General features: G+C 36.2%; 6 protein-coding genes across 14 annotated transcripts; 2 read left to right on the forward strand and 4 right to left on the reverse strand.

Moving 5' to 3' along the window:
* Nucleotides 1-912: 912 nt before the first annotated feature.
* Nucleotides 913-4,706, reverse strand: LOC116171904 (probable elongator complex protein 2). Of its 2 annotated transcripts, XM_031488938.1 has the most exons (10): nucleotides 4,530-4,706; nucleotides 4,184-4,481; nucleotides 3,921-4,136; nucleotides 3,450-3,871; nucleotides 3,243-3,398; nucleotides 2,105-2,285; nucleotides 1,897-2,049; nucleotides 1,687-1,852; nucleotides 1,147-1,641; nucleotides 913-1,095 (listed from the first exon to the last, which is right to left on the reverse strand). In XM_031488938.1, exons 1-10 carry the CDS (start codon nucleotides 4,650-4,652, stop codon nucleotides 945-947), a joined length of 2,361 nt encoding a protein of 786 aa, XP_031344798.1. In that variant the 5' UTR covers nucleotides 4,653-4,706; the 3' UTR covers nucleotides 913-944. The 2 variants fall into 2 exon arrangements, with proteins under 2 accessions (XP_031344798.1, XP_031344797.1); XM_031488937.1 differs by having other exon boundaries at nucleotides 4,184-4,706.
* Nucleotides 4,707-7,685: 2,979 nt separating this feature from the next.
* LOC116172092 (dedicator of cytokinesis protein 3) lies at nucleotides 7,686-41,233 on the reverse strand. Of its 3 annotated transcripts, XM_031489224.1 has the most exons (27): nucleotides 41,096-41,233; nucleotides 40,333-40,610; nucleotides 34,775-34,923; nucleotides 22,725-22,845; nucleotides 22,448-22,675; nucleotides 22,180-22,398; nucleotides 21,788-22,132; nucleotides 21,572-21,734; nucleotides 20,223-20,492; nucleotides 19,885-20,176; nucleotides 19,592-19,835; nucleotides 19,360-19,546; nucleotides 19,060-19,313; nucleotides 18,719-19,009; nucleotides 18,517-18,676; nucleotides 18,236-18,470; nucleotides 18,149-18,166; nucleotides 15,344-15,506; nucleotides 15,056-15,298; nucleotides 14,813-15,007; nucleotides 14,623-14,764; nucleotides 14,171-14,337; nucleotides 13,615-14,120; nucleotides 13,424-13,565; nucleotides 13,060-13,256; nucleotides 12,824-13,011; nucleotides 7,686-9,879 (listed from the first exon to the last, which is right to left on the reverse strand). In XM_031489224.1, the coding sequence occupies exons 1-27, from the start codon at nucleotides 41,130-41,132 to the stop codon at nucleotides 9,350-9,352; spliced, it is 5,964 nt and encodes a 1,987-aa protein (XP_031345084.1). In that variant the 5' UTR covers nucleotides 41,133-41,233; the 3' UTR covers nucleotides 7,686-9,349. The 3 variants fall into 3 exon arrangements, with proteins under 3 accessions (XP_031345084.1, XP_031345085.1, XP_031345086.1); XM_031489225.1 differs by lacking the exon at nucleotides 18,149-18,166; XM_031489226.1 differs by lacking the exons at nucleotides 40,333-40,610; nucleotides 41,096-41,233 and adding an exon at nucleotides 34,970-35,198.
* On the forward strand, nucleotides 31,870-34,759 carry LOC116172093 (innexin inx3). Its single transcript, XM_031489227.1, has 6 exons — nucleotides 31,870-32,052; nucleotides 33,003-33,173; nucleotides 33,224-33,426; nucleotides 33,534-33,752; nucleotides 33,801-34,196; nucleotides 34,250-34,759. Exons 2-6 carry the CDS (start codon nucleotides 33,011-33,013, stop codon nucleotides 34,439-34,441), a joined length of 1,173 nt encoding a protein of 390 aa, XP_031345087.1. The 5' UTR covers nucleotides 31,870-32,052; nucleotides 33,003-33,010; the 3' UTR covers nucleotides 34,442-34,759.
* A 1,629-nt stretch (nucleotides 41,234-42,862) lies between the features above and the next one.
* Nucleotides 42,863-74,501, reverse strand: LOC116170456 (protein FAM107B). 6 transcript variants are annotated; one of them, XM_031486874.1, is made up of 6 exons: nucleotides 74,481-74,501; nucleotides 74,313-74,406; nucleotides 46,077-46,152; nucleotides 45,510-45,678; nucleotides 43,232-43,394; nucleotides 42,863-43,176 (listed from the first exon to the last, which is right to left on the reverse strand). In XM_031486874.1, exons 2-6 carry the CDS (start codon nucleotides 74,343-74,345, stop codon nucleotides 43,099-43,101), a joined length of 519 nt encoding a protein of 172 aa, XP_031342734.1. In that variant the 5' UTR covers nucleotides 74,346-74,406; nucleotides 74,481-74,501; the 3' UTR covers nucleotides 42,863-43,098. The 6 variants fall into 6 exon arrangements, with proteins under 6 accessions (XP_031342734.1, XP_031342733.1, XP_031342732.1 ...); XM_031486873.1 differs by lacking the exons at nucleotides 74,313-74,406; nucleotides 74,481-74,501 and adding exons at nucleotides 51,592-51,740; nucleotides 57,118-57,247; XM_031486872.1 differs by lacking the exons at nucleotides 74,313-74,406; nucleotides 74,481-74,501 and adding an exon at nucleotides 62,332-62,492.
* A 4,569-nt stretch (nucleotides 74,502-79,070) lies between these two features.
* LOC116170455 (mpv17-like protein 2) lies at nucleotides 79,071-84,046 on the forward strand. The gene is made up of 3 exons (XM_031486870.1): nucleotides 79,071-79,458; nucleotides 79,505-79,743; nucleotides 83,847-84,046. The coding sequence occupies exons 1-3, from the start codon at nucleotides 79,233-79,235 to the stop codon at nucleotides 83,991-83,993; spliced, it is 612 nt and encodes a 203-aa protein (XP_031342730.1). The 5' UTR covers nucleotides 79,071-79,232; the 3' UTR covers nucleotides 83,994-84,046.
* A 36,751-nt stretch (nucleotides 84,047-120,797) lies between these two features.
* Nucleotides 120,798-123,341, reverse strand: LOC116172824 (the record flags this gene model as incomplete). The annotated part of the gene is given in 1 exon segment (XM_031490109.1): nucleotides 120,798-123,341. A coding segment is annotated over 1 exon segment (868 nt), but the record flags the coding sequence as incomplete, so codon positions are not given.

A 123,341-nucleotide genomic window follows, 5' to 3' on the forward strand; every position in this document is an offset into this window, starting at 1 on the left:
AACTGGATTATGACTCGATTTCGCAATCTTTCGAGTACTCGGCGATAGTAGACTTAATTTACGGTTTGCCCCGGTGGAACAAATTCTTTGTGGACGATTTCACGGCTATCAAAAAAGGTAATGACCACCGTTTTTACCTTTGACTTACTCATACCAGCTTTTTTCGGGCGGGGGGCGTGCGAAGATAACCATTGTGAACTTTGGCTTTGGTTTCCGAGTCGTATCGGAAAAACCAGTTCTCATCGCCTATAATAACTCGATCAAGGAGCGTGGGATCGTTTTCCACTTGGTCCAAACAGTCTTCTGCGACGGTCATTCAATGCTGCTATTGCTCCTCAAAAAGGTTCTTTGAAACTGTCTTCGCGCACAACTTTTTAATCCCAAAATCGTCGGTTAAAATTTGTCTGACTGTTTCACGGTTCATACCCAGTTCCGAGGCCAACATTCGAACTGTTAACCGCCGATCTTCATGGATTAGGGCGCGCATTCGCTGTACATTCGCGTCCGTCCTCACCTCGACTGGTCTTCCGTTCCGCGCCTCGTCATCCACGCTTTCACGCCCCTACTTAAACTCTTTATGCCATCGAAACAACTGAGCACGACACTATCCACTTTTACATTCAAATACACCCCCGTGTGCTACCTAACCATAGGGGTATGTTACCACGGCCTTGGGTTCAATTTTTTACTTAGATCCTCCTTTTTCAAGCGAGAAAAATCGTTGAGTAGCTTTATTCAAAGAATCACCTAACATTCAAATATCATGATCAGGGCTAAATAAATGTTCTCACACGCCCTTAGTTCTGAAATGGACTATCTCGTATATTGTTTCCGTGCTTGCATTGGTATACACTTGAATGTTTTCAATACCTGTTTGTTTTGGAATTTTTAGGACATATTAACAATTACAAATATCTAAACAGATATACATTTTATTATCTCGATCATGTGTCATTAACATTAATAGTGTATATCCGAAGCGTGTAATCAGAACCACAACTTGCCAATTGCAATCTATTATTTCGTACTTTGCTTCCTGCTTCACCAACAACTGGTCGAAAACTCAATCGCCTCACAGTCAAGTGATGAGCCGAACTGCAAAGAAGCATCATAAATATTTTCACACTTTAATGAAAATGTACAAACCGATTATCTAAAATTGAAAACAATTCCCAACCCTTGACGTTCCATTGGTACAGTTTTATAATACCACTTTCGAAACCGACACCTACCAAATAGGAACCTTCCACTGTAACTGGAGCAAATGCAAGTGCGGTAACAGATTCGCCCTTAAACTCCAAAACATGTCCTACTGCTTCATATTGACCTAGAACGTCCTCTGGCGGTTTATCGGGATTGCGCCCCCAAATGACAACTTTTCCATCACGAGAACCTGTTGCAAAGTATTGCGAATCGTGCGACCAAGCGCAACACCAAATAATTCTGGTGTGTATACCCGTTTTCTTATCGGTTGTTCCTTTCAGCTGGAATGTGTTGGTGTCAGTATCTCGAGTAAATATGGACCAACGACGATCCCTGGATACGGAAAGTAAATGTTTGGAATCAGGGGAAAAGGCGAGTTGGACTATTGTTAGGGTGTGAGAATAGAGTTTTTGTAATTGGGTCCAAGTTGATGTATCCCTGCGGTCAGACTTAGAAAATTTACAATGAGATGACAGAAATTACCATATTAAAATTGCTGCATGTTCCTTTGTCGTCGATTTACAAGCTGAAGCAAGTAAGACGCCGTCAGGACTAGCAGCTAAAGAGTAGATTTCGTAACCGTGACCGTACAGCTTTTGAATCTCAGGCCATAAAGTGTTTTGCAGCAATGTTTCCTCAGTAGGAGGCTCTGTATCAATTCCCTGTGATAAAAATATCGCGAAATAATCTTACCGGCAAGGTCCACGGCCTTGAAATATGATTCTTCAGGATAGGGCTCCTTTGTAGTCTTAGCCGTAGCTTGATCTGCGTTGTCATCTTCATAAACGGCCTTGTTCGACAAACCAAGCGAAGGAACGGCGGCACCTTTCGGTTCTACAGTTGCCGCTGTGTAAATACAACAATGATTGTTATATAACAAATAATTAATATGTGTACTTGCATTCCTCGTAGCTATCGTCAATGTGGCATATTCTACAAAAGTTTTGTACAAAATTCTTAGGAGCCTTGAAACTTCGGACTATCTTTTCTTCGGCGCCGGACGCAAATTTGTATCTGGATAAAACGGCGATGCAACTCAAGTCGTATCCGTGCACTTGCGGACGGGAAATTTCGTGCCACGTCTGAAACCAAACGCGGGCTTCAGATTATAAAAATAGAACCAGTGAATTGCGTGATGAAGAAAATAAGAATTAAGTAATTATAGCAGATGTGGATCATTGTTCCTGTGAAATATAAGATGCCTTCTAGATTTATAACCAAATTGAATTGTGTTTAATCTCAGTCTTAACATAGATGTCGAAATGATAAATTCGCGGTTATTTTATAAATTAAGTGTCTGCAAGTAACTGATAATTATTGAAATGTTATAAATCAATCTATTTCACGTCCGTTATAAATTCATCAATAATTAATTTTATATAAATACATCAGAGAATTAAATTTACGTTGCAATATTAAAGAAGAAACGAAAACTTTAAAACCGCCTCTCAAATTAGACATTTGGGATTCTATTTATTTTGAAAAAAAATTTTTAATTTCTACTCCTGTTTTTCCATTTTTATATGATCAATTTTGTGCTTTTCTTCATCAGAACGCTATTTTTTTATATTGAGTAGTTTGCTCAAGAATTTTACTTACATATGCAGAATCGATTATACTATACAAGAAACAAATGAAGAAACAAATGAAAAGTTGTCATTGTCATTATTATTTGTCATTGTGCATCCACCAAACAGAATAAATTCGATAATAAATGGGAGCCTGTTGTGGAATGGTATTTTTAGTTGCGCATTTTTTCCAACAAAAACTTTTTATACAGAATGCTTCATGTAACAGTGACCAATATCACCTATTATTTTAAATACACCCTATATATTATTGAATTTTTGATTTGTTGAAACATTTCATGTACAGCGTTTTATACCTATCTTCATTTGTTTTAAAAAGATTGTGTTTTCAGATTTAATGCAGAAATTAATATTAAAAAAAGAAAATTGTTTGATCATAACCCCATTTTGGACAATATATTAAAATAGAAACATTTCGAAAGGGCAGATAAACAAAGCAGCTTTACTAACAGTTATCTTATCACCAAAAGTCCAAGGAGCATGAATTCTTGTAGTTTGATCTGTGGAAACTGACAGCAAAAATTCACCTTGTGGCTCCCAACCCAGGTCAGCAACTTCATTAAAGTGTCCATTTACAGTAACAACTGGATCCCACGAATCACCTTCCTATAAAAATTACCTTATGATTACATTAAACAACGCTTAATAATGAATTACTTTACTACAACTCCATATATGAAAAGCTCCATGATAGCCGTGAGCTAAAATAGTATCACCATTCGGCCCAAACATTCCCCCATAAAAACCAAGAGTATTGCCACCAACTTCGCCAACTCTAACTTTCTCCAGCCACAAGCCGGAATTGGCATCATATCCCCAAATAATCATACTTTTATCGAGTGAAGCTGATAGAACAGTGAAATCTTTCATGTTCCAATTCACAGAATACACCCAAGATTCATGTCCGGCTAGTATTGACTCTAATGATATCACACAGTCATAATTCGACGTCTTAACTCGGCTCTTTTTTAAAATTAACTCGTACTCATCTGCAGAAGGTTTGGTTGAAACATGTGAAAACCGCCACAAACGTATCAAGGAGTCTTGAGATGAAGAAGCTAAAATTAAATCGCCCCGATCTAAAATCATTTTTGAACAACAGAATAACCAAAGCGCTTGAAGTAATACCATCCACTGTAAAATCTAAACCTCGCACCCAATTCTCATGCCCCCTCAAAACTTCAGATTCGCAAAATCTGTCATTGTCCTCGACATATAGCTGAATATTAGAGTTATCCATGCCGCAAGCCATAACCAAAGTTGTTGTGGCCGGTAGGAATGCTATCCGCATTGCCATTGCAATACCGTAACCAAACACTAGATTCTGTTTTAATTCAAAATCACCTAAAATTCTTCCGTTAGGTAAAACTTTGTTTGAAAATGGATCCTACCATCCACATTTGACCTGGTCCACACCTTCACCGTCGAATCCAACGAAGCAGTGGCTATTACTGCAGCTTTGCATTCAGAATCTCTATATAAACAGTCCACAATGTTAACGTTTGATTCGTGACCTCTCAGTACAAACGAAACATAATCGTCACCCTTCAAACTCCAAACAATAGCATTTCCATCCGATGAACCGGAAACAAGCTCGGTTTCACACCGAGGCCCAGCAATCCATTTTACGGAGTTGACACGTTGTGTATGGCCGCATAATGTGTTTAATATTTTTCCTCCACTGCCCCACTTGAAGATAACGTGAAAATAATGAGCAATTTGAAGGTTATGTCTTACCCAAGGATCGTAAATTCGAATGGAATTGCAGGACGCAAAGCAAATCAAGTTATTTTTACCCCAGTTTACGCAGGTTGGGGTTTGATTAGACGAGCACGATGTGTAACACACTTCAACGGACATTATTTAAATTTTAAGAATTGTAAATAATATGTAAACACAACACATGGCAGTAAAATTTAAATTGTTTGGCTGTGTCTAATATCACATCCTGCACGTCATTTGTGAATGTGGATCCTATCCGTTTCTTATACCGAGCGATCAAAAATAATTATTAGTTTAAATTTCCTGTAAACCAACATTTTTAAGTTTGGTAGTCCTGTAATAAGTAATGGGCATTGAACTATATACTCTGTAACTGGAACGGCATCGCCCGTAATAAACCGTTGCCAGGGGCCGTGGAGAATTTTTGTGAGAGAGAGATGGGTAGAGGTAGGTATCCCTTACCTTGTTCCACTCATGTGGGCTTATGGGATGGTTTATACTACGTCTTACATTTTCCTTATTTTTGTCTAAAATAAGTTATTAAGAGATTTGCTAGAATAGTCATGAATTATGTTGCATATACGTGCAATCATTTTTATAATAAAAATTCAAATATTCAATTTCATGGGTACGTTTTGATAACATTTTTCAACCTCGACGCGCGCATTTAATATTTTTGCGCATGACGGCATTTGCACCGCTCAGATTTCTTTACTAATGTACCTCACACTCATTTATACTGTCCTTATGAATGATAATTCTTCTTTCCCACTGTTTAATACTAATTCAATGATTCCACTCGCTAGAGAGCATCATATGAAGAAAAGCGTTAAAGCCACCAAAACCTATAAAGCCGTTTTGACTTACTAATTTGAATATGCTTTATTATTTAATTTTTTACTCAACATTATTATTGATACTGCTCACTAATGGGGCGAAAAATACCTTTAAGGATTGATTTTTTTATTTATTACCGATTCCTTCGGCGTACAATGAACGTACATTAAGAGGCGTCAAAGTGTAAAGATAAAATATAAAAGCATAGGTACACATATCACACAGGTATATCACAAAAGTTAGAGTAGAAAATATCACGGTTTGCATTTTCTACATCCATATCCATCCACATATGCTTTAATGGTGTAGAAGCAGTTACATTTGAAAAACTTTTTTAATTCCCTACGAAATATTCCGAAGGATTTGCAGGTCTTGAGTTTTTTTGGGGTCAAGTTATAAAGGTGAGTTCCGGAAAATATGGGAGACCTTTTGTAGAAGGTGTAATTCTGACCTCATATAACTCGGTGTACATTTCATCTTGGAAGAAAACTGGGTTATATAAGTAGCGCAATTAACCCTCTGGTCCAATTACCACTACGAGTAAATTGAATTTTTGCTCTTAAAGTAACCATGATTCTTTAAACTCATTTTATTCTGAAAAAAAGTGCTTTTTTAGATTTACTTTTACCTCGACGCCAATTGTAATATATATATTAGGTACCTCCTTGCTAATATATGTAAAGTGTACGTTACAAACGAACACAACCAATGTTTATAACTTTATTTTACGTTAATAAGTAAATGGAATGCGTCGAGCCACCATGAATGACATTAATTGACATTACACTTGTAACTTCAAGAATCAAGTATGTGAGTGTGTGAGTGAGAAATGGCGCAGTTTACCACATTATTAAGTATATATTTTAAGATATTCCATTAACAAATCGATATTGGCTCTTATAAAAGCATCGGCAAGCATTTATCTTTATCTTTCTAAGGCCCCAACCTCCCAGTTTATGTACTTATCTGTATTTTTAACCAAATACGTGTGATCGGTCCTGCATATGCAATACAAAACAACGTGCCAGACAAGGATGAGAATACCTACGTTATGCTGGTTGCCTAAAATCATTGCGGCACGCGATTTTGGCGCTCGATGCCGTTCCAGTTACAGAGTATATAGTTCAATGGTAATGGGTAAGCATATATGTAATATATGTGGGTAAGTAACAATAATGGCTGGTATAAGCTCATCCAATCTAACTGCACTTTGAAGTTCCACAAGGGTTTGTAATTGGTTATCCAAAATTTAGTTGTTTATGAAAAAACAGCTTGCAAGGCGGCTTTTTGGCGGCAGTGTAATAAATAAATAAAAATAGATTAGTGGTGTAATTACAGAGTAAAGTGGTTGCGTATTGATACAATAACATATGGTGACTGCCCAAGCTGCATTTTTAGTAATCCAGAACGTAATTACATCAACGACTTGAGCAACTCGCTAAAGTGAATAGGACCCTAAAGGGGTCATTTTATTGCCCCACTACTTAGCCCCATTCTAATTTTCGTTTTTTAATCAATTTTCTAATAAAAAAGGATGTCCAGGATCCATGCTTCAACGAACGCAAAGGGAAAAAAATTGTAGCATTTGGCAATCATTCTTTCAATTTATTATATGTATCTTAAATAGTTTAATTTTACATGTTCAGATTTATGGATATTTATTATTATTTTACCATTATACCACCTTCCTTTGGATTAATGACCGCCACTATTCCTTCAATTAAAAATATATGTCTACAATGATGTGAGCAATACTTCAGAGTAGGTAGTGTTCAAACTTTAAGGTAACTTAGAGATGACTTCTAACTTTGTAGTTGTTTGTATTACTATAATTGCCACCAGCACGATTACCTCTTCTAAGTTCCGTAATTTTAATGTTTTAAGTGAGGCTCCACCGACGGCACTGGAACTAGGAGCACGACTATATGAAGTAGATATTGGGCGATTTGCAGGAGTAACAGCGACTTCCTTTGTATCACTGTAATGTTTGAGATTACTGTCGATGGGTGGAGGGTTGATGTTTTTGAACAACAAACTAAAGATTGGCATTATTCTCTACTGCCTTGTTTGTAGCTGAGTCGGTTACTTATTTCTTTGAAAGGAGCATAATGATTGCATAAATTGTAATGTTATGTAAGGAATAACACACATTTCATAAACTTTACTTCTCTATCTCATAACTTACAAGTAGAGACAATACAATTACGAATTCTACTAAGAATTACAATACTTGGTCAATAGTACAAAATATATGACTATTAAAGACTTTGTTTATAAATATCATTTATGACTAGTATGTTGATATTAAAATACTTAAAAATTGTAATAAAAAGAACAATTTAAACATACAGTAAAATGTAGGAGCATTTCATAACAGATATTCCAAACATATAGGAACTGCTTCCAAAACAACATACTCAAAAACTTTTAATGTATGAAAAAATTGTAACATGTTTGTATAATTAGCACCACTTTGCTTCAAAAACCCATCAAATATAATCAAGCAAATAACATTGATTTGCAGAATAAAAAACAGCAACTGATAAAAATCTTTTGTGTTTCGAATGAGTATGCAATAATAGCTTGAATACTGAAAAGTTGACAACTAAACGCCTTGGTGGCATATCGAAAACGTTACGTGAGCACATGACAGTTCAATTATAAGGCGACCAGGCACTAATTAATATTAATTGTTGTACCATTTTTTTACATTCATATTCTGTGACAGACTTTTCTGTATCCTGGCTACAATTGAGGACTCTCAATTATTCAGATGTAGAAATAGGTCTTTAAATACCACAAATGTGGCAACTTTAGGGCCTAAAATGTCATGGTAAGTTTTTTCGGACCAGGCATTATCAAAGATTAACAAATATAAAGAGATTTAACGCTAAACGCATATATGTGTAAATTTTAAGAAGAAGAATTTATATTCGGATATGCATTTGCGAAAGTACATTCAGTTTGATGTACTTTGGCAACACAGCATTGTATGTAGGTAGCATCAACATTCATTGCAAATATCTGGGCAGACACAAGAATCCTACCAGTTGAGTAGATATATGGCCACCTATGCCAGACAGGAGGGTGGCGTTACAGACAGTGATTTTCTAGAGCACGCATTTGGGCGAAATTCATGTAACACGCCAGAATTGTGCTTCCAAATAGGTCTGTTTCATAGAGAAACATGACTGTTCAATAGACTTGTTCATATTAAACAACCTGTTTCACCTGTGAAACTGACCTGTTTAATGTATTGCACAGGCCTATCGGCCAAACTCGTGAGCTAGAACTCACTGTCTATAACGTCACATGGCCCTATATCTACTTCAACGCGTCTCTGGGGGAACAACAACGCCCAAACTGCTGATATAGTTTCGGTAAGCAACACTTTGTACAGAATATCTACCTGTGCCCACAAGAATTTGAAAATCCAAATGTCAACGTTTCATTAACCTCATCAATAGCGAACTCTTTATATTTACTATTCTTTGCGAATACCATCCATTATTTTTAGAGTAGACAAAATAGCATACTGGCACTTAACCCCAATCATTTGATAAATTACTCAAAGTGTACCAGTGCAGGCGCAAAGCAAATAATCAAGAGTCAATATTTACTATAAAGTTGTAACTCCAAAATAGCATTAAATGTTGCCCTGATTTTAACAGTAGCAAATGACACTATGTATTGCTAATATGTAACGTTGGCACTCTGTTATATTAAAAAATATATGACACCCGACTATACTTTCACTAATGGCCTGAACGAGGGTCCATTTCAAAGGAAGCAAAGCAGACATTAGGCCCAACAATACATTTTGCTTACTTCATGTGACCCACTCAATATACGACTATACACATTAAATAGACAATAAAATTCATTGCATAAGAAAATACTTCACAATATTAAAAAAATGACCCGCACATTCTCGGATTTCTGGAATAAATACTCTTGGGAATGCTTACGTTTGAAATGAAACCGTAATCACACTATTACTAACACGGATTTTCGCTACTTTTACCAACGTCCCCATTTTCGTTTTGTAATTTAGGTACCGAGTAATTTCCGGGAGAAGACACATCGGCTTCAGCCGGCTTCGGTTTACGTTCTAAGCTACCGCTACCTAAATCGAAACTAGAATTTAAACTTAACTGTAAACCTAAAGTCGCCTTCGGTGGTATAGGAGGGGGATTTTCCATTTTGGGGCTAAACTCTTGCGGACTCGAATTGATGTTCATCTCCTGTTGATGCGTACGTAAGTCGAATTCTTCGTAGCAGGTGTTATTGAAGTTGTTAAGGTGCGAGTTATCTGTAATACTAATGCCTGAATCGCGCAGATCGTGACCGTCTGGTTCCGGTTGTGTAGTAATTGCCGCTGTGATGTCTGGGTTCAAATCTTCAAGGGAAATGTCGACGATCGAGTCTATGCTAAATATTGATGTGGTGGATAGTTTCTTTTGTCCCCTTTTAGGAATATTTGGAGGTGGTTCGCTGAGAGTAATGGAACCAGGTCGTTTGTCAGGAGCTGAAATTTGAATGTTATAACAAAATTTTTGTAAAAATAGAGCAAAAGCTATGACGTATTTAGTAATATTTCAGTATGATGGCCCTATTTCCAAGTATTCACAAGGAACTTTATGTTACAGGTTTGAAATACGTATGTGGAGAAAAGTAAAAAATAGAGATGAAATTGCAAGTTTTTGCGCTCTTGCTCATGGTACTTTGATTTCACTGTTTTGGTTAGTTATTTTTGGGCAATATTTCACTAATATTGTGGTGTACACTGCAGGGGGTCTCGTTTTTCTATGTTGAAATAATGCCAAATTGCCAACAATGAGAGCGAGCCACCCTGCAGTTGAAAATTTATATGCTGTGATAATAATTTGGGTTTGGCATTGGAGGTGTGAAACGGGTCATCCTGTACAATGTTGTGATTTATTTTGTTTACGACCATAAGAACACTTTGTCAAGTGGACACAGAATTTTGGGATTTTATTTGCACAATTCGACAAAACTATAGACGTGCTTACAATTACACCACCTACACCTTAGCAGTCATAAATAACAGGTTAACCAAGTGGTGCCAAGTCCTGCGAACCTTACAGACCAGTTGATTTTAATCAAGTAATAACAAATGAAATGCTTGTTCCAGAGAGGAATCCCCTGTTACAGGATGCATTACAGGGACGGAAAAGCACTGGCCAATTAAGTTGATTTAACAATTTATTTTCTCCATTACAAAGAACTCATGATTGTTGTTCACGGTATTATTATTTTTTTTTTTTTTATTTAGTAAAAAACAATTTCACATTGTAATACATGGTCACAAACAATACATTTACGAGGTGGTCTTCACAAAATCAAAAAATTCTTTTTCGTTATAGAACGCGTTATGTATCAACATAGATTTAATTTTTTGTTTAAACTTCGGTATACAGTTTACATTATATGACCTAGGCAGTGCATTAAAGTAACGGCAAGCATTGTACGCCGGAGATCTCTTAAAAAATGTATGATTTGGTTTATTTAAGCAAATTTTACCCTTTGATCTAGTGTTGTGATTGTGTATGTCACTGTGGGTCACGAATTTACTCCTATTCCTAAAAATATGTACAAGACAAGTATACAGGTACACAGAAAAAAATGTTAAAATGTTGTGTTCGCGAAAAATATCCCGACACGTTTGGGTAGGGATTAAATTAAATATAAGTCGCAGGATTCTTTTTTGTAAAATAAAAACACGGTCAGAATAACAAGAGCCACCCCAGACGATGACGTTATAACTAAGTGCAGAGTACACTAAAGCGTAATATACTTGTAGCAGTGCATCTCCTCGAATTGTGTTTTTTAGGTTTAATATTACATAGAAGGCTTGGTTGAGTTTTGCACAGACATTAGAGACATGATCGATCCAGGACAAATTAGGATCAATGACAATGTCTAAAAATTTAGCATTGTTGACCCTAGGAATATTATTACCCTTCATCTTAAAGGAAAAAGTACTTGGTGCGGTGTAGACAGAGTGAATTTCTGTGAATACGGTTTTACAGTAATTAATGGTCAACCCATTTGTAGAACACCATATGTCAAATTGTTGTAAAACTTTGTTTACTTTGATGGAAACTTCATTTGCGTTGTGTCCACTAACTGCAACGGTGGTGTCATCAGCGTACATGAAAATTTTTGCGTCTTGAATGTATTCTGGGAGATCATTAATGATGAGAAGAAATATTATAGGACCAAGTACGCTACCCTGAGGGGTACCCATGTCTGTGTTGTAGATGTCCGACAGGTTTCTGTGTATTTTAACTCGCAGCTTCCTATGTTGGAGATACGATGATATCCATGAGTTAATGTTTCCTCTGATGCCATAAGCTTCTAATTTGTCGCATACCATGTGACAATCGACGCTGTCAAACGCACTTGATAAATCGAACTGCACGGATACAACTACTCTTTTTTCATCAAGTTCGTCGAATAAATGCTGGATGTACTCGAAATTTGCTGTAGCGGTGGAACAACCTGGGCGAAAACCGTACTGGCGATCAGTGACGATTTTATGTTTGTCCAAAAAGGGCCACAGCTTAGCAACAAAAATCTTCTCTATCTTTGAGAAGACGCTTAGGATAGAAATAGGTCTGTAATTTTTTATTATTTTTGGATCGCCTTTTTTTAATATCGGTGTTATCAAAGCTAACTTTAATGAATCAGGAAATTTACCCTGGACGAATGAAGCATTTATCAGTTCAGCTAATCGAGTTGATATCTTATGCGCATTTGCTTTACAGACCATGATGGTGATTCCATCGTCTCCTGAAGATTTCTTATTGGGCAAAGGCGTGATAACATTATATATATCCTTAGCCAATACCGGATCAAAAAACATGCTGACAGGGTTGTGTTGTTTGGACGTTGTGCCCTTTAGGCTATTAGGTCGCGCTTGTGAACTACTGAAGTGTTTGACGAACATCTTACATACTTTTAAGATATCTGATGTCACTTCGTTAGTTGTGGGAATTAACAACATAATGTCACGATCTTTAGCTGGGTTATTATTATTGTATTTGATCAAATTCCATAATGTTTTGGATTTGTTTTGAGAACTAGTCAGAGAACCCCTGTAACATCTAAGTGGGCATAATTAGAGTGTAACTAACGCCATCTCTGGATTCCTTTCGTGCCAAAACGCACAAGTCCCAAATCATAACATTTTCATTCCTATCCGGAAGAGACTCTTTCAACAAGCACGTGAAGCGGAAGTTTTGCTAATTCTATGAGTTTAATTGCACAAATTAGTTAGTAAGCCTTTTTTGTTTTTGCATTTTATGTTCACTATTAAGAAAAACTCTCTATGTATAAGTACCACATTGAAACAAAACACTATTGCCTATAATTTTTATTTCAATTCATATTAGACCCATTGCTGGCCAGCTGGGGAACTGGTAATATTAATAATAATTTTAACTTACTATGCGATCTTGGAGGTAATGGCGGCGCTTCCTCCGTACCACTCTCCGGCCACGAATTTCGCATAGTTGATTCGGTTGGCGTGGCGACAGAATGCCTAAGCAAACGCGGAGAAGGTGGCTTGGTTAGGGATCGCTCGCGACTGTGAGTTGGTTTCGGAGGTAGAACAATTTCGGAGGTGTCCAAATCCCTGGGAAACACAAATGACGTAAACCTACTTGCCAAATATTCGACCTACCGTGACTTCATGGGAGGTAAACTAGAATAATCGACACTTCCTCTTGTCGGCGTACGGGCCGAGTCCAAAGGATTGGTTGGTGTGGTATTGTATCCTTGGGAACGTGGCCTGTTTTCCCTTTGCGGTATCGGAGGTGCGGTAGACACCATTGGGAGTGTTAAATTTTCACGGCTAGGTCCAAGGCGGTCTAAGAACTCCTAATAGAAGCAAATAGGTGATCAAACCAGAAATTTCAAAAAGAATTTATTGATTGAGGTTAGTACAAAAAGAAGAAGTTTAGTAATCACATGCAATGATGTTTATAACTTACAACATGCTGATTTACATAGAAAGTTACTTGGCTACTAGAATTACGATTAAATACCATTGGTTTTGTGTAAATATCGTCGTTTTCTAATATTTGTTGTTCGTACATCTGCCCATAAATTCCACTTGACCCAGAAGACCGATTACTATGATTCTCGTTGAAGTGTAATTTATCTATTGGTAATGGAGGTAGTGGAGTACTAAAATTGAAATTATATCACTCGTGAAATAAAATTTTACCAAACTTACTTCACAATACTCTCCGATTGTTGCCGTTTTAATTTGTTAATCGAACCTAAACTATGGCGCAATTGTGCAAATCGCTCTAAAAGTCGTTGATGTAAAGGTTGCACGCCACTGGGCGCCAATTTCCCATGCAGTTCTAATCCGCAAGCTAACACCTGCATGGCATCGAAAATTAGATTTTTTAGTCTGTACACGTGCGTCATATGCTCGGGAAATAATTTCGTGAACTCCTGAGTAAAGAACGCCTGCTGATATTTGCTGATCCCACCCTGAACGTTGGCGTCAATAATTCCTTGTAAGCGCATCGTAAACGGATTCAGGTTCCTTTTCGGTTCTGCAGTGTACACGACAATGAGATGACGAACTTCTTTTTCCACAGACTCCATCGTCTCGCACGCATATTGAACTGGTGCAATTTCTTCGGTATGCCTTGTCACTACCTCGAAGCATCTCAATATTCCAGGTAGTAAGCTCTCAATTTCCAAAATCGTTCTCTCTATCCATAATGTCTGCGTAACATACGCGATTAATTTCAGCAACTTACCACCAGGAGCCATACCTTAATTTCGTTATCCTTGTCTACAATACCTTTGTTAACTGGACGGTCACACTGAAAACGTCTGACATCGTTGTAATGATAAAAGCGAGATATTTTTTCGGGTATATCGCTCGCTAATACTATGGGGTTGGGTTCGGGGATCGGTTTCACATTACTTATCTGTATAACTGGATGCATGTGTCAAGGAAATTACACAGAACAATTTGACAGTAATTCAAGATCCGTAATGTAACATTAACATTTTGAGGGATAATAAAACTAGTTAAAGGCCCGTGTGGCGCAGTTCAGTTAAAGCTAAACTGTGGTGCTAAGAGTCCCTGGTTCGAATCCGGGTTCGGGTATGGATATTTGTAAATGTATAGTGAGTTGGGTTGGTAGAGCAGCCTTGGCTCAAACCCCGTCCACTCAAAAATAAAGGCAAAATAAAATAAGGCAAAATAAATAAAGGATACATTGTCCTTCTGAATTAATTATAGTATCATCAGGAGGCGTATTTTTCGTAAGGATATGTGCGGATGGAAATTCAGTCTGTAATCGTTGTGTAAATGCGCCTATTCTTTCATACTCTAAACCTCTATAAATAAATTGTTTATTCTGAAAGGTAAAAGTTAGGTGATTGGCGAAAATGTGTACAAGACTTACTCTAACAAAAAGCGGAAAACTTAAACCATAAAATCCGACACGAAAGTATTCCGGTTCGGGACGGAGTTGTGTTAAAATATTGTCATAAAATTTCGCTTGATATTTTAAAATATCGCTTAAAGCTTTATAGTTAAATAGCTGTGTTTCGTAGAGATTAGCCAACTCTTTGAGCAGTGGTATGCCTTTTTCCCAACACTAAAATCATGCGCATTAGCTTTAAAAGATTCCAGATCGCATACAAACCTTTCCCCTATCAAAATGGCTAATAATTAAATGATACAATTTTTCTTTCACTTCACACTCCCTATAACCAGCATAATTTGAATCTACAACTAATGTATTACTGGTCCAGGATAGCTGATCGGCATATAACATCATCGTGAAGCCCGCCTCTGTAAAGTTATCAGCCGACATATGCAGATCGTGTAATTTATAAATGTAGCGCAAATACATCTCCTTGCGATTGAATTCATTTTTGTAGAAGTTCTAAAACACCTACATGTCTTTTTGTTGGACCAGTCGAATACTCACAAGCAAATTAAAAGTACACGACATGCGTTTGTCGCGATTTTCGTCACCCTGTATTACACTGCGGTAGTCTAAGAGTCGTTCAAGCAACCGTGTCACCGAACTAATAAAAGCTGCTCCACTGTCTTTCCATGCCGGATCTTCCGACTGCACTCTATCCAGTAACCTTTAATCAAGTTATTCAGATTAAAATGACTACAATGTAAGGAATACAATATAACCTTGATAAATCAAATTCGATAAGTATACACTATAAAATGGTGTTCCTAAGCAACTGATAGATGAATGATAGATTTGGAACTTTGGCTTAGGGCGTTTGCACACTTTGCGACAGCGACGCGATTTACCGCATGTGATATCTCGTTCCGATATCGGATGAACGCTTTTAATGAACACAAGGTTGAATTTAGGTTTTCCGTTTATATCTTGAAAACTATACGCCCTAGCAACATGACCACTCAATGCAAAATGAACAATGCTTAAGTTTGCTACAAGTTTTACTCAGTCAAGTTTTCGATATCTCGTCCAGTTTTTGAGATATGTGCTCTGGAAAGTCGGTAATTTAAAAAAAAAAACATTTTTGCCTCACATTTAAATATTTAGTGTTTTGTTTTATTTGTTTCAGTGGGATGTTTTGGTGTCACATTTAACGATGCCGTGAGCATTGTGTCATCAAAATCAGCAGGAAGTGTTTTGTTTGTGACGAGAAAATAAATCAGCCAACTAGCCAATGTGACTTCACTTCATGTCCACACGTCAATAGCGTATTATTGATTATCGTTTAATAATCTACTACTATCAACTTCCAACTGGGAATTTTGCTTATTTCGAATTTGAAGGTGTACCTACTTCTTATTGTGGTTCGACCATAGGATAACAGTAGAAAATTGCATTCCTCCAAAATTTACGAGATATTCACGATTAAGTTTTCACATCGCCAGTAGATGTGTCTCGTCTAGAAGATCCACCCCTTGAGAGTACCCTCCTCCCACAATCCAATCTTGAAATATAAGGAATTATAACCGATCATGATAATCGGTTGAGGAGGAGTAATATTATTATGGTTGATAGAAATTGATTCCTTTCATTGAGACGTTTCATTACAGTACCGTGAAGGATAAAACCAGTACACCCCCCCCCCCCCCCCCCATTTTGATAAGAGGTACGAAACTCAATCTCAACCACCATCGACTGGTCTCAAAAAGGAGTTGCGCAGGAAAGTTATAGTTTCGAGAAACCAATTTCAATGAGACCTTTCATCAGAATACCATAAGTTTTGCTTGAGATCACTAATGCCATGCGTATGATATACAGGGTGTTACTAAATATGATGTACATACAGAAGGGGCTAATTCTTTGGCTTATTTTATGACTAAAAGTTCATATAAAATCCGCAAACGCCCCGTTCTACAAGGTGTTATAATTTCATTATTTTTTAGGAGATATTTAGCTCAAATTTGAAATATAAGTTATGCTGAAGGACTTACATCGTCGTGTCAATGGTAGTGAGAATCTACAAGGTTATGTTTTTTTAGGTGTCATGTACCCCTGAACTTTTTTCGGTGCGCCGCTGGTAAATTGTATGAGTGAATAAAAGAAAATTCTTAAAATGGCCCAGTTGGCCCTGGCTTTATTTGGAACTCTTTTCGTTTTTTGCCCTGTATCTCTTTGCGTAAAAATCCAATATGGAGCCCATAAGTAATAAGAAAGTATTAGCCTGTAGCTTATACATTTAGCGTGTTCTGGAAATTCAGATTCAGATTTCCCATAGAAGGTGGTAACGAGAACCGTCCATTTCCGACCATGTAAAATGAAAACAAAATTTGACATTTTCAGTTTTTTGGTGATATCTCAGTCAAAAGATCTTTCAAAAATTTCAAATGCGTTTTTTAATCACAAAAAGAGGCAACTTTGCCCCTATTTAACCAACACTGTATCTCTTACCGTTACGAAGATCACAATGGTGAGCCGCGAATTTGAACCTCCTTGTACCTTATATTTAGCAACATCCTGCATAATGCACTATTATGTAAATATTTTAAATGTACAAAATGTAGTTATTAATATTTCTATCATTCTCGTTCAAAAAGCTACACTTTTAATATATGGACGGTTTGTAGTTTGTATCTTTTTAGTTGAGATGTGAAAAAGTGGAAGTGATGTAAAATAAGAGAATTAAAAGCTCAAAGTAACGGCCTTTTTTCTCAAAAGAACACTGGAAAGGACCAAAAACCTTCTTTGGAGCGCCTTCTATTTCTTTCCCGAGCTTTCTGACGATCTCTAATCCTCTCCAGAATTAGGTGAGCCTCAAACGCTCAAAGATCTTGAAAAGGCGAGGAGGCCTAATTGTGAAATTTGATGGTGATCCCCAAGACTTCTTCCTATTTGTGCCCAAATTGGAAATTACCTTGTCAATAATATCAATAAAAAATCTTAATAGTGAGCAATATACTAGTGGGCAGTGGCACCAAAGGCCCAAGAGGCAAATTATGCAAACTTAAATAATAAGTTTAAGCTGACACATTCGTTTGACTATCCAAAGGTCAAACGCCTTTTGTGGGTATTTCAAATTGTTAGATCTCTTTCTCGCTCATGTATTGAAATGTGATGGAGAATAAAGAATGGTTTACAAACAGGTGACGCAAAGGTGGAAACGATTGTAGAAGAATATCTGCACAAAATGTGCCTAGAGAACGGAAGGAGAATACACCCAGTAATCTGCTCCCAGGAATGGAATTTTGATTCGCAAGGTTATACTGTATAACAGGCGTATCAATTTTTAAAAAAATTAACCACAAATACACTTACACTGCACTTAAATGTTCCCTGATAGCATAAAGTAGAGCAGGTTAATGTTAGTAAAAAAAGAAAATAGTAATAATAATAATAACTTACATTGTATTAAATAGCCTCCTATATTCATCGTCCCCTTTATTTTCCGAAATTAAAATATCCAATTTATCGATCAGCTCACTCTCCACCTGTCTAAAATTCCCACGAACCTTCTGCTCACACTCCATCATATCAAAGAAGATATGTAAAGTTGCCTTCCGCAACTCAATTTCGGGTACTAAAGTAACCTCTAAAAATGGTCCCACCATTGACGGTATAAAGTGTAGCTTATGTTCACCTAAAATCCCAGTATAAGTTAGTGATTCAGAGACACTTTGACGAACCGAGCTGAGACCACATCGAAAGTATTTGGAATCCCATAAGTACGCGCATGTCTCCGTACTTTTCAATGATTTTCTCTCTCTTAACCTCAGAGAATTGCTCCAACTGCAAGGACTGTTGCGTTAAATAGTCAACTGCAAGATTAAAATAGCTGGTCCACAACTGAAAACAACCAATCAATTAAGCTCAGAGACAAGTTTATACCTCTTTGTCGAAATAGCCAGTTCGAGTATCTAAGAATTTGAACGCGAGAGGTTGTGCGAGTTCCTGAAGCGCTTTTAACATTACGTTGTTGGCTACCATCTTAATAACGAGCCAATCGGGTGGATAAACTTCTTGCTTAACTAACTGGCGAAAGACAAGAAATGCGCGCATTAAAAAATCTTTTAGAGGTTTACGGTCGTGACTTGAGCCCATTAGAGTTTCCCACAAACGTTTGTAGTGAAATTCGTCGAATAATTGCAGGCATCCGATTAAGCACGCGACCAATTGGCCCTGGAAGCATACGTTAACAGCACACCTGGTATCTACCAGTGGAAACTTACAATCACAGTTATATTCTTATCAATTATCGCTAATACTGTTTGAATTAAAACGTCAAATGTGTTAATACAAAGCGTGTCCACATCGTGGTGAATACAATTATTGATCTTGCCCTGTTCTTCACAGTGCTTTTTTTGTTTGCATAAGAAGCCTAAAATTTCGCCTAGTATTTCGGTGCACAAGCGTAACTCATCCCTGTGAACCAAGTGATAGCGTAAATGTTTGCAGGCATTCGCCAACAACATATTTCTCGAGTCTACAAAACTGAATGATAAGTAGGTGGTAAAACAACTGGGACATACCATCCTCCTGGAAAATTTTACTGGTAACCAAGTTCTTAATTGCCATTAATTTCGCTTGAACCAATTGCGCCGGTAGTTCTCGTGGCAAGGAATCTAGTAACAACACAGCCCATTTTGTTACCTCCATTATAGGCAATACATCTATCAGAAGCTCATAGACGGCGCTAATTGACAACAGCAATGCAACCTAAAATCCTTGTTCCAAAGAAATGCACTAGTGTAATAAACATACCTGTGTCGGTATAATAACCGATGTAGCAATACCCATCATGTTGTTCAATGCTGAGAACACACTTTGCAAATCGCGCCGAAAACTGTCTTCATACTGGCCACCCGTTGCCCGCGAAAACAGCATTCTGCTTTGAATAATTAACTTGAAAATGTATTCCAAACTTTTAAAACATTTTTGGATCGGCTCTTGCTTGTCGGTTGACAAAACCCAATCCGCACAATGTTGAACGCTTGTCAGTAGTCCTCTGAGTAATTCATTTAGTAACTCTCTAAGTGACCGCTAGGGTTACTCACTTGTACACTAACGCCGCAGCAAAATGCTCCTTAATGTAAGCATCAAGTACCGGTTTAAAATGTTGAAACTTGGACTCGTCCAACAAACTGAAAATCGAAACCAAAACGTGAAAAACTAAGCCACTGTGTTGCGTGGAATTTCCGTCTTCAGTCGAAAATAATGCGAAGAGCGCATCTAAAACGTCTTGTAAAAATTTGACAAGCTCCTCGTCACCTAAACGTAATACTCTTTGTAACGACTCTTGAATTCTCTCAGGGTGCGATTTCCAGCGTAATAATGATAATAAGTCGACTGCAAAGAAAGATCAAACCAAAGTTCAAGTATCACCCCGTCTTACCGTTCTGCGTTAATTTCGTCGAACATAGCAATGTTTTAACTACCACAACTTCCTTGTGACTACGTGAGAAGGTTCCAATGGCGTCGTGGTTGCCCTCACAATCCTTACTCCAGTACGGAAAGGATAAGTACCCACAATTAAGCAGTTTGTCTGCATCTTCACATTTGTAAATGTACAACTCGTGTTGCCCGTCGAGTACGGCCGCACCTTCCTTGTCCATTAATCGTATGAAGGAGAAACCGAATAATTTCTTGTCATTTTTTTCACGTGCTAAAAATGTTTCATTCATAAATGACGTACCATTTGATAATCTTTCAGCTTTCTAACATGCTCAATTTTAGGTATTTGATGTTATTCTTCTACCCACAAATAAACCAAAAACGCTCAACATGCGTCAGGTTCAATTTCTAGTCTAGTCTAAAGACTCAAAGAGGCCCTTCTCATTTATCAGATATTTCCAAACTATTTATTTTTCTTATTGTGTGTTAATGTCAAACCATTATGAAGACAAGAATTTGTGCAGTTGTAAATAATAAAATCCTTGCTTCTAGAATTTCTCAGCACCGACATTGGAAACGTAATATGTAACACTTCCAGGTGACCACTCAAAGAGAATGACAATTGATACTTGAACCACATGTTACGAATATTCCAGAAATTTCGATTAACATCGAGGCGCCCCCCCCCCCCGGCGCCTCCTTGGTCGCCCGCATTGAGTCAAAAAAATAGTGTGCACCCGTAACGGTCACGGATTCCAGAAGTTAGTTAAGTTCCACACTGCTCAAGTGTTTTTTTTACGTACGCCAAATGCGACATTTCGCTGATGATATTCAAACAGCGTAGTATTGTTTTGTTGCTAGGAGCAGAGAAGCTGAAAAGAGGCAGAGAAAGTTTACTTCTCTGCCTCTTTTCCGCTTCTTTGCTTCTTTTGATTTCTATATCTGTGTTGACTAGCCAATTATATACAAGCAATTCCGGGATACTAAATTTTTTTCGAAAAAAGAATTGAATAACATTTATTCAGAAAAATGTTAAGAAAATCACTATTTTAGAGTATTACGTTCGTTCGACGAATTTGAACCATGACACTAAAATAGTTTCATCCTGACTTACATGGCGACCAACATACAATGATTGGGTGCCTTTAAGTAGCTTTGCATCTAAATTTGCGTAGCAATGTGGCTTAGACGTAACGGAAGGGAGCGGGTAAATTATTAACATCAAATTCATTTTACAAAAAAAAAGTACTAAGTTTTTTTTTCCCATTTTATGTTTTTCTGTGATCAACTCAATTATTGAGTGTACAATTGGGGTAATACTGAAAGTTCAATTCAAATTGAAATACTTACTTGAACAATGCCTATACTCAAGTCGTATATGAGCACCTGCAAATTTATCAATAGGAAGTGTGAGCCGAACATTTTCTGCCCAAGAAGGGGAATTGTGATGGTATATGATCATCGAGTTGTATTCTGTGGTGCCCTCCAAACCAGAAGCACCCCATAAACAATTCTACGCAAACGGAATTTAACACCAAAAACTCACGTGATAAAATCAATACATACCTTAACAATATTTTTTTCGCTATCCAACACCAAAATTGTAACCTCAATATTTTTACCGGTCGATTTACCACCTCGCTCAAACTCGCCCTTCTCCAACAAAATATATAGATCGTTTCGCACATCGCCGGGCATTATTACATCGGGAAACCCAAGTTTATTTGTCAAGCTCATATTTTTAAACAACAGCGGATTCTCTTCCTTTATTTGTTTTAATTCGCCATGTAAAAGTTTTAACGAGAGAATGATACCATAATTTGGTTGACAAGATAAAGCACTATATTTTCCCGTTTGTCGTATAATCAACTCGTGTAACTGATGAAAATCTTTTTCTTCCCCTTGATATACCTACAATCTTAGCTTACGAAAATCAGTCCAAGAATCTTCGTACAAACCTTTAACGTGAACTCCTTCTCCTCCGAGTCTCCATCTTTATGAGAGACCATATCACTTAAATTTTGCACAGCTACCCCGTGTGGCCTCTTAAATACTTGGGTTAATGCCGGAGCATTTTTGTCAGTCTTTTTCGAACTTTCCGAATACAGCATTTTGCCTATTCTCATCACATGCGCTATAATATATGTATCCTTTGTAAGATCTGTGTTTCCTAAATCCTAAAATTACTCGTAAATGGACAGACACTGTGTTCGACTGTACACTTACAGTAAAAACAGTGCAATTAATATGGAGTTTTTCTATGTAGTTAGAAAATCCTTCTTTGGAAATTTTGACTAGGAACCGTTCCGAAATATACTTTTGTTTTTTGGCATCGTATAATGAAAAAAAGATTTCCGTATCTTCTCCGATGTGATGACCAAAGTCTCTCATGCACAGGTACAAGTGGTGTGTTAATATTTTCTTTGATTCTTTCTTTTTTAACGTGCCTCTGGACTGAAATGCAATTGTAAATTTGGTGTACTAAGAGAGTATGGATACATACAGATGCACCTTGTGAATTTTCTGCACTTAAAACGTGCACTTGATATAGCTCAACTACCGACATCGAATCGGGGTCGACCATTTCGGCTCCTTGTCTGGGAACCAAGTCTAATCCTAGTTTTCTGAAAAGAGAAGAACAAGTTCAAAACAAGCTGACATATAGAGAATTTTTTAATTATAAAACCGTCGCCCTCGCGCGATTTTCTAAAGCGTACCTCATGCATAAACCCAATTTTTAACGCGGACGTTAGTTTAATTTTTGAAAGAAATATGTCACTTCTTGATATGCCTGGCAAATAAGAAAGTCGGTATTGTGGCACAATTCTTTCTTTTCGTAGATCTTTCGTTTTAACATCTATTATATAAATAACTAAGAACTCAGATCTAAAACCTCAGATTATTAGAGTACGGATTTGCGGAGATATTAACTGTATTTCTTAATAATAGTGTGATTTTGGTAACAAAATGCTAAACAAAATTAGCAAGTAATGTGTAAGTACACAGTCAATTATGATAAACGATTTTGAATGAATTTATTTGAAAATTCTTGTGTTGGTCGCCTTTACCACCCAATTTCATTTGACATACTTGAAATTGTTACACCCTGTATAGTACAACTGAACATTATTTTTATTAGATTAGCGATTGATTGCCTTGAAACATATAAGAACAATGTAACTCGTTAACCAAATATGGAGGTTGTACGTTCGTTATTGTCGCACTGTAATAAATTATTACGTTACTCATACGTGTCGAGAGATTAATTGCACATTGTTTTCGTTCAAATACATTGTGTTCATATCTGAGGTGAATAAACTCGCAAATTTATGAAAACAAAATCCCAGAAAAAATGTATTGCGAAAAAATGTCACAAATGCATAATAGTATCAGTGTGATAGAAGATTTGCAATTTAAACAAGTATAAATTAGTTCCACCCCCTCCTCCTCAATCCCGTACTTTGATAAAAAGACAGAAAGAAGGGCAGTAGTTGGTAGAAAACGGTTCCTTTCGTTAAGACCTTTAATTAGAATACAATAAGATATAAAATTCTTTTTAACCCCACCCCCCCCCTCAAGCCCCATCGCTTTGATCTCGAAAAAAAGTCGCACAGGAAAGTTATACTTTGAAACCAATTATTGCATCTCAGGAAATAATTCGCGGGGGGCCCCTTTTAGAAAGCGAAATTTGATGACCGTCTGGCACACCTTCAAGGTATAGGCTACCTACTACAAAAAATTCCAGGTCTCTAGAACCATTCCCCTAGAAGTAGTTCAAACCGGTAGAAGTGGGTCCGGACGGACGGACGGACGGACAAAACGCAAACAATAGCACATTTTTTTTTATTCTTAAAAAATGCGCTAAAAATATGTTAGGTACTTTTTTGTAAAGCTACTCATAAAAAATTTTGAATATGGTGATCTGTAGATTAAATAAATCATCCGTTTTCTTTCTTCTTGAGGGAAACGATCAAAGACATTTTTCCTCTATGTCCAAAGGGTGTTGGTGTAAAAACTCGTTCCTCAAAAGAGGGATAATAAAAAATAAAATAAAAATTATTGTCGCGAAAGCATACAATATTTGTGTCAATAAAGACTACCAACGGCTATCCAGTTTATCATCACCAGTCATCAGACAAGATGATCTTTCTAATTGACTTTTATGTGGGCCGACAAATATCAAGTACATGGTAACCTATTTTTAATAAAGAACTAAAAGTCGTCTCATAGGATCGTCCAAATCAGAATTTCAAGAAAGCCGACTGAATAATCGACGAAGAATTTTTTAACATATAAAACGTTATGCATTTCAACATGCAGTGGACGTATAACCTTGTAGACGACGAGTTCAACGTTCTTACATTTGCAAAAGCTTGATGAAGCAGCTTCTGTTGGTATCCAACGAACGTAAGGTTAAATTACAGGTGGCACTTTTGTAATAGATTTCACCGAGAGGGGAGAGGGAAAACCACCTCGAATGAATAAGAACTAAGGAATTTCCGACGTTTTCATTCTCAATAATACCCTCTTGCCATTACAGTTAGACGGGTATATCCCCAACGTTCGAAGACCCCGTTATGACGTCGCCCGCGCCACGCAAGGTACCAAGAAGTGCTACCGCTGTACGCACTGCGGCTACCTGAGTACGCACGTAGCTCGCAGCCTAAAGCCAATTGCGAGAGCTTAATTTGTAATTAATTGAATGGTTTGAGTTGAAGTTGTTACTCTTTGCGTATACGTTTTCGTAATTATAGCTTGTCGATAATTACGCAATCCTCTCGTTGGCACCCGGAGGAAGGGTCAGGTCAGTTAGCATTTTAAAGAAAGAGGAGTTTTAAAATCAATTACTCGAACGACAAAGAAAATGTCAGTCATGGAGACTGCCTAAAGAGAGTGTACCGAAGAACAGGTAGTAGATAAACAACAATACAATATTGATGCGATGACTGTACAGGTTGCAGACCGGTTGTTCTTTTAGAGGCAAGTTAAGCTCAAAATCGAGTGCAATGAGGATATCAAGAATGCCCAAAACGCTTCTTTCACTCGGCGCGCTTGTAAATTATTTCCAGAGGGCATCAATTCGTGAGGAAATACCGGGAGCAAATTTCATTATTTACATCGAAGTTCCGTGTTGTGCAATAACAATTTGAAAACAAAAGTTGTTCATTTAGTTTTAGCCATTAGCCTCATTCCAATAGTTTACAAATGTTGAATTTTTTCGTCGATTGCTTTTATTGTTAGATTCGAATTCATTTACGTTCCATCGAATGAGACTGCAATCTAGACTGCAATAGTAACATTACACACATTTTAGAAAGTATGTTTCATAGGTAATAATCCAATGACTTCCAACGCAAACCAAAGGAATTTTAAAAATGTCTCCCCATGATCCACCCGTCCGCCTGTATTTGTTTCTAGTAACGTCTTCCTTTCAAAATAAAAAAATTGCTTAACTTTGAGACATGCAGACAAATTAAAAAATATAAATGCAATCAAATCATATACACGGTGTGAACAAAATTGAATGACAGAGGAAATAAAAAAAACTAATGTCCAAAAATTGGGTTTCTTCCATAATGGAGTCAACGGCTTTCTATTTACATGATTGGTTTTTCCAATTTTGGAAAAATTTGCCGATGCTGAGTGTACAAGATGATACACTTCTAAAAGAGGCTATAAAAAAATAACATAAAAAAAATTTCAGAGAAATTAGGTTTCGGGAATTTTGAACATAAAAATAACGAATCCAAACTTTTAGAAACAAACAAATTTCCTCAGCAATTACTCGCCCACAATCACTTAGGTATGACATTTTTGGAAATTTTTGAAAACTCTTTTTTATGGATGAACTCCTCAACTCAACTAGTAAATTTTATCGATATCCAATTTTGACTCCATCCACAATACAAGATCCGTCTCGTGCATACATTCATTTTAAGTTTAGATTACAAAATAAGTAGTAGATCTGACAGAAGAAAACTGCCAGCTTAAAATAGACTTTTTATATCATAAATAAAGGTAAAATTCTTGGAAAATCTTGGCGATGATGAAGCTTCCCGAATATTTTAAAAATTTCAAAAATTCTAACATTGTGAAGTGACGGTGCTGAAGCTTGTGGCATGTTTTGGTAGTAAAGCTTTGAAGATTCGTAGTATTCAGAATATTCTTAAAACCCTGGATGACCTATGTATTCGGATTGTACTGAATATTTTGAGTTATTGGGAGAGGGGTGGTGGTGAGGGTCGGAAGGTATCGAATGTTTCGAACATTATGAAATCGGTTTATTTTCACATTTCCATTTAAAAAGAACACTTTTGGAAAAAAAAACATTTATTAGGAGTTCTTTTCATAGTGAAAGATTCTTCCTCGGAATTTTCCGGAATTTTCTGGATCTTCTAGTTTTAAAACCTTGAAATCTGCTGAATTATTTTGGAAACACTCTTAGTAATGTTTTTAAGATTTATATCTTCCTAGAAAAATGTTTCTAAAAAATATTACTAATTCATGTCTTCTTGGTTACTGAAAAACATTTCAGGGATCATCTTAGAAATATCGTATAAAAGATTTTTCAGAAATATTCCTAGAAGGCTTCTTACAAATATGCTTCTTTCATAGATATCCTTTTAGGACTCATCTTCCAGGCCTTCCTGGAGTCATTTCCATAAAGGTTTCTTGAAACCCTCCTAAATATCTCCTCCTTTGATAAAATAGTGTTAATTTAGAAACATTCTATAAATCCAAAATCTTTTAAAAAATATTCTCAGAAAAATCAAAAATCTTACAGAAGTCCATTTAACAATTTTCCTATGAACCTTCTTGGAACCCATCTTAGGCATTTGATAACAAACCTTTCTAAGAAATTTTTTTGGCAATCTTCTCTAAAAATCTAACTTTGCTATGCTTTTAAAATTAAAAATTTGTAGAAATGTTTATCAATTTTTATAAACGCCCTTAAGCACGTTTCTGCAAATTTAGAAATTTTCGAATGTATTATCAGAATTTTGGGACTAATTCTCAGAAGTTCCTACCTATTTTCTTTTTTAGTGTAATTTTATTTGATAATTCAGAGGTTTTTTTTTACTAGAATTTAATAATAATAAATATGAGAATTCCAATAAAAAAAATCAGAGCCTGATAGACGACCTTCTCAAAAAAACAATTCCAGGAAATTTGATCTCACAACTACCATTTTGGGACATTTAAGGGTTCGGTTTATTTAGAAAAATTGCCTGCTTTGGCCTTTTGTTTCACCCAATTTTTTATTAGCACAAGTGTTAATTTACTTCTCCGTTTTCGATTGTAACTCTGTCTATTAATTTTTTTATGGCTGGATGTCCTTAGAAAAAATTTAACCCTTGGATTTAGAACGACGAACTAAAAAAGGGGAGTCGTCGCGGTATGCTCATGAAAAGCATTTCTGCCAACTACTGCCCTCGTCCCATATCCCATATCTGTATGATAGAGGGCGACGAGGGGTTAAAAACTGACATTATCCTTCATGGTATTGTGAAATGTCTCAATGAAAAGGATTCATTTCGCCAACTACCACTCTCTCGACCCCCGCCTATCAAGCAGCTGTTTTTTTTCAAACCTGGTCTACGTTTGCTTCCAATAATATCCAATAATTTGGTACAGGATTTTGGTGTTAAAAATGTCCTATATGTGCACACGAATTGTGCACCATTTATATTGCTTAATAAAACGACGCGACATCTGTTTTAGTGTCTCAAAGTTTTAGCAATAAAATTACACTCACTTTTATACCGATGAGAACATTTTAGAAAACGTTGTAAATGCAAACCCTAATTATATAGTTACCGTTAAGTAAACAACTACCTGTTGGTACCTTAATAGGGAAGACTTATAGGTACCTACCTCCATTCCATGCAGATTTTGCGAGTGACAGTATTTATAATATTTTTCTAAGAAGAAGTAGGTAATGACCCATCCAATTGTATTTGTATTCTTTGAATTTTAAGTCAAGCAAACAGCTTAAGATTTTGACAGGTTTTATTTGAAATAACCGTCCATGATTTAGAACAGTCTTCAGAAATCGAAACTTATTCATTTTGAAAAAAGAGTACCTCTCTTTTGCTAATAATAGGAACTTGAAAGCATTTCTGTTACTTTCTGTCCAAAGCAAATTCCACAATGTTACTTAACAAAGCTAATGGCACTACAAATTTGTTTAAAATAAGACAATAATAATTTTCAGATGGTTACTAGATGGGCCTAAGCACTAAACTCATGATTTAAAGAATGCACTACTAATTTTATTACAACTGTCCAGTCCGGCCGCTCTGAAAGTGCCTATTTATTAAATCTTTAAACACAAAAAAATCGATAATTATTCTTGTCTCGTACAATGAATTGATTGGCAGTCCAAGTTTCAAAATTCGGCAAGCCGATGGCAAATGTAGATGTTGTTCTTCAAAGGTTAAGATAAAAACTGCATGTGATATTTACTTTTTTAAAGGCTATATTCCGGACCGTCAATTTGTGCTTCATCGGAGCTTTAAATTGTAATATTTGAACCCGTAATATTTACATTTATCATTTTTTTTTACTTGGGCAAGTATTAAAATAATTATGCTATTTATGAACAAGTGTTCATTTTTTTGAAGAAGTTTGAAGAATAAACTTAGTCCAAGTTTACTAACAGAGATCGACACATCTTTCTTCGTAACATTACAGAATTTAATTTCGCGCGAAAACTTCCGCTATTGTTCGTATTTACCGCAATAGTTTCTAATTGGGAAATTATCCCTTGTAACTAATGTAACCTATAACTTCGGTATCGTATTAACACGAGATTTTTGCAAAGCAATACGCGGTCTCAATTATTAGGGTGTGATAGCAGAATCAAAAACCACCGTGTTCTAATTGACAGGTGTTTGACCTAAGTCCGGTCGTGTATCATAACGAATTGTCTTAACACAAAATACAGGACTTAACCCTGTCTCAATTCTAAGGGAGAATTCTCTTTTCACAAACTAAAGTACACCCTACGGTAATGTACAGGTGGTTGACTTAACTCCGCTTACGGCTCAGTGTGAATCCCCTCGACAACGAGTTAAATCGTTGTTTTTAGCGCATTTTTGCAAATTTATTTGTAAAAAGTAGCTTTTAATCTCACTTTGGCTGGCTGGCTGGCTGGCAGCAAATGTGGGCGCGTAGAAGAACTCTTGTAGAAAGTTGTATCTACAAGGCCGTGTAATTTGTCAACCTTAGGGACAGGGCTACATGATGTGGGGTTGGCGACATCTGGGCGTCATCCTCGAGCGTAGTATACTAACGTGAAGGTTTTTCAGTTTTTTCCTATCTTCTACTACAGTTTTGGTCCGATTCTTTTCAAATTGGTGTCGTCGGAAAGATGTTGTGAACGCGCACAACTCCTGCGTGGCGGAATTTTGTTTTTTTGGCCTAAGGGCGAAATTAACGACCTTTTGCAAGGCGCGCGCGCGCGTCTTCGAGAGGTAGTCAACTTCGGGCACCTTTTACCTTCCGTTGCGAATTCTGTCACGCGTTTTAACGTTTCGTAAATATCGAATGGCTGTCTCTCTTTTTCGTGTCGCCAATAGAAGCTCAAGCAATGAGAAGTGCCCCCCAAAAATTAAGTACTATCTTGTGGAAGGTTTTTAGCGAGATCCCCCAAAATGTGGGTGTAATATAAGTATGCACCGAAAAAGGAAATGTGGTAGCCTCCGACAAGATATAACTGATGGTGGACAAACATCTTCAAACGCGAATTGCGGGTGAACGGGACGTCGGAAGTGGGTACCGTCAAAGGGAATGTGGTATCCTTCGACAAGATCTTTTATTCATGGTTGAGTCAAAAGTGGCTAATATAATACTGATCTGCCACACAAAAATGCGCTGAAGTCCCTTCGATCTCACACGAGGACTTTGATAATTTTTTACCACCCGCGCGTTAGTAAGGGAGGTATTGCATTGGGGTAAAAAACGACCCCCCAGCACCAGAAATCCGAATCAAACAAAATCTCGACGATGTCGGTCTGTCGGTCCTTCTTGTACTGTCATTTCCGGCTAAACCGATTGGAACTAATGTAGGTACACATATCATTAAAAAGGAAAATCTGAAAAGCTTTTGGTCAGAATGACCCACGCGAATGTGTGCCAAACTCTCATTTCCAGATAAACGGCTGAAACGATTGCAACCAAATTTGGTACACATATTCATGGGCATAAAAGGTCAGAATCGCGCATGCGTAGATGTGCGGACAGCATCTGTGCTAGCCACAACAAATTTTTGTTATTTGCAAAACTAGATGACTCACTAGTAGGCGGGGTACACTTTATATACCGAAAGACCAATCTTCAAATGAGTATAACTTTTGTTAGAAAACTCTTCGATAATTTTGTTCCTTAACTCATCAAGTACGTGCACAACAAATTTCGTGGAATTCTCTCCATTTTCGTTGTCCGGCGAAGAATTGCAGTAGAATTTTTTCTTGAAATGTTCAAAAACTAATTTCAGATTCGAGATGTTCATGTTCAAAATCCCCCAGATACCGAATTTCGTCGAAATCAGAATTTTTTTCGCAACCCCCATTTGGGGTGCGCCCTCTCGTAAGAATTTTGAATGCAGAAATTAATTTTAACTTTCATGGTATTCTAATTAAAGGTCTCAACGAAAGGAACTGGTTTCTACGATTCCTTGTTTCTGAGTCCTTATCAAAACATCAAAAGAGGAAGTTGGGAGGGGAGAGTGGAACTGGTTTTACGCTTCATGGAATTCACAGTTTAAAATCGGAATTCCGAGGTAAAGCCGGAATTTGACTTGGAACTCTCAGTAAAATAATAAATACTAAATTTTCCTAAAAGTCTTTTCGATTTTGATTCGTTTTCTTTTAAAAAAAACTGAACGGATTTCGAACACAGCCATTCGCAATAATTTCATTGTTTTAATCAAATGAAGGCATAAGATCTGAAGTGATCGAACGTAAAAATCGCCCACAATAATCAACTTTTTCTGATTAAATTGCGCAAAAAAGATCCGTCTGATAAAAGTTACGTTCTTCACAAAAGATAAAATGATTTCAGTTTCCACATAGCTACGAAATCTCATTGGAGCATCCTACCTACTTCCTTGCACTGACGTCCTGTAAAACTTCCTTTTGCTTGTATGGAAGTTCAAAAATGTACCTTAATTAGAAAGCTATACGTAATAAATTTATTATAATTCAATAGTAATTACTAATTACTGCACAACCGTCACGCTTAAGTGTAAAAGGGTACAAAACCATTACTTTGCGCATACGTCCTACATAGAGTTGTTGAGTTCAATTACAATTTACGAAAACATTCTCATGGGAACAAATTGAGGGACTATTTTAAAGTAGGTAACCGCATTACTCAGGTAGTTTGCCCTTGTGCGCTTCGAATTCGAATAGAAAAAAAACACAACCCTCCAAAATATAATTTTTCAAGTTGAGGGATTAACGTCACGGACTTTAAATATTTCCGAAAAGACAAGGAGTCCCTTTTGAGAACACCATCCAGCTTCTATTCTTCTAAAAGAACAAGTTATAATTTCAAAATGGTGACCATCAAGGAGGACGGTGAAATACGCCCGTATTGTTAAACGAAAGAGACGGAATTTCCCCACTTAAATAATTCAAATGACTAAGGTATGTGGCAGTCATACAAAGCTGGTTTTACAAGCTGCACCGTACAAAATGTTATGAAAGAAGTAAAAATTCGGATTATTTATAATTGTTTAATTCAATTTGTGATATTTTATTAGTGGGTGACGTTTTTTTTTGTTTTATTTCAAAACATTCGTTTCGGATTAACGTCGTTAACATAAGGTAAGGTGTTCTTTTGCTTTACACAAAATGTTGTAACTATTCATTTCCAAAAGAGGTCTTGTCAGCGAGCCTATTTAGTTCACAGATGTTTGAAGTAATAAATTTTATAGTTTTTTGTGTAACGATTTTTTGCGTCTTATCAATGGCATGCAAAAGATGCGGGTTATCATCGCCAAATTGATAATTTTTGCCCGCGCAAGTTGTGGAAATGTATTAACAAAGGTATCACTATCCACGCTTTTTACCGCCTCAAAATCATGTAAATTACAGGAATTAATTATGAACAATCGTTCGAAGAAGCAACAAATTCCCTCCTTTATCGCAAACAGTTGTAATAATATGAATTGATGTATCACATGAATACCTACCTGCGTGTTCGCGGTTTCCTGTTTCCAAAATATAGTTCAATGCATATCCCAACAGTTCTTTGACAGAGACCTTTCGACTAATTGCCCTTGAAAAGCTATATGCAATTATTGCATCCCATTATATAATACAGGGGGACTGTGTTTACTCAATTTAATTAACTCTAAATATTTATATAAAAAATATTATAAAGCACGTTATCTACAATGCTGTAGTAAAACCCTTCCCAAATACCAAGGCCTTTGACTCATTTTCTGATAAAGAACCTACACAAGTAATCCAATTATTAACAGTTACGCAGAAGGTTTACATTATGCAAATAAGTATAAACAATTTTGAGGCTACAAACAAATATTAAAGCCTTTGTTGCGTAATAGGTATTCATTCAATAGAAAATGACAATTACTTTATTAGACACAACCCACGCAATAAATTACACTTGAACTTATTTATTAAAGTTAGTAATGCAACATTGTTCAGTAGCTATAACAAAAAGATTCAATGTGTTTCCACCACATGAAAAATTTGGCTGATAACACAAGCCATGAACATATAAGATGACTGACTTACAACTACCGTTTCAGATAACAAAATGAGTATACTGGGAATGGTCTCTGCCGTAGCGGGCTTTGTGAAAGTCCGCTACCTTGTTGATAGAGCAATTATCGACAACATGGTCTTTCGTGCACACTACAGAATCACTTCGGCGCTGCTATTCGTTTCCTGTATTATAATAACCGCAAATAATTTAATCGGTAAGTGTCACTAAGTTGATTAACTCGGTCTAATAGTATGCGGAGTACAGGTGATCCAATACAATGCATAAACGATGGAGGGGTAGCAACACACGTCATTAACACATACTGTTGGATTACGCATACCTTCACACTGCCGCACGAACAGGGACGGGTGGGTTACCATGTGGCTCACCCCGGATTGGGTAACGAGAATCAGGAGAAGCGTTACCACAGCTACTACCAGTGGGTGCCATTCGTCCTATTCTTCCAGGTGAGTGATGCTCTCATTTATTGTATTCATCGCCAGATTTTGTACCAATTTCATTTATGTGAAGATTCTAATAAAATCCAATAAAAAAAGAAATTTTATTGTTGTAGGGTGTTCTCTTCTATTTGCCACACTGGGTGTGGAAGAACTGGGAAGAAGGCAAAGTTAGAATGATTTCCGAGGGAATGCGTGGTGCAATGGTGGGCGGCAGAGAAGAACGAGTAGGGCGCCAATCTCGCCTAGTCCAGTACCTAGTGGAAACTATACACATGCACAACTCCTACGCGTTCGGATACTTCTTCTGCGAGGCTCTCAACTTTGTGAACGTGGTAAGTATTGCGAAAAATGAAACTGGGATTACAAATTGGAAATTGCAGCTCGTCAACATCTTCGCAACAGACAAGTTCCTAGGGGGTACCTTCTTGGAATACGGCACACAGGTGGTAGCATTCTCAAATCAAAACCAAGAAAACCGGACCGATCCCATGGTCGCCGTCTTCCCTCGTGTTACAAAGTGCACATTCCACAAATACGGCCCATCGGGATCAATACAAAAACACGACGCCTTATGCGTGTTAGCCTTAAACATTCTCAACGAGAAGATCTACATTTTCCTCTGGTTCTGGTTCATCATCTTAGCTGTACTTAGCGGTGTGGCGCTGATCTACTCGGCCGCAGTGGTGCTCCTACCCCGGACTCGAGAAGCAATCTTAAAGAGACGCTTTCGATTTGGCAGTCAAGAGGCTGTCGACACAATTATTAGAAGGACTCAGGTACTCTCGCAGCGTTTACTTAACCTTCCAACCGTAACCTCAATGTTTTTCAGGTTGGGGACTTCTTGGTGATACATTTGTTAGGACAAAATATGAATCTCTTAGTATTCGGTGAAATTTTGGACGAATTAGTTAGACGTATGAATTTTGGTAGTAATAGTAATTTACCTTCGGCCCCGTCGACGCTCGAAATGAGTCCCATTTATCCAGAAATAGAAAAATTTGGAAAGGAAACGGAAACATAAACCCCCGACAACATGTGAAATATACTACTTATTAGACGTAGTCGATTACAAACGAAAATAATTATTTAGATTTAGTTCCGTTTTCGTTAATTGCCATAGAGTTTAGATCTCTCCAAGTATTTACTCTTTATTGTGATTTTTTACGTGAACAATTGTGCTTTGCTCAATTCTATAACTGCATTGGTATTTCAGTACACTCATCCATAGTGTATTTATTATTATGCTTATATTTTATTATTATTAAGACTGTATTTTTTTAATTGACTTAGGAAACAATGTAAGTTCGGAGTCTTTCAAATAAAAAAACATTTTTGTAAAGGTTTTTGAACTCACCGATTGCCCCAGTCGATCTTGCCGATGATCTTCAATTTTAACTCGCGTGTTTGGTCCTGAGTCAATGTACCTGAAACTAGTTGCCTCCTCCATTCCAACAGATCACGCATCACCTTACCAACGGTCTCAAATTTGTACACCTCCCTATCCTGAAATTAGAAATATTGGTAAACTTAAAAAATCTGCAAAAATTACCTTTAATAATTTATACAGGGCTATCATCACAGACTTGATTGCTTATATCTTCAACAACTACGGCAGGGAATTAGGAAAATTACTGTGACTATTCATTCTACTGGGCATGTGCAACAAAAGCAAAACGTATGGAAAAAATATCATGAAAATGATTTTTCCCTGCAAGTTTTTCACATGCTGCATAATTAGGATTGTGTTTATTCATGTGCATCAGTGACATTGCGTAAAGAAATCAAGGTATAAGAAAAGAAGGATTATTAACACAGTTAATCGCTTGTGTCCAAATTTCCAATGAAATTACACAACATTCAAGTTAAACGTAAGCAATGTTAATGACAACGAAGTTCACGTGAATTTTATGAACAATTACACATAATGAAATTCACATTTGTTTTAATGATGTTAACTACGCCATTAGCGGCATGGAAACTACGTTATTATTTTATTTTGAACGCAATTTTTACTAACTGAGATCTTACAAACCACCTGAAGGTAGAATAAATATACAATAAATTTCAGTTGGATTTACAAACATACTTCCAAGGACAAGAGTGATCTACAGAATCTATGGCTTTCCAAAGACTCCAATGGCCAAAATATCAAAAGGTTCCTTTCTTCCAAACTTTACTTTACCTTAAAAATACATTTCCAGAAAATTAGCATCCAGATGTCTCATTTCACCGTTGGCACTGTTCCAAATTGGGAATAAATCAAAATACTGATCTAGTACACTTTGTGTGACCAACATTTCAAACGATATCTTGTGGCAATTCCGTTCAAAGGTGCGCCATTGTGGTTAGTTTTTGGATATAACAAACGAAAGTTCAATTCATCTTCTTGGAGGCGCTTTTTTTAGTTACAGTCATGCTTGAGAAAACATTTGATTTATGCTGATCGCCAATGAATGCTCTAATGAACTAGTTTCAAGGTCTCAACGAAATTAATTTCTACCACCCCCAGTCCTTACCGTAGGTATAGGTAATTTGTAGAGCGGACGATACCCACAAAGGCGATTGAAAAGTCTGGAAAAAACATACCCCTTGGTGATGTCAAAACTTTAAGTGTGAATATCTTCAAAACGGTGTGCCAGAGGGCACGAGTGAAGCATATTAACGAACATCTGGACGAGGCATTTGTACTAGCGATGTGAAAACTTAAGTGTGAATATCTCGAAAATGGAGCGTCAAAGCTGATTAGTGCTGGGGGACTTAATTCTTCTTGTAGTTTTTAATGTGTGCCTTTGATTCAATCAAGAAAATAAACATCAACAAATTATGCACGCTACTACCAAAAATAGCTAAGCAACTTCAGAAAAAAATACGCTTTATTGGCAAAAGAGCCATTTGGTCAAGATGGGCCAAAGGTCACCTGACATAGTATGTAAACAATTATATATTGTGCAACTATTCTTTAAACCAAAACCAATAACAGGCCATCATGTCTTGATGGACAGGTTTTTGAGTACACCCTTTTCGCTTTTATAAAATCGTTTCCTCTTTCCTGCTGGAACATCTCCAAAAAGAGCGTGAAATATGATGAAAATAATGTATCGAAACTTCAGTTTATTCCTAAAGACACTAAAAGAAGGGCAAGTATGACATCCCTTAAAGATACACACAACCTTTTGTTTAAAAGAGTATGTAAACTCTGTTCTGTTATGTGTTATTAAACACATGGACATTGCACACTGTCAGTTGTGAAATTCTAATTATTTATGACCCAGCCATCAATAACCAGTTACATTTTTGTTGTAGTTTAAAAAAAAATTTGAATACGTTACTTTAATGTCAAATAAACCCCAGACATAAAATTTTGTTGGCTGCATCTATTTAGAGAAGTATGCCATTTTGGGTAGGTATCTTAAAAATTTGGTTTCCACAGATCCCAAAAACGTAGGTAACTCAGTTTGTTCCAAAATCATCTCAACTCTGCGTTTATGTGTGATTGAAGACAGTGTTTCTGGGATATCGATCAAATGCGAATTACACATAAAAAGACATGTCTTTAGTAAAGCAGAAAGTACTTGCTTCCTACATCATAAAGAGATAAAAGAGAGCTTTTTAATAGGTAGGTATAGCATTTCCTCACCATAGTGTAATCAATAGCTTTTCATGTGGGGGTGATCACATCTCTGTAGTTTGGTAATATGAGATACAAGGATGGTAAAGTTAAAAAAAAAGTTTTTTTAATAACAGATAATATCGTAGACATCTTTATGAAATTTGGTACATGTCTTTTATGCATCAAGGTGAATTTTCTCGAGCATTTTCTGATGTGCAAAATTTTTATTTTCTCTACCAGTGGCGTCCGTAAGGCTTTTGCATTGAATATTTTTGGAGAAAAAATACTACGCCACTGCTTTCTCTTAAAATAAAAATTAGTTTTTAAATCCTCATTCATTTTTGAGCAAATTTGATCTTCTCGTTTTTCTTTGTCCGACGCACGGTTTTCGCCGAGGTTTTGGCTTAAAAAAATGGTGAAAAGTAAAAAAAATCTGAAATAATTCAAAAAAATTTCGGTATGTATGGTGACATCATACATAAAATTTACTGCCAATAACAAAATACATTGAATAAAAACTATGGGATTCCATTTACAACAACGTAGGTACGACGTACGAAGATCAACCTCCAGTTAAATGGAAAGCACATCTCAAACTGAAAATATTTTAGCTAAAATGAGCTCAAAAAATACCCTTGTACACAAACTTTCAAAAACCTATTCACAGTAGTTTCTATATGCGGTTAAAAAATGGATTATTTGGTACCTACCTCAATCTTTTGTACTGAATGTATTTGAGTATAAATAATTGAAACTTCTACAAAATGGCAGAACCGAGGGCAGAACCATTACTTACGGGCGCAAATTGAATTAGTAGGGAACTACGCGACTTTTGAAAACTTGGTGCACTTTGAAGTTGGAACCGCAAATTTTAATTTACCTATAAAATAGTGTTGTAAAATTCCCGTAATATAGTTATCGTTACGAATATTCGGGAACTTTCGAGAATATTCGGAAATTTTCGAGAATCGTTTACAAAATATACTATACTTATTTATTTATTTTTGGTCTTTATTTGTAAGTAGGCGGGGTTTCAGCCAAGGCTGCGCTACCAACCCAACGCATTACACATTTACAAATATATCCATGCCCGAACACAGTACCACAATCGACCTTCCACATCACTGCACCACACAGGTTCTACACTAATTACAATACACCCAAAGACCGAATCAATCTTTTAAACAAGTTCTGTTTTTTTTTTAATAAAACGCATCTGAGTGTCAAATTGGTTATTTACTTAACATACATAAAAGAGAACTGTTCAGTCTCAATTCATATGCCATAACCTCGACCATAACATATACTGCACCTTCAAAACAAAGATTCAGACTTTTTGGGAAATATTGCAAAATTCTCTGGGAAATATTCGCGCCTCACAAAGCTACTATTAGTCTATCTACAACTATAAAACTGTTTGCAGATAAACACTCAACCTGTGGGTGCAACTGCAACTCGTAGCAAAAATAGAGTTTTAAGGGCAAGTTTGGAAACAACAAACTTTCTCCTCTGTGATGGTTTTGTTCGTCCATCCGTCTGTTGCTCGACTAACTTAGAACGAAAGAAAATCTCAAACTTTCGCCAATCGGTGTCGACGAGTTCAAGCATCAGTCCTATTGAATATGAGCCGGATTAAAAGTCAAGTTTATGAATGCGAGCTGATTTAATTAGGTACGAGCAGTGCATAAACGATCTACTGTGCGGTAATTATTTTATTTGCGAGGTGATCTTGTGAAATTTCAATAGACATAAAACCAAATCCATGCGCATGTAATTATGAAACAAATTGGCTGCAATTTTAACAGTAGCCCTTTTCAATGCCTGCAAATCGGTGGCGTATGTCAGCTTAAAATCTGAGTAAGTATCTTGAGGATGGCGTATCGGAAGAGGATACTCACAAAAGGATAATGACAATTGATGACTAAACGTTTTTATTAGTGAAACCAAAACTTCAAATCAAATATATCGAGAACGGGGTATCAGACAATTTCCCTCTTGAAAATGGGGTTCTGGGTTGTGATTAACGTTTTGTCCCGTACTGTAGGTACTACAGGTGCACGTAAAACTCTTCAAAAATATTTCCAAATGAGTCCAACAAATTCTTATACCTTATCTGTCCCCTAAGAAGAAGAAAACATCATACATAATTTAACATTAAATATCTTAGACCTTAGTTTCCACCTACTTTTCCTAACAACCCTGCTAAAATATGAACATTGACGGGATGATGTGCATTTGTGAATAACCTCGTGAATAACACCACAAACCTCATTAGTAAATAGTCATTTTTCCCTTACAAATTGCATTCTACATCAAATAAAAGGAAGACTGCTTGGGACAGATTCTGCCATATATATTAATAATGATATAAAAATACGTACTTGTGCTATAAGCAAACTAGGTGTCTGGACAATATTGTTGTTAATAAATTGCTAAAGATATAAGATTCCTTCTTTTCTGCCAAAAGTAAGCCTGCCTTATATCAAAATTTAAATTAAATTAGGCAACTTTCTATACTTTGATGAACAATTATTTCAGTTCATAAGCGCCATAAAGCATAGATTATTATTTACTGGCTGATAATAATTAACTAATGAAAGAATTCATTAACCATTGTTCCAACTTATAATCAGCGTCTCCTAGAAATATTACTGTTATAAAGTGATTATGAAGTGAAAAATCAAAGAAAAAAAAATAAGCTGATTATTAATACCTATAAGTAATTACGAGAGTAATTATTAGCAACTTGAATAGTTTTGGGCCCTAGAAGAATCCTTCTAGACTGCTGGTTGTGCCCTCTGTTGGGTTTGTATGGAGTTACTTAGAATATGAACGATTCTGAAGCGCACAGGAACTGCTTCCTCAATAAATATCTAAGAGTGATTCAATACATGTGATTTGTCATTTAATCTCGTAAATAAGTATATCCTAATGACGTTCAATCTAGGCAATATAAATAGAATTTCATTACTATCACAGAAACTACATATCTTATCCATTATTTTAAAAATGTAAATCCAATGTTTATAGAACAATTAAAGGCCTGTATGAATGAAAGTGACCTTAAATTGTTTTAAATAGACATTTACTGATGCAAGATGGCAATCTGCATTAGCTTACCAAATTTCACCTACATACTCTGCACGTTTTTTTTTTTCTATAAAGTTCAACATTAACAAATGTGACCTTCGTCCACTCATATCTTCAATTACCTAATTTAACAATGCATTAGTGTAGGAGGTATGTTTTGAAAACAAGTTCAAGGATAAGAAATTGTAGGCAAAAATGTAAAACCCGCTCACCACAAACAACTTCTTCCATATATCTCCCCATTCTCGTAAAACCAGTGTAACTTCCCGAACGACCGGATCCTCAACAGGTACGACGCTCTCGAACAATCCTTCATTGTCCACTTTACAGTTTTTTAAATAAATGTAAGTTTGAGGGAAAATCCCCTTAACTGCCCGATTTTTGGTCGAAAAGCCTCTATACCAACCCTGGCACTCTTCTAATATCTGCACGGTTTCGCCAATTTCCAAAGACAGTCCAAATTTAGTATCACCTCTCCAATTATATACGGCTAGAAAAAAACATACAAAACTTTAATAGTGCTGCATGGATTCGAGGAAGGCACAACCCTAAGTGAAATATTTCTAATTATATATTCCAGACAGGTTCTTAAGAGGAAATAACATTTAAAACTTGTAGATATATTAACGAAAGACGACAGGAAGTAAAACGTCTGTGGAGTTCATCAAGTAGTACAGTCGAAAAAAGAATTTTCCTATAACTTATCGAAACATTTGAAATTGGTGTTCAATTAACTATTAATAATCATGTCCTTTAAGTTTAATTTTATTCAAATGTACTTTGGAATCAGATACAAAACTACTTATATAATTTTGTTCAGTGAGACAGTTAAGGAGGTCTTTGTATACAAATGCGAAAAATGATCTATTTACAAGTCAAAACAAATCAATCATAAAAAAAACCTAACCCAATAACAAATGAATACATGACGTTGACAGGTGACAATAATAGCAAAAACAATTGAGTAACACCTACCGACGCCGTATTTTTTTGTTTTTGTTGGAATCCACATCGTAACTACATTTAATTTCACTTATAACTCATATTACACTATTATTAGAGGATGCATAACAATCAATAGAACTCGACAGTGTACGCCATTATTTGAACCTGTCAAATTAGTGACATCTGACGTCACGTGGATGGTACTAATAACAGAACACAGGAACTGAGGATATGGAACATGAAACAGTATGATGTCGAACATCATTGACGGAGTGTGTGATGGGTTGCCTATAGTATGCAAGTTATCACATTTTCTGAAGTATACCTACAATACCTACCGCAACAGATCTTCTTTTCTCCCTTCTATGAGGGGTTACTGTTTCTGACTTCTCCTCCCCCATTCATATCCACACATACTCTTCATCCAAACCCTTCTCTCTCAAGTCCACCAAGACACAGTGCTTTCAGCTTCTCCTTGGGTCTTCCTCGCAGCCTTCTACCCTCTCTTTGCATTCCGCTAGACCTTCTTCCATCATATCCCTCTTCCCTTCTCATTACATGCGCAAACCATTGCAGTCTTCGCTTCTGAACCTTTTTTGAAACTTCAAACTCAATACTACTAATAGTATATAAATGTAATGTACGGCAAGTCATTTTTTTCTAAACTAACGCAACCCTCCACTCTTGAAATGTGCAAAAAAAACTAAATAAATAAAATCCTTCATGTGTTATGGTACTGTAAAATGAAAGGTCTCGATGAAGGGAATTGTTTTCCATCAACCCACTAGTCTACAGTATGGCCAGTCATAATTTCTTCCACATCTTGAAGTCTTAAATAGTATCGGAAAAGGATAGGTGGGTACTCACAAAACAGATACTTATTTAAGTATGTCCGTTTTCCGTTCGTGTGAACTTGAAACACGTGTCAAAATCGTTATTCATGCAGCAAGATCTTTTGGAAAAAGACCAAGAGCATTATCTTAATGCCCAAGACATGCAAAGGAAAAATAAATGGTCGTTAAAAAAGTGATGGTAATACTGCAGATCCTTACGAGGTATTCCGTTGTATCGGTTTATTATGTGTTGCAACATGTTATGTCTTGCCCATCCTCCCTTTAGGGAATCAGATGATAGGTATAAAGAATGTGGAATCCTTTTTGTAGAGCCTCCACAGACGGTGGTCATTACAAGTTAGGGCGTTGGATTTAGAACCTGGGGTGCGGGGGCATAGTAGAGTACACGCGCGGGTTACTGACCTTCGATTGCGCCCGCTCAAGAAACTACCAAATCGCGCGTGTGAACATGAGTATCGACTACCAAAATTTGCCTTAAAAGAAAAGCGAGGCGAGAAGAGTTTTCAAATTGATGCCATAGATAAAAGTAATTCAATTGTGCATGGTTGCAACTATCAAATACATTCCGCGGGAGCAAAAGCAGCCGCGAAAGGGGGGGAAAAATGCATTCAATCCCATAATCTTTGTATATAAACAATGATAATAGGTACCTGTCCTTATTTAGGTCAATGCATTGAATTTGATAGTTATAAATTCAATGGTCGGTGTATGATATATGCAAACATAATCTTTTTCTCACTTTGGCCACATACAGGATATGAATTTATGTAATCATGGTCTGATAACATAAATAGCAATAAACCAGCACAGTAAGTGATGTGTGAAAGTAGTTAGGATAATTTCATTTGTACAATTTTTGTAACTTTTTCAAAACAAAGGCACCAATTAGGTAATAACACAATTAAATATATACAAAATAATGTATTACACTATTACCAGCTTGTAAATATTACATGATGTTTATTATGTAAGTCAAAACTAAAAGAAAGAATCCTATCACAATGTAAAACGAATAACTATTGTTAATACGAACTTTTTAAAGTACTTAATACAATCAACATACCTACCTATACACTATAAATAATTAATAATACAATGAGAAGATGATCATATGAGAATGCAAAAATGTTATACGAAAATATTTTTGCGTAGATGTTTAAAAAAATAAATCATTATCATCTATTTGGATTCAGTTCTTGTTCGTAATTTTGCTCTCGCTTCTAGAAATTCTTTACTGAGCCCTTTATCATCATCGCACTAAAAAAAGGTTTTATTAATAAAAAACAGGCCAATTGTACAAACGGCTACTTACCTCAACCACAACGGCATCTTGCCGCCTCTTGATTCTGTCTGCTAATGCCTTTTCTAATTCGTGTGAACTTATGTGATGATCTAATTCCTTTCTTGCGACGTTATCTTTATGTTTTTCTAATGCTCTTTGAAGTTCAGACTTTTGGTTTAATACGTTTTTACCGCTGTAAATAAAAGTAATGATTAGATAGTGAAAATGAGTGGCACACATTCCAGCGTGAATAATTTAACAAGTATTCATCTATGACGTTGTGGGATAAGTGCGTGCTTTATATGAGGGAATTGATTAGAGCAGAGCTATCTTATGACTGTATATTTTATATTATATTATGGGTATATCAGTAGTAAAATGAGCCTCGGGTTATCGAGAAAAACTCGCATAGAGAAGAAAGATGCTAAATTTAATCGAGATTGGCATATTTTACGCATCGGTACCCCCCTTTAAGATCATCTTGGACTAGCACTAGGAGATTAGCGAGGTTAAATAAAAATGTTTCGTGTGTTTCGGATACGATTAAAATTACAAAAAAACGAAAAATACAATTTCAAAAAAGTAACTCCTTCTGTCGTAAAAACAAAAACAAAAGGTTTAATGTGAAAGTTTTTATACCGATAAGATAAACTCATAAATGATATCAACATGAAATTAAAGATAGTGGCCACTGATGTAAACTTTTTACATTATTCAAACGCCAAAATATTAGGTCATTGTTCGACTGAGTAGTAAACGCCAAAGTGTGACATTATTGCTATAGGAGATTTTCCTTCTCCTGTCTTCGGAGGGAAGTGTTATGGAAGAACACCAATTTAATTTTGCACAATAATTGGGTTATTTATTGGTTATTTTACCTACGTGTATTTAGTTCACATTTTCAAGACTGAATAATGGTTTTCCCTATTTATTGCAATTTCTGTCTTATCAAACATACTGATAACTATGCATTTTTCAAATTAGAAAAAAATAAGGAATTTATTGGTGGAAAAAATTTCATACATTCCATTTGAAAAAAAAAACTTTGGTACTGTATCTTAAAAACTCATGGAAAATAATAAAATACCCACTTACTAAGAGAATCTTTTACATAACTTTTATTCTTTCTACTTTTTTGATACTCCAACATAAGCATGTATAGGTGAGGTAGGTCAGGATTCCATTTCGAACAATAAAATCAAGTCTTTGATGTCCACATGCCGAAAACCTTTCAATGACCTTGTCTATATCAATGCTGTGTATCAGAGGCGTAGGTACCGTGGGTAAATGACGCCTATGGTAAACACCGATCTTGCGCCCCTCTCCGACCGTCCATCTGTAGGGGGTCGGGACTTTTTTCTGTTTAACATAAAAGTGTTACTCATCAATAATAATGTCCCACTGTCAATGTCTTTTTTTTATACATAAGTATATCTATAAAAGCGCCCTAGCGCCCTTTTCGCATTTAAAAAGCACACATTCAAAATATACGCGATACAGACTGATTCAAATCTGTGTGAAATCTGTGTATTTAAAAATAATTGGTTGTTATTGCTCACCCAGTCAATGGAAAAAATACTTAAATTTCTGGGGGGGACGGGGTTCCACATAGCATCAGGTGCTATGATGTTATCAAATCTTTTCGAAATTGCTCATTGATTAATTAAATTAAGCGATTCTCTATATGACCTTTCCTACTTGATGTGGTTATTCCTCGGGTTATTCAATTATCAGTTAGCTATTGACACAGTTTGGAGTCTCTGCTTTTTTTTTGATAATAAATTTGTTATTTCCTGGCAAATGGAAAATGTCTGTCTGATTTCCCGCGCAGGCTTCACAAACCTTCCTAAGTTGGATTATCCAATGGTTGAATTTAATTTATTTCAGCGCTTTTAAGGTTATCAAAGTAAAAACCGATGCATACTTGGCAGTCATCTTCATAAAAACAAGAGTTACAGTTCTGAAGCGAGGTATGCAAATTTGAAGTGTAGGTATATACACTAATTATATACACTAAATGACTAAACAACAGGTGGACCTAGAATAGACCACACTAATTATATTATTATTAAAAATATAATAATTATACTTTATGGGGTAGTTTTGTTTATATTAGACTGTACCGGAAAACCACAAAAAAGTAGTAGTACTTTTTGCAAATCGCGTGCTTAAATGGTGTTTAATTATACTCAAAAATTATATCTTAGATTTAGACCGAATTAAACAACTAGGTATATTCATACCGACAATATACCGACGTATAATAGGTGCATAAAGCAAGATAAATTGATTTTTTCGGCGTACTTACATTTTTTGATTAAATAATAATTCCCTGTGTAGATTTTGTCGGTCCGTATTTTCTAGCATTGGATTTCCGGGCTTTCGTGGTATAATAAGGCCGTCCTCGGTAAAATGGGGCTGCGCAGGTGAATGAAGTGGAGCCTTTTGCGATTCCGGTATCATATCTATATCCGAATCTGGAGAAAGAGAAAGTACAATTAGCTAACTTGTAATCAGAAAAACTCACTCGATACACCGATTTCGAAGAGGTGTATTTTTTGACGGATCATTTCGCCTGCGGAACCGGCTGAAATGGAAGTGAGATATTCCGCATGTTTCTCGACTTTTGTTTTAACGTCATTAGAAATATTTGTTATCCTATTAAGGAGATGTAGTTCAAGGTGGTGAGTTATTTATAGTTCTGTGCTTTATGGAAAAAGCGAACGCGCGCGCCTGTTTATAATTAAATTTTTTCGCTAATTTTATATGATTAATTTTCATTTATAAGGCGTATGGTAAATAAGGTACTTTCATACGAAAGCGAAAGTTTGTTTTTGCATTTTGAGTTCAGTAAAATTTCTATACGGTAACTTACCTAGGTCTTTATTTCCAAGTTTTAACTTCAATTCTTCTATGGTGTGGTCTTTAACCGGATTCTCCTTTGTCAGCTCCTGAAAAAAACAATAAACCACAATTAATGGCAATGATTAGATGCGAACCATACACGCGTAATTCCAAAACTAATTTGGAAACGCAATTTGCATAGAAAATATGTTTGAAAAGGTTTTATGGACGCGTTGTTAAATAATAAATGAGCGTATTGTACCAACCAGAACACTACGTACCTACCTACCTACAACGCATCCGTAGGGTGATAACAGAATTAATTACATGTACCTATATTTGTTAAGTGATAAAAAAGCATGTATGAATCCGTTAAAGTACAACGTACTTTGACTATTATATATCTGTCGTTAACACGCGTTATGAACGGTATGAATTGCTACACGCCAATATTTTTTCCGAGATTTTTTCAATTACATAAAAAATCAATTAAAACACCTATTAAGGCTTTCAAAGATAAGCTAACAATAAGTTGCAATAGCCAATTGCACGTGATTTAAAAAGCACGTAATATGCGATTATTCATTCTTTCAATGCTACGCATCGCGCCGCAATTTAAACACAATCACGATTACTAAGCGATGAGCAATAATTGGTACCTTCCATACAATAAAGAGATGTTCACGTGCCTTGATAGCAATTAACGTAGAGGAAATCGGTTCTGTTGCCGTGATATTGTCACTATTGTCAGTATAATTGCGATATAAAAAACAAACTAGTCCAGTTCAAATGGGGCTCATTTTACTGTGTCCATCCTAGAATTTTTAGTTCTCCTTTGGTAAATATGGGCCCATTGATTATGAGACAGCAAACCTAACAAACCAGACTCGGCAAATCAATGAGACAGTAATATAATAGACATAAGACGATGTTTGGAGAAGTCCTACCAAAACCAAAGTTGCCTATGTTCAGAAATCTCGGAAATAAAAATTCAGGACTATCTTTTTAGCACATTTTTCTAAGAATTAAGAAAGAACTGGTACGCAGTGTGATTCCGGCATAGAACAGTCAAAGAATGATTCTTTGAATAAATTACATAGTAACTGACTTATAAACGCTATCGTTGTAATAAAATCACTTAAAATTGTCCAATACATTCCCTGGCCAATGTATATTTTTGCAAGTGAATAATCAGAAGACTACTGCACGCCAATAGAAAGCTCGGATAGTGAGAAAGGTATATGAAGGGAGGGCATAGTGAGCGTAATCGTAGCTTTAAAAAAATAAAGACGATAAATATTGCATCTGGTGACTGACCATGGATTGGGGGTTACAATCTGAAGGAAAAAGGAAAGCTATTATAGTACCTCTACACCTGCAGAATGGGACAGGTGGTGGCAGGATGGTATTTTCTTATGTTATATCCACTGAAGTGATTTACATGGAAGATCAAAAATGCTAAACCGTTTGCTTTATTGCATACGTGCACCTAAAAATAAACCTGCACTGCACCAATATAAAACTCGTAAAAGTGGCGTAAACTTGTTCTACCTAGCATAACGTATAGGCACGTACGATTTACCTTTACACCGTTTTTAAAGCACTCATAACACAGTCCGTTCTAGGTGGATTAATAATAAATTTCGTTTTGAACAATGAGATTGGCTAATCATTCGAAACTGTTTGAGTGCTATTGCTTTTTAAATAGAAACTGGAATGGCACCAACGCCACCAATTCCTTGTCATAAAAAATCTTCATTCTCTCCCTTAAACATGTCAACCTAAGATTTTTACCATATACAAATTTGTGCTCTAATTAGCAAACTAATCCAAACACTATACCAAGTAACTGAAGTAACTCAAGTGAAAAAGTGAGAGGGGACCCACCATGAATCAGAGCAGTGCTGCTATATAACCAAAAATAACTTTAACCCCATGCCGTCGGTCGAGTTCAGACTTCAGACCTGAAGTGGAGAACCCAGAGGTGGACCACTACGACAAAAGATTTCTGTACGGTATTCTGCAACTTGATAAGATTATATATTGCCGGCCCGCGTGGTGCAGTTCAGTTAAAGCTGGACTGTGGTGCTAAGGGTCCCCGATTCGAATTCGAGTTCGGGCATCGATATTTGTAAATATACAGTGGGTTGGGTTGGGTTGGTTACAAATTATGCTTAAAATCGAGAGATGAATTGAAATATCGAATAATATACAGGGTGTTCCATTTAAAAAATGCAATTTTGATGTGCCACGCCTCTATTACCAACGCTGTATAATTAAAATTACTACTGCCTAGTGGACATTAAAGAACCTCGAATTTTTTCGTTTGATACCTTTTATAATTTTCCCGATAATCGACCATTTCCAGACTTATCAGCGACCCTGTATATGTTGGAAACAGATAGCGAATTCGGCTCTCTATCATCTCCTAAAGTTTACGCAATTATAGTGATAGTATTATCTGTGTGTTCCTTTCGCGTGTGAATACTTGTAGACTATAAGGATTTTCGACAAGAACTACAGAGGCTTTTTTCGTTGAACGCTTTGCTTTATTCGCAATCATCCATAGAACTATACTCACATTAGAATCTTTTTTTCTTGAAATGAATAATTTGTCATTATTTAAGAGTTGCATAGGTTTTGCAATATGGCATATTTATTTTTCTCTCCCGCCCCCTTTTCACTCGGATTATTTAACTTATATCATGTGTAGCCAAACACTATTAATGATATTGTACAGTAATATTTATTAAGACGTAGACATAGGATTTACGTGTATTGTTTTTCTCTATGTCTACTTTTAAAAGACAAAATCTCTTCTAAAGGGCGCCTATAATTTTATGCCGATATTAGTTTATTTTATGTTAAGTGAAAACGGGCATTAAAACTGCAAGCTCGTGCAGTTTATTGCATTATCGCTGACCTTTTGCGATTGATCTGAAATTCCATGTAAGAATGGGCAAATTAAGTGAGCCAATTAGATGTATTGTAGCACACATTGTCTGTTTAGATTGTCTCTAGTGTTAAATGAAGCGTGATTAATTAACAAGTTTTGATTTTTGCACGTTATCATCCGAGTGCGCCGTTCGGATGGAAATTCCTATGTTTCCTTTTCGTATCTTAGGAATTCTATATAAGGTAACAGCATGATTTAGAGGGGAACTTTTGGCATTTTTCGCTTTGCTCGCGTGCATTTTGGGCCAAGTTAGTTATTTTTTTTTTAATTTTACGACACCGCAACGTATTAAGGTATTAAAGTTTAATGGCCGTTTGCACCGAGAAAATTTTTAAGCTGAGTTTAGCTTAAACACAGATAAAATTTTATCTGTGGCTTGTGTAGCTTAAAATCCATAATAACCATTGTCGCAATAATCGTTGCTACGCTTAAGCTAAGCTCAACTTAAATTTGTTAGTGCAAATGGCCATAAGTCAGGGTTTAAGTACCGTTTTTAGCGTAACACAACGAAGTTGAGGTAAAGCTTATGTGCTCGTGTTTCCGTCCGTCCGTCCGTCCGTTCCATCGAGATCTCGGCCCCTGGGCCACCTAGAGACTTCGGGTTTTCGCTAATTGATAGCTGTTATGGTCTATATTTGCCCAATTCGATCAGTTTCATTTAACTCCATATGTTGCGCAGACTGCGCAATGCCAACTTTCATATTTATGGGGATATTTCTTTGAAATTTTAACCACAGACGCTTCTAGTAAAGATAAGCATTTCGCGCATAGTAAAAATCATGTGGGCATGCGCAGCTGCGCAATGCCAACTTTCTTATTTATGGAGATATTGCTTTGAAATTTTAACCACAGACGCTTCTAGTAAACGCAAACATTTCGCACATAGTAAAAATAATGTGTGGGCATGCGCAGTGATGTGTGGGCATACTGCGCAATGCCAAATTTCTTATTTATGGGGATATTTCTTTGAAATTTTAACCACAGGCGCTTCTAGTAAAGGTAAACATTTCGCACATAGTAAAAATTATGTGGGCATGCGCAGTGACTGCGCAATGCCAACTTTCTTATTTATGGAGATATTGCTTTGAAATTTTAACCACAGACGCTTCTAGTAAAGGCAAACATTTCGCACATAGTAAAAATAATGTGTGGACATGCGCAGTGATGTGTGGGCATACTGCGCAATGCCAAATTTCTTATTTGTGGAGATATTTGTTTGAAATTTTAACCACAGCGCCTGTAAAGTAAAGGCAAACATTTCGCACATAGTAAAAATTATGTGGGCATACGCAGTGACTGCACAGGCTGCTCATAGCCAACTTTCTTATGTATGGTAATATTTCTTTGAAACTTTATAACTTATAACTCCTCTCTTTCTCTGGACGTGGATGTGCTTCAATATGCAGATTCGACATTTTGTGTGCTTTTGGTGACGATGCGTCGTTTCAATACTTTGTGTTACGCGGCAATACTCACGAGTGGGTTTTGGAACATTTTTTTTTTAATTTCTACTAGTACTGTAAATGACAAGATGAGTGTGAAGTCGTTTCTGACTTTTTTTATGCAGCTCCCCATGACATTTTCCAGTTGGTGACACAAAACGAAAGAGCAATAATGTTTAAATATAATCTTATTATTTATTTATATCCATATGGCGATACTATAGGGTGAAGTTAGCTCTCTATTTTGCAATGCGGATATTTCGTTGATGCATGTACGCTAAACGATTTTTGTTGTCTCAAAAGATCACCAAATAATCAAAAATAATCAACATCGAGACCATTGGAAAAAATAGCGAAGAGTTTGATAACTGCCCCAGCAGAAATTTTTAGATGAGATAACATACCTACGTACAAAAAAACACGGGAGAGGTTTATCGTGCAAGTGGTACAGGTGCTCGTACTCGAAGAAATTCTGGACGAAATCTTTTACTATTGCATAAAAATACAGAGCCTTCTAAAGAAATAGTGTGAGAAACAATTGGGACGGGGTATGGGGGGATGGGCCAAATTTCCTCAGTTACAGAAGATGAGCATAAAGTCGACGAACTAGTTGTTATTCCAGCTGCTTTTGGTTCGCAGATTTACTATAATATATAATTAATACCTGATGTGTTTAGGTACTTCAACAACAGTCTCAAAACACTTTGAGAAAATAAATAGAAACGATATTAACTATCACGCGTTAAGATTAATATCACAAACAATTTTAACTTGTTCTAGTATTCTCCCAAACCTGATACAAACAATTTGAACAACTTAAGTAAGACATGTGTAATTTGAACCTGTCGATCCTACTGGAACCGGGAAATGAAACGAAGGTGTGAAATACACCACTATCTTCCACTCTTCCTGGTCCATTACAATTTATTTGAGTATCCAAAAATAATCAATTATGTAGGCCAAACTATTTTAGTAAGAATGCATTTTAGTGTGCTGAAAAGTTGGCGAAGCAGCTGAAATGTCTTCACTTTTTGAGTACCTTGTTTGATAATTAAAGGCAGATTAAACAAAACACGTTGTTTGTAATTGTTATCTAATCTAAATAGGATTTAGGCAAATATTAAACGTAAACTTCGTTCTATACAAACCTCCGGTATTTTGAAACTTTTCCGTCGCCATTGCATAGCTGTGTATAGGTCTTCTGTAACACGGATAATTTTGTTGTTATTAACAGTTTTTAATTTAGTTGTTCTATACCATTTTTTTTGCTGTCGAACTAGTTTAGGAACAGGTTGACCTGCAAGAATTGTCCATCACCACACTTGCTAAGAAAACGATTCAGTAATTTCTACGGTTTTTTAAGATACGGATAAGATACGGCCAATTACATTCGGCCGTTATACATTATATTTGCACTTGAGACAAAGCGTATTTTCGCAATGTACCATCGACCCTATTCACAATGGTAACATACACGCCATTCAATTATTTAATTATGATGATCCTTGTTACCTTGTCAACTTTGAACCTTGCGAAATGGAACAAGGTAGAAATACTCGTATGTTAACGCTAATTGTATTTAATTAGGTATTTTAAAAAAAACTTGATATCATGTGACATTTCCCATCATTTTACTATTGTAAAGAGGTGAAGTAACGATTACAATGTTTTAACTAAAAAAAACAATTGGGCAATACTTCAGTGTAGCTATTGTGTACGTACACTCGATCCGCATTGATAAACTAATTTATAACATTTTTGGTAATAATCCCATTGCATGATGTGCATTGTATTTGTGAGAAAAGAGTAATATTCCAATTATGTCAAAACAGTCGTTTTTTATGTTGAAGATTTTTTAGAAACAAATTTGCTTTACTTTCATCGCGTCTGTCTGTTTAGATATACCAAACTCGAAGCTAATTCTCTTATTTGTGGGGCTTGCTCCAGGTTTTTAATTATTCTTTTAATTCAATTTAAAGAGAAGTTCAGGCTATTATTATTTATTAGGTATTTCCCAATATGTTCACCTCCCTCACAAAATTAGAGGTTATTACTCAAAAGTAACATCTGTTTGGAATTTTATTTCAGAAAAAAATCATTAAGTAACCACATTTTAACAACATTTTTACTAGCGATTAATTATCTCAAATTACAGGATCATATAGCACCTTTCCAATCCCATACACGAATTTAATTTGTAAAGATTATGCAGACTTGCGGCATAATTTGAAATTAGTAGACATTTACTAATGTAAACATGAATATGTGTTGTTTAGCAAGACGATACTACTATTATTAATTATTATAATGCATTATTCAGATCAGCAGGCGATAGGTAATTTATTTTTATTATCGTTTTGAGATCAAATTTCTATCTTTACTCTTTGCACATATTTTGAGAAACAATCCAAAATGTTTAAAATCTTCTCTTTACATTTTTCCTTGCTGAAACTGAAAACAACTCGAAACTCATTTTCCCCCAGGAATTCCAATACGAGTAATCTAAAATTCAACTGTACACTTCTCACAACACTTCATTTTTGAAGAACCTACCGTTTTTGTTACAGGTGCACCTACAATAATTCTATAGTCAAAATGACCCCAAAAATCACAATAATAGAAAATGAATTGAATTTAAAATTTCTTTTTTTGACCTAGGTTCCACTGAAGGTTATAGTAATTACATACCGAATCAGGGTGAGACATCAGACGATATTTTATAACAGAGCGATGTTACAAAAAATATTAAAATAGGTACAATTTTGTTTGATGCTTCAATGAGCGTAACACAAAAATACTTTCCATAAATGTGATATCAGGCTCAACTTTGTAATTTTAAATGGAACACCTTATATTTTATTAGAATAATGGATAGTTATAAAAATTGTACGTGCTTTTTGTTAAGTCTCATGCATATCTAAACTTCAGAGTTTTTTTAAATGCAATATTTTTTCAAAAAATTCGTACACTTCTCACAACACTTCATTTTTGAAGAACCTACCGTTTTTGTTACAGGTGCACCTACAATAATTCTATAGTCAAAATGACCTATTCGATAGGTTCCACTGAAGGTTATAGTAATTACATACCGAATCAGGGTGAGACATCAGACGATATTTTATAACAGAGCGATGTTACAAAAAATATTAAAATAGGTACAATTTTGTTTGATGCTTCAATGAGCGTAACACAAAAATACTTTCCATAAATGTGATATCAGGCTCAACTTTGTAATTTTAAATGGAACACCTTATATTTTATTAGAATAATGGATAGTTATAAAAATTGTACGTGCTTTTTGTTAAGTCTCATGCATATCTAAACTTCAGAGTTTTTTTAAATGCCATATTTTTCAATAATTCGTATTTTCAGGTCTCAATAAAAACAGACCTATTCGATTAATTTAAAATGCTATGCTTTTTCCTAATTTCTCTCTTAAAATTCAACTAAATTATTTTCATACTTCAATCACAAAAAATATCTAATTAGTGCAACGGTAGCTCTAAATTGGGTTTTACTTTTTCGAATTTTAAAGAGACAGGTAATGTTCATTTTTTTTAGATGTTTAAAGTTAGAGAAGTTTGGGCTTTACGTAACATAGAAAGGCTACAGGGTGTCACAGTTAGAGGGCCGGTTTTCCAATAAATTATATGGGAAGTGAAACTTCAAAAATAAACCTGTAAGCATTTGGTGGAAATGAAGATTGTCCGTTCTGTCTTTTCTTTTCTGTAGAGCGTTGATTTCATAATGTGTTTCGGATGTTAATTGGCCTTATCTACTCCAAACCACTGAACACGCATGAGATCATTTTAATATCGTGGAAAATGCAACGTGGTATATGTTGGTCATATGCAAGATTTCACATACTACCCTATGGGAGCCTTACGTTGGCAAAGTCCAAAGTGACAATTTTATACAAAACCAGTTATAATTGCGGTTGGCCGATTTTTCGTTAATGCAAGATAAATTGGCGCAGTAATCTATGAAAATGAAATGAAAATTACATACGCGGAAATTCTGAGACATCAGACGGCTATCCAAATAAGATCCAAATTCCATTCGAGCTAAGGTAAACTAAGAATTATCCACTTCACAGAGGGAACCGATGATTCAATTTTCAACTTCATATGAACTAGCCGTTGTTCAGTTAATTATTTTTCTAAAGGAGCGACTTGTTCTTTTTTTATTACCTCCTTATGTACGAAAATTAATCAATGTTTATTCATGAATTTTGTCAACAAACTGATTAGCAAGATCATCTATAAGGATATTTAAAATCTCGGAAATCTCTTTACAAATTTGCCTACAAACCTTCTTAGAAAAATTAAAAAAGTGAGCTATTGTGGTCACTTTGCCTGCCCGTCCGCCTCGCTACTATCAGATATTTGTCTTGCCTGCGTTTTTCACTGTTGTCGAAGCTTGCACCAAGAGAGGATTTTTTTCTGCACCACTTACGAAATAAGGTATAGCAAAGAATCTATTTTTTTTCTCTTCACAATTTTAAACTTTTGATTAGCCAAAACTCAAACGTGAAGCAGATTTTTGAACCAGAGACTCCAAAATTTTGATCTAAGTACCAATTTATTAGTTCCAAATATTTTTAATTTCAAATAACACACAAAGAACAAAGAACGTGACAACTCATGTGAATAAAACAAATAAGTCATATAAAATTTAATAAGTAATACAGATACAGGGTGTTTCTATAAGAAAGTGTCCAATTTGAACCACCCTGTAGTGTACAATCAAATTTTGTTTAAAAAGGTGGTTAGGCATCCTCGGGCATCTGTTTGAAGCGGACGAAAATTCTGTATCAGACAAATTGCCAAACCGTCGCCTTCCTAAGGGACTTCTCTGTGTAATTGGGATAGAAGCAAATCCTGAAACGACTACAATGGCTATTGTTCAATTGGAAGATTCTGCATAAATTAATGTTATATCCAACCTTGGATCCAACCATTGCACAAACATTGGCTACCGAAAATTTTCTCTTAGGTCTAATAATCCCAATTTTTACGGCTGCGGTCCTTATGGAAGAGAAACTGATTTGGAAATTAAGTCTTATAGCTTGCTTGCAGGTGGGAATTTACACCGTGTATATAAGAAAATTAAACAAAAATGTCGATAGATCGTCTACAAGTGGCTATTCATAAATCAATCGAAGAGAAATTACTTTTTGCAACCCACCAGGCTATAAAATGTGTCATCTCGTTTGAAAAATAAATGAGATTTAGAATATTGAATCTTGTTCTATATGTATGGCACTAAAATTTCATCCTGACTAAAGGCGGCATCTTTTGACGTCAAGAATTATAGGGTGGCTTGTGACAACGATTATGGTGGTCTAAGAACATGACTTAGGTAATGCCATCGCACTCTTATTTTTTAATTCTTTTCGGGAAAATGTGTGCTAACCAGTTAACTAGTTACATAATGTCAAACTTACAGTTAACCCCAACTAAATCTGGGAGTGGAAATGCTCCATGCATGGTAACACGTGAGTAATTAAATCCTTATCATTGAGAAGGATTAAAAATCTGTAGTATTACAAGAAAACTATTCAGTAACTAGTAGTCGCAACTCGCACGGTTTCTTTAATGGCGTAAGACTTGCACTTCTACTGACGCAATCTCATGCATGTGCTTTCTTTATAATTTTACTTTTTTCTACCATAACATATGTCGGATCTCTTTGCTGCAAGTTAAGAATGCATTCCGGAGACATAAATTTCCGTCCGACGTAAGTAAAACGCTCTTCATTGTTTTTTTGATTTTGAAGACGCTAAATATTTATATGTGAATCTCTTTTGATTTTTAAATGGAAATAAACGTGTTACACGGTGATGAAATTATCCCACAAGTGTTTAATTATCTAATTACTGTTTACGTTTTGCACCAAAATGTGTACAAGAATAATTATAGACACAAAGAATCTATATTTAATCGTGTTGTTTACACTTTTTCCAAAGATTTCTAAATCCACGACACTTGTGTTGAATTATCTAAATTTAGTTATAAAAATGCTAAAAGTTAACACGGCGAACTAAATGCAATTTTATGATGTGTTAACAGAAATAAGTAACTGTACACAAATTTATATCAAGTATAAGTACCATGAGTCAAAGTACTACAATTGGGGCACACAAATAAAACGTGTTCTTTTCTGTACGTACCTAGCGAAAGTTAACTGTTATTAAACTTCTAATCGAATTAATGCATGAAATTACAATAGCAAGGAATTGTGCAAATTTGTAAACATCATTATTACTTCGGTAAATGACAGTGTATGTAAAAAATGAAATTAATAAGGTGAAAGTAAAAGTGACAGTTTCATTTGAAGGAAGTCTTCATGCTAAAATGTATCATTGTTAGTTTTTATAGAATTTGTCGTGGATTGTTACACGAAAACAAATTTTCCAATATTAATTAGCTCGTACCTAATGTTGTTAAAATGCGTTTGTATTAGCAACCGTAAATTAATTGTTTCAAGGTAAACAAATTGCTTTATTACGCCCTTTTTCTGTAAACACAAGCAATATGACATAAACGCAAATATATGGACCATTGGTCACAACAACGTTGAAGTCGGTGTGGCTTTCCACAACAAACTTAAAGCCAAATACAATGAAATCACACACCAAACAATTATTAAAAAAAGAAGAAGTGTGTAGGTACCTCATTCAAGCAAATATCTACTCTTTACCAAAACTGATTTGTTTTGATTGCCGGACAAGTAGAGCACAACTAATATCCAACCGCGTGCCAAACACAGGTAAGTACACTCAAAACACTTCCACCGGACTGGTAGAAAATGAATGAAAATCAATTCTTAAATATACTGGCGCTGCTGTATGATAACATTATCGCGTATCAGTTATTCCAAATGACTGGCTTATATCAATCCATCACATACCTACACGTGCTAGGTACCTATCTCCCAATTTCGAATTTGCAGCGTTTATGTAATTGAGCTTCACACTTGACGGGCGTCGTAATATTCATTAACCTCGTATATGTGAATTTTTGAGCAATTAAATTGAATCACATAACTGATTATGGAATGAAATTACATAAAAGTGGAAGATGATCGAATTAGCGTAACGCCATACATCAAACTGCTGTGGTTTAGTGAATTGTAATTGGAAAGCAATTTCTAGCAAGTTGTGTGAGGAAAGGGCTCCAAAGTCCAAATGTTTGTGTCGTTAGCAAAACTGCAGATGACCCAAGTTTGGTGTTTCTCCACCGACTGTGACATGCAAAAACCTTTGGAAAGTCGCCACTGTAAGTGCCATAATTGTGGCCCTTAAATACGGTCCCAACTTTAAATGGGTTTAAAGGGTTAAGATGTCGCCGAATCGTGGGTCGTCTTTATCAGGGTTGGTGTGTCATATGAATTTGTACACTAAGCGGAAAATTTCACGTTGACCTGAAATAGCCGTCTACGAATGTAATTGGTTCTATGCAGTTAGTTCATTGGTGGAAAAGGTTTGCGTCAAGGGATGGGTGTGAATAAAAAAAAAAAGTAGTGAGCGTTACGCCGTGAGGGAAACATCTGTAAATTACGGTACGGTGTTACATTTTGCGAAAAGAAAGGGTCCCTGGTTCGAATCCGGGTTCCGGCATGGATATTGTAAATTTATAGTGGGTTGGGTTGGTAGAGCACAGAGCAGCCTTGGCTGAAACCCCGCCCACTCAAAAATAACACAAACGCGTAAAGTTTAAACGCCGAATGAAAGTTGTGGTGACTTTCAATTACAAAGGAAGTAATGTTTCGTTGAATGTACTCTTGGTTTGTGTAAGTGAGCTCTTAGTGTCTTAGGAGTAGTTGGTTTTGTCGAAAATTCCAGTCATCAATTTATCACTCTAAAATTGTTTAAATTAATTATCTAAGCGTCTTTTCGCGAATGGGTCAGTAGCTGTATCCTCTTTATGTAAAGTTATTTTCATAGAATTTCTCTTTATTAACACGTTTCTTTTTATAGGTTACGCTATATGTGTTTATTTAATTATCTAGCTTTGTTTGCCCTATATCGCAACCCGAAACCCATTTATTAATGGGGTACGTAAGTTCGATTTAATTGGAATTAGGTTTAATTTTGGCATTACAGTTTTAGGAGATATTTTTCTTTGTACGTTACGAGCATTGGGGTGTTCGTATTAAAGAAGTAGGTACCGCGTTCTGGCTGACATGCAAACACTCGCTTTCGAATTGAGGAGTGCTTGCTATCTGTAGATTAACTGGAACTGATCTATTAGATTGTATGTAAGATCGAAGAATCGGTAAGCAAATGTTATCTCACCTACCGCGAAATTACAAACCTGTTGGTAATTTCCGGTAGTTGAGATCTTGCCGTTTATTTTTGCCAATGGCGTGACGAAATATGCATAATTTTTAATACAAAAGTTGCATATGTCTGCTTAATTAAGTGTGTCATCTTTGCTTTTGTCGTTACTGTTTGATAATACACACCCGTGCCCGGGGATTCACAAAGCTTGTATTTTTATGTTTTTAGTTGATTTTTTAATATACTTTTTTGCGTGACTTGTTGGACGCCTGGCGTCCAAAAATCATATGAGCTTTGTCAAACCTCTGTGGTTGTTTCACCGGAAGACCAGTTTCCCCTGGCTAGCCGTGGCCAATTCCCTTTTCCTTTACGAGGTTCGCTGCAAGGATAATTTGCGACTTAGACACTATTACGGTAAATACGAACAATAGTGGAAGTTTCAAACGCGTGAATTAAAGTTTTGGTGACGTTCAATTTCAGAGGATAACTTATCAATTAGAAACTATTGCGGTAAGTATCGGAATCATGAAATCATGAAATGCGGTTAAATGCTCTGAAAGCTCTAGAAGCATCGACTTATTGAATTTCATGTTGTATGTTTGAAGTGGTCGATTACCGCAAATAATATTTTTATACACTATCTACATTTGCCGTCATTTACTTTAACAGGTTTGAAACATCAAAAATGAAATTAAATTGTATAAAAAATTTTTATATGTGGACGCATCTCCAGGAATGTAATTTTTTCACTAAATTATTACTAGACAACGAGAATCCTACATTTTGTTATTAATATTGGGAATAGTAACTTTTTGTAATACTTAGTCAAGGAAGCGTTAAGTTTAGAAGTAATTTGTGCCGGATTACAGCTACCAATAGTAACAAAATCAAGATAACAATTTTGCACCGTCCCGTGCACGTATTTTAATTATTTTTTTCCACAACTGTCAAAAAAACCTGTCATTTTCTGACGAGTTTCGAAACGCGAAGTACTAGATTTTTAATTAATAATTAATAATAAAATTAATAAGCTATTGACAACGTGCGCGAAATCGTCAACAGTGAAAAAAAGTATTTCGCTCACGTGACAAAGTTGAACTTAAACAGCAAATTTAATTAACAATCGATACAGTTCTAGAAAAAAATATTGTATATAACGCTAGCGCGAAGTTACTTCGCGCATTTGACTGATATTTTGACTCGGCTTCGCCTCGTCAAAATACCTTCAGTCTCAATGCGGAAATTGAACTTCGCGCTCGTGTTATATAAATAACTATTGCAGGATCCGAAAGCTCTCGTCATTGGGAAGATGGGCGAAAACTAATATTGTATGATTTCAGTTCAGTTTATTAATTAATCCCCGATTTTATGTTCGGAATTTTACGTGAAAACGAGTCGTGTACATAGATAAGCAGACCTTTCGCTTGATCTGAAAATTCAAGGAACAGTGGGAACTTCCGAATTCAAAAATTTGAACCCGACCAATTAATTAGACCAAGAATCCATCTTGAAATGTGGTTTGAAGTGAATCAATTAAGTAATCAATATCTCCCCATAATACTTTAATAAACGATTAACAAATTCGCAGAAGTTTACGACAAGTTTCGGATCTTCACTGTGTCCATCCTCAAGTAACAAGGGGAACACGTGTAGTAAAAAAAATAGTCATGTTAACCGTCAGTTTTTTATAATCACATTTAGATAATTTCACAAAACTTTTTTACTTGAGAATGGACACAGTGGAGGTCCGAAAGTAATCGTAAACTTTCGGTTGTTGTTAATCGTTTATTAAAGTATTATGGGCAGATATTGATTAATTACCCATTAGATGTGCTGCAGCCAACCTCGTCTGATTTGGTTGGATGTCATTGCACGCGCGCTAAATTATCAAGATGTTCCGTATTCCAGATTTTTAGCACGTCAGGGAGACTCGAGCAACTAAATAAAGAAGTTTTACTTTTGAGCGTTATCATCTCGGTTATCATACGAGTCCGCTGTACTGGTTGGAAAACCCAGCGTTCCTAGCAGCGTTCCCGAGAGCGTTCCCTTCTAGAAATTGCCGAATTTTATTTAAGGTGAGAGGATTATTAAGGAAGGAATCTTTCGTATTTTACGAGGTATTTTCAATTTTGGTGAGTTGAGTTTGGCATTTGTGTTAATTTAAAGGAAAGTGTTTAACACTTTTCATTATCGTTCTTACAAAGGGGGTGCTTGCCTGTTAATTTTGTTTAAGATTATTCGCCAGTGACAGATCCCTTAAGTTTTCCGTTAGTACGTCTGAATTATCTGTGGCTTCCGAAACTACGAGACCGCCTCGCCGACTTCGGCCAGAGGCATAATCTCCTGGTGGCGCGCGAGATACCTGCATCCACTCCGCCAACAATCGAAGGTTTAAAACAAGTGATATAAGATTAGTTTAGGCATAATCCTTTGAGGGTGATTTTAATTCAAAATTCTGTTATCAGTTATATTTGCGAGGTAAAAACCAAAACGGTGATATAAATCGACGAACAACTAAATTAAATCTAATCGATTCGGGTAGGAGAAATCCACTATTCATCACTTCTTTAAATACATTTGTGAAAAATCGCTTCATACTACGAATTATGTTTCCGGATTAGTCGATTAATGGCCTCAATTAACTAACTGATTACTCGATTAATCTTAGCAGTTCGAAGAAGAACATATTTTGAAAACTTCCAGCTCTTGCGAGTAGGGTCCGCTAAGACGCTAGTGCATACAGGCCCTTAAGTTCGTTGCTACGGGATTAGCAAATGGAAATGCTGTAATATGTTAGAAAGTTTCATTTAAAATGATGGCAAGTAAAAAGAAATTATATTATGGGTAATTGGTATTATTTCGATTATGTAGTTTATGCCAGATAAAAGCATCCATCTACTTATTTAAGATAGGTATCGAATTAAATTGTGAAAGTTACCGGCTCAATATTGCTTTATTAGACACACATTATACCAATCGTTTTATTTCCATTCTTATATCACCACAATTGCCGCAATGTTCGAAATTAGGATTTTACAAGAGGAAAGTCAAAAGTTAGGCAATTATATAGATCATTTTTATCAAACGCGTGCCAGCTCGAAGCCAGTCTTAATTTCCGGTTAATTATTTATTTGGTCTCAATCGATGAGATGAGCTCATTTATTTACAACACTCGCATTCAATGCATAGAATAATTTGTTCTCACTGTAAGTAATTTACCTGTACAAATAAAAACCTCTTCGCGAAAAGTAAACATTTGGATATCGCCACAAATTAATGGGATTGGAGAGCCGGCTTTTAGTGAAATCAAATGCGCGCCGGATGGTCGTTGCACCTGATCGAGATTCGGCCGCGAATTATGCACATTGGAAAGGACACCTCATTAGTCAAAGAACTCTCTCTTTACCGACACAAAAACATCTTGACGAAAGCAATAGAATAATATCGGTAGGTAATAAAATAGAAAATTCAATGGAGAATATTATTACGTGGAGGACTACCAATAAGGAAGCGTAAAAGAAGGTTATTTAATTACATGACCGCGCAAAGAAATATTCTTAAACATCTCACCATCAATTAAAGACACATTAAAAACACTATTCACCTGAACAACATATACATTTTTCACGTCCTTAGTTTTTTTAAAGCAACAACACGAAAAGGAGCTCATTTTTTTACTGGAAGCAATACCGACATGAAAGGTGCGCAAATAGAGTGTGATATGCACGACGGTACAATTAAAAGGTAGAAATTATCTAACGTAGGTACGCAAATGAGATGGACACAAATATAACTGACATACCAACACATATCATTATTGGAGGCGGCCAACCAGAAATAACTTCGTAAACAAATCACTGCCCGCGCAAAGTTCAATTTTAATGTAAATACAAATACTACGTAAAGCCCAGTACTTAGTTTTTTTAATTAATTTTAGCTCGTCCTTCGCGATTTATAATAGCGGTGTTTACGCGTAGAAAGTTTGCACGAAACTGTAATGGTACGTTTACTTTACATGTCAGGCTTGGCTCAAGAGTGGTATGACAATTGGGGTCCGCTACTACACAACACACGCCATGTAATTGTCGACAAGAATAATGAGTATTGTTGAAATTTGATCCTATACTTACTATTGTTATTAGCGTAGGTACCTATACTGAAAAGGTTTCCCCCTTATTATTCATACCTGTACGTTAGAAATTCACAACGAGCTGAGAATTATAATGGCCAAGCTACATGTTAAATTTGAAAAATATCGGAGTGTGTGGGAGAATTTCATTTTTTACCTTCTTAAGGTTGTGCATAATACAGCGCTTCAAGGTAAACTTGCAAATTATTAAAAAACGAAAGTTGATGAATTTCTAGACCGTTGGCCCCCTTGGTGGTAAGTGAAAACTCTAATAAACGGCGCCACCCGCATCCGCCACGGCCGTTATGAAAAAAACAATTTAATCCACTCCCAATTAACCTCCGCCCTTGCCTTTTGATTCAATTCCAGACGCGTTCAACATCCTCCGCGTTCAAGTGAATTATCCCGGCAACAATTAAAAATAAAAAATGTATATTAGGTATAATTCTAACGGATAATCTAAGGATCAGAGACCTGTACGATTGCGTAGGATGAATTGTGCAATCTTTATAATTACTTTTCACTGACAGCTTGTCAGAAATATGGCAGTAGGTATCGCGCGTGTTGTACCTTCTTAATAAATATGAAGAACGTTCATAGTTTTTTTGTCATGTAGATTTGTAATTCCTTCATCTCAATTGAACGAATAAAAAACGTACGTAGGAATTTGACCTCTGAAGGGAAAACGGCGAAACTGGGAAATTCTAGCTCCCAGAAGTTCATAAAGTACCCGAGTACCGACACCGGAATATTCAATTTCCACCTGTATTAATTTATGTTACCGCATCTTTTAAAAATGAATGCTCTTAGGGTAAATTGGCACCCTAGTAATGCCGGAATCAATGTCGAGCGAAAAATGATCAATAAATTACGCTAAATGAAGTCTATCGATAAATATCTGGATTAATTGAAGTCTATCGAGAATTACATACAGAGTGGCCCAACGAGAAGTACACAGAAAGCATTTAGGGTATTAAATTTAGAAATTTCGAAAATTCCTCGAACACGTCAATTTTGTATTCGAGGGGAACAAATTTTGGAATACAAATCACGAACCCAAGTCTTCACCCCTCTACGTAAGGAGCTTAACCCCTAAAATTTTAAATAGAATCCTATGGCAAATGGCACATTATTTGAAAGCCAATTTAATCGTGATTACTAATCTGCTTTGCTTTTTAAATTCTATTGATTCGTTACGGAGATAATTCGCATTTGAAATGGTTTTTTCTAAAAAAGCCAAAACATATGCGATCTTAAAGTCACCTTTATTAAAATTTTATTTTGACGCTTCAATTTGTTCGTTAAACTTAAGTGAACCTGTCATGTCAGTTCTCCGAAATGAATCAATAGAATTTAAAAAGCAAAGCAGATTAGTAATCACGATTAAATTGGCTTTCAAATAATGTGCCAATTGCCATAGGATTTCATTTAAAATTTTAGGGGTTAAGCTCCCTACGTAGAGGGGCGAAGACTTGGGTTCGTGATTTGTATTCCAAAAGTTGTCCCCCTCTAATACAAAATTCACGTGTTCGAGGATTTTTAGAAATTTCTACATTTAATACCCTAAAAGCCCTCTGTATACTTCTCGTTGGCCACATAATAACCGATATAATCGATAATTATCGATATGTCTACTTATGTATGAAAAATATTACTAGATTGATATGGTTATGATACCTGCTCGACCTACGCCATAATCCTCGCCATATATTATTATGTTATGAATTAATCGTTGGTTAATTACAATACAACTACCTCGACAACTACCTACTACCATTGTTTAAACAAAGCTACTACCAAATCCTACTACTGTAAGCTATGCTTTGAGTAGGTACCTATATTTTGTCATCAACGAATATACTGTAGGTATATTATATTGAAATTGAAAACTGCGAACACTGAAAACAGACGTGATTTGCTGATTTTTAAAAACGTTACCCACCTACCTAACATCTGAAGATCAAGGTTCGCATATTTCGAAGTTCATTTAGTAAATTTAATTAGTATTCATTCGAAACGACAGTTAGTGCTGTTCTGCTTCTGTACACGTAATCTTTGATTATAAACTATATTACTATACAGTAGGTATACAGTAGTACGTTCGAGATACGAGGGCCACCCTGGGATCTCTTATTTGGCGCGATACAAAAAATTTGTCAAATATAATTTTATCTGTGACATTACAATATATTCGATCGCACATTGAAACTTCCGGTTTAAAAGGCCCTATACACGGTACGATCGATCTGTCCGACCCGTCGTTTCAGACCGATCGAAATGACGAATCGATAGTGTATGTCAAGATCGTTAACGATTTACTTCATAGAATGGGATATCGGACATCGCAACAAAAACGCATGCAATCGTGAATATCGTAACGATGAATCGACAGTGTATGGCTCATTGCGATCAACGATTCGACAGGGCACGTATGACGTATTAAATTATTTAATCACGATGGTTCGGTTTTAAAAACATGTAAGCGATCGATCGTAACGACCAATGGTTTCGTGTGTGAGTGGTAAGCTTTTGGGATCTATCGTCACGATATCGCTTCAGATCGATCGTGACGACGGATCGCTCCGTATATGGGGCCCTTAACAGGAGATCGATGCAACTTTTTGTTTTTTAAAAGCAATGGGGATTTACGATAATCCAACCGCTTTAACCGGATTGGTAGAAATCACCATAGAAACAATTGTGGTAATAATTGTAACCATAGCAAAATCTACCAACCCGGTTAAACCGGTTGAATTATCGTAAATCCCCAACGCGTTTTTTAATTTGAAAAAAGCAACAATTTGCTATATGACAACATAAAATATGCATGTGATTGATATGCAACAACATTGAGAAATTCGTGATTTAATATTTAGAAAACTTATGCCGTGTCCGTGTGCTGTCAGGATGCGCGGTGTAGTCAATAATGATAGCTATTATTCTCGAGGAATATTTACGAACTGAGCCGCTTCAGCGGCGAGGGAATAACATTCCGAGAGTATAATAGCCATTATTGCGAGTAATATACTCTACTTTATCTACGACGAATTTAATAGCTTAAGGTTTCATCCATTTTAATACAAAAATATACACAAACAATACACGACCCGCCTGACATTTACACTTTCGACGTTTGTTTTGTTTCCATGGATGATTTTTTAAATTTAAGAAAATCTTGTGATTGGAGTACAAGAAGGCGTAAGAGCTATTAATCCCTAAGGGAATAATGGATGGCATTATACCGAACAAACCATAAGTATAATACTCACATTATATATTAGTGGTAGATAAACTTCTTTATCTAGCGAAAACTGCCGTAAAATGTAGCGCAACAATGACATACGTTTATTTCTTGGTTTTACTATTTAAAGGTGAAACCACCTCCATGCATAAGTTCCACATCGTTATTCCCCTCCGTTGCTCGCTATTTCCACCGCCATCCCCCGAAACTCTAAACACCCGTATTCGTTATCTTACACGTGGCATTGTTAGTAAACAAGGGCAATTAATTTGTCCGATAACACCTTTTTACAAAACATCTTTATTTATTTATAAACTGTTATTAACATATATAACATATAATTTCCAACGCTGTTCGGAGTTTATCCATGTATTGTATCATAAAGAAGATGCAATTATATAGACCGCTGACATACATTATACATCATATATACCTATATTTGATGTAAAAGGTGATCACCCAAGGATCCATACAATTTCTCGTAAACTTGATTTTGTTTAAGTATCTTAACTCAAGTTATGGTGATAAGGGGGTTAGAATTTTGGCATCCATATTCCATAGAACATACAAGGAAGTTTCAAGTTCCAAATAGATTATTATAAATTATTATCAGATACCATTATGAATAGAACTTTAAAGATCCTTAAGTTTAGTTAATTAGTAATTATTAATTTTGTTGACTATTGTTTAAATAAATAAATATTAATACGTGTATTAATTGATTCACTATTCATTAATTAATATTCATTAATATAGTGATTTCATTTCTACTATCAATTAAAACACAAAATTTACTTTGACCGTGGCATCATTTAAAATTTTAAATAATAATTATAAACAAATTATAATCATTATTTATTCATTTAATATACAACGCTATATAATGTTGAACTTGTACAGCGCCGCACATTTTTGTTACTTGTGTAAAATTCGGTTCAAACCAAGGTTCAATCCTTGCACAGTTGACCTATATATCTATATACCACAAGCCTATTGAATCTGTAAAATGGATCAAATCCAATGACCCCGTAGGGTCACGTCACACCGAGGTGCTATGCTGCTTTTTTAGATCCGCTTTATGCACCCAGTTATATTAGAAATTCATTATTTTACAAATTCAATAAGGAGGTACACAAATTTGCTCGGGTTCGAACTTATTCAAGAAATTCAAGAATGAAAGACAATTTTGCCCTCACTATTGCAAAATGCAAATGAACACCATCATTACGGGGTACCTTATCCCACAATATGTCAGGGAAATAAAAGGTACAATTCATCATAAACTGACTAACAAATAAACGAACTTAGCTTTATCACAAATGATAATAGAACAGTACTCTCCATTTATGTAACCATAACTAAGGAAAATGTAACCTTCTTGTTTTTGTTTTAAATAGATAAGAGGCAATATGCATTTCCGCTTCCTATTTAATTAGAATTACGTTGTTGGGATATCACGCGCAAGTTAATTGATAATTTTTTGCCTTGTTGGGATATGTATAGATAACCCTATGTATGTATCAGACAATGACCTTAATTCGATAGGTAATAAAGGAAGGGTACCCAAAAAAAAACACATTAGGACTCGTCTATTTATATTTGTAGTTCGAGTTTAAGTTATGTATTTTATCTACTAAACCTTTATACAGGATGTAGCAGTGGTAATTCCCAAGTTGCAAACAACAGCCTTCAATTTTGGGATCCTTCACAGCATTCTAGATTTTTCATATTTTTTGACAACTCGAAACTTTATCTCTCTTGTCTGCAAATCAATCTTATCAAATTAGTAAGGAACAAAGAATAATTATTGACTATAATATCGATTTTTTATTAGTTCCAATTTAACTACAAATTCCACCTAATAGTTTTTTTAATTAAACAACGTATTTTTTTATTTTTGAATACGCAATAAAAAACTACAATAAAAAATAATAACAATGCTTGAATGTAAAATACAAAAAAAAATTAAAACAACGGTCAGTATTACAAAAACATCATTATTCTAATCTTCGTCCAAAGTTTTAAAATATTTCGTTTCTTTTATCGTTGTTGTACTGATTTATCAAAACACTTCAAATAATTTTTTGTGAAGGTATTTTGTAAGTGCATTCGTCCCCAAAATAGAAGTCTTCCCTTTCGATACCATATTTGGATTCCTCATAAAAAATTGCTTTAATAATGTTTTAGTTTAAACGTTCATTTTCTGTCGTTTTCGAAATAAAAGGGAAAATCTACAATTGAAAACTTCGGTTTTTTTTCAAAAATCTCGGCAACCTCTAAAGACATCCGAATTTTCGTAATGGCATATTACTGCGCACCAAAATAGGCAAATTTGCCCCAATCTAATCTACATTGCATCTCTTCAAATAACCCAGATCCCCATGTTGGAGCTCGAATAACGGGCACCCTGTATACGATATAGTAACATCTCACTTTCACTATTTTCTTCATCTTACAAAAACGAATAAACTTTTTACCTAGGTGCAATATTATATACCGGGTGAATATTCCAAAACCGAACATAGGCAATTAACATGCGAAAAAGTTTTTTGCAGATTGTTACTCTCCATGTTAACTTAGAAGGTTTAATAATGACACCAAGCCAAAGAATAGTGATATACGAATTAGTTAATTTTCAGTTGTATTTCTCATTATTTTATCAAAAATTCGGCAATAAATCCAATTAGCAAAATTATGTTAAGCCCTGACTAAATTGGAAATTTTCTAAAGAATTGAAAAAGCTTTCGACACGGACGGATTGGCACGCTCATTAAACTGCACGGAAAACAAAATATCCTCGCAAATATCACTTTTTCGTTAAAAAATACATCTACTACTTTTTATTTTTATTATACCATGATCTACTACAAAATATGATCTCCACGTCCTTCCACAGAAAAAGATACGATTGATGGGTACCTACTTACAGCACAATGATTGCATCAATTTGCACGTAATACATTGCTAGATTAGGTACTTATCTATTTACACTAGGTAGTCACACCGTATAATCATCTTTATGACACACTCATCTCAATACATGTACCTATGGACATAAATATAGTCTGAGTAATTGGGAGATGAAAACTGTAATTAGGTAAATACGTAAATTAAGCCAATTCTGCACGCAGACATCAAACCGACAAAATATAGGCTCGTGCGTGGTAATGAAAATGAGCGATAGTTAATTGCTTGCTATATTGGGAATGTAGAAAATCTTTTCAGCTAATTGAATGCGGAATTCCAAAACAATCACTCAGGTATATAAATTGTATAGGCGGCATACCATTTTGGATAAGGCCTAAAGGCGCAAATACTGCGGTGCAAAGACTTTACGGTTGTTAACAATAATTTAAAAATCGCGGTCTGGAGATTTTTAAAAGTAGTTACTTAAGCGACCATAACAAATTCGAAGTAAAAAAACAACGTACCTGAGTAATCCGCGTTGTATCTGAATAACACGAGAAGCACAAGAATCGGTAGCACGATATAATCAAAGTCCCAAGCTGAACTGCTCATCCGTCAATACCGCGTTTGGGTTTATACTGACATGTGTTCGAAGTACCAAAACAAAACAATTATTATTTAAAAAAACTTCCGTATAAAAAGCACTTTCTCGTGACAAAGCTCTTCGCGCGTATCTGCGTATAGGAATGTATTCGCCATATACCTTTACCTGTATAATAGGCTAGGAATTTTACCTGCAACCCGAATAGGACGAAAGGCATTTTTGGCTGTAATGAGTTAACCTAGTTTCGTTAACAAGAACCGCGAAAGTGAATAGCGTGTCTTGTTTGACGGTCAAAAAAATGTCATTACACGGTTGACACCTTTTAAGTTACAACTGCAAGTCCATTTGTGATAAAAAATTAACGCTCTACATATCCATAACTTCCTTGCATTGTATAAAGAGATTGGTGTAATGTTACCGAAATAGACGTTTGTATACTGTTTAATTAGTAAAGGGCAACACTATTGACTTCTACAATTTATGTATGCACATATGCACCATCTAAATTAAACGGAAGTGGACAATATACGCGACAGTCCATTTTACACCAGAAATTGGCCCGTTGCTTTTTCACACGTACGCCACCCTTGTGTCTAATTGAAAAATGTGCAGCAATCAATCAAACGCTCATGTCAGCAAGTCCATTTCTTTTAATTTACACGGTCATTATGGTATGCGGATCACGAATTTGTACGTGTACGTGGTAAGTACGTGGAGTTATGAAAATGAAGGAGTTTGTATACCGGTTCTCATACCTACTCTTCGTGGTTTACTCCCAATGATTACATTTTACATAAGATCAATCCTGAAATGTGGATATCATTAAAAAAAACTTGAAATTAAGGAATGTTACTTTGTGCACCTGCTCATTTTGGGATTGGGTACAAGCCATGTGGTAAATAGAGCAGGGGAACATGTGCGGAAGTGGAGCAAACCATAGCTCTAATTTTAATTTGAAAAGTGACGAACTTATTACAGTATGCAAAACTTGAGTTTGTTATCATATGGAAAAGTATACCCCTATGCAACTCACGAACTAGAAAGAGCAATAACTATAAAGGGTGGCATCTAAAACGATCCATCGTTAATAATGTGCGGAATGTGATATCCTCGTGCGATTTTTACATTTGACCACCGAGGGTGCACATTTGAAGGTTCTTTTCGTTAATTTGATTCCCTCATTCCCACCACACCCGACACATTAAATAAAAGCTTTTGGTAAATCTTATTCATTATGTGAAATAAAACCACCTAATGAATCCATAGGAAGAAATCATGTAATTGCATTAAGTGGTTTATTTGTCGTAAATCTCTTTTGCCTCCCCCTTTTTGAATAAATTAACACGAAAGTACAGTCGATGTTTTTTTGTTATTTTTGCATACCTATTTACTTATAACCTAGTTTATTGATACCTAATTCTACTGCAAATAATAATTATATTTCTTTGACAATGCATTTTTTTTAGTTTTAAAACTAAAATGTACAATAAATAAAAAAAATACCGTGCAATAATTGGACAGCTGGTCGCTGAATACTCATTCCCAGATTCTCTCTCCAGAGCTCTCTATTCTCTTCACTTGTATTAAGTTTTGTCATGTCTTTATTTATACCTTCATTTGAGGATTTTCGACGACCCCTTTTGTTTCATCCAGGTGGTTGCCATAAGTATGCCTTTTTTGGTCATCTTCTTTCATTCATTCTTAATAAATAACAAACTATAGTAGCCCCTTTTCTCTATTCGATCTATTATTGTCTCTATAGTAGACATACTCCTTCTACAATCTTTTATCTTGGCTTCGTCTCCGTTCTATTCTCGATGTTCGGTCACCTTTTCTTAAATAATTAATCCATCTCTATAGCTTTTAAACGTCATTTTATCTTTCTCTTTTATAGTCCACGTACATTAGTATACTGACTCTACCATAGCTGGGCCTCTTTTTATTGCTTTTATTTATTTCTTTGTCCTACCAAAGCGTGTTTAAGGCTCCTACCTACCACCTTACGTGCTTCGCCAATTCTGTATCGTATATTTTTAATAACTTCAAACCTTAAAAAGTTGATATTTTGAAATGAAACCTGCTTTATTTTTTTCTCGATTTTTTTGCACTTTTAAATGTAGAAAAAATTCTACATCTATCAAGTATGTATACATTATATTCTAGGTCTCTTATAATGAATGGCTCCTTTGATTTTGAGGTTTAAATACGACCAATAAAATTTTACCCAAAATCGGCCACTTTAAACGTGCGAAGAATTACAACATGGAATTTTTAATCCATTCACCTTGAAATATGGACATGATAGAAGTTACTTTCGCACGTTTAATTTTACGCCGTTGTCCGTATTCGCAGCTATATGTGCTATATATCGCAATAAAATCTTATTTACCATCACACACTTCGCTGGTTATAATTTTCACTATTGTTCATGTTTATCGTAATAGTTTCTAAGCTGTATATTAACCTATGTGAATTACAGTCACTAAAAACTTTAATTCGTAATTTTACGCGTTTGTTTTTTGATGTACATAATCTGTGCTACCGTATGCGCAGACATTCTTTTCGAAAATAATTTACTAATTTATATAAAACTACCCTCCACTAAATGACAGGCCGCTTTAACTTTGCTAACGGCTCGACGCGAGTTCAAATATCACGAATTACAACTCACCCGACAATAAATTACAGGTGGTTCACTTAACTTCGCTCGCCGCTGTACGTAAAATTTTCTAACACAAATCAAACACACTTGAGCCAAATTACAAGTGATCGACTTAACTGCGCCGATCGTCGTGACACTCATTTCGCGAGGTAAACTGTTTCCAGTAATAAAACTAATTTTATACAACCAATCAGATTACTCAACAGCCATAAATAGACCCAACGTGGATTCATTTGCCGCTGATCTTGCAAAACCCACGCTACGGAGCCCCAAAATAACAAAATCTTCATGTAATCTGTACTAATCATGTCATATCCCACGAATCACCGGCGTAGCAAGCTTTCAATCACATTTACACACTCAGGACTGCTCGACCATTCGAATATTTGACAATATTATATAGACGGTTACTGTGTCAGAAAGTTGAAACAATATATCGAATTTTGTTAAATGGTAATCCCCTTCTTTTTTATCTTATATTGTTGAATTATGACCAGGTAAAATTTCATATACACCGCCTCCTGCGAATAGTAATCTCGAATGGGTTTAATGCCATTAGCCAAATGGGTTTGATGGCGTGGGCGTGGGTTAGATAGCGAGTTGATGCGATAAAAGCAGACGCGAGTTGTCAATTTTACGTTGGTTCCTTTTCGATTTTTTGAACGGCACGATTTATAGATAAGAATGGTAGATTGTGGTTGACGGAGGGGCTCAAATGGTTGAGGGCGCTGACGGAAATTCGGGCCTGTTCCAAATTTTGTAAACGGCTTTGGTAGAAAAAGAAAAAAGTTGAGAGAAGCGCAGCGACCGCGAATGCGTACAGGTCGACTACGAAAAATCGATCGCGAAAGGTGTAAAAGTAGAGAAAAAGCGAACTTATTGACGTCTTTGACCCGTGGAAGGCTGTGACTGCTGATCGCATGATCTACTGAATCTGGGACGAACCGTATGCCAAAATTTCTCGTAGATACAGAACATCATCATGCACCAACAAATATGACCTATATGAGCTAGGGGGATTTTCAGCAAAGACGGAGATCTACGCCACAGCAAACCAATAAGGACTAGAAGGTTTATCAGCGATAGGATCACTGAAACTTCCTTTATGTTCACAAAAAAAAATCACAAAATTGTCAACATTTTTAATTCGGTTCCATGGGAGACTGGACAGTTTCGGAATAGCCATAAATGGAACTTACTTTTACCTCACATTTTGCATATGAAAGAAAAAGATTAAAATACTTAAAAAATTTAAAACAGACTTCTTCGCCTTTGTTAAACCTTATATGCGAGAATGAAAATGCAAGTTGTCCTACTTTATATGTGAGGGTGAAGACCCAAAGGCCTTGTCCAAAAGGATAGGCAGCAAGGCGAGAGTGAAATGACGATTTATTGCTCACATTAAAAAACCCAATCTTAATCTTTAATGCAAATTAAAACGTTTGATATCAAATCTATTTATAAACCAATTTTTTACAAAATTTCTCCAAGAATCATTAAAAATTATTTATAAGAACAGTTTACGAGGAAGGTGCGCCCAAAATATACTATGTCGTTAACAAAATGGGTTTCTCCCATTTCCTCCAACATAATTCATAATGCAATCCAATAAAAGCATCCGGAGTAGTAACCGCCGATTTCGTGATCAAAGTAAATTTTAATTAATCTTCAGTAAAACGTTGAAGTTAATTAAAATTTCGAAAAAAAGGATGCGTTAAAAGTGCTCTCGAATGATGTAATTATTACCGCAGAATTCATAACTGTTCACGAAAACGAACTTTGTATTGAAACCGCGCTCATTTAATTGTTACACCTGGAGAGAAGTTGGATAACAGGTTTTTTACATTACATTATATTATAATGCATTTAATATGGTAAATGATGTGGATAAAAGTATAGAGCTTTCAAGCAAAACAAAAGTACGTACCTATTGAAAGTAAAACGTCTCGGTTCGAAATTAAAGTAGTGAAAGTTTTATTAGTAAGTAATCAACACTTTCATTTTCCCAATGCGAAAAAGTTCTTAATTTTTCGTTCACTTACCGTGTCAAGAGTACCTTCTTCGACCATGGGCATACTATCCAGAAGATGTGCATAACATGTACTTATTCCAAACCCTGTATATTCGTTTTAACACCTGCAAAAACGGGCATTATTCAAATTGTGCGAAATTTATAAAAGTTATTTAGTAGGTATAATTTGTTTATTTACCTTTACGTTCAGTGAAGAATTGAGACCTTATCAGTTAAACTTTACGAGGAACGGTAGTGATGTTTAGGGAAAACACAACATATTCATTTGCACGCACGACAATACTAGCCACCTGGCGGTACCATCGAGAATCGTATTCTAATCGATGTCGGTATTTCAGAATGTGCGTATCAACGTTGCCAGTTCATATAATTGCGAATCTCGTAGTTGTGAATTTTTATTTTGTAGCCGTGACGATCCATTAAGGTGGGTTCATAGCTCTCCGTTCATCCGTTGCGTTGATCCGTCAAACGGATAGTGCAATTTGTTAAGGTTCATAGCAATCCGTCCATATCGTACGTTTACAAGGTATAACCATAACCTAAATTTTATTTTGTACTGTACCCACCGTGATCTTCAGTACGTAGAAACTACTATCAGATTATCACCTCAAAGAACGTAAGAGGCGAACACTGTTAAATTTGCTCTTAAACGTCAACAATATAACAAACATAACCTTACTCTCGTTAAAAAACGAACCAACGGAAACATAAATGTTCAACTTCAACCAACTTTTCCGTTGTAAATGGACGACGTACGGTTTAAAAATTTACTGTGTTCTGATTGGCTAAAGGTGGGTTCATAGCTCTCCGTTCTTACGTTTCCGTTTGTCCGTTAGCCAATCAGAAGACAGCAAATTTTTAAATCGTACGTCGTCCGTTTACGACGGAAAAGTTGGTTGAAGTTGAACATTTACGTTTCCGTTGTTCCGTTTTTAACAAGAGTGAGGTTAGGTTTGGTACGTTAACAGTGTTCGCCTATTCGTTCTTCACGGTAATAATCAGATAGCAATGTGCTCTTACTTTCGTACCATTTTTACATACTGAAAATCACGGAGGGCACAGTACAAAATAAAATTTAGGTTATGGTTATACGTTGCAAATGTACAATGTGGACGGATTGCTATGAACCTTAATAAAATGCATTATCCGTTTGACAGACCGACGCAACGGATGAACGGAGAGCTATGAACCCACCTTTACGGACAAACGGAAACGTATGAACGGAGAGCTATGAACCCACCTTTAGGGTTCCAATAGGGTTGGGACCATGGTCTGTGGTTGGGACTTTGGGTGGGAGCCTAAAAAAAGTACGGAGGCATCAAGTTAACTGCAACTGTTGAATGGTATGAATGTACGTCTAGGGGAAGATGTTAAATTTTCGATTTACAATCACTTGGATTGGATTAATATAATAATGATACTAGTAATAGTAATGTACCTAATTCAAATTTAGAAAAATTGTCAGTTGTGTCTCATAGGCGAAGCGTATATTTTATTTTGTCAATCAACGTTTGAACTTATCTTTTTAACTTTATCTGTTCAACTTTCTTGATTATTAAAATCAGTGGCGCACCCAGAAAAAAAATTCGGTGGGGGTTATTGAAATTAGTAAATCCAAAATGTTAACATAAATTATATTTTTAATAAACAACACAGTTATACTTACACGTTGCCCGAAAAAAACAAAACAGAACATAAAAAAAATTATTTATGACGAAAAATATTAAGTTAAACTAAGTTTCAATTTTCTAGGTTTCTGTGCGAATTTCTCTAAAATATTTTCCACAGAAGGGGTCATGTTTCTGTTTAGAAGAGTTAAGCCATTTACTCGGTTTTCGGAAGAACTATTTCTTAAATAATTTTTGAGTCTTCTCAAAGTTGAAAAACTACGTTCGCCTTACGCGCAGTAGAGACAGACAATGTAGCTAATATGGCAAGTAATACCCTAATATTTCTAATTACCTCACCTACCTAATTTGTTTTGGTACCTGCTTGAGGTTCGGAATCACCTTCGCGCGCATGTTAGGAACAACGTTTTTCCTACGATCGTCTAATTATTTTAATTAGAATCTTTTAGTTTTGTCACAGGATTTGTCAAGATTTGAAACTGCTAATTTATTGTGACAATCAGGTTGCATGGTTGCCGTGGATTAAACATGCAAATTATAGTGCGCAAATTGATTACTTTGCGCATGCGGAATGATTCTTAAACGATTGTAGGAAAAGATTATTTTTAAAAAATTTATCAGTGCTTAATTTCGTGGGGGGGGGGGGGGGGGGTTAACCCCCCCCCCCTATGGGTGCGCCACTGATTAAAATATATCTCTAATGATGAAAAGTATGCATATCTAATGCAAAGTTGTTAAATATTTTTCAGTTTTCCAATTGCAAAACATATTCAAAAACATATTTCTTCTACGTATTGTAATGGTACCAGTATATTTATAGATTTATACTCGTATATATATCACTTCCAAGAAACACTGTCACTTTCGTAATTATGAACCGATTTCGACCAAACTTTAATTTCCAAAATGGCGTACACTTTTATAGAAGTCTACCTACACCTTAACCACGGTATAAAAATATTTCCGAGCCGTGTAATAAGTATGTGTGTAGAATGTTGAGTTGGGTAGATTTTTGATTCGTATTTTGTAAAGGAACCAACAAAACCATTCAAACCTGACAATGACACTATTGCGCATTTTTTAAGAATAAAAAAAATTGCTATTTTTACATGCGACCACCAACTGGTCTCACATTTTGCATACGCATGCCTTTAAGCCGGCCATACACGGTCCAACGCCGTCGTACGATCTTGTCGAATTCGACTAAGTTGTACGATTTTTGATTGTGTATGGGCACATCCGACTAAGTTGGTTGGATGAGAATGAATATCAAACTTGTCTGAGTGCTGCAGTACAATCGAGTTGTATGCGACGCAGTTGGACGAAATTGGATCGTGTATGCGCGCTTACAATCAAGTCGGTCCGACAGAATCCGTGTACACAGCGAAATTAAAAACCTTTATTATTATCATATTGTGTTAATCTGTTGAGTACAGTGTGAACGATCTTTTAAAAAAAATCACATCCAACTCTATTGTACGACGTTGTTGGATCGTGTATGGTTGTATTCAATTTTCACGATTTTCGTACGACAATTCCATCCGACATTGTTGTACAACGGCGTTGGACGCGTGTATGGCCGGCTTTAGTATTGCCAAGTAAAATTTTTAAAATTGGAGGGGGGTAAACACACGTTCGACCCTTCATTGTATTCTAATAAAAGGTCTCGCGCCGAAATGAATTGATTTGTATAAATCATAACTTTCCCGCGCCACTCCTTTTCGAGACCAGTAGGTGGGAGGAGAGAGAGGGTAGAAATTAATCTTATCTTTCATGGCATTCTTATATTAAGTATCTCAACAAAAGACTGTTTTCTCCCACTTACCGCCTTTGTTTCTGACTCCTATTAGTGCTTTGGGCCGGGGCGGAACTGGTTTTATCCTTCATGGTACTCTAATGAAAGGTCTAAACGAAAGGAATTAATTTTGTACCAACCATAGCCCTCCTTCTCGACCCCTTATCGTGATCGGATATAAATAATTCCTTATATCTCAAGAACAGATTGTCGGAGGGGGATACTCACAACGGCCGATTGGGACGTCTGGAAGAAAAACTGGTGATGTCAAAGCTTTAAGAGCCAATATCTCGAAAACGGTTTGTCGAAGGAAAGTACCCAGAATGGCAAAATGAATTGTCTGGACGAGACATATCTATTGATGGAGTTAAATCGAAAAGGGAATGTCGGAAGAGGGTGCTCATATAACGGGGCAAGTGGAACGTCAGGACGAGACATATCATTGGTGACGTCAAACCAAAGCAAACAAAATCGGAAATCGCTGTACACGGGGCTCTGCTATTTCAAAAGGCACAGCCTATTGTAATTTTGATAGATATATGTATCGTCTAGATCTAGACGATTCATTTTTCTTTTGTGAATACTCTCCTTTGACACATCGTTTCCGAGATATTCGCACTTAACGTTTTGATTACTAAAGGATCTTTCTTCCAGACTTTCCCATCTCCTTCTGCGAGTACTCTCCTCTCACACAATCGCAAAAGTGAATCCAGATGAGCGGACGGGCACAAGCACGAACCGACAAAGAACAAGCAATACCACATTTTTTTCAAAATATTTTGTTAATGACAAACTAAAATTATGACTTTTTTAACAGTTAATTATGATTTATCATTTACTGCACAACACAAATTTATAACACATGTTTAACACGAGCGCTATTTTTACTATTTCTCACTTCGACAAGTGACCAACTAGGTAATCCTTTACCGACTTGATGTCACCTCGAGAATGTCCCACAAGGATCGCTACAATATTTTGTATTTCCCGTGTTTTGTAAATTGACTCATAACCGAAACCATCCAAATTTCATTTTGTGAGTATTTTTGTAAAAAGTTTTATGGCCCCTAAAATGATGGAGGGTGCATATGATAATTTTAAAGTGTCTAAACGGACGTGTTTTTTCAATTTTTACTTTTTTAAAATCAAAATTACAATCTCTGTGATGTGTGTGGTTTGTTTTCAAATGAAAACTCTGTGTGTTTACGTTATATCTTCGTTATCTCATTAACGTTTCAGATAATAGAGTTCGTGGTTTTCCTTTTTGCTAATGCCTTTTAAGTTTTATTAATTGTCATCAATTTAAATTGCACCGATACGTCCTCTACACGAACTAATGTAGTTCTTTGTAACACTCGTAGTTCGAATGTGTGATTTAATTGAACTATAACCTAAATTGTGAGTCAGATAACCTAAATTTGGTCGGCAAGGATTAAATCAGATTTATATTTTTATTTACACTGAGTGACGCTAGTTTGCTAGAATTTATGTTACTGCTGAGAGGAAAATGTGGCGTAAAAAACTGTTATTTCCAATAAGAAATTACATTTATGCTGTTCGAGGCTCAACGAGAAGGTCAGTTCATATAAGTATAAAGAATGCATTTGGAAAACATTTATTGTTTACAAATACTTGGACTTCCGGTGCGCTTATGGTCGCGGGTGATTTAATGGAACAAGAAATCGAGTATCGCAGGAAGTTAATACCGGAACGCTACGATTGGTGGCGAGTTGGTAACTCTCTTTTTTGCTGTATAGTAAAGGTAATATTACTTTGTAGGTCGTATGTTTATAACCGGGTTGGCGTTTGGTCCTTTACATCACTATTTTTATATGTGGCTGGATAAAGCGCTCCCGCAGAGAACGTTAAAAGTGATTACGCAGAAAATTTTGTGGGATCAGATCGTAATGTCGCCCGTATGCATTGCTGTTTTTATTTATGGAGTTTCGGCGCTGGAAGGCAAATCTTTGAGAAGCGGTACAGACGAACTTAAAGAAAAATTTGTAGATATTTATGCGGTAGGTATTCAATGTTGAAAGATGACAGTAAGTCGGATTAGCGTAAATTGAAATATATTGCGTTCATTAGCATAAGTTTGTGGTCAGAAAGGCATGTTTATGCTTGAAAGTAAAGTTCATTTTGGATAGGTATGTCACAAGATTGCATCATAACAACAAAAAACGAGCCCAATGACTACATAAAAGAATTCTTATCCATTTATCGATAATAGGTACTATACTATAATATAGAGGTGGACAAATTGTGATCGCGATGTACCAGTCGTTTGAGGTGACGTATTATGACGTCATTACTCCGTTGTCCAATCAAATACAAGACTTTTTCATGTTCGTAGGTTATGTGACAAAAACGCACGGGGGGGGGGGGGGCCCCATGACAACAGGTTTCCATGTTTTATTTATTAAAGGTGTGTATGTTCTCTTGTACAGGGTGACCAAATAAGAATGCGAGGTACTGTATCTGGGAACCTGTCCATCGTTGCGGTAAAAAAATTTATTACTAAAACGGCCACGAGAAAAACCTGGAAAATATTTTTAAGTTTCTGCAATGGCCGCTAGGGGGCGTAACTGCAATCTGGAATCTAAAAAAGTGATTTTTCTGTGAATCCCGCTATATTAACCTAACAAAAATTGTCCAGTCTTTGAAGTTGACGATAATCTGAACAATTTTTGTTTGACAATTTTTCCTGTATCTCTAAAAATGAAGTGGTGGGGGGTATTCAAAGGTTTTCGTAAAGAACACCCTGTATCTTCGAAACGATTGAGCCGATTTTAACAAACTCGGGTTAATTGAAAAGAGTTATTCCGGCTACAAATATTATAATATTTGAAGTTTTGTTAGTTTCACATATCGCCGCTTGAGGGCTTTTTTAGACATTCCGACAGAAATGGTTAATTTTCTCAAAAATATTAAATGCGTTGGTTTGATTTTTTTTTTCATAAAAAAGTAGCTAAATGATGCCTAAACAAGCTCGCGAAAACCGCATCTCATAATCATAATTTCTGTCGGAATGTCGAAAAAAGCCTTCAAGCGGTGATATATGAAACTAACAAAACTTCAAATAGTATAATATTTGTAGGTGAAGAGTAGCTCTTTTGAACTAACCCGACTTTGTTTAAATCGACTCAGCCGTTTCGAAGATACAGGGTGTTCTTTACAGAAATCTTTGAATACCCCCCCACCACTTCATTTTTAGAGATACAGGAAAAATTGTTCAGATTATCGTCAACTTCAAAGACCGGACACTTTTTTGTTAGGTTAATATAGCGGATTTCACAGAAAAATCACTTTTAGATTCCAGACTGCAGTTACGCCCCCTAGCGGCCATTTCAGAAACTTAAATATATTTTCCAGGTTTTGCTCGTGGCCGTTTTAGTAATAAATTTTTTACCGCAAGCCTCTACGATGGATAGATTCTCAGATACAGTACCTCACATTCTTAATTGGCCACCCTGTACAGGGTGGCTCAAATTCGTGGCTCACCATTGGGATCTTCATAACGGTAAGAGATATAGGATAGGTACTTAAATGGGGCAATTTTTTTATGACGATGCATTCAAATGACTTTTCTTTTTTCATTTTTGCCGTCTATCTTTCCGTAAAAATCCAATGTGGCATCCATAAGAAATATGAATGTAGTAGCTTCTACATCTAGCATGTTATGGAAATTCTGATAACGCATTTAGATTCTCTGAAGAAAAGTGCTCCTAGAATGTGCTAACGGGAACCGTCTATGTTGGACTGTTTATGTTAGGAAAAATAAAAACGAAATTTGACTTTTTCAATTTTTTGGTGATATCTCAGTTAATTTCCAAATTTTTCAAAAGTTTCAAATGCGTTTCTTAGACACAAAGGGGAAACTGTGCCCCCATTTAACCGTATCTATTACCGTCACGGAGATCCCAGTGAGCAACGAATTTGAACCACCCTTACACTTAAAATATAGATTTTTATAGATCGTTATTATACTCGTACAATGACGTTTTGACTCCACCATCAGTCAAATCTTGTCTGGGGTTACAACATTTCCTTTGTCCCACTTCATAGCTCGAGCTTCTATTGGAGACACGAGAAAGAGAGAACGTGCGATTCGAGCTTAAACTAACTTTAAACCGCATGACAAAATTCGCCGCGGAAGGTAACTTTAGGGCGCTCGAAGTCGCCTACCGCGCCTACCCCTCAAAGACGCGCGCCTTGCAAAAGGTGGTTCATTTCGCCCTTAGTGATAAAAACAAAATTCCGTCACGCAGTAGTTGTGCGCATTTACCGCCGACACCAGTTTCAAAGTTGAAAACAGTCGGACCAAATCTGTAGAAGATAGGAAAAAACTGAAAAATCACCACGTTAGCAAACCACGTTCGGGAAAGGCGTCCGGATGTCGCGGACCCCACATGACGTGGCCCCACCCCTAAAGTTGTTAATTACGCAGCAGTAAGTTAACATGGGAAGCAAAAAACGTTTTTCCCATGTTAATTGCCTATGTTCGGTTTTTAAATATTCACCCGGTATATATATTCCATATAGCCTACAGCCCCCTAATCTGTGTCAACATATGTGAGAGAGATAGGCAACGGTAGAATACCGATCATGCGCATTGACATGACATTCCCGACATTGTTTGTGGTGAATAGTACAGAAAGTGCAAGTTCATTCCATGGGTGGGTTACAAAATATGCACTTCATCATTTTATCAGAATCCAGTTTTGTTTACGCCTACATGATGCAATTAAACTGCAGTTCTAAACATTTTATCGAATCGAATGCTTAATGCCTGAGCCCGTTACAAATTCATCCGATTGCCTAGAAAAAAATTAAGAACGTTTGAACTTTATTTGGAAAAAATGTTTCATTTGATATTAATTAGCCAGGCGGATGTGGTAACGTACTTTTTTGTGGTAGTTGTGCCGATGGTACTAAAAGCGGGAGGAAAAAGCGGAAAAATCCGCTGTCATCGGTCACACGACCTTGTTTATTGCCTAAGGGCATACTACGGTTTTTACCCAGTGGCAATAAAAACCCAGTGGGTTACATTCGCATGTAAACTGCTTCGCAAATCGCACCTGTGTTCGCTATCACATCAACTTTGACCCTTAACAACATATTACATACACATGCAATCTTTTCACTGGTACCTTTTCCCCAATTGCCCACATATACAAAAGGGTTCGCTTGGACATTTTTGTAATACATATACTGGGTGGCGCAAATTTGAATTGCGTAATATTGGTGGTAGCGGATCAGTGACCGTCGCCTTCTATATGGTAGTGAAATTTATGTAAGTGATTATTTTTGCGCCACCCTGTAGTAAATATAGTTTGCATTTACACTGAGTTATAACCTTTCAACCTAGAGCAATAAGTGACTGAGAAGGTGCTGTTCACAGTGAGCCAAAGTAGACACTTTCTTTTGAAGTTTCTCTCGAGCTCAAATTTTATTAGAACGCCATATACACCAACAGATTTTGGTTGGAAATGGTTAAACTCGAGGAGGCGTTACTGAATTATGATGTCTAATAACTTTTTTCTATTGAAGATTGAAGCAACTTTCAAAACTGTTTAAGTAGAATAAGCTAATGGGATTTGTTTAATATAAGGCGATTTTTAATTTTTTTGTGAAAAGGGACTTTGATGTTGCTTCCAGTATATTTATACATTTTTTTATAATATTTTCCAAATACATATATAGAAGAATATAGGTAGTAATGCAAATTTACAAGTCATTTCCATTTTGTGGTAGGCCTTATCTAAACCTACTACGTTCATAAAAAAAATTAAGTTTTGAATGTACAGGGGGTTACAGTGACCAATGGTAAAATTGCTATTGCAACCAGTGATTGTACAACAACGATAAAGAGGGTAGGTTTTGGCGAAGCTGTTCGTAACAACCCCTATGTACATCTACTCATTATTTTGACGTGGGTGACAGATCTGTGATTTACTTCCGCATATAATTGCATAGCATGACTTGTCTTCGTGCCTATGACCTCCCCATTGTGGGACAACTTCAGCGGTTGTCAGGACATTACATTTGCTACTTTTGTAGCATACAGCCGTGTACTGTCAATTGCCTATCTATCCTCCTAACTTGCGTTTTTTGTTTTCAGTTCGACTGGTGCATTTGGCCTCCGACGCAATTCATCAATTTTTATTACTTACCTGTTAAGTACCAAGTTTTATATATAAATGGGGTAACAATGATATATAATGTATTTTTGTCATATATAAAACACAAAAATGTAGAAAATGTATGATAGTGTACGATGACTGTAATGTAATTAATAAAGTTAATTTTTGTATGAAATAATGAATTCTAATAGCATTTTAATTCTCCGAGAATTTTGCGGTAATTAATGTAATTTTATGTCAACAAATACCTCTTTCCATATAATTAACAATTTGTTGGTATCAAAACTGCTTTCCACTTTAGAGCGCCTACCTCCAGTGCGCTATAAATCGTAGTAAAGGTAAGATTAACCGAACGGGTTACCAGTTTAAAAAAAGAGCGATATCTAGGATACGTTATCAAGTACTTAACGATTGTGATAAGTGATAATATTTTTTTTTTGGCATAGAAATGTGAACGTTTCCAATAGTTTATCTATAATATTGTGTAGTGAATGACTGACGTACATTGTGCGATCATCCGACAAAATGTTTAAAAAAAATCGCCTGAAAGCCGCCGCACCACCGACTGATCATTACGAAAATAACAATATCTCAAAAAATGAAAATTCCACGCTATCACGGCCGCAACTCGTTTTTTATTGTCAATTGGCGCACGGGAGTCCCACAGGGCTCATTTCAGGATTCTCTAATGTAAAAGAACTTTATCAAAAAATTGCGGAATACTTCGACTTTCCACCTTCTGAGGTAAGTTTAGCACATTTTCTGATGTTAAGTGATGCGTAATGGTATGTAAAAAATTGCGTTCATTTCAAAAGAAAACTGCAATTTTTTTCATTATTTAATTGATTCAATTACGTAGTTCAGTGTACCTTTATCCGCTTTTGCGATTTTGTACGGTAAACTACACGTAAATCTAATTTAAGTTGATATTGTGACGTCCTTCGCTTGGGAAAATTGTGCAATTAAAAGTTTACCTGTGAATTTTTGAATTGATAATATCATCGCGCTATCGCGAATTAATCACCTTGTCACTAATGTGGCTTATCAGAATTTTTGATGGCTTAAGGACAATGAAGCATAATCACTTAGTTGATATAGGTATCTGAATTCTTGAGGTACCTGTGCGGTGCAAGAAAGTGGAAGTTGTCGGATGACCACGTGCATGTCTTGGCGGAGTAATGCAACCGCAAAGTTAATGGCGCGTAAGAAGCAAAATGAGAATTTGTAGACATACGGTATTAATACTTATAGTCGTTAGATCTCATTAGCGTACCTTACTGTTGCTGGTTTTTACCGCAAATATGGAAATCTAACGCTTTCCCTAACAACTTTCGCGCGTTATTTTCTCCAATTCACCTTCCTTTAAAAAAATTAAGGGTGTGTATTTTGGTAGTTGGGTATCTATAGTGATTCGGAACAGACAGACCACAAGCTCAGGTTCGGAATACGGAATACCACTACCACATCATCTTCAATTCATAGTTGAATAAATTACTATCTACGTAATGGCCTTACTTTACTGGCCATTTAATGCTCACTGGCTAAGGTCATTTAAATTAGAAAGTGTAAATAGATTTTACTTATTATAGTGTAGGTATTTTGTTTTTGCAAATTGTCTGCTGCAGAGCTTTACGTAATAGCATAAAGGCGAAACAAATGACTTTATCCTCAGATATTTAATTTACAGCTTCCCTTTTTTGGAAAGGATTTAGACCGTTTATAAATTATTTAACCCTGGACACCCATTTTGTAAAGATTTTACATTTTTGAAATTTGTAGAGGTAGGCATGCTTTGAATTGTCTTGCATCCTTCCTTTGCTTTGTATTTATATATTCATTGTTTCCATGGATTTTGTTGCTGCCGATGTCTCAACTAATGGCAACATTTTTTTTACCTGGCTTTCTCACCCTTTAAGACCTCTGCACTAACGGTTTGTAACGGTATGTCAATTTTTACTCGTAAATGATACCCAGATTTAAATCTGTGATGATCCGAAGTCTATGTGAAGTTGCGCACTTTAAGGATGCGTACTTTAGGAATCGAAATTTGCTGATGTGAAGTGAAATATCAACAGCTTTTACCTGCGACGATACATGCACTTTGGTTTCATTTCAGCTGAATAAAAATTAAAAATGTAGTGGCACTGGATAACAATTTTTCCATATTGTTGTTGAAGTTTAATGACTATGGAATATGTATATACACAATTGAGCACTTTATTAAACACATCCAAGAGATCAGAGATGTCAACATTGTAATGTGTCACCGATTCGTTAGGAACGCACGTTGAAACGCATTATTAGGTCGATTTCCAAGAAGCGAATTGGGTGCATTTGGGCGGGAACGCTTTTTAGTTGATGTTTAACAAGTGAATTTCTGTATTTTTAAAAAGCATTTTGCCCAAGAGGTTCCAATCTCGGTTCCAATACAGTTATTAAGTAATGCGTTGACCTATGGGCTATGTAGCTGAAATTTGACACACAAATAGGCCACGACCTAAGATAGAAGTGATTAGACTCGGATTAGATTTTGTGCTTCGCTATTGCTCGTTATAAACCTGTTATCTGCGATTAACTGAGTAACAAGCTACTGATGGTTATTCGTCACGAGCATTTCTTTAAAGTGCATTATTTTTCACATCAAAATAGTGTTTTCATCTCTACTGCATACTAGATATTTGCCACATTTTCCTCGAAAACGGTCATCTTTACACAGTGGAGTAATAAAGGAATTTTCCAATTAGATAGGCACAAGAATGCTTTAAAAGGTGCTTTTCTTGTTGAAACTAGTGTTTTCATCTCTTCCTCATACAAGTTATTTGTCAGGGTTTCCTCGAAAACCAGCACCCCTACTCAAATTTGAAAGCGGACCTTTTTGTAAAGTGTCAAGTGAAAATAGTATTTCTTTGCCTTGTACTAATTACGTAAACCACGTTTTCGTTGCCTCACATATTTGAAAAGATCATTTTTGAAAGATCATTTACATGCCCAACAACGTTTTCAAACGATGTATTTTCATGTAGCAAAAGTGTTTAAAGGTCTAAAATAGTGTTTTCATGTCTGGCTTATGCTACCAGCTAGCACCCCTACGTGAATCTTAAAAGTGACCTGTTTGATAGACAAATTTCCAATTACAACGCCTTCAAAACGCTCAACTTTCATCCAGTAAAAATGTGCAAAATCAAAATAGTATTTTTGTTTCGCAGTTTAAGGAACATATCCCAACATTTCATTTCAGTAACACTTTTCAGTCAAAAACATCTGAATATGTGGAAGGATAGGCAGATAAAGCTATTTTTTTCACTACTAGCGTCTGATGACATGATTATTAACCTTTTTTCCACTTGTAAAGTAGGCTTTCTCGGCATTTGTTCAAAGTGGTTAATAATGTGGACATTATTAACTAGTAGTCAATAATGAGAACTGTCACGCTGTCACTTTTAGAAAACACAACCCGAAATTTCGCTCAATGAACGTTTAGACAAGTTCTCTAAAACGAATAATTGCCACCATTCGCAATTTCCAGAGAAATTACATACCTAAAATTATCACATTTTGAAAAAATTCGAACGAAATTACTCTTTGAAAAATCTCAATGACAGAACAAAATACGGCCTGTTTGACTTGTACTTCCACGTACTTGATTGACATGTTAAATTAAGAAACAAACAATTCTATCCAACCGTTCACTTTCTTATCAATATAATATGTTAATTTAGAGGATTTCAAGTGCTAGTAGTGAAAAAAATAGTATATATACCACGGTAGAGAAGTCTATTATTGCCTTCGCACCTTACACCCCTCGGCGCAAGCGCCTCGAGATGTAATCTTGGTGCTCAGGCAATAATAGTAGACTTCTCTACCTTGATATATAATGTAGGTACTATTGTTATTTAGGAGGAACTACTGTAAGGTAGTAGCAATAGCACTGTTCAGTAAAACGTAGTATATAGTGCAGCGGAGAGAGCCGCGAAATCGTTCAAAAAATTTCTTCGGAGTAGAAAGAATTGGGACCCACACCATTTTGTTCAGAAATGTTTGAACCTTCAGAATCTCGCTTTACGACATTTTCCCGTGGTCCTGACAAAAGTTATAGGCCGCTAAAGTTGAACTTTACTCATTTTCGCGCGCGCGACTAGACCACCGAAAGTATTTATTTTCTCAGCAACTAAGCGATATACATCAATAATTCCTTTTGTAAAATGAAAGTACATTTATAGCAGAATCTAAAGCATTCATATTTACCTACCTTGTTATGCACAGTTTTTAGAAAAATACCGTCAACTTCCAAAATTCGTGTAGCAGATGAAAAGTGCGCACTTTGAACTCTCATAACTTTTTATTTCACGATATCGATTTCCAATATTTATAGCTCATTCGATGCTCCAAAGCATTGTGATTATTTTATTTTCTATAACATTACCGTGAATTTTTCATAATAAAAAAGTTACGGTCATTTAAGTAAAACCCTACCGACCTCGCCGAGTCGGGAGTCGCGAGTGAGACGGAGAGGGAAGGATAGTCAGCAGCGTTCGCTAAACAAGGAGCGATGCGTAAGAGGTTCTACTTTACTAAGAAATTTCTCTCCGAATACCAAAACTAGCTATTTAGGCCGTTTACAAATGCATTCCGCCGAGTTGCATTGTAAAATCTCAAACAATTCATTAACTCCATGTATCTCAGTTCTTTGGTGAAATATATAGGTACAAATAGGTACCTTTCCTGTAAATTTTGGGGGTTACTCCACATTAGGTATCTCTTGTGCTGTGCTGTATATTGCAAGATCAGCAGTGACAACGGTATGATTTTGTCCCAAAGATTCAGGCTTGTTTTTTGATTTTACTAGACCATGGTTAGGATGGTATTGTAGCTCGTTGGTGGAGAATTCAAAAACGACATACATAATATTGAATGGTAGATACCGGAACTTACTTAGGATTATCAGCATGTACTTAGGCTGTTAAAGTCAGTTATCTGGTCGTTATCTAGTGATAGGTAAACGAGGAATTTGGATTTCTTCTGCCGATGTATCTCGCTTTTGAAAAAGGACTGTGCGTTGAATTTTTTTCGTCTGTTTCCACAGAAGATGGCCTACTTATTCTTATTCTGTGACTGTTTCCTCATTGATGTCGAAGTTATTAATGCTCACTGTGATAAAATTATCATCTTTTATTTGACAAATTTTTGTGAAATGTAGGTAGACACCCTTAGCAGAACATGTAATATTGACTTTACTGTACTTGTTATGCCACTGTCGGGAGAACATTTTCTGACCCGAAAGACCAATTTGCAAATGAGTGTAACTTTTGTTTGAAAAATGACCTTAAGAAAAACTGTTCAACAATTTTGTTCCGTATGTACCTACACAACAAACTCCGTGGAATTTTGTCAATTTTCGTTGTCCGGCCAAGAATTGCAGTGGAATTATTTTTTTCGAATTTTCGTGATTTTTATATTCAAAAACCACCAGATACCAAATTTCGTCGAAATCAACATTTTTTCGCACCCCTATTGAGGGGTGTGCCCTTTTGTGCTAGGAATTTTGAAAAATTATTTGCAAAACCGGGAAGGGCATACAGCAAAACCTATTCAAAGACTTACCACCAGTCTCTGTAACTGTTGCTGAGAAAAAAATTAAAGGAGAAATGGAAACTTTACCACTTTTTTGAGGGTGGCTCCTAAACGAATACATGAAGTTAATGAATTGTTTGAGATTTTACAATGCAACCCGACGGAATGCATTTGTAAACGGCCTATCGGAGAGATATTTCTTAGTAAAGTAGAACCTCTTACGCATCGCTCCTTGTTGCGCGAACGCTGCTGACTATCCTTCCCTCTCCGTCTCACTCGCGACTCCCGACTCGGCGAGGTCGGTAGGGTTTTACTTAAATGACCGTAACTTTTTTATTATGAAAAATTCACGGTAATGTTATAGACAATTCAACTCATGTACAAAAAATCGCATAAGCCGCAGTGCAATTGTCACTTTGACAGCGGCAAAAGTTACCTGCATCTTTTCCAGCGACAAATGCACTAGTGGTTTTTTCACTTATTCATTTTCGCACCAATTATCGCATTATCCTTTCCCATATGACTAGTTTGACGTCTGTCAATAATTGATTAATTTGGTGAATTTCTTGTTCGTTAAATTGTCCTGCCGAATTACACTCGAGGTTTGTATTTAAACCGAGTAAATTTGGGTTGTGGCAATTCAAATCTGTTTCCTTTTAGCAATTGGACTCGAAAAACTGTCAACCTAAAAATGCTCCACCTGCGGGGTCGCATTTTTTTTAGTTGACAGTTTTTCTCGTCTAATTGCTAGGCAACAGATTTTCATTACCTAAACAACCCAAATTTACTCGGTAAAATACAACCCTCTTGTGCAATTATAAGTGACAATTCAATGCGATTATTCAATGACATTTGTCAAACTTCCACCAGTGAAAAGACGCGAAATTTTGCCGTATTAACCGGAACATTCTTCTTAGTTTGTTAATCAATTTCGACAACCGTCTTATCACCACATCTTTTAATTTAATCACTCATAACGAATTAGCTTGGAGCACAAAAGTTCGAATAGAATCAATAGCAAAATGAAAAGCAACTTCCATAATTTATTTTGACGTTTATTGTTGTCATGGAAATACATTCGCGTGGGTAAATTATGCTTAATTTTTCTTTTGATTCATTGAATAGTCCTCCGAATACCATTCGTAGTCGAAGTATTTGTAGATTATTAATTTTGATCTGCTCCTCCACTCATGCTAGTTACGCTTTTTAATACCACTCGCGCAAGCGCTCGTGGTATTAATCAGCGTAACTAGCATTCGTGACAGCACCTCAAAAATATTCGACAATACTTCGACTACTTATGGTATTATATATGATAATAATTCTCCAGGTCTTTTCTCAAACTTGTTGCCATTTGGCAATAGCCACTCGAGCCCTATTGCCTGGCAACAAGTTTTCTAAAACCTGTCGAATTATTTTTAATTTATTCTCACTCTCTTGTGATATTATTACAGATAATTTTTTATTTCAGCATGTATAGTTAGTAAAAAATTGTCAAAGTCCTCGTGTGAGATCTTGTCGAAGCTACCACATTCCCTTCGTCGGTACTCGCGCCCGACGTCCCGTGCATCCCTAATTTGCGTTTGAAGTTTTACTCCACCATCAGTAAAATCTTGGCGGGGGCCACCACATTTCAGATTGTTTTCAAAATGGTGCCGTTGGAAAGATCTTGTAAACGGACACAACAACTGCGTGGCGAAAATTTGTTTTTTTCCTGGGTACAAAATTAACCTCATTATACAAGGCGCACGTCTGCGAGGGGTAGTTGACTTAGGGCGTCCTCTGCGAATTTTGTTTCTGAAAGCTCGAATCGCGATCTCTCTTTCTCGTGTGGCTAATAGAGCTATGAGAAGTACAACAAAAATTGAGAACTATTTTGTGGAGAGTTTTTAGCAAAATTCATCTAAATGCGAATTGTGGGTGAACGGGACGTCGGAAGGGGGTACCGACAAAGGGATTGTGTTAGCTTGCGATAAGATCTTTTTGATGGTGGCTAATACAATACTGATCTGCCACACAAAAATGCGCTGATCTCTCTTCGATCCCACACGAGGACTTTGATAATTTTTTAATCTACCTATGCTTTTGATAATTCCACTGTAGGTTTGACGGCTAGCCAAATAAACTATTTTCGTAAAGCATCAGGCGAATGTCGTGTTGGAATTGGAAAATTTCCGAAAATCTATTAAAACATTTTTTGTAATGAAAAATGAGTCATTTATTTTGTTGTAAATTAGATCAGAATTCAGATATATAATTTGATAAATGGGGGAAGGTTGAAAACGCAGCAAATACCGGGCTACATTGCGGAAGCCATGCGAAATATCGAAAACTGTTCATCTAATTGAAGAAAAGTACTATTCTTACATCCGCGCACCTGTGAAAATCGTTATCATATAAATTTAGAAATCTATGGGGCCGTAGTTTGATCGGATGTGATAATTGTTTAAATAAATTTGTGCTATGAACCACAAAAATTGAAGACCAGTTGTTCTTGTTTCGGAAATTGTTCCCTTCATTACCCAAGTCAAAATCTCAAAAAGTCATTATTGTAAATCCCTATATAGGAAGTAAGTAGGAAATCTTAGAAAGTAATACATTAGTAATATTTTTATATAGGTATGTAGAGCTTTCAGCTTTGATTTCCTATTCTATATTCAAAGGTTTCCAGTATTAGTAAAACTGTAAAACATCAGCAGAAAGTTGAAATTCCATAAATCAGTTACTTTTGTTGAATAGCCGCTAATGAGGGTCTGGAATCTTGTTTTATTGTAGGAAGATGAGGTCATTTGCAGGTAGCTTATGCCTGGTGAAACTTGTCGAATTGCACGATTGGTTGCCTATATAATTATTTGCGTAGGCGCAGCTTAAATTTTGAATGGCCTGTCCCTAGCCGCCTTAAGGACTGAAATGACTTGCAGTTTACAGAACTAAAATGTAAGGCTCAATTCTGGCCTCACTGACAGCTGCAGTAAACTTTTTACAACTATCCTAAACCAGCACAAATGGCTATAAAAAAATCCAGTTTATGTTCATGAAATGTTAAAACTAAAATATAAAGTAAAATACAAAGATTGAAGTAAAAGGAAATAAATAATCCTTTCAGCTAAGTTTAATATAATTGGCGTTAGCTGGTTGCATATTTAGGCAAACTACAAATAATTTCGCGCATAATTTAATGCTGCTTAAATTTAATTAATAATTGACTTTTTCCGGAAACATAATTTTGCAAAGGCTACAATATAGGTAAAACAAAGTAAGGAACATGAGCGCAACGCATATTAGAAAGGCTACGTGCAAATTATTATAATACATTCAATTCAATTAATCAATCCTAAATGAAAGGATATTACTTTGCAGTACTGTGAGATTCGAACTGCACATTTTTACTAACTGTATCTTATGATGGAGCTTCTAGCTCGACCTCCTTTAAAACCAAAATGTAGAATCAGATTAACCCATTAGAGACACACTCGAAATGTTTTTTTCTGTTATTGCATTAGTCGCATATCCGAACACTGCAGGTATGACCTATAAACATGATCAGTATTTAGGGGCATAGAAACCGTATAACACCAATACTGTTTGGTGTATATTAAATTGCACTAAATCGGTATAAAAATTTTTGAAAATATAAATTACTAAATTTTTACACTGGATACTTATTTAGCCGACGTACGTCATTTCTGGGTCGTTTATCCAACAGTTTTACGGTAAAGTTCAAAACTACGGTACCTACAAAACGTAGCTTGGCAAGATGCAAAAGGCAAAAACTCATAGTGCGTTTTCCTTATATAAAATTAACATAATACGGAGAGAAAAGAAGAACTAGGAAATTCCGAGAGGCTCGCGTACATAATATGGAACGCGTTCAAAATTAAAACTTGTTTCAGTTATCGGAAAAATATGGGATCGATATCAGACTTCAAGTTTTTTAAGTGCGCTTCTTTTGAGATTACTTTATACGCCGTCTGATAGTTTTTCTACAACTCAGTTATTAATTATTATGCTTCAATATGCGGTAATTCTGCCGCTTCAGGTTATATAACTAAGCGCAAAAGAAATCGTGCACTTGTATCCTTTTTATCAGAGCCAGACATACGTGTGTCTGGAAAACAATTAACTTTGTGCGATAACAACGTCGCTGTCGCAAAACGACCAGATGACACTTAAATGCATTCGACCAGATGTTCCTTAGTTTAAAATAATGCAATTTTCACATATTAAAATTTCAAAACAATAAACAAATTTACACGAATAATAAAATTTAAACAACAAATTATGCAATTAAAAACAATTTTATATAATCGAAAAATAGACACTAACATAAAAACGATGAAACAAACCAATTCGGTGCTTATTGACCATGAAACCAAATTATGCACGTTACAGTGTTGCCGGTTCTAAAAACCTTCGCTACGGATCATGAGGGGTTATACCTTCGCACGTATAAAAAACAGTGTCAACGCTTGATTTGCGTTGAGGGATTCGTATTTGGGATTCGGCGAGTACTTAAGTAAAAATCGGGTGGGAGAACGAGATTCCTACTTGAAAGATGCAGGTCGAGGGATTTTCGATCGCGTATTGAATTTTTAGCGAGACCTTCGAGGAAAACCTCCGTAACGTGAGCGCCGAAATTTGTAGATCGCGTAAAGGGAAATTCTGCACCAAAGTGCTCTCATTTAAATAAATTGCTACCACAAGACAATGCTCACCATATTCTTTGATAGCAGAGCAGTTGTCCATAAAGAATTCGTTCCACCTAGTCAAACAGTTACTAGTGATTATTATCTCAAAGTTTTGAATAATTTGATGGCGAGAATCGGTCTTAAAAATGATGTGTCGCACTGCGTTCACGAGTGCCGGACAGTAAAACAAATGAACCTCCATTTTGATAAAAGTGAACAATGAAAATAATTGATTAACTGGTTCTAATACATGGCACGGTACAGGTACTGCACTGCAGATTTCGAATGTAATTTATTTTAAAATCATGTACATTGATATTTGGAGCGCATAATATTATTGCATTAACTTCTTCGTAATGGCCTATAGGAAGAGAGCGAAATCCTTTTATCAACATTCACAAACAAAGCTTAATGGTATCCATTAAAACATACTTTTTTTCTCTCATACCCCTAAGCCGTTTTATATCTTTAGTTCCTATAAGTAATGCGTCTTTCTAAACTTACTAAAACAACATTACTCTTTCTCCGTTCGCATTATACGTTTTACAGAGCTTTCCCCATTTTCCCGCCAGAGCTCAAGCCTCGTCCTTTCGCAAATAGATTTTTAATGTTCAATAATTCAAATTTCATATTTCATTCTTCTCTCTCCCTATCTTCCAGTTGTTATTAATACGAATCCTTCACTCTTAACGCAATTTACCAAAAAGAAATTACGAAAGAAAAACATTCTCAACTTTGGAAAGTAGAAATATTGGAAAACCATCTTAATCTCTTATCCTCTCTCCGAATAGGGAATTTGATTTATGAACGAGCAAGGTTGACGGCCTTATTAAAGAAAACCAGTAATTTGTTACCGGAAAAAAAACCTATTTAGTTAACGACCATATTTAAAGCGAACGCTTTACAAATTGCAAGTTTTTTTAAATATTTGGCCCATTAAATTTTTATTGATGAGATTAGAGTGACACGGGCAGGATGTGTAGGAAAAGTTGTAAGCCTTAGAGTAATTAAGTATCCTTTGAACTAACCAAGCAATATACAAAGATATTTATTAATTTTACGTGTATTGTTTTTCCCTATGTCTACTTTTAAATGACAAATTCGCTTCTGAAATGCGCCTAATTTTATGCAGCCAAAATAACTATGAAACAAATAAAGATCTGACTGTCATATCAATTAATTTGACAATAAAGCATATTCGCAAGACGCGAAATACGTCAAATCTCGAGAATCATCAAGAATTACAAATTTCCTATAATTCAACGAATACAATTTGAACTTGAACTCCGGCTCTCTTAAAGTTCCTGCAATAAAACAAGCAGATAGCAGAACTCAACCCCTACATCTTCTTTCTCCTGTACTTAAACTTGAATCTCTTCTTTGTAAACTTCAACTTCTTCCTCTTGTCTATACACTTCTTTAGTTTCGACTTCTTTCTTGACTTCAACCGCTTTTTGAACTTAACTTCAACTTCTTCTGGACATCTTTGAATTTCTACTTCGACTTCGTTCGGTTTTATAAAATTTACACTTTCTTCCTCCACTATTACCAGTAAACGACATTTCATTCTGTTTTTCTTGACTAGTATTCTTCTACGCTATCGACCTTATTAGTTTCATCTATTGTTTACATCATTTATTTCTTCTTTTACACAATTCTACCTCATCGGATTCCTTTTTAATATCTTCTAAATTACTCTCTTTACTATTAGTCTTTTGCACTTTCATGTCACTTTTCACCTGATTTAACTTGTGGTCTTCGCTCTTCTTTCTTTCACTTATACGATCTAGCCCTCGTTTCATTCCTTTTCTGTTTCCCCTATTTTGATATTCTTGTATATCTTATCTGATTACCGTCCTTTTCTTTTCTACCATCTCATCAAATCGCTTCATTCTCGTTGAGTGTATTGTCTCATTTCTCATTCTGCATCGTTATTCCACACTCGTCTGCGCAGACGACTATCTTATTTTTTCAGTGCATTTTTTAAGAAATATGCCAGTATTTGCGACTAGAGTTGCGATTTGTCCGTCCGTCCGGCCCGGGTCCCACTTTTTGCGGTTTTGAACTACTTGTAGGGGACCTTGAAGGTGTGCCAGACGGTCATCATGTAATGTTGCTTTAACCCCCTCCCCCTGAGATGCTGTTTTTGAAAGTAAAACGTGCATAAGTTTTACATGCGACAAGTAACTGTTCTGCTGGTGCTCTAATGAGAGGACTTGACGAAAGGAATTAATTTCTACCAATCATAGCATCCTCTTATCTTAGACCCCTTATCGTGATCGGTATACTGTTATTATACAAGAGCAGATTGTTGGACCTAATCATCCTACAAATTCCCCCCCCCCCCCCGATTTACTTTAATAAATTGAAATGTTTCACACATACAGGGTGTTCTGTCATTATTGTGGGTGTTTAGACCTAAACAACGTCGACATTACGTTCTTTACTCAACAGTATATGGACAAAAAATCAAATAATCAAGATACGCCTTCCCTTACAGACTTTCTTATTTGAATTTTATAGTAATTTCGAGTACTGAATTTTCAATTCTTACCTAGTAACCACTTGTCTTTGTTTAACTTAGCACAATAATAATGAATGTCCCTTTTTTGTATACAATACATCATCTTAAAACTAGAATATATTGAACCCATTTATATAGTAGAGTTCCCGCGCGCTCAAAAGTGATTTAAAAATCCACCCCATCAAGCTTTTAAAGGTAAAAAGCATCTAATGATGTTTTTCTGTAGAGTTTGGACTACTAATTAACCCCCTAAATTCGTCTGTTGATACCGATGTCCAAACGGCCCAAAAAAGGAAAAAATAGAATTTTTCAAAAAGTTCCGATTTTTAATTATCTTTGTGCATTTTGTTTGTCGTTAGCTCTAATGGTAATGAAAATATAAGGATTTTTCTCCGCGCATTTTACATTCCATATACGGCAAGAACGCACACATAATTGTTAGCCATTCGCTTAAACAGTGTTTTGCAAAATGTAACTTTTTAAAATATCGTTTATAAGCCCATTACGCTTAGACGAATCAGAACTTAAAAAAAAAGTTTAAACAAAAATTATAGTTTGTAACTTAACGAATCCAACGAGGGGTATAGTTTGAAACTATCTTTAGAATTAAAGGCACAAGGAGAAAAATGTATGACGTTGCACGGAGAAGCGGTGGTCGCTTTTCAACCGATTCGACGAGTCCCCCCCTTCAAGCAATGTTTGTATTCACTTCAACTCGCGTAAGTAGACATCTTCTTGTTCATGCTCGAACTGAATCTTCTGAAAATGATTTATTTTGATTTTTCTCAATAAGTAATAAATTTAATAACTTATACAGATCTTCATCGCTGTGCTATGCTCATCTTGTGTGTCATGTGGAAGTGTATTTATTAACACACGCTTCTCCACTACAATCATACAATTGAGCAAGCAAGCCACTTAATTTTTTAGCCAGAAACACCGTTACATTTTACATCCAAAAAGTAATTATTGTTATTGCTTTGTAGACATTTTTGGATTTGCAAATAAAAAATGTAATACAAACAACTTGTTATATTTTATGGAAGTCCGGGTATCTGGTTGTCAGAATGGGGTTAATTAAACCCGTCAGATTTAATTTCCACCCATATTCTTTACAATTAGACATATTTAAGATGGGAGTCAAACTACTACACCGTTGTAAAGATAATTAAAAATAGGAACTTTTTGAAAAATTCCATGGGCCTTTTGGACATCGGTATCAACAGACGAATTTAGGGGGTTAATTAGTAGGCGAAACACTACAGAAAAACATCATTAGATGCTTTTTACCTTCAAAAGCTTGACGGAGGAACTAATTGGGCTATCAGAAAACTACTAATTAAATAGGTATCTCGTTACTTTATATGAAAACTCAAATTCAAAATTTTATCATTCTTCCTAAATGAGTTTAAACATAAATTATTGACATAATTCGAGTCTGTTTCCAGCTCAATCAATCTTCATGATCGATTTTCTTATTACTCAAATACAACATTTAATTTAACGCCCTTAAAGAAAAGCGATATTTATTTAAACACAAAATCGAAGAGCATTTGCATTACCTCGTATTTTATGGAATCGATGTTCTCCTATCGTACAATTCCAGTACGGCCTGTTGGACTCGAATGATCTCCAACAGTTTTCGATAAAGAGTAAATGATAAATCCTGTATCTCAGGAAGATTCGAAGGTGCCAATCAAATTGTGGTGTTTCATAGGATTAGGTCTTATTGGCAAAGGCAAACGTGTTTAACGTTTTCGTTCCTTGCAACTTTAAACTCGTATCAAAATGTGAACCTTTTGTCAAAATTATCCAGAAATTTTTTATCAAACTTGCAAGCTGTTATTATTTCTGTATTTGAGAGGACAAGAGGTCGCCTCAATATGGAAAATAATACGAATCTTGCACGAAAGTCATAACTATTATAGTCGAAAATGATTTATTGAAGCAATATTATATAGCTATCCATCATAATTTGCATCACTATACACAACTCTCAATTTTTCAAAGGTATTGGTATATATCAAATGATTGATTGAGCAAAGGGACACTAGCTAAAGAGTTTCGGACAATTGTAATTTTAATAACGTTTAATTAATTCACACTACACATTAGTGCCTAATAGTAGGTATTTAAGGGTTTTAATGAAATTACTGCTACACTTTGGGCAACGGAGGGCGCTGTTAGTGTAGGTAGTCTAACAGTAGGTAATTAGATTATTACTTTTTACTCAAGTTCCCACATTAAAGTCTCATAATGTCAGTAATTGTATCTAGTTTATGTAGAATGGCAATCTCATCTACTTTCTCGACATTTTTCTTCTCTTTATAAAAAAAATCTGTGAACTTGAAAACGGTGTTGTTACTCTAAATAAACTCATGGTGTGCGTTTTATTTAGCGTGTATAAATTGGATCGCTCAGTGATTCGAATATTTAGAGCTGTCGGCCCTTAGTCATTTTATTATCAAAACACACCCCTGCACTCTTTTGATTTATGTAGAAATTTATCTACACATTCATCTTGTCATATTGCTGTATCAACGTTCCGCTAAGTGAAAATTTCGCTTTTACTTTCGATCGTTTCACCGCACAGTGTGAATACTAACGTAGTGAATATTTTACTAACGCCCTTACACACAAAAAGTGGAAAGATATTGACGAAAATCGAAAAGAAGGATGTGATATTAAAGTTCTATTTCTATGCGCTAGTGACAGATACAAGTTTATTTTGAAAGGAGCTCCCCGAGCTTACGAGCGCACGTTGCCAACCCCTTCGATTTGCCATGCACGCCAAAATGACAAATGCAACTTTGCAAACTAAACGAATTACAGATCTGGCATCGGATTCGCAGATACAGACATATACATTTAGAGAATTTAATCTCGACGTCCTCATGTGCCTAGCTTACGGCGAATACTTTTCCATCATAATGAATTCAAAATGGCATTCTCTAATGTAATCGTTACCGGAATAAAATCTCCTTGTACGATTTCATCAAGCGCACTGGATTAAATGTTTCAACCCCTTTTCTTTAGAATTTAAAAGAATAACTTGATTTCATTTGAACATCGGAATAATGGGGTTATTCTTCTTTTGAAACGGTCTCGACGATTTACAGTGGTTCTGATTGAATTATTTATCAAATAATACAGTAAGATTTATTTCTCTGCTACGGGGGATAATATTAAAGCTTTCCGAATATCAATTTATCTTAACTCATATCTTTGTTGAGAACCCTTAGATGCTTATGTTGTAAAATGTATGGAAAATTTCCACGAGAAAATTCATTTTTGTATGTATTTGTGCCGTAGCGGCCTAGCACTGCCGCCGGCTCGTTGCCGCAGAAGCCACATAGAAACTGGATTGGTATGAACGCTACAGCAGATAACTTTCCAGTGCGTGATAATCCTAGGGCTCTCCGATCTGGCGTTACAATTTTGACTTACAGTTGGCAACTCAGGGGAAAAATTGCAAGCCAGTGCCATCTAACTTTAATGTCATAATGGTTGAACGTTTCACTCCACTTTATCTCTGTAGCAGGCGGCTTGGACTGGGTGGTGCGAATAGGACTGGCGATTCTTTTATTTGTTTTATGTTTATTTTATTTAATTTCTGGACTTTAGTTTTAAATGGGCGGGGTTGCAACCCAACCTACTATAAATATGCAAATATCCATTCCCGAATCCGGATTCGAACCAAGGACCTTTAGTACCGTTTCTACGCCACTGCACCACACAGACCAGGGTGTGTTGGGATGTGAGACACTATCGAGAAGGGAATTGGATAAAGCTTAAGAGTTTTGTGTTACAAGGCCTGAAGCCCACTTCTATTAAATAGAATTGAATCTCACCGAACTGGCAAAAATTTCAGTGTAACAATTAATTTTTTTACCCACGGCTAGCTCAGGAATTAAAAAAAATTATACTCCTTACCTTGCGGAAGTTTGGCCTTCTTTTATCTCCTCTGAAAATCTGAAATTCAAAACCTAATACTCTTGTTTGATTGAACCCGAATAAATACGCATGTGAATTGAATTAATTGAATGTATTAATAAAGAGTGATCCAGGTGTATTTTTCTTTACAGGTTCCTTGATTTAAAATGTTGGTTTGGTTGGTTCCTTATTTAAACCATCCTTCATTTTGATACATCATAAATTCCTGATACTTTCTCCTGTTCAAAATATACACACACCTGACTGCTAAAGAAAATTCCAATTCAACCAACGGAATGGTATCACTGAAATTAAATGAAAATCCGATCAATGAAACAAAAGAACCAAAATCCTTTGTTTGGGCCCAATTGTTATTAATAAATACAATACAAATCTGTTTCATGCAGTTGGTTGTCATAGGTCGGTTCTTTTAGGAATATTAAGTTTACAAGAAAATTGTACAAATTCCTAAAAATAATCGACCGCTACTTCATACAAATGAAAAAATAAAGTAGCTTGTAGTTGTCGTCATATGACGTTTTCTTCGGGAGCAGTTTTAACTTAGAAATATGGAAACAGATCGCTTTGGTATGGTACAGATGGAAAATTTAGCGGAAAAGATGTCCATTTGAATTGCGAATGCAAACAAACCGGCTTCAAACTCTCGAAAGCAAGGATCGAGATTGGAAAGAAGTTTATTATTGATAACGACGGGTGTAATAATATCAATTGCCTTAATATTGTAAGATGTGTAAAACTTGGCTTCGAAACGGATTAGAATTACGATAAACTAAAAATTGCAAGAACGTGCTCGCTCTGAGTCGCCCCGAATGCTCCAAAATCCCCTCACAACCCGGCCTAACCAGCGTTTATCTACTCAGCCAGCCTGCGCTTTTACTCGAAACGTGTACGTTGATTGCTCTTATCTCGACACATACTTTGGTTCGCGTTTACTATGAAGCGGTATATGTGTAAATTCCCCTATTTTAAAAAATAATTTATAAAATAGGAAAGCGGTCACCCGTTACATGTCCCATAGTGCTCCATCTTTCTGCTGTAAAGTATGTTGCCTAACCGCGGCGGTATGTCCACCATAAGTGAATAAGATAAATTCAATGTGGACTGTTGGAGATCTCCAAAGTGCAGAATGGCCCTAGAAAGCCTAAGCGGCGCTTTATGAGTGGGAAGTGTCGGAGAAATGAAATACGTTGGCCTTTTACCAAAGAACCATTCTTCTTCAATTTGTTATCATTTCTACTGTACAGATTTTGAGTGTTATCACGTGTCAATAGCCTTTATGGGCCCAAATATTTTCTTAAAAGAGCCAAGTGAAAAGTTGCATAGTAACGTTGTAAAATATGCCCTTGGTGTAGTGAATGGAGAAGACAACGGTTTTTGTCAATATTCCGAACAAAAGCCGGTTAAAAATATAGCGTTTCTTAATATGTCTAAGGAGGAATTGGAGTATGGAGGAGGCTAAGCTAAGCTTCTCTCTCCGTAACAAAATCTACTTTACGGTAGTTTACACAAGCGTTAGCTATTCTTTTTAACTACAACAATGGGCAAGGAATATTTATTGTTCTACCACACCTAACGTACATAATCATGGCATGCGCATCGTAAAAATTGTTGTTGACTGGAAAGGAAGCAGATCATTCAATTCCGGAGTCTTAGTAAAATTTCAGCGGCCAGGGAGTATTCTTAATCCACTTCAGGTGTTACCATCGATAGCAATTGTTTTCGATTTAACAAGTTACAGATAATGCATTGGTGTCTAAAATTTGGCATGATTCCCCGTTGGCCAATTTACAGGATCGTATCTCACAACTAGCTAACAATAAGCTTAAGGTATTCAAAATTTTCCAACCAGTGTCCCCTCCCCCAATTCAGTATTTCCTGAATTTATTATATATAATTATAATATTTATATAATTTTGAAGTATGCGTATGCGCTAAAGAAATGGAGTTCAGAGATTAAGTAAAAACTTGTGAGCTATCCTCGTATAGAAAGTCAAAAAATTGTTTCCCATAGCATTTAGGGCAGTTATATTTTGTCTCACCTGAATTACCACAGCTATAGCAATGTGTATTTTGAGACAAGTGACAACAAGGAGACACATGTCACGTGGCACGACAGTTCGAGGACATTAGCAGAGCAGACGAGGACTTTTTGGTACGAAACGCAGGTAACCATTACAGAAGATTGTTGGGATTTTGATGTCGAATGAAGAGAAACCGAAAATCTAGTACGGCCAGCAATTTCAGTTTCATTCTCATCATCCAAGTTTAGGGTTGGTAGTAGTTAATAGTATATTGGACTAAGTTGGGGTAGTAGTAGTGTTTAGTAATTCGCATCTACGTCGTAACATGTACCAAGCTATTAAATGACGTAGGTTAGTAGAGGGAATTTCATCCACAAATTCTGTAAATAATGACTACAGTTCTCTAAAAGCCAAAGTAATTGCAGCGTAGTCAGGAACTTAAGTTCCAAATGTAAACATTCAATACTGACACAGCACTTGAAGTAAAAACGCTAGAAGAATAATGGTAATTAGCCGAAGCCATTATAGATATAACCATATAAGATTATGTTGTGAATTATAATTACCCATAAGATTTCAAAGAGCGAAGTACGACGTGTAAAGCGTAACAGTTAGTTATCTGCTACTCAGAAAATCCCTTGTACAAGTAAAATAAACGGTACAGCAACCTCTTGCCTTTACTTTAAGTTGATGTCTAAGATAAATACGGAAAATCATCCGATATATACAGAAAGTGCGGATATACTAGAAGTTTTAGTCTTATTACACGAACCGCAGATAGAATAATGAAATTAAGGTTTACATCGTAGAAATGCATATATCCTGGCCTGCGCAAATTCATTAATTGAAAATAGTGCGATGAGTTGGCTACTTAATTGAGCACTAACGAAGCTCTAGCGCCTGGCACAACATTGGGGACAAATTGCTTACAGTTTAGTCCGAGTAAGCGTGCAGTTAGTCCCACAAAAAAAGTTTATAGGGTCACTATCTAGCACCGGTGCTGATGGTTCTGCGAACTCGCATAGTAAAGGCTGGCCGAGTTATTTGGTTCGGACACGCCCTGGGAATATTCTCCCCTTTTTAGGAATAGTAGGAGTATGGAGAAATTATCTAGAAATTACAGGGATTATTGAGACGTCTTCCCAATAATTATAAATTTTAATTTGGAATATATTGCCAGTTGCACAGAATAATGGTAAATCGTAAATAAAATTAAAACTGAGTTTCGTTGTTCGTTCCCTTCGCGTTATGTACACAGAATGTTTGTTGCGTTGTAAATATGCCAAAAACATCCAGTTATAAATATCTTAGTTACTCCAATCCGTGTTCAGTGTTAACGTAGTAAAAATTTCCAATTTCGCGTAGAATCTGTGTAACAATGTAATTACTGGATTGAGTTAGTTAACACGTACCTACAACGTAACGACCCCGTCGACGCTAATGAACGTGACATAATTCTGTAGGAAGGCTCGCATCCCTACCTTTAAAAAATTCAAGTTGAATTCCAATTCATAAATATTTAATTTGATTGCAGGTAAACATAAGTAACACGTGGATGCTTCCCGAAGAAAGCTTTCCGGTATTCTATCGCTATTTCCGGGACCGCATCTCCTGGTACGAAGCTGATGCAGTCTGCCAGTTCCACCATGCCAACCTAGTTACCGGTAAGTGGATGATCACATTAAATCATTAACACGAACTTTCATCAAGAGAACTAAATTTTCGTTCGCACTAATATCGTTATTATAAATTATATGGACGGCAGTTTTAATCAAATTCCCTACATTCGTGTAACCTAAAGTACATCCCGTTCGCGTAAAAGACTGTTACTGGTGAAACACATTAAATTTAATTACACCCTCTCCTCTAATTGCGTCAATTAATTATTTGCGAAACGATATCTTGCATTTTATCGGGTTGGGAGAGAGCACTCCAAGTAGAAGGGATCCGAACACATTGTAAAGATTAAATGGGGTAGATAAGTTTCGTAATCTTAATTTTACACATAGTGCGAAAAGAAGCTTTAACAAGCAAGGTGAACCCTGCCAAGGCACTTAAAAGTGTTACGATCTACGATGCGTCGGAAAGGTCCCATAATTGCGTTATAAGTTACTACAAAAGGTTTGCTGAAGGAATTCATGATAGTTGAAAAAGCGGATCTCAATCCGACACGTCTCATACGCTTCAGCTTCCACTCTTCAGTAGTTTGTATGCGAACACAGCACGAAGTCATTTCCGATAGTTGGTAGATAGTTACAAATACCAACTATATTGGTATTTGTGCCCTAGTAGGTTGTCAATTAATTATGCTACGTGCCTTACTATTTTGCACTTATTGGAACAAAACTGCTATTTAATATCTAGTTTTGGGGACAGAAGTTGTTCATTTGTTTCCACGGATTTAAATTGGCATTTAATCCCTTGAGATTTTTATGAGTTGCATTATAAAAAATGGATACTTCTTAAAGATTCGGTAATTTACTTGAACCACCTTAAAAATAAACAAGTATAAATTGTGGACAACTCTTGTGCAGATAAGCTGCATTTTTTTAAAAACCGAAACATCTTAGTAAATGCTTGGATTATAAGGTAGTAGCATGCTATCGATGTTTACTTTCTTGCTAAATGATTAATGGAGATTAGGATATTCGTTCTTAACATCACCAATGGATGTATTTCTTCCAGACGTCCCAATCGTCCTTTGTGATTAGCCTCTTCCGACCATGCGTTCTGGAGATACTTATATAAGGGGATATATCCGATCACGATAAAGAGTCGAAGAGGAGGAGGACTATGGTTGGTCGAAATTCTTTCCTTTCGTTGAGACCTTTCATTAGAGTACCATGAAGGGTAGAACGTGTAATGGTTTGCCCCCTCCCCCCCTTAGACGGCGAAATTTGATATCCGTCTGGCACACCTGGTATACGTTACCTATTGCAAAACAATCCAGGACTCTAAGACCATTTCCCTAGAAGTACTTCAAAACAGCAGACGTGGGTTCGTACTCATAAGGAACACATTTGCTTGAAGATTTTCTCGTTCAACTTTAAAATAAACAACTAAAATTCCAATGTCAATGACTTCACTAATGATCAAATACTTGCAATACAAACGGTTTCAATTTCCCCAGAGATTGCTATCTTTAAGAATATTCAAATCCAAATTTTTCTTGATAATATTCTACTACAATCCAACACAATTTCTGACGATGTTTTCTTAAAGATATACAAGCTTCATTTAATATAAAAAAAGATAACTGTTGATACAAAGTAATCTCGGAACAGTCCTCCTTACAACGGCAATGATTCAACAAAATCAAACAGTGCAGCTGCAGATTGGTATTTTCCGTCGGCAACCTCCACTTCAAGGAAATTTCTAGTGAATAGATTTTTTGTGGAAGTAGTTTTTTGACCGATTAACCTTCTATGTGTATAAATGGGAAGCAAGCAAAAAATCTTATTACCATGAAGGTTTGTTGTTACCGGAGAAGTTTTCGCTACGTAACAATTTTACACTTCACAAGCACGTGATGGAAATGATAAGTAGGTCAACTGTAATAATTGGTCGATTGGCTTCGAAATCCTGCTTTTAAAGGTAGATTTATTGCTGATGTGTGTGGATAACCACTTATGAAACGATATTTGGCACATTTTTCACTCAATATTAATTAATTAAATGCATATAAAAATATAAGCTCGTGTTACGTAAGCGCCCTCACACGTCCCCCTCCTGCGAATGAATGAGCGCGGACACTTTTCGATCTACCCCGCGAAATCGAAATTCCCGCCTAGGTTCGTTTAAATTGAAATTGCAAATTCAAAAATATGCAGATTCTATATACACGGTAATTCAAAAATACCAATCTCTATAGTACCATCTCAGGGAGGAGATGTACCGTTCTGTTGCGTTGGAGCTGTATCGACTTTTCTACTCGACAACCTAAACAGCGAGGTTAACGTAAGAAAGAGAGAAGCGGGAGACAAGAGAGCGTATAAAGATCATAAGCGAATGAAGAGACCGGTAGCAATCGTTTGGGAATGCAAGTCGTTCGCACTAAAAGTTTCGATTTCGTAACCCAACCGAGGTTAACATAAAAAAGTATAAGTGGAAGAGGAGTCGAGTAGCGATCGCTGTAGAGTACACATCTTTCTCTAGATATTTTGAATGCGAGAAAACCTAATTTATGGCTTCTTTTAAAAGAGTAAAAGTAATGTAAACAGCGGGGAATTAAATGTAAAAAACGTTTTAAGAAGTTTAACCAAAAACTACAATCTTAGCAACGACAAATTAATTTCGTTTTACAATCCCACAAACTGAAAATAAAAAAGTTACATTCGTACGAAATAAAATATTTTATTTGTTACTCAGTTGTAAACGGTGATTAACAAGACAAAACGCAAACGGGTAAACGTCATGTTTAAACGCTACTGACTTGTAAAACTGACAGCAGACTTGTAAAACTGACAGCAGACCTGTAAAAATTTTACAAGTTAGTAATCTAGTAATTTCATTGGCCAGAATTAATGCGAAGTCTCTGTTACATGGATCACATGATATTTTAGACATTTCTTCAAGATCAATTTAAGAACTAATTATTTACGTTTACTATTGTTTACAAATGAGTAACAAATAAAATATTGTACATTATACGCCAGGTAATAGTTTTTACTGGCTCTAGGAGATGACAGGCTCGCCTAACGGCTCGCCAGTCAACTTCTCCTATCGCCAGTAAAAACTCACTTACCTGGCTAATAATGTAAAATACTATTACCCGTGAGTTACGTGATTCAAGCCGCACCGAAGCTCATGAATTGTTATCTCGGAAGTAATTATTATATTATCAACAAAGACACATCTTTGCATAAGAAAGCGTGGAGCCGTATAGATTCAGTAAGGAAGCATCTTCAATCTAGGCGAATGTAATTACATATTTCGAGTCATTCCTGTAATGTCATGATAATTTCTATGGGAACTCCAAGAGAAAAATGTACATTCTTTTAGAATGAAAGCTCAAACTTTGAAATGACTCACAATGCTGTCTCTAATGTATGAAATTTACCTGATGGTCTAGAAACTGATAAGGGAGTGACAGTTGATGCCGAAATCAACATGGTTAATGAACCATGCATTTAAAAATTTACGGTTACTTTTCAAACATAAACTGAAAAAGCCTACACATACCTACGGATAAAGCCGTTTATAAAAATCAAGGTTAGCCTTTTTACACTTTTTTCCGTCGGCTAGCTCACTTTACAGTAAATACTCGTTTTTAGAAGAGTGGACTTCTTGGCCTCAAAAATTAAAATACGTCGCGCTCCTAATCAACCACTTGCTTGCAATTCTCAATACCTTTATTAACTCAAGATATCGCTTGACAAAGTGGCTACCTTTCATATTACCTAATCCCTTGTCAATCAATTACAATTTCTACCCAAACGGCAACCTTAATATTCACTATTTCAAATTAGTGTTCGATGCCAAAAATTAATTTAATCCCTACTGGGTGGGTTTAAAAAGTACCTATTCTTCAAGGGTATCTTTTTTATTATTTAAATGACAAAACTTTAATTGTTTTTACCCTCTAGGGTACGGTAATGAGAACATACAAATACAAGGAAAATGCAGTAACAACGATTCGAGTATCTAAGTGCCCGGTGCCATTGATTCAATTACGGGCTGCTTTACTAGCGTATTTCCAAATCGTCGCCGAGAAATCAGTGGATGAAAACTTCTGTACTATTTAAAGGAAGGTGGCCTTAGTCTTCTTTCGGAAAATTTTCAAAAGATTGCACAAGTTACGCAATCCAATGGAAGATGAATTTGATAATGAATGAAAAGTTATTAACTGCGAGCAAGTGTGAAATCTGACGCTTACTTTATACCTAGTGTTTATATACCGCCCAAAAATTTCTAAATTTAGTGGCCACGAGTCAAAGTCACGTTGATTTTACGATTTCCGCGAGTTATTTGAAACTTTTACTTAATTCACTTATTTCACATCCCATATGGTACAGTTCTAATTCGTACTGCTGGCATGGAATTTACTTCGCTTTAACATAGCGGAATCGGATGCGGAAGCGGAAGTGAAAAATATGCAGAACTTCCGCACTTGCGGACAGAAGCAGAAGTCTGCCGAATCACTGCATTTTCGCTTATGTCGCGATCTAGCCAGGGCGGCACTCGGAAACAATTCATCTAAATAAAATTTTGGAAAACTCTAGATAACTCACCTCTTTATGTGCTACCTAACCCCATCCTAAGAAATCGGTAGCGGGCTCCAATTATACAATGAGAAGAAAATATGAACCTTCTTATTTCCGACTTCTGAAAACTGGTCAGCCATCTTCCCTTTCCCCGCACCTTTTTCCGCAGTTAGCATTTTATGCAACCATTTTCGCTGGGATTTAAAAAAACTATCATGTGAATGTTTGCATACATTTTTGTACGAATTCGTTAGTATAAATCTTTTGCTTTTGTACTTGACTCGAATGATAGATTGCACTCGGAAAAGGGGTCGGTAATTATTGATTAGCAAAACTAAGCGAGTATTAATTACACCTAGGTATTGTATTTATAGATGCTTTTAGAGAATTGCTACAAGCATGTACCATTCACTGCGGCAGCAGCAATGTAACATCCATCAAAGCGCGATTCGTGAAATTCCAGAGAAATACGAGATTATATCACGTTTTCATACCTTTAATTAGTTTACGATATTAAACACAAGTATTCATCATGCGAATAAGCTTAATCCTCACACGTGAACAAACACGTAATACGAAAGACAAATTGTAGCTCAATTTGTTAAAACTTAATTAAAGGTCGCATTCAGTTTTCTAACACTAGCGAGATCGATTTTATTGTTGAATTAAAATAGACATTTTCTGGTAATTGCCTTTAAATGAATTTGATGTTCAAGATCACCTTTGTGTGCGACGACTTACTCATTAATTTCTGTGTATTACTTTCAACTCCAGCACACGGTTCTGTAATTAATGTTTGATATTAATTGCCTGCTATGAATGAAATTTGCTAATTAGTTTTTGTTGGATCTTTAAGGCGTAGGTAGGCACCCTTAGTTGATTATATTGTGATTGCTAATTATCATTACGAAGTGATTAGAATCTGATCGGTGATTAATAGTAAATATTAATGATCACGCGTGAGTGGTAAGGCGAAATTTCCTCGCATAAGATGAAAATTGAGCCTTTGTTGTATACAAGAAAGGAGACCGATATAGAACTATCAAACTTCTGAGTATAATGTAGCGAATATTCCAGAAATCCTGATAGACATCAAGACGTCATGAAAGATTAGTAATCGGCGATAAGAAGTAAAGGCAGATGTGACCTATTTTTCGCGGGAAATATGACATGTTTGTTCTAGAACATTCGGAAGCGTTCGGGAGCACTCGAAGAAATTCTAGAAAGACCAATGTTTGCCATACAAGCAAATCGAATTGTGCTTCGAGTCAGTTCAAACATAGATGCCAAGTGAAGTATGAAGTAAATGAGGCAAATTGTCAGAGAGATTGTCACTGATTCTTCCGAGATACTCTCAATATTCCTTCTAAATTTTTAAGAAGACCACAGGTTCGGATTAGGGTTGGAACATGAAAGTTTAGCGGGACAATAGACTCGGCCTCCGCCTATAGAAGATTCTCATAGAATTACTTATGATTTTATGGATAATGGCATAGAATCATTGAAGAATGTATGCAAATGTCTAAGAAAAGCTTTTGGGGAATCTTTAAAGGCTAAAGTATTTGTAGCGAATCTTAGGTATCTCTAAGGTATCTGAAGCAATCACTGAAAATGTAAAACGCTTGGTCCAGATTTACAGATCTTTTTCGAAATTAGTATAGCTCACTACATGTGGTACTAGCTACCTCCAGAGCAACTGCTCTCGGAAGCTTCGTTTTCATGAAGCCTTCTTCCCTTCTACCGCTTTTACACCTCCTTCCCTAACAAATGCGTCGATAAAATGCACACCTGTGTTTTCTTTCCGCGCAAAAAATCTTTTTATCTTAAAACTAATTTGCTCACGCAGCCATAACAAATTCTTATCGCATTGACCGGAGATAAACTTATACAATACCAACACGCAATTGTATCCAAACGAATAATTATACTTAATCTTTTAACACGAAATTAACAATTACAACTCCAAAATTAAACAGAGCGATTATTTCAACAAAATCATGAGTATAATTTGACCAAACTTCCATCGATTTGTAAAGTTGTTATAATAGGAAGTAGTCATTTACAATCACGACTCGAGATTGTAATCAATACTTAGTTGAATATATTGAATAATAAATTAATTGAAACTTCATTTGTTGATTGGCCTACAGTCTACACAAAAGTTTAACTCCCCTATCATAATTCGGGGTAGTAAACAAAATAAATTAACGAGGAATAACTTTAACCTAATTATGTTGAAATGTTACTCATAATACGCTATTACAAATACTTAAATGGGAATGAGTTCAAAAACTGAAGCTCATTCAAAAGTAACCTTTTCCGCTTAAGTTTCGTTAAAAAATTCTTTATGGATTTATTGACTGGCCACAAATACAAAAACTTAAATTCACAGTACCTCTTGGTCCGTATTAATTCAAAACGGCATTAAGATCCAGAGATTCTTGCGTGGTGGAAAAATTACCCTAGGTTAAGGTCAGCGCCATTTGGTAATTGCAGTTCTTTTATGAGACAAAGAAAAACTCCGACAATGTCGACAAAAAATGCGGGTGGTCCCAGACTAAATAGACTCTCGCATCGCAATATTTCGCCAGGTCAAAGATCTAGCTGGACCGGTTCATACTCGCGATGTTGTTTATAACTAGACGCACGGCGGTTAAGTAAGCGCACTGCAATTTTATTTACGCGGTTATCTTTATGCTTTAATTAAAAATTATGATACTGATACTGGCACGCATCTCGACCTTCTTTTACTGTATCGTTTTTGTTTTTTTTTATTGACGATTTATTTGGAGGTACATCAACCTTTGTTTTTAGCACCTTAAAACTACATTATTATTTTTTACAGTTTATTGATCAGGTCGGTCACTTTAAGGTACTGGACTGTGGCAGTAAGTGTGGCGGAGTCATTAGAATTTAGGGCTTCCTGGAGGTTGTTGGCAACTCCAAATGACCGACGAGGAGAGCGTAGGTGGGACACTCCAACATAATGTGGCCCACGGTGAGGTCAACTGCACATTGAGGACATAGTGGTGGTGGTTCTTTGCTGAAGAGATGTGCATGGGTGAGAAGAGTGTGTCCCATTCGTAGACGCGAGAGACTAACCTCTTCTTGACGTCGGAAATTGTGGTAAATAGGTCTCTGGATGGTCGGTTTTATTCGGGGGAGTTTGTGGTTTAACTGAGACCACACTCTTGCCACTGTCTAAGGAGTTCCCGGTACGTTGTCCTCCTAAGGTCCATCTCCAATTGTTTCAAGAGTTCGATGTCTGGGTTTACGGTAGCATCCTTGGCAGCGGCGTCTGCGCGCTCAGTATCGTTTTTATGGGTACTTACCACAGATTATTCTCGTTCTTCCGTCGTCGAAATTCGATTAGATATTTTTAGATACGAAATAGATGTACCCCGAATAATCACCGTGTACAGTACGAAATGAAATCCACGAACACCAATCTTTTGGTGCATTTCTTTCCCCTTAGCAACAAATCTGTATTACCTCCCCGATTGCTACTTCATCGTACCTTAAAACGCCGTTTTGTTAACCATTCAATTTCAACTTTGCGCTATTTATAACTTTAGTATAATCTTTGCTTCGAAAAAGCCCAAAAGCGTGAAGTTGGGTGATCTTGGAGGCCAATTTACAGGGCCATTCGTTGCAATTGTTTTCACACAGGAAAAAATCTGCAACATGTCGTTTCTCTCTGAATTGTTCACTTGATTTTTAACTAATAATTGAATAAGCGCCAACACTCACTTTGACAGCCAAAGCATTTTCCCAGTTTAATAAACCCCAAGAATGATGGGTTAAATTGATTATTGTAGCTCAAAAAAAGTTTCTACAAATAAATTGATATTCCGGACAAACATTTGCACGTATAGAGTCAAGTACAGGTAAAACATATAAGATAAGGTAACTCTTACCTTGCATAAAGTTACCTGTCGACGCTAAGAAGTGAGCTTAGTTCTTGCATCCAAATCCTGCAGTAACCTCCCAAGCCGTAGAACTTGGTAAATAATTGATTGGCTAATGCCTGAAGGGCCCCGCTCTACTCGTAATCTGCCTCTACAACAGGTACGGACTACGCGTTTCAAACTCGATCATAACTGAACCGAGATAGCAAAGATATTGAACAGGTACTAAGGTTAACAAAGTACTTGAATGTAATGGCATATATCCCAGAAGGAGCAATCAAAGAGTTACGTTTGTTGAGGGTCGAATCCCGATATCAAATCTCGTTTATGACCCAATTTCTGAAAATAGCCGCTCGTTATCAGCAGGTGGAAGATAATATAAGATAGTATAAGATGTTGGAACTGGCAGGCAGCGGTGAATTTAACCCCAAAGGTTGCATACTCGTACGTCAACAGAATGGTAGGTAAAGCGTCTCCGAAGCTCAAGCTGGCCCTTATAGTTGAATTAAATTTAAGTTTGAACTAAAATTATATCTAAAACCAAAAAAAAAACAAAGGTAACCCTCTTCGAAGATGTGATAAAATGTATACAGGGTGTTTTTTGCGATGGGCCATACGACAATGTAACGGTGTTGAGTTATTTAAAATGGGCCATAGGGAAATTTACATTGCATCAATTGTTTCAGTCATAGCTTCCTCGCGAATCATCTGCCACAGTACTGTAGAAATTGTTTCTAAATCAACAAATTTAGTCAAATGCCGGTACTTACGGTAAAGAAGTAAAAACACAAATTATATCCTCTTTAGGGAGTTAAAGGTAAATCCGCTCACTAATTATTCCCGAATCCCCAATTTAATGAATTCAATAACCAGAGATTAATAAAATACAGATGATGGCAATTAATATTCCATGCGTTCTAATTTACGCCTCAGCTGTTGATTTTAATGAAGTGTAATCTGATACGGTTCTCTACAGAAATGAAGGAAGATGAGTAGATAGGCTATGAGAGTTCTGGCCCACTTTTGGTCAAAATCCCATGTTATTTCCCATAAGAAATTCTAAGGTCCATTTCGGTCATTTTTGTATCACTTCTGTCATGTGCGCATGCGCGTCCCGGGCTCGCCGGCAGGGATGTCGTTGGTCGCAGGGTAACACAGCCGGAGTGTGGTATTTCGGAGAGGCGTTGGTCCGGGCAGCCGGGGTGTGGGAACTTTTACCGCCTCAGCTTAATCGACTTATTTCGACAGCCGTGGTGTTGGTATTAGGCCATATATACCTCTTATATATATGGTATAGGCTCTCGGGGTGAGGGACTGTTTTTCCGTCCAATTAGTTTCGCTCCTTTTTTTTCGGCAGCCCGGGTCAAGGTTATTTTGGAAGGCTTCAGTTCGGATCGAGGTTCGAACCTACTTCCCTCCGCACTTACTGCTGTATCAGAGGTCGGATAACCAACTGCGCTACCAGAACTATTACTTATCGACTGATATAGATGAGCCGTGTCTTTCCGTTTGCCTCATATTTTTGACAGTTATGCTTCTCATAAGCGTTGCGGTAAATTTGTAGACGCGGGGATTCGAACCATCGATCTTTTACATTAGAACCATCCATCTGAACCACTCGGCTACCGCGCCTTAATCACATCTACGTTAAAACAATCATAGGTAGGTAATTACTTGTGCTATTTATAGAATAAAAGGAAGCATTGTAGAAAAAATCGTTCCCCGATTCTCTAATTATTAAAACGAGAATTAGTCGACGTGTTGTTTAGATTTCCTATAATTATATGACATTGCATCATCCAGCTGTAATACTAGGTAACTTGTACTATCCAAGTCGTACGTGTATGGATGTTCTTCATATTCATTTTGCGATTATGGATAAAAATAAATGTTATATGGAATAGACTTCCTGGGATGGAATGTGTAAAAATGATCGGTCAGCTATTATACAATCGTCCTCTCCCTTACTACTTCATTGTTGAAAGCATTGTAAATTTAATTACGAAGAATAATTTCAAATTCCAATACATAAATAGAACAAATGCAATTCTCGTATCATAGTACGCATTCAAAAATTATACTGGGGCGTATTAGAATTCTTTTTGGGGAGCTTCATGGTAATACAAGCGGTATTTGGCAGCTACGGGAATGAAAAAAAAAACGACTGAAGAAAAACTGCGCTACATTGGTAATCTTTCCCGCGATTTTACGTATAGTAACACTTTTGTCAAATTCTTTTTACCACCGCGCACATCAAAAGTTCGTCGGGGAACATTCCAATATAGGAAATGCACCGCGATTTTTTCGTGTCCATGTTTCTGAAGATACCTTCTGCATTAGCGCGCACGCAAGGTTCTTTTTTACTGTGAGTTCGAAATTTCGGGCGGCTATGAGGTATCCAAATACGAGTAAATGCATATCCTTTTTGCGGCAAAGCAATTTATTACATCCCCCAATCTCATAATGAAGCCGCCATGCCTACTTGAACGATTCAGTATTGCATTATTATGTTCACACACTAAAAAGTGTAATTGGTCCATATTTAAAATACGCGTTGCACTCATGGCAAATGCTTACCCCACCCCAACGAGCACCCTGTCGTGTTGGACTGGAGAATGGAGATGAAAGTAAATTAATTTCAAGTTCAAAATATAAACCTATAAACAAATGCAATTCTCGGTAATAAGTATCTCTGCTCGTCCCCGTCGTCCTTTACTGCTCTTGCACAGTACGCATTCAGCACAAACTATACTCGCGCGCACTTATCAGCTTTTGTATTACAATTCATTAGGTATGTAGATAATTATGCAAACCGGCCGTAATTTTTTTACACTACATTTCTCGTGTAAATTTTCCGTATAGCAAAAGTAAATTTCTTTTACCGCCGCGCACATCAAAAGGTCATTTAATTCGTCGGCGAACATTCCAATATGGGAAATGCCCCCCGATTTTCTCATGTGTCTATTTTTGTGAAGGTACCGATTGTGCCTAGAAAAAAAACTGCATTCGAGTGAAAAGTTCATTTTTATTGCGTGTTCGAAATTTCGAGCGGCTACGAAGTCCACTGGCGAAACGGCGTACCAAATACGATTAAATTATCGGAGAAGTGCATATCTCCCAATCTCATAATGAAATCTATATTATCTACTAAATTTTCTGCGCCGTCATGCAAATGCATGAATGACTCTTTGCATTATTATAAAGACGTCTTGCAAGCGTAGGTATTTGTCCCATTGAAAATGATTACCCCAACACGAATTAAAGCGCCTGTCGTGTTCGTGTTGGAGAATTCACTAATGAGCATTCCTATGGGTTTTACCAATGTTTCCAATAATTAAAAATTTTGAAGGCTCCCCAAAAGGACGGAACGTTGAGTATTCAAAGGACAGCTTCCTGACCCCGAGTGGGATGAATTCTCACTCCACCTTTGTCTTTATTTTTGGATATAGCCATTTTTCCTTGTTTGTGGTTCGTTGTTCTTTGTGGTGTGAAGCACCTATTCAATTCCAAAATAGCCGAATTTTCATATTTCTTTCAAAATTTGTAGTGATGTGGGGTAAGAACTCCCTACGTGTGATGATACTGTTTGGTCAAGTTTTTCAAATATGGATTCTAAATGTTACAATTATTTTTGAGAATTTACAAAAAAGTGAGCATTCACCCGATGCGAGGAGTATTGAAAATTACCTGGGGCCAGGAAGCAGGGCCCACTGGTAAAGGAATGGTAATAATTGAATTACTAGCATGAAACCAACTTTTTCAATGGACAAGAGAGTCCATATATGGGGCTGCGAAACAGTCGTTCAGGGGGGAGCTTAGTGAAGACCTAGATTAAACAGCTCAGTGGTCCTTTTGCGGTACACGCATTTGGTAAATACACCGCCGGCGCTTGTTTCAATCTAATCGCTGTCCAATAGCTTTGTGAATTAGTTTCAATTACCACAGATTTTCGGAATCACCTATATATAGGGGTACAAAGCAGAGGCGGAAGCCATTTGGTGATATATCTTCGAGAAGAGCAGACCTCTAACAATGTCTAAAGCGTGTAACTGGGGAAGGTCCTGCAATTGTAGTGACTGTCGACCCACGCTAAAAGAAAAATGTGAAATTTGCTATGAAAGAAACGGATGTCTGGTTGGGAGTACATTAAGGAAAGACAGAAAGGGGATACAATACTACGACTTTAAAACGTGTTGTCAACAATGTTATCATGAAAATTATGGTGAGAGAAAAGAACAGACCTTTAATATGATGTTGCACATGCTCGAGGATTCGATTAAGAAAACTCCTAAAACGACTGAACATGTCTACATTACGAAGCGAAAGGAAATTAAAGAGGTGTTGTGCAGATTATTTAGAGAAGAACTGTGTGAGAGCGATAGCGATCGAAGCAGAATGCCGCAAATCCTCGATAAACTTAAAGTGAAGATATTTTGGGGAAATACGATCGGGGAAAAATTTGAATATGAAAGTGATGAAATTGAATACAACCATACGGCTCATTGGTTCGAATGCAATATTTTACCTGAGATAATAAAGAAAATGGAGGAATCGATTCATGTTACAGCAATGCAAATTTCGGCTACATGTAAGTTACCTAAAGTTACGTATGAAACGGAGGCGCAAGCTCGCCGTCGAGAATGGTGTAGAAGACATTTGTAGTGAGGAAGATGTGTCTTGTCAGAAGACGTACCGGCCATGGAAAAAACGATGAGCATACCTATTGTAAAAATTCTCCAATTCTGCTTGGGATGGACCCTGATTCGGAAGCATGGTCTTCGAGCTTAATTATTAGACATAAGATAATGAAGTTTGATGTCATGTTTACACTACACAAAATAAATATTAAATCGTTGTCATCACATGCATAATTTATGAGAACCTATTTATGATATCCGGAAATTCAATTATCGAATGTCAACCCTCGGACGCTCTAAGCAACAACCGGAGCAAAATGACACTGGCAACAAAAAGAAACACCCTTTGTTCTACGCAAGCAATATGTCTATCAAACGTTGTTCAAGCTCCAAGCTCTGTTGCGATTTCGGGGACGTCCTCCAGGAAGATCTTTCCTAAAGTTGAACGGTGCTGGATAAGGGTAATCTTTACAGCGTTCTTGCTAAAGGGGTTTAATTGACGTCCTGGGATACGAAATCGAACGCGAATGGATGTGCAAATGCTTTATAAGAAGTGGATGACTCACAACGCCTGTAGACTACGAGAAACTACAATAACTTCTTTTATTATTATTTATTATTATCCCTCTCTTGTTCTGGGCCCTCAACAGGCTTGCGCTCAATTACAGAGTGCATAATGCTTTTTAGTCTCTGCAGAAGGTCTTAAGTTGTTATACTACTCCGGTATTTACCGTACGAACTAGGAAAACTGCAGGAAAACCTATCTCAGAGTAACCGGAAGAATGCTCGAAACTGATGAAATTCCAATCTCTCTCACAGATGAAAAATTCTTACCTCTGCCCAGGTTCGAACACCTGACCTCCGGCTTTATAGTCCAACGCTCTTCCATTGAAGTCGGTTGTTCGATGTATAGATTTTGCCTTTGCCTTACAGACCCCATCTTTTATATTCTGCCCAGATCGGAACAGTAGATCAAGAGCCCTTTTGGTAGATTTATATCTATCTACCTATTATAATGGTACCCGTATATTTATAGGTTTATGACTTCCAAGAAACATTCTAACTTTCATATTTATGAACCGATTTCAACCACACTTTAAGGGTTGGTGTAACTCTCGATCAGTAGATCAAGAGCCCTTTTGGTAGATTTATATCTATCTACCTATTATAATGGTACCAGTATATAGGTTTATGACTTCCAAGAAACATTCTAACTTTCATATTTATGAACCGATTTCAACCACACTTTAAGGGTTGGTGTAACTCTCGATCAAGTTCGTGAATCAGCCAATTCCGCCATATTGGAACAAAATCTACCCACACCTGATCGGTCGAGCCCAAAGGGATTTTTTCTTATCACAGTGGTATTGTGATCTTCATGGGGAATTTTAGCATAGAGAATCGCCCAAAAAAATCGGACCAAATGTTCAAGGTTTCGGTGACGCTCACATGAACCACCTTCTTTAGACTAGACTCATTCCTCTAATGATATGTATTGATTGTCGATTTCGAGGAAAGGTCCAATGTATAAACTGGTAAATAGGTACCTACTACAGATAAACAGATAACAGATAAACAGATGAACAGATGAACAGATAAACAGATGAACAGATAAACAGATGAACAGATGAACAGATAAACAGATGAACAGATAAACAGATGAACAGATAAACAGATGAACAGATGAACAGATAAACAGATGAACAGATAAACAGATGAACAGATAAACAGATGAACAGATAAACAGATGAACAGATAAACAGATGAACAGATAAACAGATAAACAGATGAACAGATAAACAGATGAAGAGATTTAAAAAAGCTGTTCATTTGAAGGCTGTTTCCGAACACCGTTTTTAATCTGCTTATCTGTTGACTCGTTTACTATGGTTTATTTGTCTTCCCGCTAAATCGATAATCAAAAGCAGCTTGATTGCGGGATTAAGCAATCCTTTATTTAATTTATCTTTCGAACGCAAAACACCCTGCAGTTTATGTGGAAAATATGTAGCATTCGAATCGATGGAAGTGGCTTGGTTAATACTCGACTTCCAGTTGAGCTATATACATATGCCCGGATATCAGTATTCTGAATAAAAACTTGGAAAATATATTTATTTGGAGTAGGTCGAATGGACTTAATTTGAACCCTAAGAAAACGGTGGCCATATGTGTTGGAGTATGAAATATTCGAGAGGTAGGTATATTCATTGCGAATAAACGTAGAGAAATTACTTTAGATGGTCGTCTAATACAGCTAGACAACAGTACTAAGAATCGTCGCTTATACAAAAAATTTAAACTTCGAAATTACGAACTGCCTATGGGAAACTGAAAGCGTTATACGAATTTAGGGATTTGTTGAACGGACCATTAAAATATTCTGACAAATTCTTTGATTCAAAGTCAATTGGACTACACTACAGTCTACTTGTATACTTTCCCTACCTGACTGCAAGAATTAAAAACAGAAATGACGTTCTTCAGAATGCATAGTTTCAGATTTTCATTCTATGTACCAAGGGGACATCACGTTAATAAATATAAGATTCTTGTACGTCGAGAAATTGATCGAGTATTAAATTTTGTCCATAAGTCATTATTGTATAAACTATCATTATACCTTTTCAATTTATTAACTTTTATAACGTCAAAAATGGGACTCGGGAACCATTTGTTATCCATCCCTGCCGTTAGGTACGAGAAGCTTAAGGTCCGCTTTTGAGATATAAATATTATAATTGTATTATTTTCTTAATAAATTATTATTATTATTAGGGACCTAGCACTAAATTAGATAAAAGGCTAAAGCTAAAGATTAATGGAAAGCTCGTCTTAGTGTTTAAAATCTGCTACATTGCCATCGGAAAACCTGGATCCCCAATTTGTAGAGGACCATACAATGAGTCCAGTTGAGGCTTGTTCGATTACTAGAACATGTGGTATCAACTGAAGAAAAATAGATGGATATTAGAAGCCAATCATCGCTGTATAGGTCACGAGAATGTAAACTATCAACACCGAGCAAACTGGCTGATATACAGAAAATGATAAACAGGATATACACCGGTACAATTCGCTCACCAATGAAGCGAAGGCCGAATTTATACGAAAAACCTTCATGCAAATTCGGTATGCACGACTGATGAAGGGTAAGCAGATTTTATACGAAAAACCTCGAGAATTCTGAAAAAATTCCGTTGTTATTCTGTAAGAAGTTCCAGTTGTCATGGTAAAGGCATAGGCAGCGGTTGAGAATGTTCGTCTTATAGATACACCTCTTTCCACGGCCACCCAGGAGGCAATAAATTCACATTAAAGTAATGTAATTTTATTGGAGGTGTTTATTGGCCTCGTTATAGGGTTCCCCATTAGAAATTTCTTATATATAGAGTATATAAAAAACAACTAATAGGCCTACCATAATTTTTGAATGTCAAATGATTACAATTTAAAAAGTAAAAAAATACATAAGATGCAGACACAAACAGTAACCGAATTCCACACTGGCATATAGCTTGATTCTTCCTCCTACCAATTCTCCACCCACGACACTCACTCTTGCCGTTAGAGATGGACTCTCCCAACATTACGTGATTCGTTTTTTGTGTGTGCAAAAATATTGCGCCGGTGAACGAGAGCTGGGTTCACTCCGGAAAATGAAACAAAAATCCGTCTGTGGAAACATCATCGCTAAAGGGGTTGTACGAATTCCTGTCTACCGGAGCGCTATGAGACGTTGAAGAATCTTCAGACCGCAATAAAAAACATGAAGGCAGCGCAGCGCTAGTCCACACGTACAACATACACACACCCTTCTTACAGTTCTAGTGTCTCTTCCTCGACTTGACCAAACACCGAAGAGGAACATGCGACGGTAGATACAAAAAGATGGATCGCTCGGATCGGTGATTATGATGAAATAGTGTAAAGTTTCCAAAAATACCAATAAACATAATTTTTCATTGTGAAAATAATTGGGAACCTTATTTTACGTAGGTACCAGCTCCCGGTAGAAGAAGAACATTCGCGAGAGTGAAATCGCAAATTATTCCTTAGGGAAATGAAAAACTCCTTGATGTTTATATATCATTTATTAACACAACTCAAGAAGGTATATTATTTATATTTAAATTAAACGTATAATATTCTTGATCAGAGGCAGAAGTGGTTTCTGATGTGTAATTGCAGAGAGTTCAACTATCTCTTTGATTAATCCATATAACTTTCCACAACAGTTGCAGATTTCCATCCGCATGCCCGACTCGATTCGTTTTTTTTGTGCAAAAAAGATTGCGCCGGTGGACGAGAGCTAAGTTCCCTACACGACTCCGGAAACAAAAATCCGCCAATGGAAACATCATCACCAAAGCCGTCTGCGTGAGTTTTCTTTTTAGGACCGGGGTTGTGTGAATTCCTGCCTACCGGAGCGCTGTGAGACGTTGGAGAACCTTCACACCGGAATACAAAACAAGAAGGCAGCGCAACGCTAGTCCACACGTATCTGACGAAACATCGAGGAATAACATGCGGGGTAGATTCAAAAAGATGGATTGATCGGAACGGTGATTATGATGAAAAAAAAGGAAATAGTGTACAATTTTTAAAAACGTCCCTATTATTCCGTAGAGAAATGAAAACTCCTTGGTGTTTATATATCATTTATTAACATAACTCAAAAAGGTACATTGTTTACATATAAATCAGACGTAATGTTATCACATTTGATCAGAAGCAGAAGTGGTTTCTGATGTATAATTGCAGAGAGTACAACTATCTCCTTGATTAATCCGATTCAAGATAACTTTCCGCAACATCCACGATCCTCACATGCCCATTGGGGCTCATCTGAGTGCTTCTAAACGTCCAGAAAACGCAATATTGGCATATCGAAAATTTATCACGATTACAATACTTTCCTTTATACATACTTTGTATGTAGAGGGAAAGTAACAATGGAGGCCTAACAGGTTTCTTTGTTAAGAATTAATCTATTGTAGGTCTGGTTAAGTAAAAAAAAAGTGTGGGTTGGTAAATTAATAGATTGATATAGAAAAACTAATTCAAAAATACATTAGGAGGGATACCAAATCTGCACATTAATCAACATCCATCGGGTTATCGGCAACATCTTGAGGTTTATCAATAGCATAATGGCCCCACGGAAGAGTGTTAAATGAGCCGGGAATTAGATACCTCTTATCGTCTTCGGGACTTAGAGCAATTTTCGACTGTGTTATAGAATACACTTGATGTTTATCTGTCCGAATCAAATTTTGAGATGCTGTTTTGCGCTTAAATGTCTCCAGACATTCCACATAATCATCAAAAGAAATTTTAGTCTCGACTACACTTTTCTTTACCCCCTTTGCCTTTTTTATCAAACCATAATTTTTAATAATCGTAGCAATTTCATCCTCCTCATACTCTTCCGCTTCTAATTTCTGACGCAATTTTATTAAATCATCCTTGGTGGTTAATACTTTGGTCGTGTACAGTTTAGATCGCAATCCTACATAATCAGTCATTACTTTCCCATTATTTTCATCCTTCATCATACCCAAGACTTTCTTATTTACAAGAGGTATGTCATATGGGTTGTTAGGGTTAAAATCGCTGGTATCGTAATATTTAAAACAATCGCTTTTAATAACCATATACGGGTCTTGCTCTCGAATTTCATAAATTAAACTATCGGTATCAGTATAAACGGCAGTACAGTTACCTCCAAATCTATCCATCATGTAGTCGTAGTGAAAGCTGTATATGGTCGTCTTAGCTAAATCAAGAATGGCTTGACCTACGTATATAGGTTTATTTAAATATACTTCAAGCTTATTCATTTCTACCGCCACCAAGTTCTCATTAAATATAACGCAAGATTTAAATTCTGGTTTTGAGATATATGATTCTGCACCATAACGACCCTCCCATTTGGATAATAATTTAACGTCAAGTCGTTTTCTA

Source organism: Photinus pyralis, unplaced genomic scaffold, assembly GCF_008802855.1.
Source record: "Photinus pyralis isolate 1611_PpyrPB1 unplaced genomic scaffold, Ppyr1.3 Ppyr1.4_LG5, whole genome shotgun sequence".
In the NCBI taxonomy this organism is placed as follows: Eukaryota; Metazoa; Arthropoda; class Insecta; order Coleoptera; family Lampyridae; genus Photinus; species Photinus pyralis.

Excerpts from the sequence above, each read along its gene's own strand:
- LOC116171904 (XM_031488937.1), bottom strand. The coding sequence starts at position 4,652 with ATGTCCGTTGAAGTGTGTTACACATCGTGCTCGTCTAATCAAACCCCA. Across the intron at positions 3,872-3,920 it reads TTTAGATTTTACAGTGGATG|ATCGGGGCGATTTAATTTTA; the intron begins GTATTACTTCAA and ends AAATGATTTTAG. Across the intron at positions 2,050-2,104 it reads TGACGATAGCTACGAGGAAT|CGGCAACTGTAGAACCGAAA; the intron begins GCAAGTACACAT and ends GTATTTACACAG.
- LOC116172093 (XM_031489227.1), top strand. The coding sequence starts at position 33,011 with ATGAGTATACTGGGAATGGTCTCTGCCGTAGCGGGCTTTGTGAAAGTC. Across the intron at positions 33,174-33,223 it reads AACCGCAAATAATTTAATCG|GTGATCCAATACAATGCATA; the intron begins GTAAGTGTCACT and ends TGCGGAGTACAG. Across the intron at positions 33,753-33,800 it reads CTCTCAACTTTGTGAACGTG|CTCGTCAACATCTTCGCAAC; the intron begins GTAAGTATTGCG and ends TGGAAATTGCAG.
- LOC116172092 (XM_031489224.1), bottom strand. The coding sequence starts at position 41,132 with ATGTGGATTCCAACAAAAACAAAAAAATACGGCGTCG. Across the intron at positions 20,177-20,222 it reads GACGAAATTAACGCAGAACG|TCGACTTATTATCATTATTA; the intron begins GTAAGACGGGGT and ends CTTTCTTTGCAG. Across the intron at positions 15,008-15,055 it reads GCCATTTTGATAGGGGAAAG|TGTTGGGAAAAAGGCATACC; the intron begins GTTTGTATGCGA and ends GCATGATTTTAG.
- LOC116170456 (XM_031486872.1), bottom strand. The coding sequence starts at position 62,397 with ATGAGCTCCTTTTCGTGTTGTTGCTTTAAAAAAACTAAGGACGTGAAA. Across the intron at positions 45,679-46,076 it reads ACTTGGAAATAAAGACCTAG|ATTCGGATATAGATATGATA; the intron begins GTAAGTTACCGT and ends CTCTTTCTCCAG. Across the intron at positions 43,395-45,509 it reads TTATTATTTAATCAAAAAAT|CGGTAAAAACGTATTAAACC; the intron begins GTAAGTACGCCG and ends TTTTATTTACAG.
- LOC116170455 (XM_031486870.1), top strand. The coding sequence starts at position 79,233 with ATGTGGCGTAAAAAACTGTTATTTCCAATAAGAAATTACATTTATGCT. Across the intron at positions 79,459-79,504 it reads CTACGATTGGTGGCGAGTTG|GTCGTATGTTTATAACCGGG; the intron begins GTAACTCTCTTT and ends ATTACTTTGTAG. Across the intron at positions 79,744-83,846 it reads AATTTGTAGATATTTATGCG|TTCGACTGGTGCATTTGGCC; the intron begins GTAGGTATTCAA and ends TTTTGTTTTCAG.